This window comes from Pempheris klunzingeri, chromosome 15 (genome assembly GCF_042242105.1).
Source record: "Pempheris klunzingeri isolate RE-2024b chromosome 15, fPemKlu1.hap1, whole genome shotgun sequence".
In the NCBI taxonomy this organism is placed as follows: domain Eukaryota; kingdom Metazoa; phylum Chordata; class Actinopteri; order Acropomatiformes; family Pempheridae; genus Pempheris; species Pempheris klunzingeri.
The window spans coordinates 2,977,536-3,121,714 of NC_092026.1; the positions used below are offsets into that span (position 1 = coordinate 2,977,536).

A 144,179-nucleotide genomic window follows, 5' to 3' on the forward strand; every position below is an offset into this window, starting at 1 on the left:
CTTTATTATAATCAGAGTTTTGCAGCTGAAAACAGATCCTGTCCTTGCAAGACGGAGGAAATGTCAGCTGTAGTGACTTATGTGCAGCTCAAACAGCTCTGAAATATGTCTTAAGATGAGTTGTGAAACTAGCAGAAAACAAATTTAAATCTTTTTTTTGTTGGTATTCCACCACTATGAAACAAGCCTTTCTTTTTAAAGCTGTATAATCGGCGTAGGCACAAATGTTTCCAATGCTTTGCCATTGACAGCTCCCACTGTGTGGTCCCTGAACACATCCTCCTCCTGTGTGTACCCTTCCTAGGACAAGAGAGGGATTTAAAAGCAACAAAGAAAATGTAGTGGGAGCAGCTGGGCTTTCCACATTTGGGAAAAAAAAGGAAAAAGGAATAAATACAAATATGTCAATAATGAAAGAAGCACTCTGACATCCCTGTGCACCCACACAGGTGTGCTGAGTTATTGTGGCAGATTACACCTCTGCTCAGGTGGCAGGTGGGTTGAGTTATGATGAGCCATTTTCATGAGATCACCCATCAGTGTGTTCCCACACCCGTACTTCCATACTATTTAGCATGGCAGAGAAAGATTTAGTACGTCTCAATACGTGTATGACAGATGCAGTATGGCAAAAATACCCAGATCTCCATCTATACCTGCTCACATTTAGCAGCGTGGAGTCCAGCAGGCTTTTTTTTTTGGCTGTTCTGATGCAGAGGGAAGATATGCAACATTGAATTAAGATAGAAATGATGTGTGGATGAGTTGCTGTGAGCCACAGTTAAGCGTAATTTCATTGATTATTTGAATCTCCGCACATGAATCTCCGCATCTCTAGTGTCTAATTAATGTTCTTCTACACAGTCTGGGTCCATACAGTGAAAATGTTTCAATAAAACAACCGGGGCTCCATCACAGTTGTCTAAAACATTCAATTTTGGAAGCTAAAACGTTTTAATTGAATTTTATCCAAGACTCGTCTCTGTTCTGTCCCAAAATGTCTGCTGCGGTGGCACTGCTGCGCCCATGGGAACATTTACAGTGACTGAAAGCAGCCTCCCTAATCTTTTAAAGTAAATCGTTAAGAAAGAAAACACTTAGACATCAATACGCCGTGCAGTAGAGAAATCACCTGGAAAGCATGTGCTGCTGTCCGTAGTGCAAAACAGGAATATAGATTGGGGGGAGGGAAAATGGCATTTGGTGTGTCCAAGGCTACGGTCAGCGATGGATGTATGAGCGAGAGGGTCAAAGTTCAGTGTGTAATGTTGTGATGGAGAAGTATGTCCCAGCTGACTGCATACATGATGCAGAAAGTATTGATAAGAATGATTAAGGTGTAATTTGTTCTGCCTCCATCAGTTCACCATGAGTCAGCACGGCCTGAAACTATGGATGACGAATGGCTTTTAGACGTCAGATAAAACCCAGGTACGAGTAACTGGGTCATGGAGCAGCAACAGGGAAACAATACATCAGTTTGAATGTGTGCAGAACTTTTATGTTGTTGCATTGTTTTCCTTTTATTCTAAACAGGATTCCAGATTTAATAGTTAATTGCCATGTCGACATTAACTGCAGGAGTTTGCTTTGAGTTCATATAAAACGAAAAACAAAACAGAAACCTTTCAGACCTCACTTATAGTAACAATACTGAGAAATACAAGGTGGTAAAAGCAGGACATGGCCATAATGAAACTATAAAAGCTGTTTATGCATTAAGTTATAGTTTCTATAACCGTGATTTACAGCACACCATTGAAGTTAAATTAACCATTAAAGTGTCTAATGGACAAGAATAATAACGGCACATTAAGGCTAAGTTCTGCGGGTGCTGTTGCAGATCATTGCTCCCTGAGCTCTAACTTTTCAGGGTTTTAAAAGAAGGCAGGATATTAAATGTTCAGCACGGGACGTTAGCCCTTGGCCTGAGATTTTAGTTTTCCCGTCTTGCACCACACAGTTTCCCCAAAGGTCAGGATGCTCCTGATAGGAGCTGTTGCATTATACCTTTTTTTTGTGATGTTGAAGGCTTTTGTCGCATTGTTTTAAAAAGAATTATATTTGCTGAGCTTAGCAGTGCAATGTAAGCAGAGTGTAGATTACAGGGGCAGGTGGGACCCTCCTCTTCTCAAACAGTCCTGCCTTTGTTTGATTTGATGGAGGAGGGTGAGGAGAATGAATGGAGAAATTCAGCGCTCGCCTCCCACCTCCCTGCTCACACTGTACGTCTGACTGGTCCTATCTCCAGTGTTTCATTGCTGCTGTACCAGCTGGTGACATCCTCGCACGCTTTTTCAATAACCTCCATTCCCACATGCAGGCGACACCCACTAGCGTTGCTCCTGATACACAGGTTTTGCATAATCAGCAAATGCGCCGTGCTAATGAACGTAATAAATGAGATGCCATATTTTTGCCTTCCTTTCATGCTTTCGCGGAGCTTATATTCCACCACCTTAAGGTGAGAGCTCGTCAAAAGCATCTCCTACAAACCGCTCTCTACACTTCTATTTATCCCTTTATCTTCAGTCCAGTACGTCGGATGAAAAATGGGAAAGAGTGCATCGGCTGCAGAGGAGGCGAAGAGTGTCCTCCCTCAGTCTGTCACTAATGCTTCATTAGATGCTCGGCGGGGCCATTCATCGCCGTTATCGCCTGGCTACAGCGTGCCCCTTCGCCACCTACTCCTCACACACACACTCACTCACTCACTCACTCACACATGCATGCATCCTCACGCAGTCCCGCGGCTGACACAATCATGTACTGTACACCTCCACGTGTGCACAAACTCACCGACACATAAACACCAACAACGTGTTAGTTTCATTATTGGCCACTCAGCACTGCTAATAACTCACCCTGCACCAGAACTCTGCCACCTCTAATTCAGATTTCTTAATTCCAGCGTAATTCTTCGACCTGCAAATGTGCCTGGGCCAGCAATCGGCGGTGAGGCGTATGGATATTCATGCTATACCCTGTTGTAGGGCAGTTTCTCTACCCAGATGCATAAACACACACATTGTTGCGTTCATTGATTCGGTGAAGCTCAGTGTTGATTAATTTCTTTGCTAGTTGCACCGGAGAGGACTGTTTCATTACCCGATTTCAGTGGTTCGATACATCGATTGAGCCATTACTCTGATTAGGAGATGAATTAAGCACACTTAAGGTGCTCCTCTCAGCATCCATTTAAATCCCTTCCAGGGCACCGGCTTGTGCTATAAACAATCGGCTCACAGCATGCTAAGCTAAAATGGGCTTCATTATGTGTGTGAAACATGTCCTGACATTCACACTCATTAAAGACACTGTAACGGGGCAATTAATTGTTGTAATGACCACTGGTGCAGCATTCTTTCTTGTTGCTTCAAAGCGCCTGAACACGAGCAAAGCGTGTCCACATTCTTTGTGTGGTGTGGAACCAGTCAGCTAAATGAAGGTTTGGACTGTGATGCCGTCTTGTTCTTTTAAACCCATGTAATACTGCATGTTTACTGTATGTTTACTTGACATTTGTAATGTCAAAGCTGCCTGTCTTAACCTAGCCACGTCTTTGATGCCGTGTGGTCTGTAGCCGAATACAAATGATTTTTCTGGCGTAATTGAGACAGAAATGCGATGCAAAGCCATTCATACACATCTCAAGTGAACTACTACTCTACTAAATAATTAAAGGAGTCATTTACCATTGGGAGAATAATGCTTATTGGCTTCCTTGCTGAGAGTTAGATGAGAAATGTGCTGGGGACTATTTCTTGGCTGGGAGCAGCAAGTTTCTGTTGTCTGCTCAAAGTGTTGTCTCCTGGTATCGAGACTCTGTGACTTGCAAAAATAAAAACCCTAACGCCCTGTTAAATAATGTTATTTTTTAAGATTTGGACTGTCATAACAAAGAAGGTATGACATGTTTGGTTAGACTTGTTGTTATGCTAAGCTAACCAGCTGCTGGCGGTTGCTTCTCGTTGGTACGTAGGGTTCGGTACATACTTGATCGTGGTATTGATTAATTCCTCTGACTCTCAGCACAAAAACAAGTAAAAGTATTTCCCAAAAGGTTGAACTATTTCTTCAAGGTGAACATGAAATATAACAGCATAAGAACTACTACATGATTGAAATATTATTCTTAGGTGCTGCCACACAGCATTATGTGCTTTTATTAATGCTTCATTCTTCAGAATTCCATGAAAAGGGTAAATTTTAAAGCTAAGGTGAAGGTGAGGATAAGAAGAAAGTCGACAACGTCCTTTGGTACCAACAATGTCATTGTGTTTATTGTGTCAGACTCAATGAAAAAATACATTTTGATTCTTGATTCTTTTTTTTAATTTAATACTTTTACCAATTATTGTGTTTTATTGGCCTTCATAATATATATATATATAAGGTTTTCAGCGCATGAAGCATACTTCACATCAAGCAAAAATACCAACGTAGACAAGTATGGACCATTTTTTATTACAGCATTGAAAGGGTTAAGAGCTGTAGTTGTTTAAAGCCAGCACATCTCATTACCTCTAGCCAGATATTTTTAGGCATTTCCGACCTTTTGTCTGAGTGCGAGCGCACCGTGAAGTTTGGGGAAAAGGAGGAAGTTGAATGTGTGGACATAAAGTCACAGTGCATTAATTGACAGGTTTAACTTAAGGTTTAGGCACAGCCACCTGTTGAAGGGCTGTGCAGGCAGTGGTGTGGCACTTTGCTTCTCACAGTTCACTGCTCAATTAAAAAGTGTAGGTACTGCGACATCTTTTTTTTGGGTCTCTTGTTGATGCAGTCTACATCTGTAGTGGCAGTGTTATCTTTGTTTGCTCAGCTATGGTTGCTGTTTATTCCAGTAAGTGATCAAGGTGCTGTTTAATTCAGACAGGGATAGAGGCACAGATGTATCAGGCATAAGGCAGCGTAAAGCAGTTCAGCCACATCTCCTCCACTTTCCCTGGCTGGGTCACCGTGTCCTCTCTCTGCTGCTATGTGCTTCTCCCTGACAGCTCCATATTTCAGCTCCACGGGCATCCACCCTCCACCACAGGGTTACAGAACAGAGGTATGGCGTGCACACAGCTTTTATTTACTTCCAATTTCTCAGTCCGTTCATAATACTCACACTGCCAGTCATTCATCCTCCAGGCAGAGGACGAGAAAGTGCTCCATTAAGCTGGATTTAAATAGCTCAATAACGGTTGAAACAATTAACCCTCTGTACATCCTAAACAAAGATTTAAATCGGTTAAACAAGCAAAACGTCGATATGAATGACTTAATCATATCCTTAAACATGTATATTAGTGATTAATTATAGCGAGCAACATTTCAACACATATAAAGCATCATGAAGTACCCTCTATATAAAGGTAGTGAGGGAATGCTATATACTAACAAGATTATACAGTCCTGCTGTGGCAGCATAATGATGGGCCCCCTTGTGAGGGGGAATTGAGTTACAGCGATGTGGGAAAAAATATGGGTGTGTTTATAGCCATACTTTGACCTGCATGTAAATGACTTATTGATCCACGTCCACACAGTGTGGCCGTAACACACTCAATTAGCACTCTTGCTTTTAACGTCCAATCAAAAAGTGGACAGGGACTTCAATTATGTCATTTTTGCGAGACAATGCAATGTGGAAGTCTTAGTCTTGTATTTAATTGGAGGTCCTTGTACTTAAATGAGGAGCATCTAGCAAAGGGAAGAGAACGTTTGTCAGACGGATGCACGAGACAAGTGTGAGTTATGACCCCATATTTCATATCCAAGAAAGATTGAGTTTATATGATCTTTGTGGGGGAAAAAGCAGGAAAAATATTTAAAAGATAAACTTAACCTGTCAAACAAGAACTGAGTACATTAGGACTGATTATTGTAGGCTGCATTTTTGTATCATCTTGTCATTGTTGTCTGTTGCAGGAATTTCCGCCGCCATCGCAGTACAACAAAGGTGACTGAAATTTAAAAAAACCTAATTTGAAAACCTCAACAGCAATTTGCAATGTTTTTGTATCTTTGGATAATCCACAGACCTCGGTGAGAACATTTTTCTTTTTATTGTGACTGTGTCTTCAGTAGAAAGCACTTTGAAGGGATCACAGCAATATCAGCAGATTGTGAGTGAATTGGCATGTGTAGGCAGCACTTAGGGTAAGTGGAAACATTACTTTTTGTAATGTGGGTGCACTGACCCTTTAGAGGATCAAATCCATGCAATAAGTAGGGGAAAAAATTAGTTTAGACCTTTACGAAACATAAATGTATAAAACAGGCCAGGTTCAGCCACATTGCCTGGTATACAGACGTCCAAAAATATATCTAAAAAAATATCTCTGCATAAATTACAGTCTTGTAATTGCCTTATTATGTGTTCTGTGTAATACGCTTAGTTGTCAACTTGAAAAGTTGAGTTTAAGTGGTTGGCAATGATGACAGTCGTGCTCGGCCAGCCGAAAGCTAAAGAAAGTTTTATAACTATGTTCGGGAACAATGACCAGGCCTCAGACTCTCCTCATTTCCCCACCAAAGTTTTCTACCTCATCATATTTGTCTTCCTCCTTTGACTCATTTTTCACATGACTTGTGACGACTTGCATCGTGGCCACTCACCTCAACCTCAATCGTTTCTGGGTCTACTCCATCTCCCAACATCCCAACTTTTCAGCAACGCTTGAAGGCGTTCGCAGCTGCCAGACCTTCGCCGAGCAACATCAGGGGAAGATGCTGGCTTCAGCGTCCAAGAGATGTTACCCACTCCAAACGAGATCCACTCGAACAATAGGTGAAGCCTCCACAACCCAAATACGCCTTCTACCAACCTTCTGTCAACTCCAAACATTTCCCAGTGGACCTTTGCTCTCCCGAATCAAGCACTCAATCAGTGCAACATTGATTTTCACCGCTACGACAGTAAGGCCAAACTCTTCATCGACTCCCAGCAAAACAACAGTCTCCCTCTCCATGTGTCTTGTGCTCTTTCAGCTGCACCGCTGCTTTCTCTTCCCCCCCTCCACTGCGACATAATTTGTTCCGCCTTCCCTGACAGCAGGTCAGAGCTGGATGACCATATGTCCTTGGTTCTCGATCTGGCCTTGTGGTTTGATGGCAACCGGTTCTACAGGTACCACACTCTCTTTGCATCCCAAGCTGCCGTATGCTTGCAGCAATTCAAACAAGGCACATACTGAGGAACTTGAGATTCTGAGTTGTATTGTCACCTTTTTCGCAGCTAGGTCTTCCCTGAACTAAGATCTATGCCGTCCACCTTCACATCCAGCTACAATATGTTTCCTCATTGCCTCCATCCCTCGCGCCTCAGCTCCACATAAACAAAGTCTTGCATCTTTTCGGCGTCCTTTGGAGGGGCACTTGTGATTTCGCCGCGTGCCTCACCTTTGGGTATGAGAGCAGCCCAAAAATATTCGAGTCTCTATCTGAAATGAAATGAATTGGAGATGGAATAACAGAGAGTATAACACTCAGTAGAGGTTGCTTGCATGAGTTGGGGCCAGGCGGCCATGTGGCATGCCCTGTAACCATTTGGCTACTGAAGCACTCATTATTCATACTCTGATCAATGTCGATTTTGTTGACAAACGCCACTTTGTATTGCTGATGTATAAAGAACTAAAGCAAATTATTACATTTGAAATATTAAATTGTTTTAATTTTAGAAGCTAATTTTAAGTTAACTTTTTTCCATGACTGGAACACTGGATACAGATCTTAGAACACACCATGCCCTGCAGAGGTTTGGTACATTTGAAATAGATGTGAAGCATCATAATAACCTACCAGTGGCACTTGTTCACCTTCTTTCATTCCACCCCACCCTCACTACTGCCCTTCCTCTAAATCCCACAGCCTTCAGCCTCAGGGACCTGGGAAATTTAATTAAACGTCCAAAAATGACAAGCTCTCTTTTTTCCCACTTGGAACAGCCACAGCCCCCTTTTCCTCAGACCTCAGGGACAGCACATTGATTTCCCCGCTGTCTAATTCTCTCAAGCCATGTCTTCCTTGGATTTTTTTTTTGTGAACAGGGAGGATAAAGTGGAAAAATGGGAGGATGGGATGGGATGGCATGAGTGGCTGCAGAAATGTTCAGTTGTGATGCTTGTGTGCGAGTGCATTCACATGGATGGTTTGTGGATCTGTCAGCCAGCAGAGGCGTGAGTGTAAATCTATCTATATACTGTATGTGCACGTGTCGGCTTCTGCAAACAGTCCCTGATAGCTGTGAAGGCTGGTAGTCTTCCCTTGGTGTCCCCTCCCCTACCTTCTCTGTGTTCGGTTCATAGAGGAAGGTCACTGAGTGGAGACAAACATCCTGCAGAGACCTCATTAGCATACCATCGTGGTGTTTTGACTAGGTTCGCTGTCCTTCACTAAAGCCACGCTTGAATCAAAGACTAGATATGAGACGTTATATTAATAGTCACTGAAATAAAAAAAAAGATGAAATCTATTAATAAATGAGAATTCACATAAATTAAATATCACATCCTGATAAATATCATCAATATTTCTCAATAGCAGAGAGCATGCAGTGCCTCAGACCTTGGTTAAAAAGTAAAGGCCACTAGTGACGTGAATAAACCGCACAAAATTCCAAATAATTCTGAGGTGAATTTTGACAAGTCTGATTATTCACATCAAGTGCAACATGATTTTGCAAATGAATTATTAAGGCTTTAGATAAAAATTGTGCCACAGGAAAAAAAAATGGAATTAACATTAAGCAGTGATGATGTGGTGCTCCTTTTACCTGGACAAACAAAACAAAACAAATATTGACAAAGAGAGAAGAACTTGGTGAGTTTGACTGCTTGGTTCAGGAGCTTTTACTGTATTAAATTTAAGATTAACAAAGTACTTCAGGACGTCTGTTAGACAAGTTGAAGCACTGCTGCAACAGCTAGCATCTGGCTGGATGGAGTAGAGGAGGAAGGTCAGAGAGCTGGTTGACCCTTGGCAGTGGCTGGTATTACGTCTTAAGTATTCAATCAATCAATCTTTATTGAGAGAGAGAGAGAGAGAATATGTCAATACATGACAATAGTTAATATATGAGTAATAATAACGAGTAATATTGGTAAAAAGTGTCAGCAGCTGATCCGCAGCAGTGATTCATGAAGCCAGAGAACCACAGCAGGAGAACCAGGACCAGGATCCACAGGAACCAGAGAGATGAGAGAAGCACAGAAAGGCTCTGAGGAAGATACCAAGTTAGTAACAGACATTAATAAAGAGACATGAAGAGGAGGAGAGAGGAGCCCAGTGCATCATGGGGAGTCCCCCAGCAGTCTAAGCCTATAGCAGCATACCTAAGGAGGTAACCGTGATCTCCTGCCATCATCTCTTCTGCCCTCTGCACCTGAGCTGTGTCTCATGTGGTTGTGGCTGACGAGGCCTTCCTAATGAAGCCCTACCTCCTCATGAGAGACATGCATCATGTTTACGTCTTTAATCACCAATTACCCGTCATATAGTGGAGAACTGTTTCAGGATCCTCAGGTAGTCGGGTATCCTTCAAGGTCTACTGTCAAAGACCGCAAGTCTCCAACTGTCTGTATTCAGATGACGTGGAGCCAGATGACGATAATGGTGGAGAGAGCATCCTAGCTCCAAACAGGACCATGCAGGGCAACAGGGCATCTGCAATGTCCCCTATAGTACAGGACACCTTCTGTCACTGCTTCAACTCACCACAGAGACAAGTGTCTTGGAAACATGCCCATATATAACGTGGCTTTGGTGCCTAAAGCAATAAGTCTCTGTCCTGATCATTTCATTCATTTCCAGTGTTGCTCTTCTCCTGTATGTATGTATGTATGTACAGAATACAGTAAATATCATATGTAATGTTCTAATGTTCCATTTTGTAACAGCTCTTGTTAGTGGCCCACTCCCGATGATTTAAGCCAGAAACACTTGATGGAATCCAACACCTTATAGGATTCGTAGACCGGCAACCACAGAGGACAGGAGCTCCCACTTCACTCTTGGGAAATACTGTTGGTAAGTATAATCTCTGTACGAGACGGGCTTAAAATGGAACCAGAAAAGTTCCTTCAAGATGTTGAAAAACATACTCGCTGACCTCCTCTGTACTTTCCCTGACCTTCAGCAGCTGCACATGGTGAAGGCTTCCCTCTTGAGTTTGTGCTAGAAAGCCGTGAACATCCATTCTGTCTCCACGCCAGTCAGCCTCACACCTGCAGTTTCAAAGGCATACAATACGTCTAGATGGGTTAGTCCATCCTCCTGCAGCTTGAGACTCAGACAACAATTCAAAAAAATTCCCTCGGCTCTACACTTCTACTGACATTCATAATAGTAAATGCATCTGAAAAACACATTTAAAAGAAATCGACCAACTTGAGACTAAGAGGATGTCTTACACACAAAAAAAACCCCCACAGATGTTTAAAGTCCTCTTACGGCTGCAGGCACTGCTTTGCTCCTCCAACCATCTCAGCACTTGCAGATGTGTTTGATTTACACAAGCACAAAAAGGACTATACAGATTATGAGATGGTACAAGTAAGTAGGCAATAGGAGTGGATTGGATCACTCTTCATAAGTGCTCTGAGTGGCCTCTTCAAGAGAGGAGACCATCTTGTTCCCCTCCAGGTTTGTTGGCTTCCAGATATTTTTGATGGCGTGCATCTGCCAGACCTACTTCTCTCCATGCTGGCAGCATGAGTGATGAGACTGTTTGTATAGTCCTTCAGACCATCCATCACCTGAAACTGAATTACAGGAGTGAGAAAACTAAACAATGTCTCATGTATGTAATATGGCTTAAACAACAAAGATGTTCTAATGTCACTTTTGAATTTTTGATAGATAATTTTGAAAGTTTTTACATTAATATCCCACCTTATAACTAGTGTAGTTAATAATTAGGTACGTAGAAATAATTAGGAAGTTTAATCCCCTACTGTTACTTCTGTCTTTGCCTTTCTCTGCATCCATTGCTGTCAAAATAACTGCTTGAATTTTTGCTGCAGCTCATCAAATATTACATTCACAAACCTGAAAAATAAAAAAAAAAAGAACTAGCTAGGACAACATATTTGCAAGACATTGTTGAATATAAATGCACACTAATTTAAATTGCTCTCTCTCTCTCTCTCAGTCTTTTAAAAGGTAGTGAGGGGCTGCTTACTGTTTACTGTGTGGTAGGCTGTGTTAGTAAGATTCTCCAGCCGCTGGTGACTCAGTATTTGCCTGTTTTTGCCTCGATGTTAAGCGAGCCTCATGTCAGCTTGTCTGCCAACTGCTTGGCTGTCATACATCGCAAGTGGTTTCTACATTTCTCTTGTACATGACGTGACGACCCGGCTCTGAGGCGATGACAATGTAGAGGGAAAAAAGTCGTTTATTTGAATAAGAAAAATCATCTCTAACACAGAACACACTGAAAGTACAATGGGATGTTGTTTATCAGTAGCGTCAGTGGTGTGGGTCAGTGGAACGTTTGTGTGTGAGGAAGTGATGTTGAATGAGTGAAAATAAAATGAAATAAACAAACAGATGCATGAGAAACAGCCATAGGACTGTCAGAGCATGTTACTGATAATCACTCCTTTTTAATAAAAACACACAGCCTTGATGGGTCTTTGCAGGAAAACTCAGCAATCTGTGCAAACCATGAGTACTGTTCCTTCCCTGAGAGTAGAAAGCCTCTCTTTCTTTTCTTTGTCTTACAAGTGTCTTTGGCTTTGCTCAAGTACCAGTGTGACTCTAAGGCGGGCTAAGAGCGCATCCCATAATGCATTGCGGCCTTCCCCACATGCATTTCAGTGAATTTCAATGCATTACATCTGTCTCGTGTCTTGGAAGTGATGACATCTTCTACAACGTGCTCATTTCGCAGACGAGGATTGACAGTGACTGCCTGGATGGGCCATTGACAGGCCAAGCTACTTGCTCTGTGTAGACTGTTCGTGGCCCCGGGCCATCGGGCCATGAGTTATGTCATAGCCTACCCCCTAAATGAAGTGAACTTGTCTATGAAAGACATTTTCTCCATATACTTCCATCTCTTTGTCTGCCTGCAACCTGATTTGGCCGCTCTTCACCTCCTCCTCCCTCTTGAAATGTCTTTCTAATTCTTCTACAACTTCATCATCTATAAAGTAGAGGAGGAGTAGTTGCGCTGTAGTTGTTAAAAACATCAAACAGCACCAGACAAAAGCATGTTTACATTGCGTTTCTGTCAAATAATGCATCATTGGTGTGCTGTCACCAGTTAAATTGTCAAAATTAGAAAAACGGCTTCGGTTAACGAGGAGCTATTGGCATTAGTGATGCAGCTAATGTTGTTGTCGCCTCAAACAATATAGCCGACTGCTGGTGCTTTAATGTGGTTGGTGTCCTTGGATGTGACGGCAGGCAGTGTGTTATTTACTTTACATTTTTGCTGTGCCATCCTGACAACCTTATGTAGTGTATAAACATAGAGACATAGTTTTTGATTTACTTCCACTTTGGTCCTTTCACCAGTGAAAACTTTCATGTCAAGCACTTTTGCAAAACTCCAGATTGAGTTCAATAACAACATCTTCTAAATAATTTATTTCTGCAATATCCACACATAACAGGCAGATATCCCACTAACAGCATAGGTAATTGGTTTGACTCCTTCAGCAGATTGGACAAAATTACAACTTTGCACCCATTCACAACAGCTGAGGACTATTTATTTCTTGACTTGAGTGGCCGTTATCACACCACTGAACACTTTGCAGATCTGTCTCAATTGAAGAGGATTTTAACCGTCTGTCACTGCAGCCCGTAGTTAAATGAACAGAATTCATTGTGGAGCTGAAATGTTCATTTGAAAGAGTTCAGGGGCCACACAGCAGAAATGACTCCAGGCTTTAGAAGCATGTAATCATGTTATTTATTTTGTATTTTTCCCCTTCAAAAATGTATTCATTGGGTCAAATTGTTATCTAATGTCTGACACCTGTTGACAGTCGTCTGACACTGAGCAGAAGCACTCGGGTGTTGGCAGGAGCGTTACGAGAATTACTTTGTGTGAGTGCTTTAACACATGTAACCAACCTGGTCAGCTGCCCACCAGAGGTGTTCTGAAGAGCACCTTGTGGAAACAAATAAGATTTAAAGGCTCTGAGTAGGAATCTAAGATGCTAAACCTTGCTATACGTGTGATTTGTGCTGAAATTATTTGTTTGTTAGTCAGTTGATGAATTGACATTTCTTGAAAAACACGCTAAAAAAGCTGGTTTCAGCCTTGTGTTGGGAACATTCACTGATTTGAAGACCTTTGAACTCACCTTGGAACTCTGGGATGGGAATTTAACTCTGTTTTTATCAACTAAACCTTTTAATTTATATTAGATATTTTTCAAATGAATCATTTCAATATACATCAATTGATGAATTAAAAATAATCGCTAGCTGCAGCCTTACATGAAATGGAACAGAAATGGAAACACACACACACACACACACACACACACACACACACACAGTCAGTTTAAACAAATTTAATTGAAGTGAAATTAATTTGCCATTTTGTGACACTCTGATCTTTTCACACTGAAATCAAAATGGCACATCCATCAGAAACATTTAAACAACTTGCTGAGCCCCTTCACCAACACTCCCCCATTACAGGGGTAAACAGACCATATAATTAACCATTTGTTTTCTTAATTAACTTGCAGGGACCCTAAGAAGACCTTGGAATAATGGCTTCTTACATCCGATGTCAGGATGGAGAGAACATGTCAGCAGGTAATTGATACATTAAGGGATCACTACAAAATCTGCGACCCCCCCCTCCGCCGCCTTCTGAGCTCCACGCCTCCCCCACTCCTACTAAGTGGCATTTGGAGCTCCAGGGGAACCTTTTCTGTCTCTCTTATGCTCTCAGCTATGGTAGCTTCATGTGTTGTCATGCACGTTCCTACAACATGGAAGAGACATGAATGTAATCAGCAGGAGATCACTTCAAATCATATAAGAGGCTAAAACCCTGAAGTTGGCCAAATACAAACAAGTTGATAGTGTAAAATGGCAGAAACAATCTTTTAACTGTTGGTGGGAATCTGGAACTGTTATCTCCATATCATGTTGGCAACAACGGCCATTCAGTTTACGATTTTAGTATAATTAAATGAACCTCTAAACTAATGCATTAGTGAATTAATGCATTCCACAACCAGCAGTGGAAGACCAGTTGGAGAAATGGACCCCAAAGGCTTATCACACTGCACAGCATTTACCACATGGATACAAGTCTGAAAAGTTACCATAGTGACTCTGATCGTGACGGGATTTTTTCAGGCTGACTTCGATATTTGAGACAATCCAATAATGGTAAATCAGCTGACATTTGTTTTTTTAACTATTTGAAGATGTTTTGAGGATTCTTTAAATTCAAATGCACATAACAGGACATCTCAGTTGAAAACCAAAACTCACCTTCTTTGGCATTTCTACACTGCCACTTGGTGACACTTGAATTGGTGAGCATTATCTGTCGTACCCATGTATCAATCGGGCTCTGTTTTCCTCAACATCGACTGTCGAACGTCAGCGTCAGCGGCACCATGACCACCACTAACTACACCTCGGTGATGCAGTTTCCTGGGTCTCTTCAAGAGTAATGATCTCTGGATGATGAAGGAGCTCAGGTTCAAGGGTCTCCCAAAAGCCCCGTCTTAATCCATCAAACAGCTGGCACCTGTGTATGCTGTGTGGCGAGGGTCAACAGATAAAACAGGGAGGGAGAGAGTGGATGATGCAGATAATATAATAATCACTCCACTTTTTTGTGGTTTATTAAAACATTTACACTTGTAGAAAAAGAATGAATTCTATTCACGTCTTTCTGCACATGACTTCCATCGCTATCGTCTGCAGCAGGTTTAGAGTTCACACCTGTCATGTTGTATCGTACACAGCCATCATTTTGCTATGAATTTGCCAAATTGAATCACAGGCAGCACAATGGTCTGCAGGGAAGAGGAATGAAGATTCATTGATGTTTATTTGAGGTTTGGAGAGTGCTCTACCTGCAGATGTAACAGTGGATCCAGCTCACAACCCTGATTGTTATGTCATCTCTGGGATGTGAAGCGCAGAAATGGCTGCAGATCCCTGAAGATGTGCCATTTGGGGGGAAAAGTCATTGTTCTCTTCGCGGTTCAGGAGGGGGCCAAGGTATTGTGGTTGAAGGTATAGTAAAGATGAGACGTGGGAGGGGGGGACAAAGAAAATGGAGAGAAGTGAGACTGAGGTATAACTCATGGAGATGGGGATGGTGTGGAAAAGAAAAGAAAGGAGGAGAGAGGCTCATGGAGACTGAATCAGGGTCTCTCCCTTTCCAATTTAGTCTAACTGTCATCTTGGCTGGTGATTAATGAAGTATGGAATGGCATCTGTTTTCCCTGGGAATTTCTCCTCTCCGGGCTCAGAGATTGCTCTTCCTGATACTCCCACTGAAGCTGTGTTTCTCCCACTCCACTGCACCGTGCCAGTCAGCTACAATGATTTGGGATGGGCGATACAGAAATTGGAGGCAGTTAGCAGAAGCAGAGGGAAAAATGGGAGGACAGGAGTGGCGACAGTTAATGGTTAAGGGACAGTTGATGAAGTGTTAACACACAAGCCTGAGGACCACTGGGCATGAGGGAGAAGCTGGGAGGATTGCTATCTGTTGTAAACATTACTGCCATCACTGTCCAGAGGGATTATTGAAGTGAAGAACCGTGATGAACAATATGGAAACAGTCATACTTTGTCACCATTAAGGCCATTTGGAGAGTTTATCTGGTTTAGAAAGCAGGATGGTTTTGGTTCTGTTGATTATTTTCGAAGGGAAGACTATAAAACATACACAGCATTCACTTGAAGGAGTATGAACATTAATAAAATCTAATGTTTATTGACCACAGTATCCCCATCTTGTGCTCCTTAAACTGGGTTTCTAAAGTCCTGATATGAACATTTGACTCATAAAAACCTGTGTCTGTGGCGCACAAGTCACTAAATTGCCAATGTTGGCTTAATACCTTTCGCCATAATACATCAATTATAGGGTTTATACACCGACTGGATAGAAGAAGAGGACGTGGCTCCTTTATTCTGAACAGTGAAGCCAGTGTGAGGTGCCTTTTTAAACCTGTTCCTTCTTATGGCCAGCAGGGGGCAACTCCACTGGGTGCAGAAACAAGTCCAATTGTATTGAAGTCATTGAGAAAATGACCCTACTTCTCACTTCATTTATTTTCCCACTAGGCCATAACATCATTTCCTGATGAGTTTATGGTCTCAGTCTCTAATTGTAAGTCTTCTTCAATGCTGCATTTTTGTTTCCTCAGCTGGTGGGCAGAGATGTTGAGGCTGTTGTCTTGAACAGAGCAGACAGACAGCAAGGTGGATTCTAGTTTTCAGGGGGCCGAGACTGTCAGCTGAAGGAGGTCACATGTTCAACAGGCCGTGCGCTTGACGTCAGAAGAGGGGCCAAATCTAAACGGTGAGTTTTCACACACATTTACCAAGAGATGCAACCGGAGAGAAAGAGAGAGGACGGGCTTTTCTTCTAGTCTGAGGGTCTCTGGATAGTTGGAAACTTGGTTCATAGCGTTGACACTCGAACGCTACACATGACACCAGCCCAACCCAAGTCTGATCTTTGAGGGGTAAAATACTGTAGGGATGCTTTTCTGTGGTGGTAGTAATGAAGAGAGTAGTCCAAGGTTCATTCAAGAAGTTTATGTAGGTTTACGAGCTCGGAGTCTAACATCACAGGAATAGATGAGACTAAAGAATACAGAGCAAAGCTTTCACATATATATAGGATTCCACAAGCAAGATCTGGTTTCAGGTATGTGAGGGGGTACCCCAAAGATGGACTTAACCTTTACATGTGCTGACCATCGTCCAGACAAAGTGGAGTCAGGAAGATAGAATGCTGACTTGAGAGGAACGTGTATGTTATCTAGGACACATGTCCCTACAGCAGGTTACATGAAAAAGACATTCTAACAAATACATAAAGTATAAATGCACCCTGGGCTCCATTTCACACCAAAAGGTAATTTCTTGTATAGAGTATTTGAATTCTATATTACCTTTTGTATTCTATTGTATTTGTATTCTTAATTAACTTTGGCTAACTCAGGACACTGGGTAGAAAATGACTAGGCTCAAATGTCCACCTTCCTCCCAGGTGCTACTGTCCTGTTGGCAGAGTGAGCGGTATGTGAGGGCAGCCATGCAGAGCCAATTTCACAAAAAATTATTTCAACCCGTATTCAGTGTTTGTTGCCTTGACACTTCTTTTACTTCATGCTGAGTAACCATGTATTGATTCGCACAGGCAATATGTCAGCGGTGTGTAACACAAACAGGTGGGGGGGGCCATGGAGATTTAAGCATCACTCACATCAGTCAAAATGAGTGTAACTTTCACCCACAGCCACCTGACTGACATGGCGGACTTTTCCTCAATTGACATGAAAAGATTTGCCTTCGTCTGCCACTCATGACTTGCTCTTTCCATCCAAACCAAATACCTGCTGTTAACCAAATGTCCTCCCCTCATTGCATGATTACACACTACAGGGACAACTCTTAGATGTATTACAATAAACCGCACGCAGCAAAAGGAGCACAGACAGAATTTGTGCAATCCTGTCCCCCTTAAATGGAACACCGGTTCATGCACCTGCCATGCAATTTGGACCACGTGTGAGATCGAAAATTATCCAAACTAGTTCAGTTTGTGCCCTCGAGTGAAATGCATTAGATGCTTGGGATTGAGTGAAAGACCTCATTTCATTTGAGTGCAAGTTCACTGCAGATGCGCTTCCATTTCTTCAGGGACTCATTGCTTGACCAAGTTAAGGCTTGTTCAACCCTCAGGGTACATTTTCTACTTTATCTCACAGGCTATCATGACATCAGAGCTTGGGCTGATAATGTGCCATACATCTGATTCATCTGTTTCATCCAAGTTAGGCTTTCTGTGATCCCCCGTTAGAATTATTACAGGAAGTGGAGATTAAATTACAACTCTGCTGCTTGCTCTCATAATGGATGAGCATGTGCACTGAACTACATGCACTTTCTGCTCATCCCTCCTGTAAATACTTTGCAAAAGCTGGTACTGTTCTGTTGCTGCCTGAGGATTCCAGGGATGATGGCTGTTTGGCCTTCCAGCTCCCTTTCACCCCACTCTCTGCAGCAAAAAGGCTTAAAGCTTGTGTCCAGAACATTGCACATTGAAGGGAGGGATGAGACAACCCCCCCCCGGTCAAAGTGACCTGCTGTTTGTGCGCTTTGCAAACCAAGTGAAAGGTTTAAACTAATGTTGATACCAGAACTTACCACAGCATCCTAAAAATAGGACAGACTCCTTTGTAATTATGTTGAGAGCTATTGTTTGTTTAATACTTTTAAAGCAAATTAATTAATCAGTTCATACAATGGAATCTGTGCACTTGGGAGTCCTCTTGGAAGTGGCTCGAGTTCCACCTTTGCAAGCTGCCTTGGTTCAGTTGTTTGGTCGGCACCAGGGTTTGAGTGGCAGCTCTCACACCGGCCCAAATGAGCCGTACTAACCGGCCAAACGCACCAGGGACAAGTTTTGTAGACAACCTTAACTAACCAGTGTGCAAGCTAGTCAGCTAATGTTAGCAGTGCTCTGAGTTAAAAAGCTTGCTAGCTTAGTGTTGACATTAACAATAGCTGCTGATGATACAGTAGCTTACTCGGGGGGGGCTCATCATTGTCAGCTGTTGTGACATCCACTCACGTAGTGCCTCTGCCTCCAGCCACATGGTGGGTTTGTTGTTGGAGAGAATGCCAAAGGTTGAGGGTTTTGGTTGATTTTCTTCTCCCTTATCTCCCTCGGTGGGAATATTGGATGGCCTATGGCAACGAGGGCAGGGACCACCATCTGTTGTGCGGGCTCACTCCTCTGGAGGTGTGGCTGCACAACAGGACACAGGGCAAATAAGCAAAGGCAGGAGAACCTTTTATTCATATAGCACATTTCATGCACAAGGGGAAACTCGGCTGCATCTAGTTTCATGGTAGTAAACCAGCACAATGTTTTAGTGACAGATGTCACATTTGTAATAGTGTTTCAGATGTGGATGTGTATATATATGTACAGTGGGGAAAATAAGTATTCGATACACTGCCGATCTTGCAAGTTTTCCCACTTACAAAGAATGGAGAGGTCTGTAATTTTTATTGTAGGTACACTTCAACTGTGAGACAGAATCTAAAAATCCAGAAAAACACATTGGATGTTTTTTAAATAATTAATTTGCATTTTATTGCATGAAATAAGTATTTGATACAATAGAAAAAGAGAACTTAATATTTGGTACAGAAACCTTTGTTTACAATTAGAGTTCAGACATTTCCTGTAGTTCTTGACCAGGTTTGCACACACTGCAGCAGGGATCTTGGCCCACTCCTCCAAACAGATCTTCTCCAGATCTTTCAGGTTTCGGGGCTGTCGCTGGGCAACACGGAGTTTCAGCTCCCTCCAAAGATTTTCTATTGGGTTCAGGTCTGGAGACTGGCTAGGCCACTCCAGGACCTTGAAATGCTTCTTGCATGGAGCCCCAGACCGAGGGAGATTGACAGTCATCTTGAGTTTCTTCCATTTTCTAATAATTGCACCAACAGTTGTTGCCTTCTCATCAAGCTGCTTGCCTATTGTCCTGTAGCCCATCCCGGCCTCATGCAGGTCTACAATTTTGTCCCTGGTGTCCTTAGACAGCTCTTTGGTCTTGCCCATGTTGGAGAGGTTGGAGTCTGATTGATTGAGTGTGTGGACAGGTGTCTTTTATACAGGTAACAAGTTCAAACAGGTGCAATTAATACAGGTAATAAGTGGAGAATAGGAGGGCTTCTTAAAGACAAACTGGTCACAGGTCTGTGAGAGCCAGAATTCTTGCTGGTTGGTAGGTGATCAAATACTTATTTCATGCAATAAATTGCAAATTAATTATTTAAAAATCATCCAATGTGTTTTTCTGGATTTTTTTTTAGATTCTGTCTCTCACAGTTGAAGTGTACCTACGATAACAATTACAGACCTCTCTATTCTTTGTAAGTGGGAAAACTTGCAAGATCTGCAGTGTATCGAATACTTATTTTCCCCCCTCTCTCTCTCTCTCTCTCACTCTCTCTCTCTATATATATATCTATATCTATATATATACATATATATATATATATATTCATTCCACTGAGTGGTCAACTTTGATGGTGCATTTAATTTCCACAGGCCAGGATTAAATAAATAAATAAAGGGGTTATCTTGGAACACTTCCGATATGTTTGCATTAATTGCGATCCATAACATGCTAGTGCTGGTTGATTGCTACCTCCCATGGTTACCATGGTAACAGCAAGTGACTGTTCTGATGGATGATCGTGGTCAGTGGTAACTGTGGTGACAAACACATTGCATCTCTAGTGGCTGCCTCTCAATAAAGTAGATTTTTTTTTTTATGTGACGCAGCAGCAGTAGGATGTTGTTTGCATTAACAGTAACACAATACAGCTCTGACACGGTGTAATGAGAGTGAACACTAGACAGTGAGGCTGTAATGAATTAGATAAAATTTTGCTGGATTACATGCAAGCAGGAAATCTGATTTTTGTGAAATGTTTCTGACTTAAATTGGCAGCTCCCAGCTGCCTCCGAGTTAAAACAGACAAAACACCAGACTTGCTCTGATGCATCATAGATTTAGTTTTTCATAAATCTAACTGAAAGTAAGAGTAACTGAAAGTTGATGCACAAAAGACAATAGATTTGTTACCTTGTAACTCTGAGCTGTATCGCTCAAAGAAAGACTTCCAGCTGGATATTACTGGATATTAAAGCTCCTGAGAGAGGGGCTCCCACAGTGCTGTCCAATCCTTTCTGCTTAGTAGGCGTGTAAAATTAATTCAAGGCAGTTGTGTCAGAGAATTTGCTGAGTAATGCTGTGTAATGTGTGGCTTATACTGTACCAATAAGCAGCGACCGTGTCGTTGCCTGAAAGTGTTAGTTTCAGGTTACAAGATGCTCCACTTTCTTCACCAGCCACTAGTCAACTCTGCCTCTTTGTTGGCCAAGTGTCGGCTTGTCTGAGCACATTTGCTTAAAACAGTTGAATGTGAGAGCGGTGAGTGTGTGTGTGTGTGTGTGTGGGTGGATAAATTGGAACAATGATGTGGATAAGAGCTTTACAGAGCTGTAAAGTTGGTGCTGATTCTCTGCAGCACCAATATTATATGGGCTCATTTAATTCAATGTTGACATCAAGCAAATATTAGCTGATGGCGGCAATATGGGCTAAAATAATGATCATGGGTAGTTGGAACATTTACCTCAGTAATGATTTATAAATTATTCATCATCTTGTTCACATGATTCTCTGTCCTCACCGTGTGAAATGCTTTTTAATTCTTTGTACTGAAAATGAACAGAAACTAATGTAGTTCAGTAGTTAAAGGCAGGGTATTCAACTTATTTTAAAAACGGCTTTTGTCCTTTGTTGAAATTTAAATTGAATGAATCTGACAGCAATCAATAAATCAAATGGTTTAAAAAAAAAAAAAAAAGACCCCCCCCCCTCCACTGTTACAGACCCTTGCTTTAAAAACACATATTTATACTGTGATAGTATAATATAATATTGTAAAGTATAGTATAATAGTAATGTAAAAGCAGAAGCCATTTTCATGCAAATAGAACAATCTGGAACATTTTCTGTCCTCTAAGAAAAGCAGAGTTGTAAACAAAAATGTCACCTTCAAAGTTTGAGTGTCAAAATGTAAATTAAAGTGTGAAATGTGGACAGGCTTGATACTTTCAGCAATAGTTAGTTATACGATACAGAAAACTATTAAGTTTAATGTGTTCTTGCACAGAAAAACTGTCCTAAATCGTCCCAGTTCTTATTATTGAAGTTTGTCTGTGTTTGTGTGCTTGAATTCATAAGAGTTTCAGTAAAATGGTGAGAGTGACTGGAGGCTTATATCTTAACTTTCATCTCAGTGGTTATTAATAGTAATACTCACAACCATACAGTTATGTTCAGGCTTCAAATGTAAGACCTTTTAAGCCCCAAGACTCATGGAACAATCCCCCTCAGCAGAGTTTCTGTGCAGTGGAAAATGATATTATATAATAGTGCCACAAATTTGAATATGCGGATGAGCATCTATAAACATGAATTCATGAAATGCAGAACTGCTTTAAAATACTGTGGTGAAGTTTCACTCTCAGCCCGAGCTCATTTAATCTTCAAACTTTTTCAGACGGGGAGGAAAAAAACATCACCTTTCCTCAGTGGTTGATGAATGAGCTTTTGTGGGTTTCCATTTTCACTCAGTTTCACCCTTGGTTTCATTTTTTTTATTTTTATTTTTGCCTGCTCCTGTTACAGAGAGCTCTGTAACATTATTGGAATATTTCTCTATCCACCTGCTCACCTGTTTGCCATCTATGATGATCAGTCATCCATCCATTCACACAGGCATCCAAACACCATGCACTTTATCAGGGGACGGAGGAGAGTTTGGGAACAGAAGACATGCCCCCCCCCCTCAAGTTTAATTGCAGTTTAATTTCTCTCCTTAGTTTTGGATTTACTCATGGATTTCTATAATACCAGATGGCACAATTACCATGGCCATGCGTAATAACCTTCCATTTTTGTCACTTTTCCTCAGTTAATCCCCATCAGCCGCTGTCTGAGTAATTCAATTCTATAAACGTGCTTGGCCCATGCTTGTGGATGATTACAGAGACAGCGCAACCTCAACATAAATCACTGTGACACGCACACAAAGGAAGCTGACTCACTTCTTTTTCCTTCTACATTTTTAAATGGATTTTGTTTCTAACATTTCCTCTGTTTTCAAATGTCAGACCTATTCTTCTGTTAAACAAGCTGACTGCATTAAAAATGGCACAAATGGAGACGACGCTAATTTGAATATCATCTTAATTTGAATTGTTGTGCTAGCGTTTATTCGTTCATGCATATATTAATTTGAATTAATAGAATCTGTCTATGGTTTTAATTAGTTTTGATAGAGGACATTTGTTTTTCTTTTACTATGAATACAATGATTAACACAGAAGGCAGGGGTGATTCAAAGAGCTCCCTGTCAGAGCACACTCCTCAGTGTGGGGTCTATTTGCAGAAAGTCCGTCTTGACTTCACAGGATGATGACCTGATACTGTCCACTTGGCCTCTTTACTGAGTCCCGTGGTTCCAATTAAAGTCTCATGATTGGGCTTAAGTGTGCCGCCAACTTCTCCAACTAACTACAGCACACAGTGGCACCCTGATGACAGATGATTTGTCAAAAGTCTGGTGTGGTCTAAAAGGTACGGGATGGACTTACAAGAGAAAAAAGGACATTTTAACACTACTGTATCAAAATGGACAGACATATGGCAAATGCATATATATAGACAAACTAGAGCAGGTACTCTATACAGTTGTCACATGGATTTAAAATCTATTGGATAATGCATTCAAGGGCGAGAGGTGCCGTACTCAGTGTCCAAATGTGACACCCCATGCACTATCATCACATCAGAAATAAGAGTATAGATGCATTAAGTCCCGCATCCATCATGTGTAATAAACGAGAGGGAACATGACTAATCCAGTTCTTCATTGAGGTCAGAGAGCTCCACTGTGTTAAGAGTGTGAATCCAATATGCCTCTCTGCACAGCACTGAGTTAATGATGTCCCCACCCCGAGGAGAGGGTGAAATTTTATCTGTTTTCCCAGAACTTTCATGCTGCTGCAGAGCTGTGGGTAGCCTGTGCATAACGCAGAGCAACCAATGGCACAATCCTTGTTTTTTGTAAAGCTCTTTTAGTTTGCCCAACATAAACCAGACCACCACAATATTTCAGCATGTAGAGGACGTGAGCAGCTGCAGTCGTTGAAGATAAAGCATTTATAGTATTTTCTTTTTCCCAGTACATGTGCAAAGCACTTGGTGTTTGAGTCAGAACGTTGTTCACAGTGGAAAACACCTGCCAGGAGACAGCATCTGGTTCGTTTTGACACTAGAAAGGGGGGGCCTTTTGACTGAAAGGGGCTGAGGCTGAAGAGATTATGACATGGAGTAACATCTATCCTGGAAAAGCTTTTTCATTTCAACAGTAATATAATCATCAATAACTAAAGTGCATGATGAGGTTTATAAACAAATAATTTTCCATGTTCTTTTACAGTATCTTTAACTTCCCTGCAGAGCAAGTTCATAAAGCCACAACGTTGAAGAAAAATGTGCTATAAGGTTTTCCAGTACAGAGCAACAGTTAGTGATTTCCTGCTCCCTGGTTACAGACTTGGACTTTGACCAGGACTTCCATACAGAGTGGCCTCCTTCCAGCCTTTAGAAAGAACGCAGGTTTAATGTACTTCCATATTGGCTTTACTTTTCAGACACAGAACCTGCGTCACCTTTTGTACAGTCTAGGCAGAAATGCAACAGAAGAACAACTGGTGTGTCTGTGAACAGTGCAGCCAAACAAACTCGCATTGTTTTAGTAAGAAAATTGGCCAAAAATTGCCATGAGCAACTACGATCTTGCAGCTCAGTGTGCCTGGTCCTTCAAATGTTTAAAACTGATCCGCGGTCTGTCAGTGCTATCCTAAGTGACAAAGACATTGCATTTTTGTGACTTCCTGTATACCCTGTATACTTGAATGCATTAATGTTAACTAGCAGCATCTTGAAATGTTTGGTTGGCACAGCCAGTAATGTAATGCAACTCTCATACGGTGAACAGTGTAGTTGAAAACTATGAACTTTAATGTGTCTTAACTGCGATTGCTTGGAAAAAGCCAACCATAGCAGTATTAAATGTATTGGTTTGAGATCATTAAAATTTTAAGCAGCATAAATGTCGGCTAAAATGCCATTTTGCACATTCAGAAAAGGAAAGTAATTTGATTGTGCAGTAAAAAGCATGACCATCCGCAAGCTTTTCTGTGGTTCTTTATATGAAAGGATGTCAAGGGAATCGGAGGCTTTATATCTAATTCTGGGAGTTCAGCTTTTACTCGGTTTGTGCTTTACCCCTCAGTTCATTTGTATGGGGAGAGCAGAGTACATGGTACACATTGAATTTCATTTGGGCAAACGGTGCATCTACGGCACATCACAAAGGTTTGCGAGTTTTGTTTTGTGATTTTGTCTGATAAAACGGCTGACCCTTTTCATAGGAGTGTCACCCTGACAAACAAAATTCAACAATTGCAGAAAGATAATGGCTGCTCACGGCCTTCGGACAGGTGCCTCGAAATACAAGAGAGGCAACAAAAAGCCTTTATTTTCTCTGAGTAAAGCTTTTGGCAACACGGGAAAGTTTTTGTTAGTGTTTGAAAAGGCATCTTGATAAAGGGAATAGGCTCTTATCAGCGGGAGCAGTAACCAAAACTGGCTGACAGACTGTGCCCATGAGCTCTGAGACATGCTGTGACATAAGAGAAATACTATCTCATGAGTGCGTGTGAGATGTAGTTGAGTCTCTCAAAGATAAAGGACATAGTAACAGACATTGGCATTACCATAAAAGCACTTTAGAAGGTAGAACAGTAGAAAGGGGGAAACAAGATCTGATTGTGTGGCTAAGCTATTAGCCATGAATAACCATAAAGAGATGATCTGTTAAAGGCCCATTTTTCATATTGGTGACACTTCAACAGTGTTTATAGAGGTATTTTTCAGTGAATGCTGCAGTGGTGATGCCAGCGTTTAACCATTATTGACCTCACTGCAGCACTGAATGCCCAAAATCAGCATGGGTCCTTCTCTCCAATCTAGCAACCCAGCACCTACCAGCATCTCCTGCAGCAGTGCATCACAACGTGTGCTGCAGTTTGTGGGCCACCTCGGCAGAGAAAATCCCACTCAGTTAATATTTTATTGTATTAATGAATCTCATTTGGACCAAACTGTCAACTGAGTTGCAGTGTGGGGTACAATAATTATCCTTGACAACACCAGGTCAGAAAGTCTCACCAAGTAGAACGGAGCTTTCAGGGACCAGCAGAACATCCGATAACACATACATCCATTTTTTTTTTAAATGGAATGACATATCAGAACATGTTGGTGTTCGTTTTGGACCACACGAGCAGTCATTTTAAACATTTCTGTTAATTCTTTTGATTATGTGCAAAAAGGGGTTGGTTGGCTAACAAAACTTACTTTTTTTTCTTCATCATCCACAAAATTATTCATGTAGGTTTGTTTGGATTTGTTCATGTGGTTTTTTATGTTGCACTACTATGTCTGTATCATCAGTATGACAGAGTAGCTTATTGCTAATAGCAAACGTGACTGAGTAGAAAAATATTTTGTTTTTCATCTGAAAATATGAAATCGATTAAAAGACATCAAAGACAGACGAGGTGCTAGGTAGAATGAGTGTGTGGAACTTACATTGATTAGCTCTACATACCAAATCAGTGAACAGACATTAGCAAACAAAACCTTAAATCTTCAGGGCTAAGAAGTCAGGGACCAAAAGAAAAAGATCAGCATACATAAAATGAACTGCCCCAAGGCTAGTAACAAAAATGAATTGGGAACCGTTTAGAAGGAGCTCGGCAGGTTTAAGGAAAGTGGGACATTTGAATAGGTGATTATTTATAGAAACGGAGAATGTTTTTTTTTGTTTTTTTTTTGCTGTCACCTTTCACTTTCACTCAGCGGCTTGTTCAACACTCGACCCATCTTGTGTCCAAAAGCAGTGTGGCATATCCTCTCAGAATACAAAGTCAGTATCCCAAGGACAATACACCCAGTAGCATAACCAAGTCGAAGGCAGCAGCAACTCAGAATATTTATACAGGGCACTAAAAAGTTTTTGCTTTTGGGGAGGGAACAAATTGCTGTTATGAAAAGTGGAAAATGGAAACCTTAGTAGTGCATTAATGTAGGAGTAGATGTACCACATCATGTCATGCTGACAAACAGATGTTTCCTTTTACTTTTGTTGTTGACAATATTGATTATTATTATGTTGATATAAATTTTTAAAAAATGACTAGAATTTGAAAAAGGCCACAACTAATGATTATTTTCATCATTAGTTCCTATGTTGATGATTGTTTGATTGATTGTTTCGCTTGTTTTGTTTTAGTTTAATAATTGTCAGAAAATAGTGAAAATAATGTGACAATGTCCCCAAAACTAAGGCAACGTCTTCATTTTGCTTGTTTTGGCAGATTAGCAGTCAAAAACCCAAAGATATTACATTTACACTAATAGAAAACTGAGAGAAGAAGCAACTCCTCACATCCTCCTCAGCATGAAACCAGATAATATATTTAGCAGGCTTGCTTGATAAATGAGTTAAACAATGAACTGATGAGCATCACGATTCATCGTCTCGTCGTTTCAGCACGAGTTTGAATGTTTTTCCCTGCTCATCTTCTGTGTTTGCTTCTGTTGCTTATGCTTGATCTCCTTTCCTTTTATCTACTTACTTACTCTGTTACGAACATCAGAGCGACAATAGCAGCTGTACACTGTCCAGCCTGACAGGACATTAAGAGAACCCCAGTGCCCACTGAGACCCCATTCATGAAGTCACTTCATCATCGCTGTCTGATCTCAAAAGTGTAAATGCATCTAAGAGGCATTCAAGGTGACAACAAAGACACAGAGGCTGTATATGGCAGATCATCTAGATTTACACCCTATTGTTTTTCCTGTCGTCTCTCTTTATCTCAAACAGTGTTGTTGCACCAGCAGACTAACAGGATTGAAACATGAACATAATCAAAGCAATAGAACTTGTGTTTTTGCCCTGATGTCCGTCAGTTGGTCTTTGATCTGGATCCTGATCCAGAACCATAAGAACAGACCATTAGTCACCTCCTGACCTTTTGTGGAGCACTGCTGTTGCATCAAAACACTTTAGGCATTGTAAGGTATTGTACATACATTTCATTATGATATCACATTTGAACTCATTAACAGTGTATAATCATGGTTCCCAGTGGATCGATCCTAATTATTTTGCTGTCATTCTGACCTTTTTGTCTGGACCAACATAAGGTCAAAATATTCATTTGCACACAAGAAATAGTGATATCTATCAAGATCATGGCATATTGGCATGAAATTAACGAGGACATACTTTTCAAGTTTGGAAAATTATGATGTTATGATTATCCATTGGCAAATGAAAATGTTATATCTACTAATGCACTAAATGCTATTGAGAAAATTCATGGTGGGACGTTCCAGGTAGCAGCCGACATTAGTAATCAATTAACTGTGGAATCTCCTGTGTCTGCACTCATTTATAATGTGTTTCATCATCGGAGCGCTGGCTGGCCCCGCTGGTCACAGGGCAGCCTGCCAGGTATTACAATCGCTTTAGTCTGGCTCGTTTGGCAGGAGTCAAAGACAAACAGTCTACCAGCATGTCTGTTGGTATCAGAGAAGCAGATTTCTGTAGTGCTTCACTGGTTACAGACCAATCAGTAAAGCGTTGGTCTCCTCTGGTGCAGAACTTGAAAACTGGTTCATCAGTGCTCTATTCATTTTGCATAACCAAGTCAGTGCCTCTCAGCTGCCGGGTAAAAACAAGCTTGTGTTCTGTATGCCTGGCCTATCCCTGACATCAGCTATCTGTTAAATGGGTCATGTTAAAGTTGTAACCCATCTGCAGGCAGAAGATTAGAGATCTTGAAAACACCTAAAATGCACTTAAAATGTGGGTCCACAGCTGCTAACATTATTCTTGTAGATGGAAACTGTAAATTGTGTCAAACTGAGCTTGGAGCCAACGCTAAACTACAGCTGTGAAAGAAGAGTAGGTGCTTCGTATGTGGCGCTAAACAGTCCTAGTGAACCTGCATGGATATGGACATCACCTTCTTTGTACTGCCCTACATCCTATAATGCTGTTTTTGTGGCTGTGATATGTCCCCACTGCTGCAGGACATGTAGCAAATATAGTTGTCTTGTTTTTGTTTATGATAAAAAGAAAATTGGTGGTTTCCGCTACATTACCAACGTGGTAATTGTTCTGTTTAGGCAGTTTCCCTTTCCATCTGTTTTCAGTGGGCTCACTGAATAAAGAAGCCCTTGACATTATCCATGGCTAAAAGTCAGAGAGAGAGAGAGAAGGAAATCAATTTTGATGCAGGCCCTTGGTGGGCTACTGTTTATCAAGCCAACTGACTGGCTCTTATTTTTGACAAAAGCTGAAAGGGTTGGTAACAAAAGGCCATTTGGTTTTCACTCATCCCAGCTTCTGTCCAGTCTTCTGGCCATTCAGCTGGTTAATCAGACATTATGCCCAGAGCCTCCGGTTAATGGAGTCCATCGTCACAATGGCGTCTCACAGCCATGTTGATTATTGGGACATTTCTCTTATCTCCGCTCACCAGGGGCTTTATGGTAAACAGTGGAGAACAAGGATCAAGCATTACATGAAAACAATTAGCAGAACATCCCTAAAGGCGCACTGAAGCCTGAAAGAGATTTAAAGTCAGTGCTGTGAACACATCTGTTCGACCTTAAGTTCCACTACCAATTTAAGTTCAGAGTCCAGGGGATAGGCTCATGGGCTAGTTTGGGCAGGTCTTGTAAATCTTTTGGTTATTATCCACTGACAACAATGGTTATACGAGGACAACGTCGGTAATCAGTGTTGGGCAAGCTGCTCGGAAAGTGTAGTGAGCGAAGCCAGCAGTTTGAAATGAAGCTTCGCCACACTGAAGCTTCCCATCAGAGAGATGTAGAATCTATCGGTCTGATTGGCATTTTTGATTGGTAATTTCACTGGACCCACATTGTAGGAGTAGCTGTATAAATGTCAAGCAAATAATTTACAAAACCACAGTATGGTGGTTAGTCAGAGACTTGCATTTTTGTTTTACCCTCTGTCTGCCAGTGTTACTAAATTGCTTCACTTTTTCGACTCAACCCCCTTTCTCTTATTTTTCCTCATCTCTTCCTTCCTAAATCTACTGTTTTAGCTCATATTTTGCACCCCCCACTTCCCCTGCGCTTCATTTCATTCACCTTTGCCGCCAAACCGTCAAAATATTGTAGCTAGTCAGTGGTAAGCTGTTGACAAGGTGCTGGCTGGTGTTTGCAGACTGCACTGATGGTTGGTGATGATATTCTTAAATTTGTGTTGGAGCAGCTTTTTTTTTTTTTTTTTGCATCAAGTAAACTCAAGCTCGTGTGTCTGTGCCTGCAGCAGATACATCATAAAGATCAGCCCAAGGATTGGCCCATGATGACACCCCCTTATACTGAAATGTTTCTGTCCTCTACCATAGCAGTAGGACTGATCCTTAGCAGTTTTATATCACACTGCAACAGAGAGCCTCAGAAATCCATCCATCCTCTATACCGCTTATCTTTAAGGGTCGCCGGAGGCTGGAGCCAATCCCAGCTGACAATGGGCGAGAGGTCGGGTTACACCCTGGGCTGGTCACCAGTCAATCACAGGGCTGACACAAGGAGACACACAACCATTCAGTCACATTCACACCTGCGTGTCTTTGGACTGTGGGGGGGAAGCATGGTGAGAACATGCAAACTGTACACAGGAAGGTCCCAGCTTGAACCTGGAACCTTCCTGCTGTGAGGCAGCAGCGCTAACCACTTCAGAAATGCTTGGGGAAGATGCTGTTTGTGTGGACTAAAGGGCTACTGCCCATAAAAAAAAAGCTAAGCTGTTCAAAAGCTATTTGTTTCACACAGCACCTACACAGCCATTACTGCCCAATGCAGACAGTAATAAAGAAAGAAAATTAAAATATCATCAATACATTAATAATGAGTTAGGCTCTCCACAACTGGCTGCCAAATCCTCACTTAAGTTAATGAATTGAATGTCTTAACAGTGTCAGTAATGCTTAATTACATCACTGTAGTGACAATTACATAATTATACAGTATATTCCAGCAATTCACTATTTCAGGGACACGATTCACATGTTTCCTTTTAGGCGCTTATTCTCCAGCTGTTCCACAGAAATTATTCAGTGGTTTAAAAACAACAAACTGTATTTGTGCTACTGTGTTAATGTGCAACCTGCTCTCACCATGGCTGCATCCAAATGAAAATGTGTTTTTTCTGAACAAGATTTAAACACCTTTAAAGGTGCAAAATGTAAGTGTGTGTGTGTAGATGCATATACACACATATATATACATATATACACACATACACACACATATATATGTGTAGAACAGGATAGTCATGATAACATGGTCGTCAATGAATCAAAAAGCAATCAATCAATCTTTATTTTTATAGCGCCAATTCATAACAGATCAGATGTTATATTAGGCAACAGTGGCAGGAAGAACTCCCCTTTAATGGGAAGAAACCTCGAACAGACCCAGGCTCAGAGGGGGGCGGCTTTCTGTCGGGGTCTATGTTGGGTGGAGGTTGGACTGAAAGAGAGAGAGGGACAGAACAAACAGCAACCAAAATAATAACAGCAACTATATTACTGCAATATGGTAACAATGAAAAACATGTTAAGTTAATATATGAATAATAATAGCACAACTAATATCATAATAAAAAAAGTGGCGGCTCCGGGGAAGATACAAAGTTAGTAACATCTATTCTATGTCTGTCTGTCTGTCCTACTCTTTTCCTGTCTTTCTTACACTATACATTGAGTATCTGGAGGTCTGAAGTCAACAGACCCCTTTGAAAATGGCTACACTAGATTTTCCTTCACCAAAATGTAACCAGACTTTGGAACGTTGTTTACTCACCTTTCTGCCCAGCTAGAGTGGTGTGGGGGGGGTTTAAGGCAGCAACAGTGCACCCACTGAGAACAATAGCTTGGTCTGGAGTCAGGTCTCTGTAAAAATGTGTGCACAAACAGTCTGAGTCCCATTTTGTCCACTTCACCATCCGATGATCGGACATTACAGGAGCCGTCAGTCTAAGCTGGGTACTTGGATGTCATCCAGTAGTCAAACCGGCTCTTTTCACTCTCCTCTGTGGACAGTTATCACTTTAAAATCCACCGCACGAAATTCAAACTGAAAAAACAACAGTTTAAAACAAAGATGTAGTGAAGATTGAAGGAACTTTGGAGAACTGGCACAATTATCTTGGACATTGTTGTCAGTTAGATGATCACATGACGACTCCTGTATTCTGTTTGTGAATTTACAACGAGGGATGGCTGATGGTCGCTTAATCTTCAGTGTAGAAAAAAAAAAATCTTGTGACCAGGTTGGATGCAGCTTGAAACTTAATATTCCCCTTAGAAAATCAGTGTTTATTACATTATGGACTATAATGCCATTAGGAGCTGGTTACATTCACCCCAGGCAACCTTTATATAAAATCTGGTCATGCAGCTTTTTGCATTGCAATGTTGATGTTCTGAGCAAGCAATTTTCTAAGTCCCCACACCCCTTAAGGACTGTTTGTTTGCCTGTCATGCTGTCCTTTCTCTCATAGCACATAATGAAGTTTATAATTATAATGGTGGCAGATTTACCTCTTGGTAATTTTTGAAATAGTGGGTCCCTGGTTCTGTCCCTAGCAGATTTTATCAGCTGTAGTTAGCCAATTAAGCTGAGATCAGGTCTGTGAGCTGTTTGAGAACACCCTCTTTGGCATGAGTCATTTTGAGACAAGAACCCCGTAAAAGGTCCTTAAATATGCACCTGTATACAGTGTCAGACTGGAGCTGCAAGTCCAGGTAATAACACCGTATCCTAACCAATTGGTGGTCCAGAAGACCAGAGAATAAAGACACAGCATTGTTCTTGCATTAAAGTGTAGAACTTGTGATGAGGAAGTCTAAAAGCAGACAGTTTCATTGTAAAATGATTTGCTGGAGACTCTAACGTCTGCAGCAAACTCACCACATTAACCACCTAATATTTTTGGTTGCAGAAGGGCTACAAAAAAGCCCTAATCAGTTAATCAACGAATGAATCTGTAGTTACATAGTTAAATTATCTCAAGACACACAAAAGAGCAGGTCTAGACCAAATTCCGTAACCCTATTACAAACCCCCAAACTCAGGTTACATCAAGTCTTCATCAAAAGAAAGCACTGCACATTGATTTAGATTTAAAAAGAAAAAAACTTTATTGAACAGCACTCCTCTGAAAATATTAATATCTTTAGCTTTGGTATCAACTCATGTACATTAATGTATACAAGATCTTGACAGCACATAGAAAACAGTAATTGTGCTAAACGTGAATTACAAAATTGCACGCTGTAATCGTGCGCAGTAGCGTAAACACCACTTACAGCTTAGACATTCACTGACGACACAGCATTGATGCACTGCTTCCAGAAAATCCAGCTATCTTTGTGTTGCAAGAAGGAAAATCGGCTATCAAAAAATTGAACAAGATGCAGACAAGCACATGGCAAACAATATGTACAGAACAAACATTCCATCTGAAACGTGTGTGTTGCCTCAAGTAAAATCCTTTATGTTCTGGGAAACACAAGATAAAAGTCTCTTATTAGCATTTTGTGAAGACCGTTGAACACAGCAGACTGACTTTTGTGGAAGCAAATAGTTCGAATATTGTGGAAATCACGAGGATAGGCAGCCACCTGTCCACATGCACTGCCGACAATATGCCAGTGAGCAAGGCACTGGACTGCTAATAATTTGCGAAGGTATTTGAAGATCACTCTGACCCATCGGAGGTTCCTGTGACCTAAATCCTTTTTAAATATATAGGACACCCTACACTTTGGGTGGACACAATCCAGCACAGCTATAAAAAAAACAGACCTCACAGTTGTACATATTACATGTATGTGAAAATGCCCAATTAGAAACCATGAAAACACCAGTCCAGAGAGGCGTACATTCTCAGGATCTTTGCCTTTACCAAGTATACCTGCACCAGTGCTATCCACTGAGCATTACCAGGTACCATAAATCTCCGACCGTATTTTCACATTGAACTGCAACAGTGCACATGCGCAGTCATTATTGAAGAAACTATACAGTAACTCTCCAACATGCAGCTATTTCTTTGATCTTAAAGTCATTGTTCCTGAAAAAAACTTGAATGCTGCTAGCATGCTAGCAATGCTACACATAAACTACTTATTAAACCACCTAATTTAAAAACCACTAATGCAATCAAAGTGACAAGTGATGAATTAAACAAATAACCGCTAGAAAGACCAATACTTTAAAATCATTACCAGTACATTCTCATTATTCTTCCTAGTCTATTTCGTCCTTTTAATCTGATCTACTCTAGAAAAGATTTCAAAATGCTTGGTTAAAAAAACGTCCTCCCTTTGTAATCACAGTCAGTAGGCAATCAACACAAAAATACATCTTCTCTCTCTTCCTGCACTCTGACCCATTTCTGTTCCAACATTTTATGCGAGCGAATACCAAGCATTAGATATTGCACAAAATTAACAACCCCCACAATTCCTCTTCTTCTGTTACTCCTGTAACATTGGTTTGTCCAAAAATAGTGACGAGAACATCCTACAAATGCTCATTCCTAGCAAGATAGATGGATACTTTCCGCAGGGAAACATAGTCCCAGCTTCTGCAGGTTTACCGCCTCTCATTTCTGCTCATGTTGGCCAGAAGCAGTCCAGGATTTTCCTGCCTCTCTCAGCTAGCCGGGGCAGAGCTCTTGCAGCAACTGCATTAAATCCACCTGGACTGGCAGGCTGCTGCTCTCCAAGCCTCAGTAACATCAACCCTCTCATTATTAATGACTTCTTTGCTGGGGACATTGGGATTTTCATGGTTATCGGCAATCATCAGCCATCAAAGTGGGCCACTAGTGATTTTTGACAGATTTGTCGTTGTCTGAAGAAGGGGCTTTGGTGACATCAATGGTGGGTTCATCAGAGGGGCCCAGTTGAGGCATGGCGTCGGTCGGCTGACCCAGGGAGGCTACCATGAATAGGAAGTCGTTGTTGGGGCGGGGACCATTGACTGCTACACCTCTAACGACCTTAGTGGCGACCTTCGAGGAGCTCTTTATGCTGGAGCCTCGGCGAGGAACCTCACAATGCAGCAGGGCTTGGAAACATCTGTAAAACTGAGGCAAGCATACAACACAAACGGTGATCACAAATGTAATATAGTGCAACATTTGACAGTAAACTGTAAAGACTAACCAACTAGAGTGTTGCTGTACTGTTGCTAGACATTTAATTAATACAATTAATGTAAATGTTACATCCATATCACCTGATTTTGCCCAAACATGAATTTGATTTAAGTAGAATATGATCTTAGACCCCTCTTCTCTCCCCCTTCCCTCTCCTTTATCCATTTGCCACCACAGTACTATTCCCTTTTCACAAATTATTTAAATTTCTAAAGTATATTAAATACTTATATAATTACGTCCTCAATCACGCGGGTGAACTGTTACTTCGTGTTTAATTGGATAAGGGATTTTGCATGTGTGACATTTGCAAGAGTGGCAAGCTGAGGGTGAGAGAAAAAGAGACTGATACTGTGAGACAGCCATTCTCATCTTTTTTACTCAGTCACCAGATTGAGTCAACTAAGCACAAGATTTCCTCGATGTGCCTGATGATTTTCACAATACATTTTTATATGTCAAAGAGGTCTTTAGGGAGGATAGCTCTGAATATATTAGTTTGTGTTAAAAGCTATTGCTCCTAGAATATAACGAGATAAAGTACATCAGTGTTTGAAGCACTTTCCTCTGTCCTAATTTTTCAATTTGTATGTCTCACACAATGAAAGCTTTGGGGAAAGACCAAGGATCACTGTCAACCTTCACCCACTGGTAGAAATGCCCATCCAAATATCCATGTCATCAAACTCACTGGAGAAACATTCTGGAAAAGAACACTGTGGAAACACCAAGTTATTCACCTCAGCTACCCTTTTTTTTGTAATACAACCGGTTTTGCTTGTTTTTACCGTAATCCAACCAGGGAAGTCTTGCTGCGAGAAATGCTTTTTCAGATTCACACTCACAGTTTGACCTGCTCGGCACAACCACAGTCTGCTCTGTCTGCCCTTGTGCCACTCCAGTGGAGCAGTTTGTGAGCTAAGGACCTTGCTCAATGTGTTTAAAAGGGGGGGGGGGCAGGTTCTGCTCTTTCACTTCCACTAAGTAACTTTATCTTGGTGGTTCAGGAATTAAACCTTGTGTAACTTTTACACCACCACTGCCCCAGCATTGTACTTTAGGCTCAGTCATGTGTAACAAAGGCTGCCCTGTATGACCTACTCTGCAGTGTCGACCAATATTCTGTGTGGAAGAATTTACATATTTACATTTCAAACTGAATATTGTTGTGTGTGTCTTGTGTATGCTTGCATAAGGCCATCAAAAATCACCTCTACATTCTCTTTTTTACAAATCTAGTGTACAATGAGTGTCTCAACCATACAATTTCAACTACATGGCATGGTGTCTGTCCTCGGCTACAGGTCTCATAGCTTCAGAGGATCTTTACTTTGCTTAATATGCCTGCATAAAGTGCAACATGCCACCAGGAGTACTTTATCTGCCTAGTTTCTGCCTGGCAAATGACTTTTGGCAGGTGAATATGCATCTGTAACATGATGCCAGAGATGTCTCTGACCTCCCTGCTTCCTCTTCTGTCGTCTGCATGCTGTAAATGAATCTCAGTGAAGCCTTGCCAAAGACAGGTCGAATATTGAAAGAGAGATGCTCTCTCATCGTAATAACTTCCCTGTGGTTACTCAAGAGGTGGCAGTGGCAACAGCAACAGCTATCAGTGACTTGGTTTGCATGCAAGCTAATATTCCGCTATTATCCTGAATATGACATTATTCCAAATTTGCAGTGGGTCATGTAAGCAGCATTTTCTGTTTGGTTATTTCAAGTTGTTCCAAGCATGTTCTGATTAAGATAAATGGAATATGCTGATATTATTAGGGTTTTAGGAACATTCTTTGGACATGTATACAGTGCATTTGGAATATGTGTCTGATTTGGGGCTTTTACAGCCAACTGGATCACACAGCCTCTTGCCTTCTAACGGTCAGCTCTGTGTGCTGTAAACAAACCAACTGGCCAACAGTCTGCAAGACTGGGATAGAGATGCATGCCCTAAAGAAAAGTCCACAATTCTGGTTGGAAGTAGAAACACACCCATTTTTAAACATTTGGAAAGACTTTGATATCAACAGTTTAGATATGGACAGATATTTGTTTATTTGATAGAGACAGAGCATAGTAATGAATATCAGTGTAGAAATACAAGATGTAAACATGCCGGAGTTAGCACGAGTGCTAATGGACATCTATAGTCCTTAGGCAGGTAACAAACACAGAAACATTACAAGTGACATCATGGAAACAGAAATATGTAAGTAGAGCACATAATACATTGTACAACATACCCAGTTAAATGTGATTGCAGTTCTGCCTTGGAATATGTGCAGCACTGCCTTATTGCATTTTGTAAGCCATTCCAAAATGTTCTTCCTTTTAGTGACAGTTTGGACAAATGTGGTGCGCCTATGTGGTCCCCTCTAGTGGTGACCCTGGGGCCCATGACACTGTCAGCCCTGTGTTCACTGAATTTATCTAAAGAAGTAAGAGCAAGCACATGTAAAGGCTTGTGCATAGAACAAGCATATTTGATTTTTTTAAGCAGATACTCAATAGATAATGATTTTCCTGAATATTATAATGGGGAAATGACAGCGTTTGTTTCTTTTTTTGTAGAATAATTCTATTGGGTTAAGTGTTGTTACACCTGTGTCCCTGCTTGAGATAACTTCACCCCAATCTGCTGCTGCAAAGGTTTGCTGTTGAGTCTTTGGGACTCTTGTATAATAGGCTGTAATTTTAAATGAACTGTTTCATTTAAAACTGTTATTTTTTTTACAGTTTTCATTCTAATTAACATTAAAATTGCCCACAACAAATATTTCTCTGACAAAATCACTGTGACTAAAACTTTTAATTGGTCATAAAAACTTTGCTGAGGGTTTTCAGTGCATACAAATTAAAATAAAAGGCATTTCAGTAGAAAGAGAGACATTAACGACAACAAACTCAGGTTCAACTTCTCTTGGCCATTCAGTTTGGTTATAATTGAAAGAACTCTTGACAGTCTGTGAAGTCCCGCCACCCCTCCCTTGATCCCTCTCTTTTTGTAAAAACGTTGTATCCAGACATTCTGTAGGGAAGAACAGTTAACCAAGTTTCTGTCAAACCTTGAAAGTCAATATTGGAACTGCTGAGCACCTTTGTGATTCCTATGTTGGATAGAAGTGGTTGGTTGTGCATTTTCACAGTCTAAAGTCGTGAGTCCAACACTCAGTTTCTGCAGTTTGTAAGCGTGTCTGTGCCACAGGTGAGGGTGCTGGCTCGAAATCTTAGAGCAATGAACATGTCATGCACAGCCGAGAAAAAGGAGTAATAGGGGAATATTCATTTTCATTAGCCATGTAGCCATCAGTGTAGTAGGAATAATGTCAAAAACCATAATAATTTTAAAGCTCATTAACACAGTCACACTGCCACAAGGAAGCTGTGGCTGGACATAATAACCCTTAATATAGTGACGGACCTCTTTGTCTGTATCATCAGACAGAGAGAGAAGAGGAGGCCCACTCTGTCCCCCAGGATTTGTACTGTATCAACCTTATGAAATAGGAAGTAAAGAGCAGCCACTCAAAGTGGGCCACAAACACTAGAAGTTAAGTTTCTGCCAAGACGAGATGAACTGATTCAGGCTGAGAACAGCACTCTAAATCAACTGGAGGAGTTGAAGCAACAGAAAAACAATTATTTTAGATCCAGGCAAATGTTCAGTGTATCTAGGCCCTCTGTGTATCAGGAGTGCAAACCACAGACCCTCCAGTGGACAAATGGAGACGGCACATTGTACATCAGCTCTAGATTAATGACACAACATAACTTTCGCTGTCTCCTGAGATACACTCTGAGGCTCTCCACGCTGGAGTGGAGCTTGGCGCACAAAAGTTGGCCAGACAAAATGCTCTTCACCTGACGTCTGCTACCATGATGCCATTTGGCAGCTATATTTATCCAGCTGAGGATGAGACCACTAGTTCTGGGCAGCATAGTCGCTGAAGAATGCTGTGATTGATGCGGATACGTTGCCTTAGTCAGCCACTGTTAGTATGGGACCTGGCTGGCTGTCTGGTAAACACAGCATGTTTTCTCAGTCCAACTAGCAAAATACTTTAGTTTAAACTCATTAACCTGCTTATTAGAGTCCCTGCTCTCTTATCACCAATTTCAGTTTGGGAATGTCAAACTTGTACGCACTAACCAACTTTTGCTTGCCCTCAATTTCTTCCTCTCAACTGGGAATCAGTGAGAGAAATGTGGTCACCCACAGCCCTCCACCTGCCCTCTTCTAAGAGTCATTCAAGTCTGTTGTCTACCCATACTGCCCTGCTACCTGCTCTGACTGCTGCTTTAAGCCGACATAATGCGCTCAGTGTGTTGCTTATGCAGAAGCAGACTGATGAGCCTGTTGTCTATGTTACTACAGCACACTTGGAATTATGTCCATATTGAAGGAGTATGCACCCCATGATTTAAGGCCATGAGGTGCACTGCCAACCTTGAGCACCACTGAAGGAAGTCGTGTGCCCTTTGTGAAGTGAAGCAGACAATGGACAGTGGATTGGCGTGTAACACATTCAGCTTTAATGCAGGAGACTCTAGCTCAGCCATCGTTACAGACCAATCAATTAAATACTTTTATTATCCAATATCTTGATCAAATATTTTAGTTGCCAACCTTCACCATTCCATAACTGCCTATTTTTGTTAGAACCACAATCCTTTTTTTTTTTTTTAGCTTTCAGCTGCAATTGAACATAATCTCTGCTATTGAATATTGAATTCTAATCATCATTTTACATTATTGATTAGATTAACACATAATACAACACAAAGGGTTTTACAAGACCAGAGAACAAGATAACATTACCTCAATGGTTTCACACCTAAACAAATACTGTACTCTAACCAGCGCAAAGAATCCTGAACATATGAAAACATTTTGTGGAAAGAGAGGACAGCCTGTCTCCAAGGCACAAAGGAAAGGCTTTGAAATGTATACACCATCTGTCAGGGTATAATAAATAGTGAATGGCCCCCTTGATACATTTTTCAATCCAAGAAACAGATCTGGTAGTCTCAGGATTATGATTTCATGCAGATCATCTTGTTTTACACCAACCTTTACTCATAACAGAGCCCCTGTTTCGCCCAGCTCAAAGTCAGGTGTCTGCTGATGGACAGATAGGAAGATTCTTAATAATTGAGGACTCCAGCAGCAGGTTGAAAGCATAACAAAGCATTCAGGGTATTTGGCTATACTTTAAATTCTAGGCATTTCCAACCACATCTAAGACGTATTCACAACACAGACGGCCACTGGAACACAGTTTAGACCAAGTCCTCTTCCTCAGCTCCTGTTAATGTGGACTGTGAAGTTGCCACTCTTGAGTAAACGTAGTATACTTAGTATACGTTCTGAGTTTCATGTATACTTATAGTCTACTACATTTTCTCATGAGTGCAAACATGAAACTCTTTGACAGCGTCTGGTTAGAGTGGAGATACCACTGGAAGCCTTTCAGCTCTGAGGAATGTGATACGGAGTGACAGATACTGAGAGAGACAATAATAAATAATGATGATAATTTTATTCATAGAGTGCTTTTTATGAAACTCAGACACTTTACATAGTTGTTAAAAACCATAGAACAAACAACATTATTTACACATTAAAAGCACTTCTGAAGAGGTGAGAATATATTGTTAGATACATAGGTTGATAAAAAAATATATTAATAAATACAATCAATAAAAATAACAGGGAAATGCCCATGAAATGTTAGAACAATAGAGATGTTGATGTGGTATTGCTCTGGTGATAAGAACCAAAATTATATTTGGTACAATGCCCATAATCCTTCCATAATCCGGCAACTCCTTCCTGAGTTATTTTGTTAAAGGATAAAGCTGCTAGTTTTCAATATTCGTTTACTGTCATGAAATCCTATAAAATGTCCAAAACCAACAATGTGTTGATCAGCAGCATAACATAACTGTGATTGGACCTTGTGCAAATATTTATTTTGCCCCTCCCCCACCAAAAATAAAAGCGCTTATGTGCACACACACACACACGGGAATACACACACTTAGCCACTTCACACAATTGCAGAGCATTGCTATGTCACCATGGAGAAGCTCACTGTGCAACTCCCATCCTGCAAACCAGTCTTTGATCAGCACCACGGACAGCAGCAGAAGAGCCCAAATTATCAAACAGCCTGCCATTAACTCACACCAGCACATCCTGATTACTCCAGCTACCAAACATCCCAAAAGCTTCAGCCAGCCTACACATACTCATTATACTCATTATGGGCCCTCACACTATGAATGAATGGATGAGAGCACCTGATCACACAGTCACTTGCATTTATAAGATTCATCATTCATCATCAACGGCACAGTAGCCAGATGTTGCAGATTACAGTAGATGCACATTTTCCAACAATTAACTTTGTTATTGAGATCACTGTCGTATAAATCCCTGATTCTGCTCGGTAACAAACAGAAACCAGGGAGTCGTGAACAACGCTGCCAAGTCCAAATCCCTGATGTTCATACAACTTGACAGGGAGCAAAGCCGTTGGACAAATTAGCATCTCCTGATGCTGCTTACACGCCTGCACCATAGAACTCAATGGCTTTTCATTATCTATAAACAAAACATACATGCTCTAAAATGCTTTAAATACATTTGCTAAAAACTACAGCGCCAAGCTGTTTTGAAAAATTTGGTAGCTGAAAAGTTTATATTCTACGACCTGGTGGTAAAGAGAGTTTTAAGCTACATCTTTAGATGGGACTGAGAGAGAAAGACATGTAGGGGAAGCCATCAAGTATCGACAAACAGATTAACAGATTTTTAGTTTGGGCCTTTTAATGGACAATATTGCCATTAAAGTATTTTCTGCTCAAAAATGTGATTTTTTTTAATTTATTTTTTTCCTTCGCCAGACTGATTTATCTCAGAAGAAACTGACTTGACATTGAACTTCTCCTGCATATTGCAGTCTGTCAAAAAGGTTGCTGGTTATGAAGAGATGCAGAGAGAGAGCGACGCCTCAGGACATAACCAATCATTCTACTCACGATGCATCTTTCAGCTACAAATTCATCCCCTCCGTCAGTCTGCCTGTAACCTATAGGTCATGGAAGAGTGAAGGCTAGCGGGGAGATGTAAAGAAACGAGACTATGAGCACCCCTGTGCGGTGCTGATGCTCACTCCCTGCTCCCCTCAGCTGTCCAAACAACACACTGAAGAGTGTTAGAACGATGGGAGGAAGGGAAATGGAAGCAACAGTCAAATGGCAGAGGGTGAAGTTAGTTAAGACACTGAGGCATCAAGGCTAAGGTCAAGAAAAGGGTGAAGGCAATGACAGTTGAATAGATAAAGCATGACAGGGAGATGGAAGGAGTGAGATGCACTGACAGTGCTGTGGAGTGAGAGGGTTGGAGCTGACTCAGGAAGGGTCATCTCAGACTGGTCTCATCAGGTTTGGGTGATGCTTTCTATGATCTGGGCTGATGCTCTACGAATAGAGAATGACAACAAGAGGGTCAAGTGTCAGGCATCATCTCAGACAATAACGTGTTCATCTATTTTTTTTTTTTTTAAGCGGGGGGGGGGGCGTCTTCTCGGATCCACTGTTTTTCTTTTTCTACGTGACTGTACACAAACGGACTTTCATTAACAGTTCACACATGTTCCCATTTCAAGAAGACTCATCTGTTGCTATTTATAGTCCAATATAATCCAAATATATGCAGTTATATTCCGTCAGTGATTGTGTGTACCCAGGCCGCAGCGCTGGGTGTGCAAATGAATAGAGCCCACTATTTTAATTGAGTTCTTTGTGGTACTAATATTCAAAACTTTGCAGTGTCCTCATCACAGTCTGAGTAGAGTTCAATTGCAGACAGTCAATCTCCTCAGTGCAATATACATAGTGCAGTTGAAGGGATCTAAATTAAGTGAGCCAATTGCAGGAAGCATCAAGTTTCTTTTCTAGGCATCAGCAGATAACCCACTACTTCATTTTACAATTATGTGACTTAATTTGATCCCGTGTTGTGAAGTATCCTGCAGACCACAGAATGTAATGAAAGGATCTGAGAGCTCCAGACGGAAAAATAATGAGTGTCACACAGAAACATGTGAACAGAATGACAATCATCTGATTTCCACTTGGGATTTCCCGGCACATTCTGAATTCAGCAAAACGCCGCAGTATGTGTATGTTGTGTGTATCAACCATTTCCTCACATGGCAACCAGTGGCTGGAACTTTCACATTTTTGAAGAGTGAGATGACTGATATGGTTTCATAGCAGCTCCCTGGAAATCAAACAAAACCCAAACTTTGGTTCTGGAAAATGCAGTAATGTTTACCTAATGTTGGTGGCTACTGCTTTCTACCATAACGTCTTCTTACTCTTGCAGCTACAATGGCCAACTACATATAAGCTATTGTATAAGCTGTAATAGTGTAAGCTTCCATTGTCCAAAAAAAACCTATTGCAGCACTGTTGTGTGTGTGTGTGTCTCCTTAAACTGTCTAAAGCAAAAAGTGCAGCGCTTCTAGTTGATATGTGCTCTTGGTTTTAAAGCTGGGGTGGCAGTTCTCTGGAAGAGGAATGAGAAAAGCCAGAAAAAAACAGCCTTCCTCCTGCAGCTTCACCCTCTCCCCTCCAAACAAATGAGCACGGGCACATGCAGCACTTCACATGAGCAGGAAAATGAAGTTGGCAGCTTCAACTCATCATATTTGTGATCCTAATGCTGTTATACTGAACAATTTTATGAAAATGATCATCCTATTTTCTTTGCAAAAGTGTGGGCCAGTAAAGCCCTTTAATTTGATATTTTGTGATTCCAGGTTCTAATATTATCTGGAACCATCCACAGCTGCAGGCGCTTGGCTAACATGGTTAGCAGAAGTCTAAACTAGAGGCTACATTCAGTATAGTTACTCATCGCCTCCTTTCATTGGTGCACAACCTAACAAACCCACGCAGCACATTTAGATATTACATTTAAATGAAGTTTGCAGCTTCTGTCACCCCAATCATGATTGTGATCCCAATGCCGTCACTGTACATGAACATGAAGTTGAACTAGTTAGCAGGGGACGTAACTATTCAACATAACATTCAACATAACCAGTCATGAACGGTGTCCATAGTAAATCTTTGCACACAGCACATGGATGTATTGTAACAGGTCTTATAAGTACGTTACCAACATGACAACCTAATGAACCACTGCAACACGTTTGGATATTACAGGAAAATGAAATTAGCAGCTTCATCGCATTCATTCTTTCCTTCTCTGAAATGCTACATGCTATTGACACGTTATATCGGCAGCCTCTCTTTTTGGTAAATCTGTCTTGCCTTATTTGGGTTGCTCTGCAGTATAGTGTATATATATATATATATATATATATATATATATATATATATATATATATAGTGGTTTCCAACGCTGGGATAACAGCAGTTTTTGTAGAGCAGCCAATAGAAACAGCTTCTCTCTGAAGGGACCTGCTATTGGCCAAAGTTCCCCGTCAGGTGCTAGACATCCTAAAGTCTGAAAACGGAGCCAAGTGGAGGGTTTAGAAGAAGTTTAGTTTTCCCTCAGACCACTTGAATTAATTCAATTCAATTCAATTCAATTTATTTTGTATCAATATCATAACAGAGTGTCTCACAGTGCTTTACAAAGTTCACTGAAGTAAACAAGAAGTGTAAGCGAACAAACAATCTAATAAAGAGTCCAGCAGTCGATGAGGCCAATGGATCAGTCCGATGGACAACATGCTGACAGGTTGTTGTGCTTTTGGCCCAATGGCAGCAAGAATAAACTACCTACCCAGGCTTTAATACCGTTGTACCTGATGAACAGCCAATCTGGGCTTGAGACATTCTGTTTTTCACGTAATAAAAACAGAAATTTTATAGGGTGTGTTCAACCGTATTGCAAGTTGTGGAGAAGCAGAAATAAAGCAATAAGGCCATCACATTTCTTTTATAATATCTGCGCTATGGCTTGTTAACACAGTCATCCATTTCATCTCCATCTGCTACAATGGGTTTCAGAACTGTGCAAGTTATTGTTTGTTTAACAGGTTTGAACAGATGATGCTGGACTGGCTTAAACGCTACACTGCTCTTGCAGCCACACAATTACAGTTCAGATGGAGTCCAATCATTGTAATATATCTGAAATATGTTTGTATCTCGTCCAAGAGTCACTACAAGTAGGACACAAGGGCAGCAGTACATACACATTAATGATGTGTAATGCCAAAGGGGTGAATTAAAGTATGGCTCTATTTAAATCTTGCAATTAAGAAGATGTCATATAAAGATGATATGGGGCATCATAACTAAGGGGTAAGTCAGCCTAAAGGCTCCGAAAATCATGTCACACGTGCATTTCCCATTTAGGTCAAATAGTGAGCTCTAGTTTATGAACTGCAGTCAATTATGTTGCATTTTCAAGAGTTAACATTAAAACAGTAGTTGTAGTTTTATTTTTAGATATTTAGCATGTCCACTGCCAAGAATGGGCTTTAGACACACAGTAGTTGTCCAATTACTTTTAATAAAAAGCTTCACAACCAGGGCTGCCAACTTTTCAACTCTGAGATTTGTTGTAGGTGAAGCTTGATGAGCAAGCCTTCTGGGATATTATCTGCTGCAGGTTGCAGTGTTGGGGTCATCATTCCTCATTACAGATCCATTACAGATGATAATGACAGTAATCATGGTCAATGATGATATGTATGGTTGATCAGCATATCATGGCCTAACCTGAGGAGACCAAACCTCACCAAGGGTATCTGATCTGGGATCTTCATCCAGAAAACGGTTCAGTTTTCCAGTAATCTAGTGAGTTTATGGATGAATTTTGTTGCGGAAATGTGGATTCCTGAAGACAGCGGGGAACGGGCCCCTGAAAAATGGGACTATTAGGAGAATCTAAAAGCTTTTCAAGTAGCTTCCCCTAAAAACAGTAAATGACAAAGACATAGTTTGGATCCCAAACAAACTAGACTTTATTAAACTAGACAGCAGGCCCAGATTTAGAAGAGAGGGAAAAAGTTCTTTGCTGAGCTATTTTTTTTTATTTGTTGTTTATGTGAGAGGTGCTTTCACATATATTTACTGAAAAGACTACAAGGGCAATTAGTCCTCTGACAACTTGGCAGCTAAGTTATTAACCAATGAGCTTGGATAAACACCAATGTTTGATGCACTATTGCAGCATACCACATTAATTTGATGGTGGTCTGCTAGTCTTTAACTAGTATTAATACTTTATTGTAACAGAGCTCTCATTTGCATGGCTATTTAAATGTCATTATAGTTAAACTGTCACTCAATTCCAAGATAATGTATGCGCAGCATGGTGGTATTAGCCCGACTGTCCCACTGCTGATGATAATGGGTACTGTAGGTAGTGAGATTGCCAGGGCCTTCTGTGCCACCCACTGCACCAATAACCAATAACAGATTGCTAAATGGTGACAATAGCTGGGTGCATCTGCAATTTATAACCCTCTCTTGCCCTTGACTCTGACAGTTTAGAGTAGAAACAGCAAGTTTACTGCATTTGAGTAGATTTTTATAGAGCAGCAGCGCTAATCATTCAGCAGTGGTGGCGCTCTGCTGTTTAATGCTTATGGGGGAAAGATTGAAGCATAATTACTGTTCCCATAAGAAGATCTGACTTCCTTTCTGTTATCTCCTCTACAAAATATCAAAACCATTATTACCATATTTCTGGCTTTGAGTATCACTTTAAAATATTCAAATAGTAATGTTTGTATTTGTACCTTGTGGGCATACCTAACGTTGGTATTCCCACTTTTAATTTATCATAGCATAGAATGATAACGTGCTTTCTTATGCAGCGTCTGAACAGCACATTTATGATATCTTTCTCATATGATTTCAGCATGATATTAAATGATGGGGATTAGGGTTGGGGGATTGGACGAATATATTGGTTGTTTTCTGGACAATTTTAGTCTGCTAAATTAATGGCCTTTTCAAGAATTCCACTTGGTAAATAATTAAGATGTAAAGGGCATATCAAAGCCAGCGTGAATAGGAACGGGCAGTTGGATTTGGGCCATATATACACATTCTTTTTGCACTGATTTCCCATGAGTCTTTCACAAAACAGGGCAGCAACAATTGACTAAAGAGGTAAGTAAATAAAAATTAAGCCTTCTTTAGTGGATTCTGCGCCATCAATCAGTGCTGAAAAGCAACTTCAATTTATAAATCATTGAGAACTAGACTAAAAACTGAATGCGCACTGATAACTGAAGAACATAGTTATGTATGGTTGTTCACTTGGAGGCTTCAAGCAGAAGGCATCCTTTATCTGACGCCATCAGACTCTTCTTCAAATAGTGTCAGTTTAGCAAAGCTTTCACACTGATTATTCTGCTAAATGTAATGTTTCAGAAAAATATGATTTTCACATTAAAGATGGAATGTAAGAGGATAAGGTGAGGCCAAATTTATTGTAACAGAATAGAAATATGGTCCACATAAATCACACAACAATTATAATAATTATGACAATAATAATAATAATGATTATACATCCTAATATCATATAGGCTCTAGATTAAGTGAAGTTCCCGTCACCTCTGCCAACTATGCACAAATGCTCCATTGATAGAGTGGCATACATCAAGGGTTCTGTTTGCTTTCTCTGTTTTTAATGGCATTATTCACTGCCACATTAAGATTATGTCCAAAACAATGAAGCCATGGCCAGTTGAGGTTCCTGACGGCATTGACAATTTTGGCTCCATCGTCTGTGAGGACGTAAGAAACCTTTTCCTTTGTGATCCCCTCATTCTTAATCACACTCTTGCAGCTCTTCAGCTAGCACTCATCAGAAACTGTGGTCAACAGAGCTTGTAGTTCCCAACTTTCGGTGACATGACACTCTTATAGGGGACCATGTTGGACCATGGACAAAGTCAGCTGCCTCCAGGTCTTCACTTATACAACCCTGGCCTGATTGTAGAGATCTGGTATGGTGGTTTGGCGAAATATTTAGAAACAGCCAACTTGCATTCATTCCATCTCACACTTTCCTTCTCATATGTACTAGTTTTGGCAAAATCACCAGAGATTTTTGGGTGGTGAAGCTCGTCTGTTTCAGTGTCCTTTGAGGGCGCTGCTGCTCTCTGTGTTAGCGTAGCCTGTTCAGCAGGAGGGTGTATTTGTGTTTGTCTATGCAAATTGGTCATGTTAGAATCTTATGCCAGAGCTACATGTTTGCCCATTCACTTGATTTTGATCCCTCGGCTTGCCACTTGCATGCCCAAATAGTGGATTTTGTATTATTTTGTCCCAACAAGCTCTACCATGATTGCATTTGCTAAAAATGGTGTGTAGGCAGTAAGGAATCTCCCACCACCTGCATGCACTGCACACACCTGCACGAACATTAAATCATAAAGCACCCACATAGGGATCACCTCACCCAGCTGGTGTCAGTAGCACTGCCAAACTGCAGCAACAGCAATATCACTTCAGTACCAAGAATGGCCACACACCACACATCTGACACTCGCACTAAACAAGATCTTGCTCGCTAACAAGCAACAAAAAACGCCATTCTCACTGTCAACAGTTTGACCGCAGTGTGAATACAATCTTTCGCCGCCACAAATCAACCAAAACTTTTCCCATTCTTTGTCTTTCACAAACACAGAGACGCTCTGTGTTTCTCAACTCTTGGCTCAACTCCAAGATAATTAGTTGTTCACTTAGCTCCAAATAGCAAACTAATTACCAGTTAATGTCCAGTTGTCCATCCGTCTCTCTTTCATACTGGCAAAAGTATTAGGCAGATAAGACGGAGAAAGAAGACGGACAACAGGACTCAAAAAGCTCTGCCGTGATGCGCCTGTGCAAAAGAGTTTTTCCTGTTTTTATTTCTTTCTGTAGCACAGTAGGGGTGCTATCCCCGAAAAGAAATAACAGCATACAGATCACTGAAATAACAGCACACAATATTCAGTGTATTTTTATATAACTTACTAATTTATGCCGAATAAAATTAATTGTAAAATTTAGCATTTTTGAAAAATCTTTTCATTCACGTTGGGGCCCATTGGTGAGTGCCCCCTCATAAAACCCTCTATTGATTAACTATAAGTATCATACTTAGTTAATGAATTAATTAGCAATAAGCATAAGAAGTCGACCAAATATTCGCTTTGGCCGATTCATCAGTTTTACAAACTATCGTTTTCTGTGGAACTTGGGTCAGATAGTGGTCGCTGACTGAGCAGCCATCACCATTTTGCTTTGAGAGAAGAAGAGGCACAGTTCTTGATAGCCAAGCTTGCTAACTTCTGGCAATAAGACAAACAGTCCATTGTTTGTAGTTTTGCTCTCCACTAACTTAATCATTCACTCGATTAATGCGCCAGCAAACCGCCCAGGTTGCAGTCCCAGGCCGTGCGGCTGCAGCACGCCTGCCACAATGTAATTTGAGTGTTCAGAGAGCTTCACAAAGCTTGTTTATTTGTCACAAGAGGCTTCACTTAGTTTTGTGTTCATTGGACAAATTTTGTATCAAGTCTCAAACTGAGAAGTGAGTTGTGTATGTTAAGGGTGTTCATTTTCTGGAGCCTGATAGTGTGTGTGTGTGTGTGTGTGTGTGTGTGTGTGTAGCCAAGAGCGCCCTGGTGTTGGGGGATTAGGAGTTTGATGATACTATCGGATTTTTCCTGCTCCAAACTATCAATATTATATTGGTTTTTAAAAATTCACTATTGGCCGACCACTAATGACAGCCATCCTCCTAACTACCTTCTGATGGTCTTCATGGATCAGTAGCTGATCCTACCTGGAGGCTGGCCAGGTGGTCCCTGTGGCCCCAGTTTAGCTTTTTTCCTTTTTCTCTCAAGAACGAGGGTCTCAAAGCTCTAGTTAAGAGAGTCTGTCAGAAATAACTATGAATGCACATTAGCTGTAGACTTAAGCCAGATGGAGTAGATCCCTTAGAACGTCACAGGGGCAGTTAAACGGTCAGGTGGTGTAAATTAACGATGCCACAACTGTCATTTTGTTCGATGTACTATTTATGAGACCGATCCTCTTGGTAGTATGTAATTATACCCTTGAATGATGCACCTGTAATTTGTTCTCCACTAATTGGCTCATGTTGTCTTTTAAAAAGGTCCACGGCTAAAAAGGACTGTTTACTGTTACTTGACCTAATTAAAGCACTTTTGCAATATTGTTTCTAATCATAATTAGGTTATGTTAAATGAGCTCGATTGCTTTCTTGCAGAGTTGGATGACAAGATTGAAATCACTGTCATGCAGTGCCTGAAACCTATTTTTAAAATGGAGGGAAAATTCCCCCCTTAAAGGCATCATGCGGAGGATTTAAACACTTTGGGGAGGATGCTACTAGTGAGCTTAACTTGTAATTATCAGTGTGATGATCTGCTGCCGGTTTATTGGAGGTTTGCAGCAACAGCCGAAAGAAAATAGGAGATGCTTATTATTACTTAATTGGTTAAACACTTCTCATTTCAGAAATGTTCTTACATTATTATTATCTGGGTGTTGACCTAAAGCTGATTTTTTGTAACATTGTCCTCGTCGTCTCCAGCATTTCCCACATTATAAGTGCTTGATTTCTAGGAATCTGTGCCCTGACTCTCATCTCTGTAAGATAAATATGAAGCTACAGTCTGTTAGCTTAGCTTCAGTTAGCTTATCTTGGAGGAAAAGACTGTAAAATCCAGGAAGTAACTGCATCCAGTCAATAAATAATGTGGCACATAACCCCCTGTTAAGACATTACTTTGTGTGAGTGAGCTTTAAAGGTGCCAGTAGGTGAATTCTGATACCTTTGGAGAGAGCCAGGCTAGCTGTTTCCCCCTGCTTCCAGTCTTTCTGTAAGCTAAGCTAACCAGCTCCTGTGTGTAGTTTCATATCTCATCAACTCTTAGAAAAAACAGAATATTCACATTTGCTTTTTTTTTTGCTTAATCCCTCGATGCACATAGAGGGACGTGTTAATGGTGTGTACAACTCTGCATTGGACTTTTACAAAGCACTGAAGACTCTGACGGACCTGCTTCATTTACTTCGACATTCATAAATAATGCTGCTCACCAACTCTGAGGTGTGTGTGTGAGTGTGTTTATGTGTGTTTGGAATTAAGCTGTACAGCTGTGGCTGTAATTATCTGTGAAGTTGCAAATGGACCCAAAATTTATGGAGCAATGTTAATGTTTTATCTCCCTGTATGCCTTTTAAAGTTTCCACTTTTGCAACAGCTTTAGCAGCAAAGCTCTCATCTGCTGTCAGCAGACATGCAGTACAAGACACGAGGTAATGACGAGAGAGAGAGAGAGAGAGAGAGAGATGCAAACTCCATGTAAACTTACCCATAATTCCCAGATTTTGCAGTGCAGGCTCCTTGCATCCACCTCATGCGGCTGATCGTTGATGGGACAAACACACACCAGCTGCTACTTGTATCTGTACAGCATTTTTAGTCTTCAACTCGCCTCAACTCACAGTTTCCATAGTAACGGGCTGGGAGGAATTGAAGACTGAAAAAGACATACAGGACATTTGGTGTCCCTTTCTCCCACTTTCGCTGTGTCTCTCGCGCTGTCAAGCGGTAGATGATGTGTGGGCTAAAATGTCCCTGTGAGGTCAGTTAGCTGCAGCGGGGGCTCGAGTGGGAAGGAGTGAGATGGAACAGACAGGAGTGTAGCGGAGGCTCCCATACCTCCAGATGACAGAGCACCACAGACAACATCTGGAGCGGGGTGTATTTCAATTTTGATTCCCAACTTCGGAATACAATAACTCCTGACAGTAAGTCTGCGGGTAAAGTTTTAAAACTTCAGAGCAAAGTGTAACACTTGAATTGCTTTTGGAGACTGTGATAAGATTTGCTTTACAATATACAGCACTGTATATACAGTAATTCTCAGTATAGTACATGAAATCCTTCCGACAGACTCCAAAGGGAATATTTTCTGAATCCTTGCACAGCAGTTTGTGCTTTATTTAATAGGACAGAATGAGATGATAAAGATTACTTTGAGGAAAAAAAGTTTTATCAGTGCGTCCCAGTGGGAGGAGAAGACCATCTTGGTTATCTTCTGTTGTGTTTTTTCTCACCATGATGAACTGTGTTTCAGAAAGGAGCAAAACATCTTCAATCTTAAGTGTAAATGTTTTGTTTTGTACAAACATTTTTGCTTGAGAGGGGAACTTGATATAAAGTACAAAGTTGAATTTCAGTTAAATTCCAGACCACTATACATTCAAAATATTAATCCTAAATCAAAATAATAGCCATAAAGCCATAAATCCTCTTAAAGGACAAAAGTTACCTGTAGTTTCCTCTTGAGTTTATATCAGTTATCATTTCATTGTAGTTCAGAATTCATTTAAAAAGCTCTTATATTTCATATAATGTCTTTTTTAACCCCTTTACTAAGGAGTTTACACTCGGAAGTCGTGTGTGAGTCAGAGCGCATGCAGTTGAATGTTAGAAATCCTGCACCAAATAAGATGCCTTGAAAGGGAAGGGGCACAAAAAAGTTTAACTCGACTCAACCAGGTCTTTATTTTCTTCACCTTTCAGCACTTTTCTCCACCGTCGAGCTCAGTGCTGCTCTTCAAAACACACCCAGAAAGCCGGGACAATCTCCTGCAGTCAAACCCGACACCCAGTTTCTGATTACCCATTGCTTCAAACTCATGTGTGTCGCAGCATAAGGTTTCTGACGTGTACTGTCGACCGCTTAAGTATGCTGACGCCGTGTTCATGTCATATGGGATGTTCTGCAAATGCAATCTGTTGACAGGGAAAAGTTTGTAAGTAGCAGTACGTTCGTGTCAACTCCCTTGTTGGAATTACAAGTGGGAAGTGTGGACATTTAATCACACATCTGGGAAAGCAGCTGTATAAACACATACCGGTGTGAGTTTGTGTTTGGTTTAATAAGCATAAATGTGGCCAGCAGATATCGGTGTTCCACTGATTAATGCATGCTTTGAAGCTGATGGGAAACAAACTTGAATACAACACGGAGGTCATAAGCAAAGTACATAAGGAAAATGTGCAAACAAGATCACCAAATTAACCTCCGAGGGGGCCCCAGGGCACAAATGAGCTGTACGCCCCTAATGACATCTCTTTTTCTCCCACCATCTGTGTACTGTTCAGTCAGTAATTAGTGATTAGTTTGTGGTAATGTGAGGCACATTTTAGGAATATGCATCATGTAAGCACAGTAAGAAACAAAAACAAAGGCATTAAAGTTCGATTTTAACTCAAATAGGGAAATAATGTAGGTGGAAAGTGTATTTGTGACACCTATTCACAGTTCGGACTTCAGTTGGCAACCATTTAACCAAAGTTAGTGTTGGTTTCCCCCCTCGGTGGACACTCCATTCACAAGAAAAGCAAAAGCAATATTTTATGTAGCAGTGATATTTTTTAATCAACCACTGTCCCCTCAGGTTTATTTATTTATTTAAGTGGGGTTATATGAGGTACTTATCCATAGTTAGTGTATTAATTACAGTAGATGGCAGGCAGCACGCCCCCAGTTTGGAAGAAGACAGAGAGAAGTCGCTGCACAGACACGAAGCAATCAGGGGAAGCAGAAACACGTATTTTAGCCAACGTATTTAAAACACGTTCATTTTGCTTTGGGCCCAACCAATAGAATGTTTTCACCACTTCACAACACCATCAGACAGCCTTTTTGTCAAAGAACTGAAGCCTTTCATTCTTTCCTTTCACTCGCTTGAATGCCTCCAGACTCTCTTGATAAGAACAGTAATTTTACCTTCCAGGTCAATGTGCTGCCGCTGCCTCGATCAATGAATTGAACATTAGTTCAGATCAGAACTAACCATTGGAAACACCAAAGTCTCACAATAACACAAACAAACTAACTGATTGAGGCAGCGGTAGACCAACAAACCCCCCCCCCCCCCCCATGGTCTGTGAGGTAAAATTACTGTTTTTGTCCATGGAGTCTGGTTTGCTTTGAGCATAGCATACACTTACACTCATTTTTGTAGGTGGGCCTTTGTTTGGGTGGCTAAAAGAGGTTTTTCTGCTGACCACATCCACAGCAGTACAAGTACAAGGTCTCCTGTCTCCTCCAAACAGGAGTGCTGACTTCTACTGTAAGTGATACACTGACTGTGGAGAAGTACCTTCAAATAACCCCACTTCAAATAATACAAACTATCCCTTTAAGAACCACAATTTGGTGGGGTTGAGGGCTCCAGGGGAGTTGTCCACTTGGCCCAGTTGGTAATCCAGCGTGGTGAACAGTGTTTATAAAGTATTAATGAAAGAATATTGTGATAAATTAGCAATTAAAGTTGTTTTCATATAATACATTTGAATTGTTTTATATGGCTGCTTCAACAGTAAACCGTAACTATTCACACGTAATCAACCACTGGGATAGAAAACACCAGGAAAGTGTTATTAATAGTAGTAGTAACTGCAATTATCCATTAAACAATAGCTGCCCTTTAAACATGTTCTTGTGGGGTTAAAACTGTATCAGTTCTCCCATTGCTTAGGCAATGCAGCTTGTTAAATTTAATTTAAATTTACCAAAAACCATTGCTGGAAACGGCTTAATCTGATTTTCCGGAAAAAGAATCTCGGATCCATTTCAAGCATTGTTTTGACTCTAATCTCTGCCTTGGCTGAGCCTGAAATTGCTAAATAAGAAAGCACCAACTGAATGAATCAACAAAAACATGCTTTTTTCCATCAGTCTGTGGATTGAATTCAATAACACAAACAAGCAAGAGTTGCATGATATATGTGACACTACTTTAAAGATCTGCTGTGATTAATTATTTGGATTCAAAGGCTTTGTGTCTCCTAGACCTTAATCAATAATTTAGTATGTATGTAAAACTAGTTTATAATCAGATATGTTTCTCCACATGTTGGACTCGAGGGGCATAACATGCAGAATGACTGATGAAGCATGTCTGATGTTGGAGTTCACTTCCCAGCCCTGGCTGCCCTCTGGCTTTCATCTCGTCTTCTGTCTCTCTGGCCCTCCAGCCAAAAGAGCCTGAGCCCACACTGCCTGGGCCCAAAGGGTCTTTCTTTCTTTTCAACTTGTGACAGATGTGTGCAGCCGTGTGCTTTTCTTCCACTGAACTTTCAGGTGTGCATGACCACAAACTTAAAGGCCCTGAAAATATGTTTTCTTCAGCCTCTTACTATAAGTAATGTGATCCTAGACGAACACACCACACATACCATACCACACCATTTCCAACGTTATTACAGCGAGTTATTTTACATTTGAGATTTTTAGTTTTTTATTTCCTGTTCATGCTGGTGGGTTGTTTGGTCGAAGTGATCAAAGCATACCCACACAGTCCTGATGAAGCAGATAAGATCCTTAATAAATAATACAGCTCTCACACAGTGACCATCGGACATGCGCAGTTGCCACTTTGCCCACGCGCTCATGCCACTGCATAGTCCCCCAGTGAAAACACATTTATAATTGATGCTTTCAGGAGGAGACAGGCCACCAGCGGGTGTTCACCAGCATCAAAATATTACTTAAGGAGAGTGTCCAACTCTCTGATCTCTGCTGATCAACCGTACATATTCACCATTAACTGTGATTATTGATTTGGCTTAAAACTAATTATGGTTGCTCAACTTTTTGAGCAAAGTTCCTAGTTGTTGAGATGTGATGACCTCGACCCCTGCGGAGGATAACGTCCCGTAAGGCCTTCACCAACAATCTCACTCCAAACTAAGCTGAAAAGTTGGCCACCCCCAATAATACCTAGATGTTTCTGTTAACTTTGATATTTGCTCTTTCAGTCATGAATATTTTACAGAATAGTTGAGACACGTGCTTATCCACTTTCACTAGGAGAATTAGTTTGGATGAGTTAGTAAGAGGTCAGTTAAAAGGCTACAGCCAGCAGTCATTAAGCTTAGTTTAGCACAACGTAATCCACGTACCACCATCTCTACAGCTGATTAACACATCATATCTCATTTCTTTAATGAGCACAATAGCTGTAATGTGAAAATGACAATTCACTGTTTTAGTCTCTGCTTGTTGCTAAGCTAAAGCTAACTGACTTTAGCCTTTTACTTAAAAAAGACACGAGTGGCTGCAATCTTCTCATCTAATTTGTAATGTTATAAGTTATTATAATGGTTGATTTGAAGCCAAGTTTTCAAATATTAATATCATCCAAGTGTCACATAACAGATGAACGCACAAATAGAAAGTGTTTCATGTTCAGCAGTAATAGTGATCATAGTAGTAAGAAGGCTACGTGAACTGAAGTGAGCTAAGAGGGGCATGTGACATGAGCTCGTTGTCTCAGTTTTTATTTATCCCCTCACAGGCAACTCCAAATTAAAAAGTGTATACCAAAGTAGTAGAGCAAATAAATGCAGTCCCAGGCCACAGCCACCACCAAAAATAGGAGCTCCTAATTAAAGATGACTCCCAAAGTGATCCATCATATTGTCTGAAGTGGGCGTGGGTCAAGGTTAATTGAGACCTACGGTGAGTTTAATTATTAGCACTTTGGACAATGGGTGTCCTCATGATATTGGAAATAGTCCCTCTGGTTTGACAAGCAGACAGAAAGTACCAGGACGCTTTTGCATAAAACCACTTTGAGTAAGTAATTAAGGTCGCCCTGAAAATTCATAAGTTCCATAAAATCACTAAAGGCATTTTACTAAGATGCTGTGAGGGTAAACCCTTTGACCTTTTTGCCTTTAGCTACCGAAGAAGAACGAGCAAAAGACAGTGTTTTGTCACTGGACCTTGCGAGGTATTATTGAGCCAAATGATAAGCCAGTGTTTTACGTGTTAGTGAAGTCAATTCTAAGTAATCTTTATCGCACTTAACAGGTTAGAGGCGCATGCAATCTATCGTTAGAAGTGAGTGCAACTGTGATTACTGAAGTGCACATGTGCTGTATTAGGACAGGAGCTAAAGCGAAAGCCTTAGTCTAAACCATAGACTGCATGAAAGATGTGGATGTAGCTTCCAGGCGAATGCAAAAGTGCCTTAAACCTGCGTTCTCTCTAAAGGCCTGCAGGGGGCGACTGCTGGTTGCAAAAAGAAGTAATGAAGTCTATGAGAAACTGGGCCTAGTTCTCATTTGATTTATTACCCCAGTAAACAAAGAGTTTCCTAACGAGTTTATGGTCTCAATTGCTAGTTTCAAGTCTTCTTCAATGTAGCGTGATGTTCATTTAATAAATTAGGGTCCCATTTCGAGGAAAACTGATGACATGGATTGTAGACCAGGATGTGCTTTCGGGTGGTACGACCTTGTGACTAACTAATCAGAGGAGGTCTTCGTGGAATGAACATCACTTCTTCCTCCAAAAAAAACCAACAGCAGTCCACAAACCAACGACACATTTACGTCACGTTGGCTACATCTACTTCTTACATACAGTCTGTGGTCTACACACTTTGGCACGGAGGCAACCTTAGAGGCTTTATGCAGTGCCCTCAAATGGACCCCATAGCTTAGGGAAATATTTTTGAACAAACAATAAGTTGGAGACTTACGGTAGTTCATGTAACTGGGCACAGGAATTGGTCACATGAAAGACTTGGGTGAAGCAATTAAAGAATATATTAGATTTGTCCCGTGTGGCCTGAAATAGACAGAGAATGCAAACTTGGACACGATGTGTGACTCCTCTGTTCTCATTGAATTGTTTATCATTAAAAAAAATGAAACTGGACCAATAAGCTTGAGTGTTGTTCCTCAAAGCTGTAACAAATGGCTGGATTCAGATGTGAAAAACCACCTTCTTATTCATCATCTCGACACAAGAACATAATTCAGATTATTCAATGTCAAAAAAGCACCATTATTCTATCTGATAGGAACAGAAAACAGTGACTCATTTCCATTATATCAAACCGCAGTGAGAACAGTGGCGATGGCTGGCCTTAGTAGGCGAGATGACCTCCGCCTGCTGTATCGTGACAGCTAAAGTAAAAGGCACTGACCTCAGCCACAGACCTCCCTCCCCCCCTCCTTCCCTCCTCCTCACCTGTTTATTCATGAAGACATAGATGACTGGGTTGATGACCGTGCTTGTCTTGGCCAGGACCGATGGGATGATGCTCGCCACGGGCGTGACCAGTCCCGGCGGTCCGAATGTGGCCAGCAGGGCCATGATGCCGTACGGCAACCAGCACAATAGGTAGCAGATCACCATAATCACCACCATGAATAACACACGCTGCTCACGTTTCCTGCTCATCGACGCATTGATCCCGCTCACCTGGAGACACCACGGGAAAGAGAGGGAGAAGAGGAGGATGAGAAAAATGAATTATGAGCTGGCGATCTCCCGTGATGACGGTGTGTGTTCAGACGTATAGGTTTTCGACTCACTGCCACGAGGAGTCTGAATTTTCCCATACGGGACAGAGCCGTTAGCAGAGCGGGGAGGGAGGGAAGTAAAATGTGAGAGCGACAGCATGGGATGCAGGTCAGGCGGGGTGAAGTGGCAGATTGAAAGATGCACAGAGAAACACAGAGAGCAGCAAAGAGACAGAAGAGGCAGGGAAACTCATCTGAGCAACACCAGATGGACTGGCAGTGAGGAGAAGAATAAATGACTGAGACCACCTCATCATCCAGGATCATTGAATTCACTGGAAATCTTGACCTCAAACACAAATATTAAGTGGTGCAGCATCGACAAACAGGCACACTGATTTGTGACTGGAACATAAGAATACTTTTTTAGCCCTTTGACAGAGTCATGCTGACAGTTTCCCTCCCTCTGTTTTCAGTCTTCATGCTCAGCTGAACAAGGTGTCATACATATTTAGCATGCATATATAGAGACACAAGAACTGTATCAATCTAAATCTCTGCAAGGAAGCAAATCAGTGTTTTTCCCCAAAATGTCAGACTGTTTCATTAACTGCTGAGATCTAAATGCTTCAGCGTCATTAAAGTGGAGTCTGAACGGGCAGGAAACACAAGCAGTCAGATGATTGTACAGGGTTTTTAAACTAATTTTGGAAGAGAAAACAAATGAGATTGGTAAAATGGAAATAATGGCATTACACTATGAGATTTACAAACTACTAGGCTAATTCTAACCCTAACAACCGACCCAAAAATGAACTTTTTTCCCAATTGGGAACAAGTAGGCCTAAAGTTAGCTGTTTTTTTTTTTTTAAGTCTGAAATGTGTCCCTGAAAATAGCTCAAGTCAGCTCCTCTCTCTCTCTCTCTCTCTCTCTTTCACCTTTATATGAATACACTTGCAAACTGACAAACACCTTCACCCTCAACAAACTTTAGCAGTCTCCATTTGTGTCTCTGCCTGACGGCTGCATGTCAGCAGCTGTCACTCAATTTCGTCGCCAAGGAGACACACACTGACAGGGAACCACTGTCCAAAAGGGCTCCGGCGGTGACGGGTTTTCTTTTTCTTTTTCTTTTTTTATTATTATTTTAAGGGTGAAGTGAGTGTGTGAAGAAGCAGATATGCTGTGCACACAGCTACACACACTCTGTACAAGCAAATCACTCAAAACAGAAAATTAACATGGCAGCTCAAATGGAACAAAAAGACACTCCAAGGGTCCAGCGAATCACGAAGAACATTTGTTTCACTATCTCACTCGCTGCTCACTTCTTAATGAAACCTCCATATTGGCCTAAGACTGTATATATAGAGAGATATTTTCATTTTGGCGCACAATGCGAGGTGTATAAATCATATTTACGCAGGCTGTAAGGGTCTATAAAATGTGATACAGTGACTTTAAACCTAAACCTTCCTTTGCATTGTTCAGTTCACATTATACTGGCTGGCTGTAAACTGAATGCATGCATACATACATATATATACACAGACACACATACATACTACATACATACGTATACATGCACACACACACACACACACACACACACACACACACACCGACCACCAGACAGGCAGTGTGTTTGCACTACTGCCACAATATGACACACAGCAAGCAAATGTTTTTCCATTGAGGCAGACTAATCAAGCCATGCCAGTGATTGACAGACACAATTAGCTTATTTACCTCCAAGGGGTTTCCACAACTCTACTAACAGGCATTTCTGGTGTGTTCATGGAAAACATTTTCAAACTCTTAAGTGTTCTCTTTTGTTCTTTAGTTCCTTTCAGGCAAACCTTGTCATGGTTTGTTAGGAATGTTTTGACAATGGGTGCTTGATTTCACGCAGACGTACACAAAAGCAATCTTCTCACGTCAAGTCAACAAACGTCAGTTGAAATGACAAACATCGCCATCAGATCCTATCAGCCGTAGCTGGCTAATTAAGCTAATGTCAGCTCCAAGAGTTTGTTTAAAGAGTCGCCTGTGGTCGGCTTTTCAATATTTCATCCTGACTCCTGTGAAAGGGGACTGAGACATACACTTGATGATCTTATGCTATAAAATGTCCCAAGCAGAGAGTCAGCATCCTCACCAGCTGAGGATCTATATGCAAGTGTGGAACTAGTGAGTCGTAATATTAAGTATATGATAATATAAGTATGATGAAGAAAAATGTAATATCAGGCTGTTTGATATAAAACACTTTGGTTGGAAGTAGTAGTAGAAGTAAGGTGGTTATGAGATTTATGTTTCATTATTCATATTTTCAAACACCATTTTTCACTTTTAATGTTGCAAGAGAAAAGGCTTTATGGGATAAGAACCAACCAAATGTGTTTGGCAAATGAAATGAAGCAAAATTCTGTCTCTGGGGGTGTTGATGCGTAAACACTGAACCCCCACAAAATGTAAAAATGCTTCTCATCATATGATTGGACCAACGCTGTTTGGGGGAGGGGTTTATTGAGCAGTCCATCACACCGAGGCCACTGGGTCTAACTGAATGTGTTTCCCTTCTCTCATCAAACTTGGCAGGACAACAGCAGCACAAGAAGTTCAATAAACAAGCTCCTGAGGAAACAATTAGAGTTTTGCTTCATGTGCTTGCACTAGGCATAAAGTCAAACACACCAAGCACAAAAATAACTTTGGATTCCAACAACACCTAATATATCCATAAACTGCAAGGCATTCCTGCCAAGAGCTCAGTGAGCATTCAGTGACATTCAGCTCTTATGACACATTGGATAAGCTGTCCAAGGGGTCTTCTTGCCGTGTTTTGTTGAGAATTCATACCTGGGTAACTGAGAAGTGTCACCTGTCATTTTAGCCCAGAAAAGTTACAGCTGACTGACAGTCTGACTCGGTTGCCACCCTGCAGACTTTTCCACTTTGTCAGTTCTGGAGAATAGGTGGTTAATAGCTTCAGTCTTGGCTCTGATTAAATAAATGAAGTGGCAGAAATCACAGACAAATTGAGGAAATGGAGAGTAAGTGCTGAATGATTGCAATCAAAGGCTGGGTGGCTGGTGAAAGGAGCTAGCTTACTAATTGACTGCCCTTACAGAGAAACTGTTTCATATGCTAAACAGCAATCCCCAAAGCCCTATAATTAATATTTATGCGTTGCGTCCATGTGACAGCACATATCTGTAGCAGCCTTTTGTCAAAACGTTGAAGACTACAAGCCTGGTAATAAGCATCAACATTACAGGAGGTTTTTGATGATGGATGACTTGATTTTGCACTACGCAGGCAGGGGACAGAGAATAGCAGCCCTGTTTCTTTTTTAGCTCAACATCATGACAGTTTGAAATAGAGTTGTAGATTACGGTAGTAATGTGGTCCAGTGCGATGCTGATGCTCACAGAGTGAGGCTAGACAGGTGGGAGAGAATTAGTCAAGAACTTATTTGATGGGAAGTCTTTGTCAAGAGAGAATATCCTCGCAGCCTCCAGCCTTGATTAAATTGAATATCCGATGGCTAATTTTTCCCCTGCGACAACAGAAGGAGCATTGTCCCCTGATGAGTCCCTAGCGTGCTGTCACTTATTCAGACAGATCATCCAGTGTGCCTCAATATTAAAATCGGCTTTGACGCAAACTAAAAGGAACAGACTGGAAATAGAATAAAGATTAAAGTGTGTGTGCAGATAATGGCTTTGGACTTCATCATGTGTGTCTGTGTTTGCTTCCACTCTCATTTTGTCCATTTTTCCAACCATCAGTAATTTGATTAATCAGACTAATTCTTCTTGTTTTTCCAAGAAGTAGTCCAGTGTACGGCAGTATCACGTATTTAACGTTAGGTAATGTATCCAAACATGGCGGCCGACTCCTTCTCATGAAAGCTGCTCACTCTGTATGTAAGTGTGAGGAGGGAAATAATATCCTCCTTGACCCAGTGGTTCAAATTATGAACGTGTCCATTACAGCTGTTTTGCCGCCGTTTCTCCTGTGCTGACACCAACTGCGTCATGTGACCTGCAATTTAGCCACTACACTAAAATCAGGCTTATTTTGTTCTATTTGTAATGCATTCTGGGTGTTTGGGGACATTTTTTTGATCAGAAAGTCAACAATTCATGACACTGCGCCTTTCTTACTGACCAAGGTCTGCTGCCAGGAATGTAAAGAAGCGTGACATGTTTTTAAATCAGGTTAACATTTCAATATACAGTATACAGATCTCCTTTATCAGTTGTCCTCTGCTGTATTTCTACAGCTACGTGAGTATGCTTGTCTGAACAGGGAAGATGTGTGTGACAGTGATTGCAGGTTGGGTTTAGTGGGTTGTGCCTCTTCATGCCTGCCTAAATGCTGGCACGCCTGTTCGCTTTCTGCTCCACAGACGTCTTGCTCTTCATGATGACACTGAAGTTGACATTAAGAACCTGCTTTCAATACGTGTCAGCCATGCCGACCCTCCGTGGGGGAAAACGACAGTCACTCTCTGATCTCGCGCTGTCGCACTGACATCTACTGTAGACGTTTCCTGTCCGTGGGCAAAGCCATCTATTCTAATCACAGCATGTCACATGCAAGAGGATGCACAGTGGTGTGTGAAGAGAGGGAGACGCATCAGCTGGGTTGTGTGCTGTCACCGTTACACTTTTACTGTAGGCATTTAGCTGTTCATACTTCACGTGTCCAGGATCTTACAATTAGTGAACAATAAAACCAGTTCCCGTTCAAGCCCCTGACAGTGTAGCAGGCTGTCTTGGAAGACACGTTGTTTTGCTTTCCTGAATGGAGGTTACTCCTCACTGGACAGAAACGAAGCCAAAAGAAGGGATGACCAGGTCATCTCACCGAGGGGAATGTAGCAGGTAGTGGACCAATTTAGAGCCCTATGCTTCAGACCGCAGCCCCAGTATTATTATATTCAAGGAGGAAATAGTCAACAGACATGCAAGTATTGGGGAAATCATGGATGAGTTCCTGTGTAAAAGAATATTTCAGCAGTTTGGTGCAGTTGGTGTTGCAGTGGTCAGTGCAGGGGATGATTAAAGTTTGAGCAAAGAGCTGAGCAGAGTCCTGGGTGAGGGAAACTCAGACTTGATGGATTGTTTTGGAGAGCGAACCCCCACACTTGGCTGCATTGTGGGCTTTGTATGATGGCTCTTTGTCTAGAATCAAGTCAGGGCTCCTGCGAGCTTCAGACAGGAGTCGTTATACTCTTGTCAGCGGTGATGGAAAGGTCTAGTGGAGGGGGAAAAGTGCCGCAGAGTCCTAACACCCATCCCATCCATTTTTTAGTATTGTTAGTTTTCAAGGAGAATAGTTCACACCCCATATTTGACACACATTGAATTATACACAGAGGAAAGCTGTAACAAAAAAAAAGGCAGAAATTAAACAATGGTTCTTGTTTCTTTCAGCAGTCTCATTCATCTTAATTTTGAAGTATTTTCTTTCCATGAGTTCAAGCAATGGAATACAGAAAGGGAAATACTAAGGTGAACATTTATATTGGTTCTAATTTGCCAGACAAGCTAAACCAAACACTAGCAAGTTTGGAACTTGCCTATTGTTCTTTCAAGGGTCACAAGGAAACATATTTGTATTGCAATATATTTCCCCTAAAGCTGGCCATCACTGTCTCCTCAAAAATATCTCTAGAGAAGAAAAATATTCTGTACAGTCTTCGCTCTCCACCGTTCTACTCAGTACTTGTATTAGTTCAGCTTCAACTGCTTTCATTTTCCACTTTATAACTGACAGTTCAACTGATTTCATCGCTGACACTTCAGCTGCACACTGTAAGTGACACTTCAAACCGTTTCAAGTCTTTGAACAAAAAAAACGACACACCTATTTTCAGCACTTACACTTCAGCTGACACTTAAAGTGAGACTACTTTGAGTTTATACTGTACGATTGAACTAGCATACATTTCTTTCCTGACTTCCACGTCAACCGCCTCTGCCAGCTCAGTTGATCATTACTCTTTAACTAACTCCTCGCCTCCTTTCAGCGCTTGAACTTAAAATTAATAAACAGCTCCTTTAAGCTCTGTATACTTTATTGAGGGCTTACATTCAGCTTAATGCAGCGCTTTAGTTACACTACACTTGATCTGAAATGTAAACTTCTCTCATCACCACCGTTGTACTGTAACTGCCATTTGAACTTCTTTCAGATTTGCTTTTTGTCTACAGCTTCAACTGCAAACTTTCAGTATCAAATGCAAAATTTCACCGTTTCAGCTCACACTATGCACATTTCCTTCAGAACTAAATACATCAAAATAAAGTGCTCAGGAACTATTCAATCAAACTAATCTATCTAAATCCGACAAAGTAGCGTGTTAAGTAGCAAATCTGTATTTCTGTCACGTTGTGCTGTTATGGATCAAACAAGAATTTTTTTAGAACTAGATAATCCTTATTTTATGGTGGGCAGGAAACAATGAGAACAACAGCAGTTGTCTCAAACTATGGGCTTGGGTGTAATAGCCAGTGTGGTGCTTGCATTTGTGGTTCTGTGGTAGTCCTCTCTGAATGACACGCTGGTGGGATCAGCTTATTACTGGTGAACGGACCTGCGAGCAGCTCGTTAAGGTTAAATAGGCTCTGAACCAGCATTCTTTCAGCCAGTCCTCTGCCAAGGCAGATTTTGAGATTGGAATTACATTGTATTATGCTGTTATAATTGCATCATGTTTTTTAACGATGCAGATTAGCATAAAGATATTTTAATCTGAGTCACAATGGAAACACTCATCTGTTCTACCTTCGCACCTTTTTTTAACTTTGTTAGCTAAAGCTGACTGAGGGCAAAGCGTAAATCTGTGTTTGATACCAGGCCAGCAGGCATGTGTGGGATCCCCAGTGTGGAGGATAAGTCACCTCCAGCATGTTCCAAACACACACTAAATTGGTCTGCAGGTGGACGGAGGAGGCAGACTGACAGCCATGTTGGCACAGTGTTCAGGCGAGGCAGAAATCAATCAACACAACTCTGACCGTGTTTCCATTTCAGACAGAGAAAGACGGCCATTAAATACTAAACTTTCTGTCCACACACGCTCATTGTTCCCGCTCATGGTTCTGCTTTGTAATAAGATCTCCACTCTTTCACTTCCATCCTCGCATCTGTCCAAGTCCAGATGATTTCCCTTTCTCTGCATTATCCCTGAGCCAAATGTAGCTGTGCTCATTTACTGATATCTATAATTATATCACAAAAACAGCAGAAAGCTTCACATATTCAACACAAAACGTGCTTTCTAGTCCCTGAGTTGCTCACAGATAACAGAGACAAAAGAACTTTTTTCATAATGACTGCTGGTGACCCAGAATTCGACCACAATCAGACCAGATGCGGCCCCGCCATAACACACAAACACTCTAGCACACTCTAAATGTTCTTAATTAATCCACATAATCAGTTAATTTGAAGTCTTCAGGTCGCCTAACTGGATTACACGGTTGGAGCAGGGCAGCTGCCAGACTGGCTCAGCCCTGTGAGGCTGGAGGCAGTCAGCACCTCCTGCTCCTTCCCCAGCTGCTGCCTGCCCCCCCCACACCCACAGCAGCACCAGACACCGGCTATTAGAGTGTGAGATTGGCGGTGGCGGCGAAGCGACAAAAAGCAGGTGGTATTAGCTAGACGTGGGGGTGAGAACAGACATAGGAAAATATAGGGGGGAGTGGAGAGAGTGAGATATAGTGATGGAGGGTTGTTTGTGAGGTAAAAATGCACAGGGGGTGAGAAGGTACTGACTCATGTGAGTACACTTGTTAATGGCAAATTAGCAGAGAGGATGTGACGCTGTGGTGCATTTGAGTGCAAGTTTCCCCTCTCCTGCTTTCATCTTTCTGTCCTCACTTTGGGAATGTGTTGTGGGAGTTGATCCAACGCTGTAATCAGCAGGTGAGGCTTCCAGCTTGGCCAGTGTTCACCTGGCTGGACAGAAATGTGTGGCTGCTGCAGCTATGCTTGCCAAACCAGCTAGACAAACATGCATACACCTCCTTTTTAAAAAAAAATCAATAAGACAGATAATAATAAGAACAAATAAATACTAAATTAACAGTAAAATATAAGGTCACAGAAGTCGTGTAAGTGCTGCACAAGCTGTAACAAATAACCTTCTCTGGCTGTCTACTTTAAGGGCACATGTCCTTTGAGACTGTACGGAAAATGAAGACCCAAGCCAAGTCATTTGAAGCAATTAGTATCTTCCATGCCAGGAATTTTTTTTTCTCGCAAGAACGCACTGTCAACACTCGTGAAGCTCCTGGGAGAGGTGAGCCGGAGCGGCTTTGCAACACTGCACCGCCTCAACCAGCACAGAAAGATTAGAGGCAATTTTCTGGGTGAATTTAGTGTAAATTCTGACTCCGTATCTCCTTCTATCTTTTACAGAAACCTTTTCCCATTTTCAAGTCTGTAAGTCAGCTGCGTCTAACTTTGAATAGCTGAGAGCAGAAAAACTTATCTTGTGACTGTTGAATGGGACTAAAGTTATGTGGGCAGGAGCACAATAAGGAGATATATGATCACTGCAGCAAGTTCATTTAATGAGGAGGAAACTTCTAAACTTCTAACGCCATGGCTCCGGCTCCTCATCCTCACGAAAACTCATTCTCATAACTTGACAGCTTTAAGTTTTTTTTTTCTCTAAACATTTATTTAATGTGAGCGCGTCATGCGTCGCTTTCAAAACACCCCAAGCTTTTGGCTTCTAACTGAAAGCCAAGTCTTTACAAGACCCTCAGTACAGGGATTGTAAATGTAATAAAATTCCTCTTCAGGCGCCGCTGTAATAGCTGAATATTCACAAGTTTAAAAAGTAAAGCCTCGTTGGTGCTCGTTTGGAAAATTCTTCCATATAATTTTTTTTTCCCCCCGTTGGCAGATCTGTGACAGCTGAAACTGCAACACAATATCAAAGCCCTGGCATCAGAACATGAACGCCCCTGAAAGCTACATCCTCACCCATCTGATCACACTTTTCGTCCTTCCATCATCTCACCCCTCCTCACTCTGCCAGAGGGGAGGGGGGGGGGGGAGAGTGCAGTCACAGAGACGAGACGTTCAACTAATGCTGAGAGTCACATTAAAACATGCCAGTGATTGTTCAAGTGACATCTCCGCTCTGAAATTACTCATTTGAAGTGGGTGAGAGGGTCGGGGGGAGGGGGGCTCTTGAAGCCAATCGGCTGTATACAACTCCAGACTTATGCTGGTGGTGCTTTGGGGCACACACACACACACACACACACACACACACACACACACAGGTTGTACAAAAATATATACTTGCATGTTCACAACCACCCTGCATGCAAATATATTCTCCAGAACCCCCGTATATCAAAATAGACACCCAGATATCAAAATACAAGCAGAAGGCAGTTGACTCAAACACAGTTTTTACATTTAAACACACACCCACAACAAAAACAATCTGACGGCACACACACAAACACAAATCGCCCACCAGGGGAAAAGACACAGGCAGAGCACTTTCGCCTGGTTTGTTTTGCCTCAGCATTCCAGCTCCTGACTCGGCCTGGATGTTCTGCCAGTTCGCAGGTTGTTGGCGGCTAAACATGATTGATCGCAGGATTTGTGTCTGCTGCATTAGTCCTGTACGCCACCAGCCTCCTGTGGCCTGCCAAACACTACACCTGCCTGTCGCCCATCAAAGGCCCTCTCTCAGCAAGATTCCTCAACGCTCCACTGGGTCGCTTTACAAACACTCGTGCCCCCCCCACCACCCTCCTCCTCCTCCTCCCTGCCTTTTCCACGTCCCTTCCCTCCACCTGTTCCATCGACACTTCGAGGTGTCTGCAAGGTCGCGCCAAAAAAGGAGCATGATTGTAGCTTTTATTGAATGAGGGGTGAGTCAAGTCAATCTGTTGAGCGCAGGGGAATAAGCATCACCGGCTGCTTTCTGCAGACAAACAACTTGTTCAGGGGGGAATCAGGAATCGAATTGAGGAGGTGAGGCTGTGTCGGGCTGCGAGGGGAATTCAGCAGCGGATGCAGTGAACACGCGTGTGTGCGCGTTACACCGAGAGTGCTGGGACATTCATTTTCACTTGGCATAATAACACTCCGAGGACGGAGGGAGAGGCAGGTACTGTACGAGCACTGTGGAATTGACTTGTTGAATTGTACACCTAAAAAGGGCTTCTTTTCACAGTTAGATTGCTTTTGGTAACGTCTGGACATCCTGCCTCTTGTGCTGCATCCTTGGAGCTCTAAAGGGACTCAAGATTGAGAAGAAGGGGGGAAAAAAAAAAACCAGGGGACTGATGTTCTCATTCACTGTCAGAAGTCTTGATAAAGTTCCCCAAATACAGAGAGCAAAATGAATTATATCCTCTGACTGTGAGCAAGGTGTCAGATGTGAGTTCATAGCAGCCCCTTCACAGGCCTGCTTTCAGCAAACACAAGCTGACATCAAGGTTGCCTCATATCCTGGTCCTAAACTAGAAGTACAAACCTCTACCTCTGCTCAACTGAGGAAAAGCACCCCCGAAATACAAATTTAATATAAGGACAAATAAAAACCTTCAACGGCTCAGCTGACAGTGAGTGTTTTAGTCCAACTTGTTTGATGGGTTTGCTCTGAGAGATCCTCTGTAGGTGTCAGTAACACTCAAACTCCCAGAAGGCTTTGGGACATATGCACACTCATACATTAATTTAATAAAGTAGGGAAATTGCTCAACAATGAGGGCCTTACATTGTGTCCATCTATGTAGTATAACAGTGTCACACCACTGTTGTATCACAGTATTCAAGTTGCATACGCGGCCAGTGTGTGAATGCGAAAAACTGGCATCGGTGAGGAATAAATGAGGCAGGATTTCTGGAAAGTTCAAGCTTTCTCTGACACTGCAGAGGCGTCTCCTTGTGACTTGTTACATCTACTTTGGCACACAAACAGCCAAAAACACACAATGCGGGGGAGTATCGAGACATAATGACCTCAGTGAGTTTTTAAGATGGAGCTCTCAAGGAGTCCAGTTCAGTGGTCGTGCCCCTTAGCACCCAATTAACACAGTGTTTCCAGCGTCACGACGGAAAAACCAAAATAGCAAAAGGGCACATATATGATTAGGATCTTACTTGAATATGCAAAATATACACTGTGAGTGTGGTTAGAAAGGTTAAATGAACATTCTGGGCATTTAGCATGACACTCTCATACTGTTTAAGTACACACAAGAGACTAGATTGATCTAAAGAAAGATCGGTCACATCTTCAGCGCTGTATTTTAGGGTAGTATGCTCAACTACAACTCCCATAATGCCTGTCTAAGGCTTATTTTCATGGACTTTAGAAAGCTTACACAAAGAGTAGGCGTTATTTACAGTTAGTAACTTCATGGCAAGTAAACTGGTAAAACTGGTGGAGTGTCCCTTTAACCTTTATTATACAGTGAAACTCTTGCAGACTTCCATGTGCCACATGCTGTGAACACACACACACACACACACTCACACACACACACACACACACACGCCCGCCCACGTGTACACAAGCACCTACACACACAGTCGAAGTAAGACTGTTTGTCACGTCCATTTGACAAACAGTTGGCTGCAGGGGGCTAACAGCTCATCGCTCAGTGTGTCCTGGAACTGCCTAAAACACACACACACACACACACACACACACACACACACACACACACACACACACACACACACACACACACACACACACACACACACACACACACACACACACACATTGATTCACACACCTTACCAGAAGGATTCCCCTCCGTATGGTTTTAAACACATTCAGTATGAATATTATTGATTGGCCCAGTATGGCTCCAGTTTAATGTATCAGGGGGACATTAAATTCCAACAGGTAATTAATTATGCACATGAATATTTAACCTGATATAGTGGAAGAAAAAAGCAATTAGCCAAGGTGCTACACTACAGATGTGGAGATCGGCATATTCTGCAACCTCAGGGTCACAAAAGATTTTCAGTGTTGGTAGTTTCTGTATGTCCTCTTCACTGCAAAAGCCGCCGTACAGTCGCCATTATTGTATCACGCCCACCTCTGCTCTTGTACCACTCTGTTATCATCATTCACGTGGACCAGGACAAGTTGCATTGTTTATAGACCCGCTGTCCGCTAATCGCATCACACCGTGGTTGTTATTGAAAGTCAGGGGCGGCGTTCATACACTCCCATCTAATCTCATCTCTTATCTAGAATCGGTTTGAACGGAGCTAAACGTTTCCCCTCGAGTCGTATTCACCAAAAGCCCCCTGAGAGCAACCTTTGCAAATAGAAGTGAGAGACCTCCACAGCTAAAAGAGGAGGGGCCAGGTAGACCCTGCTGCCGTGAATGACATTATGTTTCATGGATGAATGAACCTACGGTGACTGGTGAAAAGGTGACCTGACTGTGTCAGTGAATGTGACAGCAAATACACAGGAGTGCATTATCTTTATATATTTTATAAAAGGCAGATACTACATGAAGTTAATGGTTATATTGTATGCACACCTTTTCACTTATTTCAGACTTAAAAGCTTTCAACACTAAATGCTTTGTGAAATCCTCTTAGTCAAAAACTAGGGAGTCTTAAACGTCCAAGTGACTTCCTCTTCATTTTTAGGGCTTTCTCCTGACTCAGGCAGTCAGGAGCTACTTTTAGACTTCTGTGCTGTTTTGTGAATAGGACCCCAGATATTTCACCAACAGGTCAGTTAACGTGGCTGCCAACTACAATCTAGTTAAACTTTACATACTGTACAGCTTTGCAGACAATATACTCCATACAAATGGAGGAAAAGGTGGAGCAATAAGTAAGCAAGTAAACTTTTGTAAAGCAGATGTCACAATGCGCAATAACTGACAAAAAAATACATAGAGAAGATAAAGAGAAACTAAGAAATAAAGTAAAACTAATTAAGTCTAAACAGGTGGGGCTTTGGTGTCTCATGGTGTCCACATTCTGAGACTTTAAAGGCAGAGTCTTCTTAAGTTTTATGTTTTCAAAGAACAACCTGCAGCAAATCCTGATCAGAGGAGGAAACCTACTGGTGGTAAAACACAGATCTCTAATGTGGCACTAGGCAGGTGCCTGGCCATGCAGGGCTTCGCCAAGGTGACTCCCAGCGGTGGTGATAACAATGTGAAGTCCACCTGAACAGTGTTTGTCTGAAGATTAGACGGAAACCTTATCTACTGTTCGCTGCACAAAATGTAAAATTGAAACTGATTGGTTATAATTACAAACTGGTTCCTTTTAAAAAAAAAAAATAGACAAAGTTTGATGGAAAAGAGACTTTGAATAGAAATCAAATGAGAGCCTTCATGATGCAGGCAAAGTTTAAAGCTTCAGTTACTATAGTTACTATAGTTTGGGTAGGGTAGTACTGGTATGGCGGGGTAGTATTCATACACATGTAAAGAATTACAGATGTAGTGGTATAAATACACATGTAGAGGAGTACTCGTCGTATAAAGGCAGTAAGGGAAGTGACCTTTCTCCTGCCCAGCATTCAGATGTCAAACTTTCGAAGTAACCAGCTGCACTAAAACTCAAAGATGTGACTTTGTCCAACTTGGACTTAAGTCAGTATCTTCATAAGCCTACAGCGCTAATCAGGGAAGGCCAGGGAACATGTGAACACGGGAAAATAGGTCAGGAAGAACCCAATCAAAGCGATAATATATCTGCGGCCACTGCTCCATTTCCAATACAGAATTCTCAAGAGGTGTGTAAGATTTATATCCTTAGGAGAAACACAAACTGGGCCGGGACAAGCACATCCTGCCGTGACAGCGGGCAGCCATCCTCAATAAACCTGTGGCCTGCGAAACATGGCAAAGTATGGCGGCTGTAATTTCAAGGAACGCATCGCTGTTCTTCGCTGCTTTAATGAAAGAATCAGTGTGAGTGTACGTGTCTCAGCCAACGGTGAAAAGCTGCTATATCCCGCAGACAGATGGCTGCAGAGGCTGGCAGTGCCAGACGAGAGGCTGCCTCACATTCGGATACTCCAATTAGGCCATGGCTTACTGGGTCAGGACAGGCGGTGAGCCCAGGATATGAGCAAAGAGTGAAACAATGGCCACATACAGACAGAGCAGAGCCTTTTCTCATAAACACGTGCAAACATAAAAATTAGATTAAGGCTTCTCATTTTTAGCTAACTATTGGCAACTATACATTTTGTCAGATGATAGCCATGGCCTGAGGGCTTTTATCATCTACATTGACGTAACTGAGTTGGCCAAATTAGATCTTTGGTCATTGTCTTCATGCTAGTGTCTGTACCTTCTAGGGTCAAACAAAGACCCCTTCTTAAGAAGACACTTCATCGTAACAAAAAAAAAAAAAGATGACAAGCTGACTGTGATGTCCGAGAGAGCAACAGAATGGTGAGCCTTGGAAGCAACACAAGAAAGACATATCATGTTTTGATTTAATGAGATCACCTTACGTCATTTTCAGGCATATCTATAATAAGACAGCCTCGAGCTGTGTCCCAATTGCGGGCTTCCTCCTTCAAAGTCCACATTTCATGATTGGACTGTCGCATCTCAAAGGTCCGTCCAGATGCAGATGCTTGTTGCCAAAACAATCAGTAATATCAACAGATAAGAATACTGATACTGGATTCCTCTCCAAAACTCTGGGTTATGTTCTTCTTTTTCTTCTGAGTTTTATGGCAATTGGCATCCATAGACATTGCATTACTGCCAACCACTGGTCTGTAACAGTTTCACAGTTCAGGCTATTTATAGTGTCGACCCAAAGTGACTCCATTCATGATAGTGTCCATTCTAAAACACAGAGCCAGTTGTCTGTGTTTGTGCAAAGCCTTTCCTCAGTGCTATATCTAGCTCTTCTCCAACGTTCAGGAATTCTCTGGCAGCATCTAGCACCAACTTAATGCTTCCCAACTTCCTTCCCTTGAATTTCAGCTGCACAGTGTTTGACCGTGGCACTGAATGCCACCCTTTCATCCTTACCATTCGTCTGGCTGTGCAAAGGGCTACTTCCTGCAGTGCCACTGAATGTTGAAATTGGACGTAAATTGTGAGGCGTTGAATCACCTGACGTTAATATAATTGCTAAGATACTGGACTTTGCATAAATTTTGACACCTAATTTTGATTTAGTTGTAGTCTTTAGTCAGTTGTTGGTTGTTAGTTTGGTCTGGTTTTAGTTTCAGGCAACAGAAACTAAAAACATTTGTCTTTTTTTTTCATTAGGGGAAAATTGTGGTCTAATTTCTGTCCAGTATTTTTAACTTTTATGTCTTCTAAGCATTTTGAGGGTTCATGAGTACGGTCACCATGGTTACAGGTGTTGTTCTCGGCTATTACGATTGTAAAAAAGGCACTGTTCACACATGCATTTTGACTGTTTGAGCAGCCACTGTACCTGTGCTCTCCAACGCAGAGCAGCTGATCATTCAGAGGCTGAATTCATTCACTCACTGGGTTTAGCTTGAGAGGAGAAACTAAAACATTGGATAACATTGTGATATTTACATCTTAGGGGGAAGATTTATTGGTTGAGTGTCAAAATTAATCCCAAAACTGGGGCCTTCCAACATCTAGAAAGCTATCTCACTTAATTTAATGTTAGCGTTACATCTACAGCACTTGATAATGTTACATTAACCAACCTTTTATAAATGTTATCATACTGTCTGCATGTTCTCTTAGTTTGTTCAGGGGTGGTTTGCTGCAGTGTCTTGCCTAATTCTCAGTGGGTTGTAGCCGAATCAATTCCATAAAAATGTCTCTTCTAACAACTGAAGTATATTGGTGAAGAGTAACTTCTGATGTCCTTCAACCCAACAATGTGTGCAGATGTTCACGCAGCGGGGGCAGGTCAGAAAATATCACCATCAGGGTCACATATTCATATAAGATGCCAACAGTGATAGCTGACATAAGACAGACCATAAAGTTTTTATCGAAGGCTAGTGACGCATGCCTTCTTGCCTCTTGGCTCTGAATGTTGCCAAGAGGACGTAAATTACGTCGTCCTTGAGAATCACCCAATAATATTTTACCCAAGAGTGGGCTGATTCTGTCGTAGTGTTTTCAGGAAATTCTCCAGAGCTCTACTTTGACTGCATTTAATTGAGGTTCACAGCTTTTCAGTAACTTTGCACATTGATTTCCCCTCGAGATGCCGACATGAAAGCTATTAAAGTGGTAAAACTGGGGTTGATATTATCAGATCTTTGTGTCCCAGTTTGCGTTGGGAATTGCAAGATGCACATTCACTGGACAGTAATTGGCATTTTGATGGCAGCCATCGAAAACTTTTTCTCCTAACAGAGGCTTATGGCTCAAATATCAATAATTAACATAGTCATAATAAATCATTAAATCACTTTCGCCCATGTGGTAGATGTGGTTCAAGTTACTGGGTCAGCAACACACACAAGAAAGCCTTTGTTTTAGTTGGAATAATATGGACATTTGAGATTTGCGGGTCAATAAAGTAAGTCGTCCTCTCTCTGCAAGTGACTGATTGCACCTACAGTAAGTCTAAGCTCATGTAAGTGAACGTGTGTTGATGTAACTAAAAATATGGCTTACAGTGTCAATTAAAAATGAATGAAGGATTTTCACATGGGACTTGAGATAAAGAAAGCTTTTAGTATATTACAGCTACACTTAAATACCACCAACCTCAAATAACCCTCTATTGCGCTACCTAGCTCTTCTAAAATATATACTATTATTCTGGCAGTTATTAAAAGCATTAGCTCTTTCAAATCTATTATCAGTTTTAATAACTGGATTAAAATAAATGGCCCTAGGCCTGCCATCAAATGAGCACATCTCAATTGTGAATTAAACTAATGATACATCTTCCTGCCAGTTTTAGAGGAGCTTCAAAGTGTATCCCTGCTTTTAAAGCCTCGTTCACTAAAAAGAAGCACATGCTTTCAGTGTAAATTACTCAAGTGCAACACACACTCATCTGAGTAAATACAGGGCAAAGATGAAGTGTAATTACGGTGTTGGTTACACTCAGATGCCCCATTTCATAAGTAGAGTTCGGTGAAAGAACGGGCACAGTTTGTTTAGATGTCTCAGAATGGGGCCGAAACAAAGACATGCAGGTCTGAAAGTGATGAGTAGGAACCCCCAGAGTGGCCATAGAGAAAAGAAAATATCCACTGAGGTAACATTTTACTAAACTGAGTGCAATTTAATGTGCACAAGATACAATCTGTGGCCATGCTTTGATTTATTTGTGCACACAAGAAAACAATTCGTTCCCACTTTTTGATTGATTTGTGTGCATGAGATAAGTGTGTACACAGAGAGCCGGCACCGCACACCATTTCTCCACAGACCACAGACCAAGTACAGTCTGTCCTCAGCTCTTACATAGACATCCCTGACTCTGTGAGAGCCACACCAGCACGGTTGTACGTAATGCGCTCTACGGAGGCTTCTGCTCAGCCTTTTTGGCTGAAGCCCATCGCCCCCTGAGAGCACTCTGACTTGGCTCGTCTGTATGCAGGACATCAAATAACTGTACACCCACTTTCAGTGCTGCTGGGGTTGGGTCGCTCACAGCACTCTCTCAAGCAGGACTGAATAATAGGCTCACAGAAAGGGCGAGTGAGCGGACGTGTCCGGATGGCCGGTAAGAACTTTATGGTGTTTTTGGCTGTCCACCACGGCCCACCGACACAGCAAATGGGATTTGTCCCAGTACACCAGGAGGCCAGTAGGCCACACCACTGAGGACAAGCTGAGCCTGTGCTGCCGACGTTTGTGTGGGAACACTCTCTGAGGCAACCGGTGGTGGGGCCTCCACAGATGAGAGCTTGAGCATCGGCCAGGTCTTACACTAAGTGTGTAATATAGTATTTATGCAAACAAATAAGCAGAAATACATGCTGTAATGCAATTTGTGCACATTTGTTTGCATGTCAATGAGTTTCCTTTAATTAAATTTTATGAAAAGCAATTAGATTAGAACCATGGATTGGATTGAACCATGTGCGCACTTTGCTGTGGAGAGAGACAGAATAAAATAGACTACAGGAAATGCTCTTATTTGCTTGCTAGCCAAGAGTTGGATGAGGAGACTGATGCCACTCTCATGTCTAAGAGTGAGCTAAAGGTGAAGCTGCAGCTTATAGGAAGGCTCTGTCCAAAGTTAACTACCAACCACCACCTTTGAAGCTAAATAATTAACATGCAATCACTGTTTATTTCAGTTTAATTTAATCATAATTAAAATTACTGTCTTTGTACCGACTGCTGGTAATGTACATACAAGGTCATGCCGATGATGCACAGATAGCGTATCAGGTGCAGAGTGTAATTAAGAACATGCTCTCTTGAGCTGGCTCCTTTGTTAAATGGCCGGGTTTGGAAGCATGTGCTTCTCAATATAGTATGCAGTGGTAATCGCTGACATTAGTCTAAATTCCCCCAAAAAACTTTGACTCTGACTTTGAATTATTCATGTGCATGAGATTTATACTTACAAAGGATTTAAATGTGACATGGCTGGTGATAGAGAGCAAGTTAATGACATATTTTCTGAGCTCAGTTCAAGGCTGGACCTGCTGTTGATGAAATTAAAGCTTATTTGACAGGTTTGCATGTCTGAAATTCAAAACTATTCCCCCATTGTCCTTTCAAATAAACCTGTGAACATACTAAATAGGACAGAAGGTTCAGGGAGCCGAATGAGACGACGTACAATGCTACAAGGCTGCCACTTTTGCTAAATATGTTGTATGATATTGACAAAATGGTCAGGGTGGTTGCTAGGATGTCCTGGGCCTCCTAACATAAAAATGGACACATTGATGAGCTGAGGGTAATATAGCTGTCTCTTTGATCCATGTGAGTGCCACTTTGCCTCTGAACGTCAGCTAGCATATGCTGGTCCTCACAGGCTGTGGTTTTTCTGCCAGAATGTCCACATTGGAGCATGTTTAAACATAATGAAACTGTATTGTACTTACAGATAGGCATGTTATCCATTTTTACAGCTGAAACCGTAAAAAAAACAACCTCTCCCTCCGTCCTAATGGATTTTGCTTGGCTGCACTTTTGACCATAAACTGTGGGAAGTGTTCCTCAGTGAGGTCATCAAGTATCAGCAGGGTCTAATTAATGGAGTCTCACAGCTTGGATGTAAGTGCAGGCTGTGTGTGTTCTCAGTGTGTCCACAGATCGGTGGTAAGGGTTTGGCAGAAGTCAAGGATCCCAGGGCTGAAGTATTTAAAAGGTGCTGACCTGTACCTGCAGGTACTGCTACCTGCAGCCCTCATCAGGGCTACATAGTGGTATCAGGAACATAATATTTTACTCAGGTGTTGGTGTGTATTATCCAGTGTGTTCTCCTTGTTGTTTCAAACATTTCTAGCACACTTAAACTCACTGAAGCATTGTATTTTGTGACAGCTATTTAAAAAAAGATGATGTAGTTTTGTACATTCAGTAAACGTGTTAACTGTGACTGCTCGATGGACTGCATGTGAGGAAAACTTAAGATTTTTAAGATGGACAACATCCTGTCATGTTAGCATGCAAACATTAGTATTTAGTGCAGCACAGCAGAGCTGCTAGCATGGCCGTAGATGTGTGTTTTCCATCCCTAATGCGAGGCGCAGGCGGTGGAAATACTACTTCTGTGATTCTGACCTTAAAGATTATGTCCACTTTACGTCTCACTAGAAGGTATTATGTCTCATCATCAAAAGTGGTCGCTTCATCATCGCTTGTTCCGCTTTCCATCCATCTGTAAAAACTCAGGATAAAGACTTTGGCTTTGCATCCCTGAAACTATTCTGCCCTCTTTGCACTCTCTTCCCGGTAATGATTAACAAGACAAACCCTTTCAATAATGCTTCTCGACAGCAGGTCACAGAGCCACTGAGCAGGTAGAACAATCTGTGCAATCTGTCCGTGGAAATGATGAGGTTCACTCCAAACAGATCTCTGACCAAAGAAAATCTCCAAAGAATCCACCTCTCACTTACGGTTTGTTTTCTTGGCTCCAAAGCTTAATAGAAAAGTGAACTATATTTGTCATTTTTCTCTGAAAGAAGTTCGCTTATTCGGTGTGTGGGTTCGGAGGGAACACGTGACCGAGCACATGCACATCATTCAGAACAAAGGCTTCCCAACTCATTGTGCTTTGCTTGGTTTGTATGCACAAGTAACTACTTGCTATCAGATGTCAACATCTGTCTCATTGTTATACAAAAACAACACTTTACGGGCTGCTTTCTGGAGAGGTGATGAGGGATGGAGATGGGATGGAAGCGATAATGGCACAGAGACAACCAAGGTGAAAAAGATGGATGATAATGGCACCGTGATAGGAAAAGGACATGCAAAGAAGGCACAAGGAAAGCTGAGAGTTGGAGAAAGACAATGAGAGAGAGAGAGAGAGCTCAGAGAAGCGCGAGAACGCAAGGAGCAGTCACTGGAGAAAATGAAATGAGCCGTCGCACGGCGTGTGTGTGCTCACAGACTCAGAAAAGTGAGGCCACTGACAGGGACAATCAGAACGTGAACATGTGGAGATGTTAGTGAGAATAAAGAGCGCACACACATGCACGCAAGATGAGCACAACAGTCCAAAGATGTGTTAAAAGAGGGAAGCAGAGTTGGATATGGATGCTCAGAGCGCAGAGGGAACAAAGAGAACAAAAAATAAGTAAAAAATCAAGGAGCCAGCTTGACAATGAGACAAGAAGAGGCTGTGTAGTACAATACAGTGAGAACAAGAGCTTCATCCTGGAGCCAATCTGATGGAGAACTAATTTGTGTTTTAAGCGTGCCGCCTCGACAGCAGCGCAGCAGCCGTGCCTTTCAACATCTCGCCACTAACCCCACAAAGCTTGCATTAAGCACGAGTGCTCGCAGTTTTCACTCCGAGGTTTGCCAAGAAGTGTTTTCTCTCTGTCAGTTTTGTGCGTATTGAGTGTGGTGAGTTATTATTTGCTCTAGTTTTCGTGGCGAGGAGCATCAGCTGCCTTAATGTGACCAAAGAAATAAACACACGCACACACACAAGTTTGTAGCAGCAGCAGACTTTCCACATGACCAGCAGATTTTGTTTTGTAATGTGTGACCAAACACACAGAGCTGGTATCAGTCTTATGATGCTGGTCCTTGAGGTTTGACAAGCCTGTCATAGGGGAGGATTGGAGAATTATGCCCCATGACTGTTAAATCATTCAAATGTGAGGGAGGAACATCACTTCACATATCTTTGGATCTTCGCTCACAGACAGATGCAGCCTATGATGTCACAAGGTATGAGTAAGCATCTCGAAAATGTTGAGAGAGTCGGAGAAACTTTCCTGCACTGTCACACTTTCTGCCAGTTTTTCAGCATTAGTAATATTAAGGCTGCAGCCAGAGTTTTGAGTGTTGTTCAACCAAAAGCCCAAAGAAATGTAGCTTACTGTGGTAAAAAACAAGAAAAAGATTTCAATTAAGGTCTCATCAAAATAGTCGCTGACTAATTTTTGTTTGGCTAATTGCTAAATGGCCTATTAGTTTTGTCTCTAAAGCAACGTTTGTGAGGAAATATATTTTGCAAAGATTTGCAAATTTGAATTTGACCTTGATGTCCCCTCAGTGGATTTATCTTTTTTTAAGTCCTCCAGTTGCATTAAACAAAAGCAGACGTGAACAATGCTGCAGCAAAATAGCCACTCCCCCTCACCGGCCTCCCACCCATGCATTGTTCCCACGGTGTTTAAGAAAATGCAATAGCAATATGCTTCTCTCAAGAAATAGGTAGAGAAAGGTTTTTACGGTACCTTTTGTGGGTGCCAGCAAAGTAGGTGGAGGCACAAGTGTAATTTCTTAATCCACACTGCACCACCTAATTTGCATAGTATTTCCCCTCCGGTGCTCTCCCGGTGTCACATCATTGCAGTTCATGGAGGTACCAAATAGGGAAAAGGTGGGGAAAAAAATCTGCTAATGGCCACCGAAGTTACCTCATGTAGTGGCCAGTGCAAGGTCACTACATCTGATGAGATCCAGCTCCAGATTAGGACCCCAGCAGCCACAGTCTGCCACTCTCACCCTCTTGTTCTTCCTTTCATCTCTGTGCCTCCTTCACTTCCTCTTGATATCTTCCTCTGCTCTGATTCCTCACATAATGAATTCAGACCAAGGGTAAAGATGTTGAGACAAGGGAGGGAACCGCTGGTTATCTAACCAAAGTGTGTGTGTACGCATATTTTATCCTCTTTTATTTGTTGTTGTTTTCATCCAAATTAAATCAAGAGGACGCAGTTTATTCATGTCACTCTCTTGCAGCAGTATCTTGATGGCATCTTTGTTGCTATGGCTAATTGAAGGAATGATACTGCAGCAGAGGGTCTTTGGTCTTAGGAAATCTAATAACTTTGATGAACTGCGATGGGTTGAATCATTAATCATCAGAGGCAAGAGTCATCACGTTAACCACTAAGTCCTCAGGCAACAAGCAATAGATTAGCAGTTAACCAAAATTGAAAAATATGTGTCTAAATTCATTGTTGATTTCATCCGAGGTATCAAGTGAGACACAAATAATGTGAAATCATGCATTTTCTTTTTTTGGTTCAAAGCTTCGGTTCATATAAATGGCCCAGCTCTCATGTGCACAGCTCATGATGTGTCCCTGTGGTGTAAAAACCAGTGTTTTACTAGTGTCTCATGATGTTTTCTGCCTCATTAGGCCTTTGATATACCATCGAAATTACAGGCATAATAAAAGTGGGAAGAGAAGCACAGTAGGCAGTTCAGCATTGCACAGCATTTTTTTGGTGTGAAAAAATAAAAAGTGACCTGCTCAGACAGTTCGGTAATTCATAGTGCAAGGTGCAAGCAACTTTTGTGCAATTTGTGTCTCTTAAAAATGCGATGTTGGACCTGAATATGCGCCCCCCAGTTCACAACGCAGCCTGATTATGTACAGTGTGTCTTACATCTCTGGGATGACCAGCCAAATGGAGAGACTAAGGAATGTATGAATGTGGAAATGTGTCCATACACTTAGCAGCTTCGGTGTTTAATCACTGTTCAAATGTAGAATACTGGGAACTTTTCCCAATGCCAAAGTGAAACAGACAGACATAAAGTACATAATAACTTTCTGGTGTCTGATATGTTGCACTGCCAGGAACTGAAGTGAAACATTGCACAAGACGAAACTATATTCTGCCACAGCCCGAAGATGCCTGGGGCCTGTTGACCTCCTGTGACCTCCTTCAACCCTTCAGCAGGCCGACTCTTTCTGCCGCTGTTGAAACTAAGATGTTGAAGGTACGATCAAAGCACACAAATTGTCCTGCTGCCACAACCATCAGGCTTCGTGTCCTCTCCCACCATCTGAGGAAGGGAAGACCCCACTGATTTCCTTTATTATAGATTTAAATGACCTGAATGTGGCTAACGTCTTTTAGTGCAGCTGCTTTCTTAATGAGGGACGGTAGCGGTACAAGCTCCAGGACCTGACTTCAGACTTGGAAGCTGTGTGTTTTGCTGTATTTTGGGCTGTTTGGCTGTTATTTGGTGATTAACCTGCTGAACTTGGTGTTAGCATGTTGTGCAGCTAATGTGGCCCCCCCCTTCGGTGGACCGTGCCCGCTCCGTCTTGTGGAAGCTGACCAATTAGAGCAGATAAAGAGACAGAGCGTTCAGAAAGAGGGTGAAAAGAGCAGTATGTTTGTTTTTTTTTTAACATTACAGGATGTAAATATATCCTAATAGGTCTCATTTAATCTAAAACAAATGACAGTTTTGAATGCCCACATGTTTTCATTATACCAGGAAACATTCAAAGCATGTGATCTGAGCACTTGTGATCAGTTATATGTTGATGTTTTGGTTTATGAGTGTGTGAGTGACTTGTACAGTATAAAGAAATGTCTGGGCTCATGGGAGTGTCGGTGTGTGTAAAGGTCAAGGAGCCCAGCAGTGCCTGCAAGAGCAGTAAAGCTGAGGCCACAGTTCTTATACCCTCAACAGATGGTGTTGCAGTAATATATTATGTGAGCGTGCTGTAATTAATTTGCATGTATTAGATTCGTATCATATGCTTGTTTTGGATAGCTTATGTTGACAAGTAAAATAAGAGGGAACACATTTGCTAATTGTGCTTAATTTAGTGTCAGTTGAATTCTTCAGTTTATACTGATGCATGAAACTTAATTATCTTGATACTGGCAGGGTAATAGTTGAATGAAGCTTTATAGATAACTCGCTGCCAATAGTGCCATGAAAGTAGAGCAGTAGAACTCACATGATAGTAGTAGTTATTAGTATTATCCTTGCAGACATATAGAGTGATCATTCAGTATCCAACATATTAACACTGCTGAGACAGAAACCAGCAGACTGGCACAGAGCTCATTTGCTTCTACATGCTGCTGTAGGATGTTCCCTGACTGAGGTGCCTGTGATCTCTTACAGCTCCTGTCCGAAAGAAGGACCAACAAAAAGAGACGACATCGTTGGCAGACACTTACAAGCAGAGATGGCCCTATTCTTCCATGTTTTGGGTTCGAAATGACAAGTGGGTACTAAAACGTTTGGAGTTGGTCCAGTAGATCCACGTCACAGACAGCCAAGAAGGGGTGGCAAGTGAGCTTCAGTGGCTGTAATGTAGTCCTTTGGGGTATTTGTGCCCAATCAATACATATTCACTAAAAGTGTTTTGCCAATGACAGGCTCAGATTGTTATTTGTGGTGTCTAATGACATTTCAGAAATTATCCTTCACTTGTCACTTGGTTCAACATCACCAGCCTCTATTGACAAAAACAGTAGTTTTAATTGGAAGTTGCTGGTCTACCGCTGTCTCAATCAGTTTATTTGTTTGTGTTATTGCGCGACTTTGGCGTTTTAAATGATTAGTTTGGATCCAACACAATACTTTTCGTGATAATTCAAACAAACGAACCAATCAAGGCAGCCGTAGAGCAACTCCTGTGATGTGTGAAGTAAAATTACTGTTTCTGTCAGTGGAGTTTGGTCTGCTTGAATAGCACAATACAACAGCTGTCTCTGGTTAAAGATCCTTTCCATAATGCTGTCAGACACTTGGAATAACAATCTGATCCCGTCAGCGGCTAAAACAAGCGCTTTTAATGGACGTGCTTTGATCAGACGCAATTGGCCAGAAGGATTACATTGCAGCCATTACAGCCCACTCGCCGCCTGGTCTCGGCTGAGACGATCTCCAAAATATAGGTATCCCTTAATATCATGACAAGATAAGACATTAACCTAAATCAAATTTGGAAACAGTTTTGAACTGATATTTGTAGGGCAAGAAAAATGTCTGCCACCTCTGATGCTTGGCTGTATAGCGAGTGAGGCACTGAATTCACATCAGCTTGGTCAAGTTTCTTTTATCTGTCCCAGCTGGTGTTATCTAATGTGACCTGACAGGAGAACTATAGCCTTTACTTTGCATAGCTTTGTCAGTGGGAGAAGAACAATGCTAAATAGCAGGGTGAGCTGATAAAGAATGTACATGTGAGGGTGGGAAAAGGGGACAAAGAAGCTGAGGCTGACGTATAATAGATATGTACAAGAAAGAGTTTGAAAGAAAGAAAAATAAAGGCAGACAAGGACAAAGAGAGAAAAAGAACTAAACACTATTACTTTCCCTCGCCTCCGTCTTCATCTGTACAAAGAAGTGTGTGTTGTCTGACGAGGAAAGACGGCAAATAGATGAAGTGTGAAAAGGGACAAAAGAAAAAAAGAACAAAGTGAGGGAAACTGATGCAAACTTATAAAGAGAGGTAGAAAATCTTACACAAGACCACGTCAAAGAAAGAAGGACCACACTGTTATTAGATTGTTATTCGTCTTTGCTCACAGTTGTGTCGGGGTTACACACAAGGCTGCCGAGCAGTTTATCGGAGAAGAAAGAGCAGAAGCATGCAAACACACACATAGCTCACTGTTTACCTGAGCAGGCATGATGCTCACAGAGTCTGAGTGAGATGTAGCCCTGGAAAAATTGCTCTGGGATCTGTTCTGTTCGGGGGGGGGGGCTACCCTGGAGAGAGAGAGAGCACTGCCTTCCACACTCTCTCACCTTTCACTCTTCCAGTCAGTCATGGTGGGGGGCAGCGTGTGACGAACCAAACATTGGTGACCTCATGCTACAGTACACAGCCATTTTAAAGGGGGGGGGACGAGGGCAAATCCCACAAAATAAATACTCCGTGAAAGAAAAACTCCACTCCTGATCAGTTCCTCCTCACCTCACAGCAGACAGCTTCTGCTGAATATTTAATGAACATAATCTGTGCCTGTATTCATTATGCATCTCAGAATGACTCAAAGGAATAACGGTGAAAGTGAATACTAAAAAAAATAGTATGCTGTACATAAACACTGGAATGCGGCCTAAACAGCACATGAATATATATCCTAAAGTGGTGGATAATTTGATTCAGCTGTGTGAGTCAACCATCTCCAATCGCATTCATTTTGCATGGGCTGTATTAGCACTGCCTCTTGCCTGTATTGGAGTTTATCTTCTCTTCTACTGTCCATTCAACTTTTGATTCAACATTCAACATCTTCTATTAACTTGTGCATCCTTACAGGTGGTGGGGGGGTGATTTAGTTAAGTAATGATCCACCGTGACACATTTCTTAATGTCATTTACATAAATGCAGGTTGTTTTTCCATAATCTCTAGTGGGGTAGTGGAAAGTATATGAATCTGAGGAGGTCTATGAGTGACCAAAGTTTTATTTATTACTGCAGAAGCTGTTGGTTGCGACTGACTAAGTCTTTTTGTTAGTTGATAAGCAGCTTTTCCTCCTAATCCCTTTGCAGGACCAAAAAAGTGAACAAGTTCCTACTTTGAGATGCTTGCTAAATATGAACCCTGGCTCAACTCATTCTCAACTTGAGACTGAATATTTAACACATCTATCCAGTCATTTGGGTTTTTTTTATGGAGATTTAGATAAACGTGTAAAGCAAATGGCGCGTGTGGTGTGACCAATAAAAATACAGCTTCGCTGACAAAGACGCATTGAATGGCTTTATGGAGTTAGAGTGACAGCACCGATGATGCTTTTAGTGTGATATAGCCACAGTTTACGATTCATAACCATGATTAGTGCAGCTATAAAGCAGCCAACATGTTATAAAGTCCAAAATCAGCGGCAAAAAAGTGCTCACAAAGCAGCTGCACGCTTTGGTTCAGTGGCTCACAGCATTGGGAGAAAAGTTGTTTAAACTGGCAAATGCTGGTTTTACAGTGAGACGTCAGCAGAATAACCAAGTGGGCTAAGCACTATAATCTTGTATAGGATAGATTTAGTTGCTCAACAAAAAAAGAGTGTTGAAGTGCAAATACTCAGCTCTAGGAATGATATTGAATCTGTGAGCTGTAATTCACTGCTAGAGTGACACAAAAGCAGGTCTCTATTTGACGAAAAGCTGAGAAATTCAATAAGCAATCAGATTTTATGACACGATACACTGCTACAATGTAGTCACAATGTACACTTCTATGTTTGAACTTCATTTTCATGGAAGATCTGCTTATTTCATAACCTTGGGCACGAACACTGGCCTGTAGATTGCAGGAGACAATATTGTAGTTTTGATGGCTGTATTTTTTGTTTAGTTTTTCATTTATTTATCCAGCATCTTTGTTAGACTTGAGTTTTAGTCTCGCTGTTGCTGAGTTGTTGATTGCAGCGAACACTGTAATATTATCATGGTGAGATTCTCAGCAGTAATGATGCCACCGTACCGTGTATGAACTTTATTTTTATTATAGCGTTGTCGTTATATTAGAAAACCTTTTGGACAAAATTTGACCTGTTTTTGGGGCAGCAGAAATGGCCATAAACACAACACTGACTTATTACAACAATTTAAGTTCATATGGCCAAGCTATTGCCATATTTACGCAGCAAACATGGAGCTAAGTTAGCGTTCATTCATATTGTGTCTCCGGCCACTTGATCATTCTAAGCCCAATATTAAATCTCCTTTTAGCTCTGTTTTGGTCTCCTCCAACTCCTGAGGGAAACATGTGGTTCTGCTCTTTTAGCTTCTAAATGCGCCACTACGTTCACCAGCAGATCGCTAACTTTGTCTGCAGTGTGAGTTATTTTGCTGATGACACCCGCCTGTTACTGCTGGAAGCTACATCCATGAGAGTGAACCAAAACAATACAGTTGTGGGCTGTAAAACTAAAACATTAGGCTGAAAGAGCCTAAAATGCCCGGTAGAACCAAGTGATAGTGTATAATACGTAGTATGGTGATGAATCTTTGTGTATGTGAAACATGCTGCTCCTACTGATGAACCCACATAATCTTTTGATTCATAGTTAATGAAAAATATTGATTTGACATTGAAGGTACGTTAACTTGTAAAATTAAAGGTGAAATGTTTCACATTTTAACCTCAATAAACATTTAAGATCATCACCATTAACATTGAGACCGTTCATTTATCTATTGTGTTTTGCTGTACTGTGGTTGGAGCTCATGAGGGAAGAGCAGGTTGTCTCCTAATCACACAGTGGTTTGATCCCCGGATCCTCCTGTTCACATGTCGCCATATAATTGCTGCCATTTATGCACCATTTCTTTATGGCATCCAGGTAGATTATCTGTAATGAGGCTGTAAATGAAAAAAGACGACTATATTTTCCTTTCTAATGTTCTGTGTCACTGTCTACTTACCTCGTCAGAATACTTATGAGCTGTTGCCAGCCCTTACTTATCTTTCTCTCTCCTTAAGTATCAGGGTTTATGGGATGTGGAAATGTGGTTTTAACTTTGAAAATCCCACCACAGGCCACCTTTAACATGGCAGCCAATGCTTAAGGGTGCAGCTAGGCTCATTTGTGCAATTAGTGGATAGACTTCCCCAACCCAGTATCGCCTCACCTGTCTGATGGCGCACAGCAGCTTTCCGTAGCAGAGCACGATCACGAGGAACGGCAAAATGAGGCAGAAGACGAACAGGCAGATGATGTAAGAAATGTTATTCGCCGTCTTGCCCGTCCAGTCGACGGAGCACGTGGTCCCGGGACCCTCCAGGCCGTAGCGGCTCCAGCCAAAGAGTGGTGGCACGGTCCAGATGAGGGAGTAGACCCAGGACAGGGTGATGCCCAGGCAGATCTTACAGTAGTTGGTGGAGTCCGCCTCAGTGGGGGTCATCATGGTGCTGTAGCGTTCATAGGAGAGGACGGCCAGGGAGATCAGGGACACGATGCCTACAGGGTGGACAGGGAACACACACGTATAGGTAACACGGCATGTAGAAACACAAGGAGTTAAATGCAACACACAAGCAAACATTACACTGTAGTCAGCATGTGCTGGTGTTTTCTTCCTTTTTATATCCTTTATTTCACATTTAATGGGGCCATCAAATAGAGAGCCTGCTAATGCACAGCCTGTCCAAATGTTCATCTACTGCGGAGAGGAAAACACGCACTGTCACTGATATAAAGCTTCATAGCTCTTTGTGAAATCAAAAGTGCAGCTCAAATGAGCTCTATGCTTTACCGCCTCAGAGGGGGTGGGTGGGTTACGATTTTAAAAAATATTAGCCGCCGTGAAATGTGCAGTGTAATAAAACTGCAGCAAATGCGGTAATGGAATCATCTAATATTTCAGTTCACATGTCAGCGCCTGCAGCAGATACACACCACTGTACATCATAAACAGTGGCTCTACCTGGAGAGGCTCTGCTTGACAGGGGCAATGCAGTGAAACACAACACACAAGGTTTCGAGAAGCTTTCTTATCTTTCTGTAACCGCTCAATAAACACACACACACACACACACACACAAATTATTTCGACATCTCTGTTTTTCTTTCACAGTATTGCAGAGGCGGAGCAGCAGGAGCCTGGAGCTCGGTGTTCACGCTGACCCCTCAGCCTGTTTATCCTGTTTGCTATTTGTTTTGAAGCCACTATGATCCACGGGGCCATCCTTCATGCCTATTGATTTTCATTGACATCGGAGTGGACCTGTACCGGCCGCTCCTTTAAGAAGGCGGTTCAGGCCTTTCACTGAGATGCCGACTCTCACTACGATGAATGAATGAAAGTAAAAAGCGAGGAGGGGAAGAAATGTTAGAGCCAGTAGAACAAGACGGAAACAGATTTTAGCTCTGTGATTCAAGATGCTGATTCGGCAGAACGTTTTAGCCTGTGTACACTCGCAGTGTGCAAATACTTTGACCACACTGCACAGCGTGTTGCACCCTTATGTTTCCCCTAGAAACATGTTGCTTTCCCTGCACAGACTGCTTAGCCCTAGGCTTTTGTCAGCTCTGTTACTGCATCATTACAAAGTCGAGACAGCCACAACCCACTTGTGTCCCTGTTTGATCTGGGCTCATTGACTCATAGCAAACAATCCCAGAATCCCCATATATTTTGACAAAACACACTTGTTCACACAACCCCCCCCGGTTGCAGCCTGATTTCTTCTGGCATGCAATTTTTCCTCTGTTAAACTTGCTTGCTGTCTGTTGACGTTGAAATGAAACAGGAGAACGATCTTCTCACAACAGGTGGACTGACTGAACTCGTCTTTAAGCCACACGTCATCAGTAAACACAACCTTGATAGCAGTAGCTTTTACTGCAGTACGTTTTAGATGCAGCACTTCTGTTGGATTTGTGATTAGTTTTGATTGGTTGATGAATTTATGCAGTTTATACCATGACCGTGGACAACACTGTTTTCTGCTGGGTGCTATCCTTTAGCTTGACCCAGCATCATTTAGGAAGTATGTTAAGCTTCAGGAATCCATAACCACAGCACTGCAGCTGCTGGTTAGCTGGTGAAATGGTCCAAATGATTGCATAAACACATTAAAAACAAACCTTTAAAAATGTACTTTTAAAAAGAGAATTATAAATCTATCCTTTATAGGCAAACATTGTTAGTTTCCCACGTTCTACCAGTGGAAGGACATGGGCAACTAACAGGGAGAACTGGGTACCTGGTTGCCTCTGAGAGCAAAAATACTGAGTTTGTAAATGCATAGATGAAGGGATGCTTTTCTGTGGTTTCTCGTAATGAACCAAGATGCATTCAAGAAGTTTATGTAGTTTACGAGCTCGGAGTCGAACATCACAGGCATAGACGAGAGACTAAAGAATACAGAGTAAAGCTTCCACATATATAGGGTGGACTTGACCTTTCCATGGACCGACCAGTCGTCCAGACAAAGTGGAGTCAGCAAGAGAGAATGCTGACTTAAGGGTAACATATATACCATCTATGACACATGTTCCTGCAACATGTTACATGAAAAAGACATGACAATAGACGAAGTAACCGTCTGTCACGTCTTGCCAATACCTTAACAGCTTAATAACGTCGGCGTTGGATCATCCCTGATCATACGAGTAAGATAATAGTCTCGTACATTTCACCCAGAAGGCAAAAACAAGCCACGACAACAGGAACTTGATTTCCCTCCATAAGTGAATTCTGTGAGGCTTTCCATCCCAAACCCCAGGTTGGGAACATGTCATGTAGCACGTCTTTGAGATGACAGACTGAGAGCATCTATAAATGCAATAAATGTAATGCCCATTAATCAGCTCTTAGTGAGGAGCCAAATCAAATCAAATTGCAAAAGCTAATTAGCAGCTCTGCTCCATGACTCACATACAGAGGCATCAAAACCTCATACTGGCAATCACCATGTTGCTGAGCCACTTCACTGTACAGCAATGATGTGCCCTCATGGGCTCATCAAAAGTGTGGAGCTGATTGTGATTTATCACTTTTAATACCAAAACATGATGATATCAGCAGATCCCCTCACGTCCACCCTGTCGCTCTCCCGTTACACAGTATATGAGTGACAAGGAAATCTTAATGCAAGGCAGCGCAATGTCACAGTGAAAGACACCCGTGGAACTTAGGATGCAACTTCACAGCATCCTGAAATCAAACGTCACCCTCCATCCATCTCCTACTCATCTGGCAGGATCAAAGACAGCAGCTGAATCTAATATTCCAAAATGAAACAGCTTATGATCTGATAATGTCTGAAATATAACAAAGGAGAGTCTTTGTTCCGCCGGCTCTGTGATGCTTCCACGCCGCATCCGTCGTGTTTGTCCGTTAGAAAGCATCGGTTTCTGTCTCACTTGTCTGATGCCACATATCCAGGAAAAGACACTTTGAATGAAAAACAAAGGATTGAACAAAGCTGTGTTTGCTCCATAAATCCCATCCCACTGTCTTTTCCCTCAGCCATCACAGGTGCACAGAACTACTGTGACACCGCTAACGGGTAGAAAAGATTGCAGATGTCTGGCGAACATTAAGGATGACTGCTTTGGCAAATCACTGCCTGTGTACAAAGATGATTATTCACACTAACGTCCAACTCAAACCAGACGCCCATCACCCACGATACATATTTTTGCTTCTGCTTGAATAGTCCCTAATCCACTATTTATTACACAAACTCATTAGCTGGCTCTCTCACTCTGACCTTTATGGCGAAGCGGCATTGTTCTGCTTTCTTTCTCCCTACTGAGACTTCATCTTACTGTCGTAGCAAATTACCATCACCCAGGTCAGGTGTTGCCTGTTCCTGCGTGATGCACATGTTTATGGATTTTCCTCTTCTCGGTGCATGTTCGTCCATTTCTGTTCCCCTTTCTGTGCTGGTTGGGGTGCGTGCAGTGGGGCAATCAGACTTCAGTATGCAGCGAATGGCCGAGCAGTGCAAGGTTAATCCAGTGACTGTGTGCAGAGTCCACTTGAGGCAGAAAGAGGCAGCCAACAGCATGCAGGAACACGCAGACCTGGTGTCACATAAAGACAGAGAAAAGTTTCTCTCCTGCTCGTCCGCAGTAATAACGGAGGACAATAAAAGTTCAGCAAGACAGAGAGGGGAATGCAAAGAGGTGGGCAGGAGAGGTGAAGCGGCTAAATGGGTACCAGGAGGCTGAAGGCAAAGGAGAAAGTACAGGGTGCGAGTGTGTGATCGCACACATGCAAGCGTCTCCACAAATTGCCTTCGCTTTGTGCTCTCGGCATTAAGTCAAAACAGTGGATCTTCAGTTGTTCAGTCACTCAAAAAAAGACATAATGGACTAATAGGAGACTGCGAGCAAAAAGTAGAAATCAATGTGAAGAGGGAGCAAGAATACGATGTTCTGACACCAAGCTAACAATGTCTTTTGTCATTGACGGTGATGCCCTCTAACTTGAAGGAACATCGATCATTCAGAAGAGCTTTATAGAGATTTGGTGAAGACAGACACAGTCACTTTGTCAAAGCTGCGCCCAGCATTATTCATCTAAACAATCAATTTCACTTTTCCTTTCTCTGACCCTCCCTCACTCTTTCTCTCACTCTGTTTTTATGAGCCCATTGAGGAATTACTCATCCATAACCAATGCAGGCTCTAATGATGTCTGCGAGCCATCTCTCTCTCTCTCTCTCTCTCTCTCTCCCACAAACATCCACTCTCCGTCTCTCTTCCTGCTCTGCTTTAGTTCGTGGAAGCCAAAGAGCTGTCAGACAGATTTTAATAAATTGGCTCCTTGTGGATGTCAGTGTTACGCTGAATCTTCAGATGGTGCTTAATCTCAGCATAACATGAGTTTTAGCGAGGCAATTGATACGATCGGGGTACGACCAGAATCCCAGAAATGTCGAAGGCTCGCTTTATTCACCACGATATGACTGAAATGAAGTAATGCTGTTTTGGAAATTGTCAACTTCTCCCAGAGGAAGTGGAAGTAGCACTTGGGTGTCTGTTTTCAATTTAAAAGTTTGACAGATTCAAGAGGCTCTTAACTAAATTGAATTTTCCTTTGCTTAAGTTAACTGTACCATATGAAAATTTTAGTGGTAGATGGAGAAAAGCAACAGGGCAGCCGGGTGACAAAAGTCAGGGAGGGAAAAGCTGCATTAATCTAACTCACTCACAGGGTAATGTGAGTTTCTTCCTCTGCTGCTACGTGGATGGATTACTTGATTGGCCTATCAGACACATGCTCAGAGGCCTAAGGGGTCTGAAGCCCCACTGTACTGTGAATTTACCACAAAGACATGCAAAATAACCACAAAGACGGGCAAAGAAGGAGATGCCAAATGACCAGAACTGTTGCAAAAAGACCACAAAGAGACACGACAACCACGCAGAGACATGAAGCAACCATGACACAACTTAATACCAAGAGTACGGCAGAGTTTCCGTCTCTCTGAGCCTGGCCGTCTTGCCCCTGTACAGTAGGTGAAGGGCCATTTGCATGTCTTTGCCCAGGGAGCCGACTGTCTTACAGTCTGTCCATGCTCTGTTGTCACGGTGCCAATGCTCTCAGGTCTCACGGGCTTTTTTTTTTTTTACTTCACTTCTTTCCACATTCGCTTCACATTAGTTGGACTCTCGAGCAGGCGGCCAAAAAGGAGATAATCCTCCTCTAGATAAGAACACATGGCTGAAATCTCCAACAGGTATCGGAAGCCCTGACATTTAGCTTGCGTGTCGGTGAGACGGTGGGTGTCTACCAATAGCTGTTCCACTTTTTAAAAAAGGCTTTAAACGCCATGAGATTAGACGCAGTGAAGTGAGCGAGAGGGAACCCTTTGTGCAAGATTTATGAGCCCTTTATACAAACTTCATCAGACTGAAGCTGCGGTCGCCGACTACAGATGTCCAGCGTGAAATGGACGGTTGTTAAAGGGAGGTGGAGGTCTCTTTCTGAAAAGCTCTAAATATTTCATCAAATGTTGCTTCTTTTTATCCCGTGGAAAGCCAGTCACAAAGTTGGAAAATGTTATATTCCGATGACCAATGATCATTTTTCAAAGAAGCTGACAAAGAATATGAAGGGTTATGATTAATTTATGTGGGCTGTATAGCCGGGGCGGGAAAAAAAGCAGCAAAGTAATGAAAACATGATAAATTATTAAAACTAGTGACAGTTGTCAGTTATAGTTTGACAGATAGAGCCACTTTTCAAAGTGAGTTTTTTTATGATATGCATATAGATTGAAGTTTCTGACTTCTGATCTTCGCTGCATCCAGCCGCCGTGCGTGATGCTCCGTATGAACAAGAGCAGGATTGCAAATGGTAAAATTACAGTATTTTTAAGGTCTGAAATGACTTAAAGCAACTACATCAAGTTTAAGTGGCAGGTTTTCAGATTAGAAACCTGCCATGAAGTATTCTGTGGAATATTCCCATGGATGGGACAGCATGAGAGACCTTTTATACAGTAATGTACAGCAGCGCAAAGAGTGGAGCAACATCTCAGGCTGCCTGTCTGGTTGGCTTGTAAGGCTTTTAAAGCAGTTAATGGGACTGAAGGCAACAAAGCCTCTTCGTTAAATAACTTTAAATAAGACCTCAGGCGAACCACCATCCTGACGATGGGAAGAACAGGAAGGGCATTTTTAATTCGAACGCTTTTCTGGACACACATTTTATCCAGTACATCTGAAGTTGTGATTGCTGCAAGGCTCCGAGGGAACTGGTTATTATCATGTTAGTTTAACACAAAACTCCTTATTTGCAACTTTAACACAGCTCCCCTTGGCCCATCCACAAAAAAAAAGAGCCCTAAGCTTTTCTTTGTTTGGCTCAGCATCCCAGCCTGGCCCGCTTCCAGGTGAGTCTGGGCTGACTACCTTATTCCCGGTTGCATCATTGTGCCCCCATTTGCATCGACATCAGCACTCCTGAGCAAAGGTGCACTCGGGTCCCCTTTCACGCTTCAGATTTCCCCGACATTATGCTGCAACAAATGCTGCTGATGCATCTGCCAGGGGCTGCCTGGACTCGGAGAGGGTCCCCACGGCCCACCGCAGACCTGCACAGGCAGCTCAATGAACAGCGATCAGGCTTCCCTCGCCTCAGGCGCAGCCACCCAACTATATGGTAACGAGCCTTTTGGCCCCTTTAATAGCAGGCTGCACAGTGCTTCACACACAGCAGCTGACAGCCCTGCCAGACAGGTTTTCAGAGCTCCTAATGACATTTAAACAAATGACCAAGTGTGTGTGAGGGAGCGCTTTAAGCACCAACTACTCCCTGAGCACCCAACATATCTAATGCCATGAAAATGTATGCACATGCAGCACATTTCAAGGGATTCAGGACTATCTGCCATGCAGCCAAAGCTGGAGATCACGACCAGTACCGCACTGTGTGTGTGTGTGTGTGTGTGTGTGTGTGTTAAAACAACTCACCCCCTGGACAGAACCTGCGCATCTGCATAAGGGAGCATGATAGCAGACGTGGACCCTAAAAGTCTACGATCCGCATCTGCCCGCACCGTATTACCTCCTATTATTTATCAGTAATGAGACAATCTGCAGCTTCACCAGGACTTTACCGACCTCTGCTGTGACGGACTGCGGGATGATCGCAGAGGAGAGAGAAGACACATAGTTAAACAATCACCTGGCCGAATAATTACAACGATCTCTTCTTTTTATCGAATTTAAGCAATGCCCCATTCCCACCCCCGTCCACACACACTGTTCAATTCACACTGGCTGCTCGGATTTTCGGGCTTTTCCCTCAAAGTTTCACGCGGCCACAAAGACGCACCGTGCTCACCGCGGCGCGTCACGAGGAGACACAATCAATCCAACATGTTTGGAGTGTTTTAAACATCCTCAGGTTCGACATCAGACACGAAGCCTCCAGATGAAAGCAACTAATCCACCAAACGCACCGGACGATGCTCCGGACCTCACACACACACACACACACACACACACACACACACACACACACACACGCAGCCAGATCTGAAACAAAGCCGCACGCAGAAGTCTACAGATGGAGATGAAACGCACAAACCAAACGCCCTTCCAGCCCAGCTCGGATTCCGCATGTGTACTCACCAAAGAGGGAGTTGGCGAAGCCGTACCACACGCAGCCCCCTTCCCCTATGAGCCACCGTCCCTGCGTGCTGGCCGCGAAGCTGAACGGAGTCCCCAGTACGCACACCAGCAGGTCGCTGATGGAAATGTTAATCAGGAGCAGGTTGATGGGAGACCGCAGCATCTTGTAGCGGCAGAACAGCGCGATCACCAGCAGGTTGTTCAGGAGTCCGAAAGTGCCGATGAAGCCCAGGCACACAGCCACGACCAGGTTCCCCGTCGGGGTGAGGGTGCCTCGGTGTGAGCCTCCACCCGGGTGCCCTTCCCCGGCTCCGGCGCACAGAGCGCTGTTGACCCCTGCGCAGCCGCTCAGGCTCACGTTGGACACGATCATCATGTCACGGCGGTGGCACACTGGGCGGCCACTGTGTGCTCAGCGGCAGCTAATATGTTGTTGGCATTTATTTATTTCTCCTGTGTGTGTGTGGAAAGAAAGAAAAAAAAAAAAAAAAGATATGTAGACAAGCTTTAGCCTGCGGCACTTGTTGCTGTGAAAGAAATGGCAAGTGGAAAAAGTAGAGCCAAACAGAAGTGTGGGACTATAAAAAGTTTGTTTGTTGGGGGTGGCAGAACTTTGTGTCTCAGTTCTGGGGGAGGGAGGGTTGTTCGGAAATGGGAAGAAAAAAAAAAAAAAAAAAGTTTGATCAGTCTTTGCTCCACCGTGTGGCAGCCTATGACGCACACTCTTCCCAGAGAAGCTCCTGTCTCTCACACGGACACATTCCCATCTCTGTCCCTGTTTAAATCACCGTTGCCCGCTCTCCTGGAGCTGACGTCTGGGAGGAGGAAGAGGGGAGGAGGGCAGGGAGGGAGGAGGGGAGGGGAGGGGCGGGGGAGGCGGATCACGCTGCTGGTTCAGCATGGGCATCCAATCACCATCACCATGTGGCTCGAACGCGGTGCTGCGCTAGAGTGAAGCCGCGGTGCTCAGAGCTCCATTCAAACCACCACCACCACCACCACCACCACCAAAAGTGCGCCTCGGAGTCGCAGGAGCTGTTCTCTCCCTCCTGGTGCTGCTCCAGCGGCCGCTGAGCACGTACGGCTGCTCGGAGCTGTGCGTGGTGCTGAACGCGCTCTCTGCGGAGCGCCTCCACTGATCGACCGCCTCTCCTGCTCTGCCCTGCATTTTAATAGCAGCTTTTGAAGTAAAAAAAGAAGAAAGATTTAAGAGTACTAAGCAGTGAGCATTTATTTCTTTGATGCAGGTCATAAATGTGGCATTAAAATATGAGCTGGGCACCGTTTGCTATACTAATGACAACTAAGTGTAATTTATAAAAATGCATGAGGTGAGTTAATGATGCCCTGAGGTCAGACTAGCCAAGAAACGCCTCTGAGTCTTACTTTTAACTTTATTTTATGATGATGAAGGACTTTGTCCATTATGTTGGCACACAGACGTCTTTAAGTTAAGCACAATGGGATGAGGGGCCGACTCATTGCCAAGACTGAGCCGCACACAATAAGCTGAATCACTCCCAGCTTCAAAGGTGAGATTTCTGGGTGTCGCAACTCGGTTGTGGTTAAACCCAGGAGATGTGACGAGGCCACTTGGGGTGACTTTTAGTGCAGCAGAAGTAAACCCTGCACGACTCGGGGCTGTCACAGATATCCACGTGCTGGGTTTTTTGGCATGTAAGTGGCTTTTCTCCACGGAGGAAATCAATTTAAGCAGATTTGCTATTGTCCAATGGGTCATTTTCTCTTCCGCTCTGGTTGATTCTATCTGTGAAATCTAATCATCATTTTTCCATCTGTCAGCACTGAAAACATACTCCAGAGATGGCAGTTTCAGACTGTAATAATGAGAAGCAGCGAATTGTTTAAAACACGATGAGCGTCAGGCGTCTACCCTCGCCGTGTCCGTTCACTCTCCACAGGCTGAGGCGAGCAGCAGTCCTTGTTTGCAGATAACACGCTCCCCTCTGAGGGCGAGGAACATAATCTGGACCAACGACCCAGTGCACCGCAGTAAACTCTTGTCTCTCACCTACTTTACAAGACAAGTTAAGAGATACTAAATACTTTTAATTCTGCCTAAAGAACATTACGTCCTGATGTAGTCAGCCAGTAAATCAGGAGTATTGTGTTCAGCTTTTATTGCAAAATAACAGTAAGCATCAAAAGGTGTCCTAATTACTTCCTAAGAGAACAGTTTGCATCTGACAGCAGGTAGCAGAGAAGTTCAAGTCTCTCTTAGATGCCTCCTGTACAGTGTGTGTGTGTGTGTGTGTGTGTGTGTGTACAACACGGCAATACGATCCATCAAAAAAGTCGAGCACACGCTCAAAATGTCAGCAATCGGTTGGTAATTAGCAGTAAATACTAGCGGTCAAACACTGGCATTTGGTGCTAAAGCAGTGTTCTTAATTATGCGGGTAAAACTGTGCCCTCTGCTACACGTGGTGGGAAGTTAGAGAGTCGAGTGGGAAGGTTTCCCTTCCTCCAAGTCCCTTCCCACCAAATAAGCCCCCCTGTTGCACTGGACCGTGGTAATTACCCGTGAAAACTATACATTGACATTTACTCTGACACCCTCCTCGTATACGGTCCCACCTGTAATTGGGTTGAATTAAGACACTTGGGTTCTGTTGTGAATACCACCCCCCATTTAATCATCTCAGTGGGAGCCGGAGTCGGCAGTTGGTATTTCGTTGGATTTCTAGGTCAGCGTGGCGGCTGGGGAGATGTTCAGGAAGATAAAGTACAAATGCGGTTAGAGGGTCAATGGAGAGAATCTTACATGTTATGTGTAAATCAGGGAAACGGTGCAGCTGTTTTAAGGTTAGTATCTCATGTCTGTGATTTGTTGTGAATTGTTGTTTTCATATAATCCTATTCGGTCTTCGTTATATTATCCTGAAGAGCTCAAGTATTTAATCTCTTAACCTCAATAGGATACGGATAAAATGTTACGTTTGTTAATAACCTGCATGATTATAAAGTGGAAGGCGTTTGTTCCCTTTCAGGGCTGCAGGTCCAAACTACCTGCAGTCAGCCTGGTTCTTCCTGCCCAGAGCCCAGTCTGGCTCACAGGATGTAGATCCTCGTATAAAACCTCCCGTCAGTCGACTATTTCTGAGTCCCCGTTCAGCTGCGCCTGTCACCATGTCACCAAGTCCCTTTACTGAGCTAAACAAAGCTGTGTAATGTTATTAAACCAATATCAGAGAAGCCGATCGGTCCGGTCAGTGTCAGCGACGCACGCTAAAAGATCCAAAATCAACTCCGACGGTCAACATCAGGTGTGAGCGTCGAGCTAGAAGGACTCTGGGCTTTTCCAGCATGCGTTCACAAGTTGTTGTTGTTGTCTGTTCGCTTCACATGAGCCTCTGAGGTGTAATAAGGTTTTGCAAGAGCTGCACACAGCTGTGAAACAGTCTGTGGATAAACAAGCACAGCGAGGTCCCTCAGAGCTGAAGTGCAGGCCAGGTGCATCTCCAGGGCACCGATGATCGAGCTGTGTTTGCAGTTTTTATCGCTGGGAGTCATATCATGTAGTCGACATACGTCTTTTATGGGCTGTTTTCTCTTTTGCAGGGATTTAGCAGCGTTTATTTCCAGGGCTCCTCTTCCCACATCGTGCAGATGTTCCACCAAAACAATTCCCCCCCAACACAGACACTGTTTTGCAAGATCAATATATCTTTAACCTGGGCTCAGTCAGTCTCACAGACACGACGTGTGGACAGAGAGATCCCATCAGTAGACACTAAGACCACTGCTCAACCAGTTGTGTCATTGAAGTACATTATGTTACAGTCAGCATACAGCAACTATGGCGAACCTCGGGGCAGAGCAGCTGTTCATTTTTACCAAACAGAGATTTTCACTAATTTTAATGATCCCAGGTGACTTCATGGCTGATGCAGCACTTTTGTTTAACAGAATTAGCTATTAAGACATTTAGACTTCAGGTGATGTTGTTTTTAATGGCACTGTGCTGTAGTTTTTGGGAAATGCACTCTTAATTTAGGTTTCATATCTTTTTATGTTTCCATGAACCTTTGTTTTCTTCTCTCTTCCAGACGGTCTCAGTATCAGGCCAGGGATCAGACCATTTGATTTGTTTATCCTCCCTCGCAGAAAGAATTTGGTGGCCTTGGTGCATTGTGTGCGTCGACATAATGTTGGCCTCCCGGGGGTGTTAACTCAAGGTAAAGTGTCACCAGGTATTGCTGCCCTGCATTTAAATATTGTGTAGTGTATACAGTAGATCTTTGTATGCGAGCCATCCAACCCCTGTCATATTGTCAGAGACAGAAATCACAATGGCATCTCTCGGAGTCAAGAATAGAATAGGAAGGTGTGTGTGTGGGGGTGTGTGGGGGTGCTGCTGTGTTAAAGAATCAGCCACAGCTGGTACACAAATGTTTTAGTTTCACATTATTCTCCAGTGAGAGTTTATTTTAAACCCCCATCACATCGGCATTTTGTTCCACCTTTCCCCCTGTGCTCCGCTCTCGCCCTCTTATTCCCTCTATCTTTCCCCCCACTCCTCCTCCGGCTCCCCCTCCATCACCGCTGCCCTCCCCTCTGACACTGACCTTGGGAGAGTGACCACCGCTGCTCTGCAACTTAATATACCCGCGGCTTTAAGGAAAGCTCAGATGAGGTGCGGTGCCATGGATCATATAGATTTATTGTGTGCAGGTTTAATACACGGATCCGCCACATTCCCTAGTTTATCTGGACACGTGTGTCACTCGAGCCCCATGCTTTTTAATGCTTGACACACAGCCTGTCATGACATGATACAGGAGAGGAGAATATATCTTGGGTGATGGGTGGGAGAGGTGTGGAGAGGAAGAGCCGTGTGAGAGACAATTCATGATGCAATACAGCACCTGGTGGCAGACTGACAGGTGTCAAATCAAGTGCATGTGCCTGCACCTCGGCTCCCAAATGAACACTGTGGAGTTTTACCAGTCTTACCACCAGTTTCCCTGCAGAGCAGTGGTTTCACAGCGGAAAGTTCATTCTCGTCTTTGGAGAGAATAATTTCACCTTAAAAACTAAAGCAATGAGCTGAAAGAGGGTAAACACTCCATAGAGCCGAGGCGAATGATTATAAAAATAATGGTTAGTGCAGCTCTGAGGACAAAGATGCAAACTCTTTGCTGCTTGCATCTCTTTAGGTCAATTGATATTTGTTCAAATCAATGGCAATTATTGCCCTCTTTTTCATTACAGCCTCACACGGCTCGAGATTGTATCCGTTAGGGAAGACAAGGACATACAGCATATAAGCTTCTACGTTATTGGTTTTCTTTATAGTCTCATAGATTTTCCAACAGAGTTAGTGGAGCCACTCCGCAGAGCGCTGAGGGAGGCACAAGGAAACATGTCACATATAAACGCAGGGCAAAAATAATAGTTAAACAGGGCGCTGACCCTTTCCTCTTGCCATTAAAGTGCATCTCACTCCCTCGTGTGAAAACTGTCCAGACATGTTCACACCTGCCAGAGGCGTAAACCCTTGAGGGGCAGCCAACAGGCTGATATTCAGACAGTGCAAACAAGTGACACTGACTCTACGCTCCATCCCAAACTAGTTCTATCAACTCCTGCAGCAAAAGCCACTATTGTTTGTACAGTGGTGTGGCGAGTGCACTGTAGGAGGTGGGATGTACCTTATGTTTTACATTTCAGTTTTAGACGAGGTTAAAGTGCTCATGATTTATTTTATGTCTGTGTTTCAACATTGGAGACCCCTTAAAGAGTAAAGCTCAAAAAGACATTTAACATTTAACATGTACAGACGGGTCATCATTGTGGATTCCCCAGATAGCACAAAACTGGCTGGAGTCTTGATTAAATTAGCTTGATTGCTTTTAAATTGTTTTCGTCCAAATAAATCTTAAAGTGTGACAGGATCAGCATACTCCCCCCCCCAGTGTTTGTCCTCCCTGCAATTTGGTGTACAAATGACTGCAGCAGTCAGAATGAGAGCCGCTTTCAGGGCATCATGAATAATGAAGTGGTTCTATCACACATATACATCAGCGGAAACATTGATCAGCTTCTCTTCACCTATAAACACCTTGCTGTGTTTATTGATGGAGTGGGTTCAGGTGGAGTGGCTCATCCACTAATCACAGGGTTGGCGGTTCGTTCCCCCACAGCTCCTCCTCTCCCCACGTCCAAGTGTCCTTGAGCACTGACCCAGGCTGCTCACCGTGGTCACCCCAGTGCTGTGCATGGTGTGCAGGGGGGAATGGATGAATGGCAGTTGTAAATGTGCTTTGGTTGAAGGTGCTGTGAACAGAGTCGATACTGGGAAACAAACATAGGACACTTTTCTAATGGACAATCTGGGCAATTTGTTGCAAATGATTATACAGTTAAATGTTAAAGGTTTCGTTTTGATGGAGCCCCCAAATAATGTGATTGGGATCAAGGATTCTGCTTGAGAGAGCTAATTCAATACACAGTTATGAATGCAGTGCCTGAAAGGTACTAGTCAGCTGTTAGCCAAAGAGGTGGCGCATGACCTGGTGAAACAGCTGATGCTGCCCAACTGATGTTAGCGTGATATCAGCGCTCCTTTAGAAGACAGTGGACTGAAAGATTACAACTGCAGCTTTCTGTTGAAGTCCATGCTGGGTGGAGGTTGGACTGAAAGAGAGAGAGAGAGAAAACAAACAGCAACTATAGTACTGACGATAGGAATGTAACTAATAATAATTAGCAATATGATAACGTGACAATAGTTAATATATGAATAATAATAGCACATGAAGCCAGAACACCAGGACCAGGAGAAAATTCAAAATTTAATGGTGTCCATGACGGGACACAACAGTCACACTGCAGATGACAAGCTGGCAGCTTCAGTAGTGGACGCCACCGGCAGAGTTGCTCGAGGCGTCAGGGAGATGATGAGGCAGGACCATGGGACCATCTCCCTGGAGCCTCCAGGCTCCTGCCCCCGCTGGCTGCCTATAGCTCTGTTGCTCTGCTGGAGTTTTCCCCTGCATCTGTCAGAAATAGGCAGCTATCACTGTTATTTGTGATTGCGTTGATTAAATTGCAAACTTATTCCACATATTTATCAGGGAAAGGTGGGGGGGTGGGTGCTTTAGGTTATAAATCCATGAGGTTATTGATACAGATTAGCTCCAAGTGTGACTATAGAGGAGCAGAAGCTCTTGTTGTCCGTGGAGAAATGCAGCCAGACTGCTGCTCGCTGAGAATTGACAAAACCCCGGAGCAAAGATGAAACACAAACTATAGCTCTGAAATAACAGGATTTTTCCTTATTACTGGTTGATGTTTCTCAGCCATAGTGTTTGCCAAAAGCTGCTCCTGAATCTGCAGCTGAACATATTGAGCTTGACCGGGGGAGAGTGTGCATGAGCAGTGATTGACCCACAGTTAGAGACTCCTCCTCCTCTGATTGGTTGTTTTCCTTCAGGCACGGTGGATTCTTGCAAATGACTTCAGGATCACCAGGAGGAACCAAAGGAGGCTGGTTTTTCCCAGATGATCCGTCTCATGTCCTACCGTCAGGATACAGCCACAGTTTGAGCTAATACGACAGAGATATTTTTATAAAAGTCACCAAGCGAACCCTTTATGCCACTGCTCAACAACCACTATGTGGACTTAATTATTTTAACACCGTCTGATTTAGATCTTTTAATGAAGCCATTTAAACATTTCAGCTGCTCTGCTGGTGTGGCACAGTGTGATAAATGCATGTTTTAGAAGTTTAATCTTTGGGAGTTTAACTTTAACTTTATTTTTAATGCTGTTGTTGTGTTGTTCCTTATTTAAACTCCTGCTTAAACAAACAAGATCTATTGGATCGATTTAAATCCAATGTCCCCCCAAGTGCCAATTGCTTCCCTTCATTCTTGGAGTTGTTTAGTGATCATTATCAGAGTTACTGATTTCATTTGTGCATTGACTGTTGTTGACAGAGGCGTGTAATTTATGGAAGAAAAGCTAGTTTTACTTTATAGTTCATACAAACTAGGGATGGATGATATATCAAATATATTCAGTGTATTTGAATATATTTGAATATACATTAATGTGGGATATGGCAGATGGCCATGTAGTCATATTTGAGTTTTCAGTGTTTCGACTGGAAAGATAAAAAAAGAAGAAATGTGATCGTGGTTGTTTCTCTACTTGTGGCCTCCAGCTCTGCAGCTCTAATCCATATTTCCGAGACCTCATTGAGCCCATTGTAATTGCTTTTAGCCTAACTAACTATCTTTTCTTGTGTGGACTAGCTCTGCTGTGAGGTACACCTGACAATAATAATCAGATGGCATTGTGTGTCACAGACACTTCTTCAATAGCATGCAATAGCAGTGTTTGATGCCTTAACATACAGACGACCAGGAAAACTCAGAATGAATCGGGTTGCATAAACACACCCAAATTATAACCCCCCCCCCACCACCACCCACCCCTGGCTCATAAACAGCCAATAATTTAACAGGCTTGTTGTTCAGTTGTGCCGTTGTCATGTGTAACAACAGGAACATCAGGGGAGTGAGAAAATGAGGTCAGAAGGTGAGGAAACTGTTAAATCAGCTCTCCAGTATGGAGCAACATTATTCCAAACCTTCACCGTCTTCAGGTTCCGCACAAAGAAGCAGACGGCCGTGTTTTGTGAATGGACACATAAAACAGAACTGTTTTGTACATGGGGAATATAATGCACGTTATGGTTCGACCACTCTGACTTTTATTATACTATTACTATTATACGTCAGCCTGAGCTTATCTATACACTTGATAATATAAAGTAATATAACCACAGCGAATAGTATGAACTTTTCTGTTGTGCCAGTACCGCTCACACACCTCATTATCATTACAATGTTTGGCCTACTTCAGCCTAGAACTGGGGATCTCTGACTCTGGTCTAGTAATGCTGATATAATTGATACGCAGGGTGTATTAATCATATCGGTGGCGTCTGTCAACACTGCTGAACCAGATAGTAAGATCAGTAAACAACATGTCTTCCTGCTAAAACATAATCAAATACACTTGTCAAACGGAGGGAGTTAGAAAAACAGACCTGTCTCTAATATAAGCCTGCTGCAAAATAAAGGCATAGCAGTCTATGTCTTCTGGCCTCGGCCACTTTTTGATCATTCTGGTATGTTATTTTAGAGAAAATATATCCATGTACACGTATATATGCAGAGATGTATTGTTCATAAGCCATATCACCCAGCCCTGCCACAAACCAAGCATTTTAACTCAGGATCAAGATCCTAGTTGCTGAAAAATGAGCTCTGGGAATGAAACTATCTATTGCTAACTATCACTAACTAACTATTACTAAGCAAAAACCTACTTCAGTGTAAGTGGAGGTGTTAATTTACTCTTTAAATAGCCTCCTGTACCCATATCAATCATTGATCCGTATTCCATAATTCCTCTAGGAAATACCCTGGATGGCTTGTGGGTTTACAGGCACAGCCACATTTATATTCATAATGACATGAGCATGTTTGTCTCCAGGCTATTAACCAATGTCTTTTTGATTGCTGGAAGAAACCTCATCAAGTCAAGGACAATATTTACTCTACACAGAGAGTCGGAGCGGAGGTTTGCACCCAGGACCTGACTGCTGAGCGATTCTGCTGACCTCAACGTAACAATATGGTCAAATGAATCATTACAGTAAAAAAAAAAAAAGGGCTTAATTTCATGTTCCAGCCATTTAAAATAGACAAAGTTTTTCTGAATTGCCTCATTATTGATTTTTACAGCATTATTCTGGCAGCGGTCCAGTGGATCCAAGACTGAGCCAAGAATGAATGACACTTTGAAAAACAAACCATACTGTAGACTATTTCTTTTTGAAAAATCACGAGCTCTTTCAGCATTAAACTAGCTTGACTGAAGGAAAAGGGAGAGCGGCATGCAAGTCTTTATGGATAATGAAACTGGGTCTTCAGGGACAGATGAATATCAAAGGCTTTAGTATATAAAAACGCTTTGATAGTATTTCTACAGATGTAAGGACAAGGACAGAGGGCCAAAGTGGCTTTAGAGATGAAAGTCCGCCTGTAATTCAGCCTAAAAACAGACTAGGCAGCTTAATCAGCCAAGTCATTAAAGGTACCTTGATGAGGGGCCATATTATTGACCATAAAGAGCTTCAACTAGTGCTGGAATAAAAGTGTTGGTCTTTTTTGGTCTTGATTGGTCTTTTGTGCTTGGCCGCAGTGGGGAACTGAAACAGTGCGGGTGGCTTTGGAGTCATTGTGATACTAAAGGAGACCCTTCGGTATATTTATGACTACTGTCAGTGTCACTGGGACGCGATCTGGGGCCATTGTTTGGAGTTTATTGACTAAGCCGGTGAAAAACAAACATTTAATTACAACTCAAGTTGAGTTGAAGGTCAGTAGTTGTGTCACCATTCTATAAATTCACGATTCGATTTGAGTTTAAGTTGACAATTCAGTTCGACTTTTGATTTAAACATTTATTTTTCAGCGTAGACGGCTGAGCTGTTGTTAGACTATCAGATCTTGATTAGTAAAGAACAAGAATACATTCATACATTTTCAAATTCTCAAAAGTCAGAACCAAATACAGAAGTTGGCAAACATAAACAAAACCAAGCTTTGCTACCAATAAACGCTCTTAGCGAAGCTCAGAGAGCAAGAGGTTTGGGCTTGTTGCCAGCGGTTGGCAAGCTAACAGCTGTCAGGACTGAGCCTCTCCTTGTGCCACTATCAGTGTTGTTGTTGTTGTTGTCAAGGCTGTGCTCTGTCCCAAAGTGCAGCTACACACCACCGCTAAACTACACTGTGCCATCTTTGGAGTGTTGTTGTATTTTTTTTGGAGTAGACAAAAACATAATGGAAGAATCACAGACCGATTGATCAATTTTCGATTTAGAATTGAAGTTGTGACATCCTGTTATTGTTATTATTATTATCATTATTATTACTACTTCTGCAGTACAAGGAGAAGTCCAGACTCTACTTTCAGACATTAGTTGAAAGTGCATTTTTGGGCTTTTTAACATCACGCATTATGCTTTTAGGCGATCAGAGCAAGTTTGAAGACATCAATGAAAGAAAAAAAAAGAAAAAACCCTGCAGTTTGGTTTTCTTTCAGTTCCAGAAATCTTTGCTTCAAGGTGTCTTAATTATAATCCCCTCACCTTCTACCCCGGGAGGCAGCACATTATGTTGTCTGTCACTCACTCTTTTGTAGTGTCTCATAAATCTTTGTCAGCTGGACCCCTTTTCAGGTCATCATCAACCAAATGAAGAAAGGCTACTGGCTGTACACACTAAGAGGGGACCGGGTGCTAAAAGCACTAAGCACCTTGAAGTGCCTCTTTGGGTGGTAATTGTAGGTAAACCCCTTTTCATGCTACATCCAAAAAAATATTTCTATCTGTGCGCTTTGAGCTCCCATCACTTTATGATATGGCACTATGTCAAAAGCAGATAGTTCTTTATGTGTGTGGAGCTACTAGTTAGATGGAGGTAACATTCGGAGCTTCAATGGGGTCACATTATGTTCAAAGACGCATTTAGACTGCTGCACCACCTTTTTTTATAACCACGCCAACCAAGTCTGTCGCCATCAGGAGTTTTCACATTCGCCACTTTCAGATACATCTACGCACCTATCTATAGAGGAGTGGACGTAGGAACCACTGCTGCAGGCCAAATTATCCCGTAACAATAAGAGCCATTTATGGCGCATTGTGGAATAATTGCGATGCTGTTTATAGCCAAAGAACAATGGCGGAAGAAGGTTTAGTTTTATATGGCACCACTGCAACACGCTGCTACCACTGTAATTATAACCTGCTGTTTCCGATGTTGACTGCTGTACTTCTATTGTCTGAAGTTTGAACAAAAGAACAACTTAAGTGTTTTTAGGCAAATATGGATGGGCTGTTTGAATCTATATTGAACTATCAATAACTTTTGTAAAAGGGCCGTGTAAAATCTCAAGGAGCTTCTCCAAAGCAATGTGTTTTTTTTTTTTTTTTTTACTGTAGAGGCACAGGCTGACACTCAAGTCAGCTTGTCAATACTGTGACCGCACATTACAGCGAGGCAATTTAACTTCTTAACAGCAACCACTACAGCTACAAGTGACAGTTCTGGGATAGTGCTGAATGCTAAATTACTTTATTTTAGCTAAATGCTAAGTGCTTTTTGGGGGCTCCAAGTAGCTCTACTGCTCCTAAACATTAATGATTTGAATAATCAGTCAAGAAGCCCCTTGAGTTGCATCTCATTTTGTCACTCAAGCCACTTCACAAATCACTGCACTTCTGCGTCGTTGTACAACACATGGAGCTTCTCAGAATGATAAAAAGCCTCTTTTCTTTTAGGTGCCTCAATAATTAAGCTAAATGCTAAGCTGCCTTTAGCATGTAGCATTAACACAGGTGGAAAATGACTTTGTAATGTGTGTTGTAGAGGAATACTTACACAAATGTTACTAACATTAGCTACATTAATTATTATTATTATTATCATTATTATTATTATTATTATTATTATTATTATTATTATTATTATTATATAATACAGCTCCTCACTCTGAGTGTACATGTTGTTATATGTTATTATTAGTAGTAGTGGTATTATTTGTATCATTATTATTATTATTATCATTATTATTATTATTACTTTCGTGTTTGAATTTCGTGTCTTATTCTTTTGGAGCTGTGTGTAACAAAAAGCAATTTCCCCCTGGGGATTATTAAAGTAATTCTGATTCTGATTAGTATTCGTCACATCAAGGTATCAAACCAGTAAAGCAGCAAAACCCAAAAAGCAAAGTTCTTTTGCTTATGAATTAAAATGTTTACTTGTAATTGAATTTATAAAGGCTTGTCACAGTTTACACCTTTCTATCATCTAACATCCCTTAACCAGAAGGAGGGCACCCAGATCCAGATATTTACAGATAAAACTGAGTGACGTCACCGAAGCATCCTGCACTCTCTCTCTTTGTCGTCTCTGGATGACTTAGCACCATTTTTGTTTTTGCCTAATCAGTGTTTTTTCTCAAAGCACCCTCACGGTCTCGCTGGTCCGGCTACGCTCAGTCCAGGTCACCGTTTCTCCCTTTTATGAAGACTTGGGACTCTCTCTGGGGAGGTACAAATTACACTGTCAGCAGTGATCATGTCAGTAACTCCACACTGGGAATCTTTCTCTGCAGTGCTGTTTTACACCACCAGCTAGTGATGGTAGATTGTTGAGCAGCTCCTAAAGAGGAACAAGCCAACTCGTGTCTGAGTTTAGGGTTAGGGTTAGGGCCAGAACCAGGTTACGGTCATCTTACCACATTTAACCACAGTTAAGTCTAGAATATATGATTTATGTGGGTCCAAAGGAAGTCAGTGTTTGAGAGAGCTTCAGGTAATTTATTTAATCAGGCCTGAATCCTCCAACCATCGCTTACTCCAACTATCAGCTGCTGTCTAACATAATGAGGAAGAGTTTGATAATTTGTCTCCTCATTGCAGTGGAGACTGTCTGTAGTGAAGTGAAACAAAGGATGGGGGATCTTAAATAAGAACCATTAATTGTTATAGATTTCTTGTCACCTATTATGCATTACCTCCATCAAGCCTGTCTGCTCCTTTCTTTCTTGCATTGTCCACATAAAATGTTGCATATGCCGATAATTATCCAACGATGTGTCATGCTGAGCTCACAAGAAGCTAATTCATGAGTCTTTCAGACTTTATTAAAGTTTCCACAAGCCTTAACTCTCCAATACACAAGTAAGATTTATGATGATGATCGCAGCATACAGTGATGCTGCGAAGATCATCTTATTAACATTTTAATGTTATTATTAATATTAAAACAGCTGCAATGGATAAGATATGAAGGCAACCATCTCAAGATGTTGTACACAAGGTGAAAAGTATAAATGTGGCCTTTAAGTAAAAGTTAGCTGTTGACTGTTTGAGAAGTGAGTTACAGATTTGACTTGTAAAAAATGACCGTGTTGTCCTTTAGAAAGTGTAACTCAGTGTCTGAAAGGGCTGATGACTCTGTGAAAACCCCAATCAGCCGACCCCCTCCTCCTATCCCACTAACGATGAAGACTTGATTTATTGTGACATCATAGGTCATTACATTATCAGTCCGTCTGACTCGGCATCATTCATTAACGCGATACATATGTATGAAGTGGCGGTTGTGGTCGTTAATGTGATCCAGCAGTTCAGGTTTTACTATATTTCCAATCAATCAGTGGACGGATGGGTTCTTCCTGAAAACCGCACAAGGCCGCTGCATCTCCTTGTCTTTGTTGCCATTAGAGGTAGTTAATAAAACCATGAATAAGCAATAAGTCATGACCAACGAGGATTCAATTTTTCCAATTCAAATTGTTCTTTGCTTGTTTTACAGGCTGACAAAGCATCAATCAGCAAATCAGGGAAGAATACTGAGATTGAATCCCAGACAGTGACAGAAAGTAATGCCCCATGTACGGCACTGCATCTTTTCAATAGGATAAAGAGTTCTCTAGTGTGCGAGAGAGAGAGACAGGGACAAAAAGGGAAAAATAAATATAAAGAAACAGATAAATTACAAACAAATCTTTGAACATGTTGGCTTCTGGCGCTGATGCAAAGCAGACAGACGTGACATAAACATGAGTTTGCTTTTTCACAATAATGCAGAATAAGCGCTAATTACTACAGAGATCTAAAGACATGAAGATCTAAGAGGTGATTTATCTTCCTGCTAAGTGCTGTAACTGCGTGCAGTAATATTGCTTTGTCATTTGCTTTCATTGCTCGAGGACAAAAGGCCTTGTGGTCCTGTTTTTGCTCCCCGGTGGCTTCGTCCACTGTTGAGTAGCGGAAAATGTTTACAGAGGAATGCAATTAGAAAGCAGGTGATGGAAGGGAATCGGTTTTCTCTTCTTATTCAAATCCATATGAAATGGTCTGTTCACATTCAAATTTAAACTAGGGAGCTGACACAGACAAGTTAAAACCGGAGTAATATGATCACAGGATGTGCTGTTTTTCCTCCATCAATAACCGAGCAGCTGGAGGGCTTCCATGTCTGTGCCGACTCAGCACTACACACATCACAGTAGCATGAGACAATCATACTTTCCATTTAAATGAAATGTTACTATTATGGAACCAGTGAATCGATGAAAATGCTGCACAGATCTCAATTTCTCATCACGGATGTGTGTGTGTGTGTGTGTGTGTGAACCTCGGGGCATGCAGGAGCACGTTTCAGTTACACCGTCACAGGAGCGACGTCCCTCCCGATAGTCATTACTCTTTGTCATTGGCAATATGAGGAGCGACGCAAGCGACAAAAAAAATTAACACGCAGCGAAGTCTCTCTCTCTCTCTCTCTCTCTGTTTGTGCCCGTAAACATCGCAGATCAACAGCAGTTTTCAAAGCGACACAAATCTGTGATGTATCAATGCGACGCAATTATTCATCATTTTACCTGAGGGAGCTGCTTTGCCACTTAATGAACACGGCAGATATTAGAGAGTGTGAAATTAGACAGCGCTGCTCTGTTATTTCGACAGTGGAGGAATGAAGTGATTTGTCAGGGGAGGTGTGAATCCAACTGGGTGCTGAGATTAATAGTCACATGATAAGACAGACAGAGGAGTGCGGACAGCTTTGGTGTTAAGAGGGGCCTTTTTTTTAATGAGCCAAAGCTCTTTGCATTGTGTCCCCACATGAAAATACCCCTAAACCAGCAAACACCACAGTCGTTTGGAATATGAATATGCATGTCATCTTCTGTCATCACAACCGACGACTTGTTCACACAAAATGAATCCTCTGTAAACTTCTCTTCATTTGGCAGGATTTTATTTTCATTTTCTGGTGTTTGTACCACATGAAGCCTTTATTTGTTTGAAACCAGAGTAGCAGGGAACCAGCAATGAAGGTCAACATTGATGTCAGGGTGGCGTGGTGTGTGGCGTAGACTGCTGGTTCACTTTGATCACCCATTGATCATTTGCTAAACCCCTCCTCTGAACACCAATGGTCTCTTCATAGATTTGCACCATCTAGGAGGCACACAGGTCTCTCAGACTTTGGACATCACCTCTCTAATAAGAGTGACACTCGACAAAGGGTTCGAAGGATGGTGTTTTTTTTTTAAAACAAGCGATAGTAGAGCAAAACTTTAACTTTAACTGCTCTAACAGAAGTCTAACTACGTTTTGTCAGTGTCTGCGTTGTGTAGTGTTTCCCCGCTGTGTGGAGGCTGGTTCTAGATGTTTCTACATTCAGCCCTGTCCTACTTTGTTGGATTTTACATTCGCCAAATACATCATTTGGGTCTTATCTTACAGGCCTTTTAACCCTTAGACGTCTGCGATCACGTGACGTTACAAAACAACTAGGTCGCCTGGAGCACTGCTGTCAACTTCACTCGGACGTGCAGATTTGAAACTCTCTCCCAGTTTTTGTTTGACGTTGACAGACCATGTAAAACTGGAGATATGATAGTTTTGACTTGATAGTACAAATATATTTATCTGTGTGTAAAAGTGGGAGGGGCAGGCGTTGCGTTTCTTTCGATGTATTCGACATTTTTTTTGTCATTTTACAAAACGGAAAAAACTGACGGATCACTATTTTTGGCTAATGTGAACAATAAAGCAGAGCCTCTGTGCTAAGCAGCCAGGAGGAGTCACTCTAAATGAGTCAAATGGAAACATTAAAGCCTGTGAAGTGTTTTATACCAACTTATGCAACGTTCACTACTAACTAAGACTTACCTCCGTCTGGAATCAACGTCCCATTGTTTCAAAAAAAGAAGAAGAAGAAGAATTTTGATGGTTAATCTGCTCCTGTTATTCAACAGCAACTAGTGGGGAACGGTCAAATGCTGAGGGCCCCGTTTCAGTTTCGCAACACATCTCCTCCCACACACTCACAGCCACATCAGACCCTGGTTATACAAAAAGCTATTCTGTATGTGTAAGCATGACACAGGGAGAGGCCCGGTAAGACACAGGCTTCACTGTCTTCACCGATTGTTACCGACCACCTCAAGTGGAGTCACTGGTGGTTCACAGCCGCCCTGACCACCTCCTCGTGTCCCATGACCTGACTTTCCCACTCAATCAGGATATTTTCCCACCGCCTACATTGTGTCTATGCATTTTAAATGGCTTGTGGAGATATGAACACATGAATATAAAATGGGACGGAGGCTAAATCCATCTTCCTCCCATGGCCTCATCAATAATAAAAGAGGCCGATCATGACACATTTATTGACTGAAATGCTTCCACTATTGTTTCCACTATGGTACAGTGGTGTATTTGCATTCATTACTACATACTACATTACTTTTATTAAAGGAATATTCCACACAAATCTATATGTTAGAAGATCAAACTTCTCTACGGATGTCACATTTTGAGCTCTGACGAAGGCCTGAATGCCAAAAGTGGAAGTAGAATAAAAATAGATTCTTCAGATATTGTAAATTAGGCTAATTGGTCCTGTAGTATGTGAGATTAGCTGCGGACAGACAGACTCACGGACACACACTTACTAAAAGAACACATTTACAGGACTCTGCAGTCTCTGAGAGCTTTCTATTCATCATTTGCTCTTCTTATCTTCTTCCTTCATCCATCACCTCTTTTCTCCTGTTGTATTCTTCATGCTTCTTCATGCCTCCACATCTATTTATCAATATCTGCTTCTCCTCTCTCTTCTCCTGCCGTTTCTTTACTCTACCATCTACCTTACTCTTACTCTCTCCCTGTTGACCATACACCCCTCTCCACACATCAGCCTTGTTTTCCCGCTCCCTCTCTCATCTATTTCTCTTGCCTTCCCCTTGTTCATCTCGCCTGTTCCTCGGACCCCTGCAGCCCTGCAGAGTAATTTAGCAGCTAGTGAGTCCTGGGCCAAATCTGTCACTATAGACATACCAGCAGCAGCACAAGTGATTTCCCACCCGGACCACAGACACTTCTAATCACATCCCCAGGGACACAAGGAGACAGAAGGGATCGGGTGAAGAATAACAGACAGGTGGTGAAAAAGAGGAAGAAGAAGCCCATTAGGTAAGCAGGCAGGGACACAACCCTAACAGAGTTAGATATCACTCTGGTGAATTAATTAGGTGCTTAAGTCGGTCATGCGGGAAGTGTGATAAACTCACAAGTGAAACTTCCATAGTGTTTACATTTAACTGGCTGAAAGGGTTTCTACCCCAATGTTCTAATTTTAGCGTCACTCTCACTCATACCATATATATATATATACATATATATATATATATATATATGGCTAACAGATGTGTTCCTACTTGGTTGAAAACTAGGACAATCTTACTGTCTGTGAATACCACATCAAACCACAATATGCCGAAGGAAGGCTGCTGGATATACAGTACAAGATATACACAAGCTTGAATGCATTACACGACGCGCCAGTGTCACTTTTGCAAATTCCCGCTGGAACCCCTAAGTAGTAGTTTGTCTATCTGATTGGTCGTTGAGCAGAGGAGTGGAGCGCTCCAGCTGTGCTGTGTCTTATTTTATTAAGATGTATAAATATAAAGACAAGTGCAATTTCAATTAACTTTACCAAACAGCTGTACGAGCAAACACGACACAGAAGCTAAACGTGTGTTTCATGTGCGCAGCAGGCACATCTCCATAAATTTACGTTGTTCTGCAGGAGGCTGTTGACGGCGAGTGTGTGCCGACTTCCTGTGATTGAAAGGAAAGGCGACCTCCCCTGTCAACCTGCGCGCCGCGTTTAGAAAAAGACTTATGTCCACATTACGCCCCCACAGGCTCCTTCCTGATTAAGAGGTGGCGAATGGGTAGATGGACAGAGGGGTGACAGAACGGACCCCTCGTTCATTATGTATCTGGATATGGAGCTGACAGCTCCGATGACGGACGGGAAGAGACTGTGGAGAGGCGAGGAGCTGGGTAAACTTTGCCTCCGTGGGGCCTTTTTCACGCCGACTGTGTGAAGAGTGTGCTCATTCAGAAGATTGAGAGAATTCTTAAGCTGTCAGGCCTGCCTTGGCCTGGCCCTGAGAAGCACTAGTATCTAAAACTACCAATGTGCAGGGAGGGTCTAATTCCAAAACATATCAATTCAGTAGAAAATGATGGCTGAATCAAATTATAAATTAAAATCCCAATAAAAACGATGAGCCATATCAGTTATATTGCATGTTTTAGCCCATTAGCTACAAATTGCATATACCCCACGTTTCTTAAAGCATACTATAAATGTTTTGGTTGATTTCTTGCCTTCAAGGCATCGACTGGAAGGCTTATTTCTAGGTATTATCATCACATGGGACTCTACACCCTACATATTTTACATACGTCTTCTCTTCATTGCTGTGTTCTTGTATTCAAATGTGATATTTTCTTCTTTTTTGTTCATTTGTGCGTGTGGTACTTTAAAAAAAAAAAAATATATATATATATATATATATGTATCAGCCCTGAAAGATGCAAATTCAATATGGGAAGCTAGAGAAATAGGTAGAAAATTGGAGTGCCTGCACTTACACACGTCAAACTGTACTCATGGCAACATATATCAGATATACTCCTTGCAATCTGGCGCTTTAGTTAAAGCTTTCAATCCTCTGCTCACTCTACCATGCCAGGTGCTGCACTGCTTACCTGAAAACACCTGCTACTGCTCAACTGCATCAAGACAGCTTTATGGAGGAAATGCTTGCTTCGGCCCCCCACTCCTGCCACGGGTGGCTGTTCTGTGATTCCTAGGCTTTATACTCGGAGCACTGCCTCATTTCGCCAAGGTAAGAAAAAAAAACCTGCCTGTGCTATAAACATGCACATGCTGTTGTAGCTCTGTTTAGTCAGTGCAGGAGGGTGGTGAGCTTCTCACTGTTTAATAGTGGTCCTGCAGATGTGCTTGCACGGCAGACCATGTCGTGGTGTTCCCAGTCATGTGCAGAGTTTGCATTGCTCTTAATTGTGAATGAAGTTGTTGTAATGGCTGAGCTGTTTTTGTTGTTGTTATGGTTGTCCAGCATATGATGTTCTGATGTTGATTTATGTAGCGGCCACGCGTAAATGGTAATTGCAGTTTCTTTTGGGGGCTCTGTTGACTCAGTGCCAAGTCAGATGGAGTGTAATAACATTTATTGGCTTCAGGGGTGTAAACAAGACTGTTGATCTACATACAGCCCAGTCACACACTTGCAGATATATAGCTGTAATATTGGCTGCACTAAGAGCTCCACATGGCTTCTATCACACACAATATAGGAAAGTAGCCAGTTACATTTTTTTCCACTTACCTCATATTCTGCTTTACTGCTCTTAATGTCAGTGGCACTTGGGCTGCTGAGCTCTTGAATTGGTTCAGAATCAGATTTATTGCCGAGCAAGTTTTCACATCACAAGAAAAAACATGGATATAAAAGTATAAAAGTATAAAACAAAGATGTTTACAAAACGGAATATGAGAAAATATACAGTAAAAAAATGTGTTTTTAAAATGAAAAAAGGTGCCTATACAATAAATAGTCAGGTATTGTACAGGTGAACAACCTCCTAACCATCATGTTTGCTTAATGGAGGATGCAGACAGGAAGTCTCCTTAGATGAACGACTAGAGGACCATGTCAGACGGGCCTTGTTTATGAGCTGCAGATGGGGGAAAACTGTTCTTGTGGCAAGAGGTCTTGGTCCTGATCCACCTCAGCCTCCTGCCAAAGGGGAGTATTTCAAAGGGTTTATGTCGGGGATGGGGGGTGGGGGGGGTCAGCTACACGTCCCAGCCAATCACCTTCTCAGCAGAGCGAGAGTGAGGCAGCAGCATAACAAATGGTGCTGGAGGATGTGAGGACGGTGACGGTACAGAGGTGCACCAGCATTGTCTTAGGCAGGTTGAACTTCCACATCTTTGAGGTCCTGGGTGACGATGGCACCCAGTGTTGACTGTGGAGTCTCTCAGGGTGAAGCCACCACCACCACCACCACCGCCTTCACAGCGCTCAGCTCCACGTTGTTCAGTGTCTCCAGGTCACCAGATGGTCAGTCTCCCAGATGTAGGCAGACCGATCCCCAACACAGATGCTACTTATCAGTGTTGCATAACCTTTTAAAGGAGCCAATTGTCTGCTTCAGACAATGAATTCCTTTTAATATGCATAAGTCAATCATCATCTTTTGCATCAGTGATGTTTCTTAGCCTGCGACTGTATGTCAGGCAGATTAATTTAATTAGTATATTTCCTTATGCTGTAAGTCTCGCTCTCTAATACATGTTTTGTGAGAGAGGCCGTCATCACCACCTTGCTGTGCAGAGCTTGGTGTAGTCCGCAGGCTGTGACAACACCCAAGCCTGACAGATTTCCATTCACATAATGATCCGCTCCACCAAAGATGACAGCATGAAAAGAGACTTTGAAGAGATCTCAGCGGTTATTTACCTTTTAAACAAAAAGATAAATGCAAACAAAATTCTCTGCCAAGTGGAAACTAAGGCTGCACTGCCACACCAGATCTGCATCAACACACCATGAGATGTGTTACTCTACTGGACCCAGTGCAGGCAGACACACAGATAGATGCACGCTGGGGTTGGGTCGCTTTCAGGTTTTGCTTTGCATTAGTGATGAGCAATAAGACATCGTGATTAACATATTATGTTTGATTTGGCAGTAATTGAAGCCACTAGTGCCTGAGTACTGTTCTTTGTTTTCAGCCGTGGAGCATAATGCAGCAGTGCTAATGTCTCTCACACATGTGAAATCTTTAGTCCAGATTTGACCATACGAACCTAACAAGCAAGCAGACGAACTGGAGAGATGTACGAAGTCTTATCCGGTTACCCAACCAGCCTTTAGACGCTGAGTGCACATAACGGATGTCAACGTTAGCCCTGTTAGCCTCTGAGGCTAAAAGCAAAGACCAGCATGGTGGATCAGACACCAGCGGGTATCTTTCGCTTTCTTCATGACCCTCCTCTGAGCCTCATTCCCAGTTCCTCCGAAAGCTCAATCTAATTTTTTTTATTTTGAGATTTAAAAGTTGAATTGTTCAGTTGTCTTGATTGTAGTGCCGCTCCTCTCTCATTAACGGGCACTCGAGTGGCTAAGCCAAGCGTGGCATCGGTCTCAGGCTTATTATCACATCAGTTTTAATATCAGATCAGTTTGAACATATTCACATCAGCTCAAAAAGACAAAAAGTTTAAATGCAAAGGTTGAGATTGGCAATCCACCAGTTTACTTGTGACAGGAAAAAGCCATCTTGATTGTTAAAAGTATTCACATTATCAGACCGTGCTACTCTTGCCTGTGTCCCTCACCCCTGAGAAAAACAAAGATCCTCTGCTTATTCTCTTCAAGGTTTTGAAAAACATTTTGGATTACCAAATGTAAGACTATTACATTGAGCTCCTCTGCAGGTCTTGGAGGTTGCCATAGTGACTGCCTTGTTCACCCCCCCCCCCAGGGGTACTGCTGGTGGGTGATTACTGCAGATGAGATTTAAATCCATTATGTAAAGAAGAACTTGACTCTAGATGAGAAAATTGCATTCTTGGGGTACAATAAAAAAGAAAAAAAACCTGCTGTGGCTGAAAACTACATCTCCCTCAACTCCTGCGGACACACTAACAACAATAACCTTGGACAACTCTTCCCCAGAGTTAAAAAATATTCAAATGAAGTTGCATTACATTATACTGCCAACAGCTGATTAATGCACTGCAACTCTGGAGTGAGGTTACAGTAATGACTCCTATATTTTTGTCAGTATTTTTTTCGGTGGTGGAGTGTGTGTCTTCGCAGCAGTGTGTCAGTTTGTGTGTGTGTGTGTGTGTGTGTGTGTGTGTGTGTGCCCGAGCAATAGTGCGTTAATGTCAGCCAGGACCTAGTTCAGCATGTGCAATGAGGTGGAAGAGTGCGTTGAATGTGGATTAGAATGTTGAATGTGTTGAATGTGGATTAGAAATGAAATAGCTGAGAATCTCGTGCAGGCCAGAGGTTAGACTGGAAACCAGTACAAGGGGGGCCTCATTACAGTGGTTTTGGCGTGGCTGCCTGCAGAGGGGCAAACCAAACATGGGTATAGCATGAATACTGACCTTTACATTTAGAGCTCTTCAATCACTCGTACTCGTAAGTAACGGTAAAACTGCATTAAACAATTCCTGACCACGAGGGTCAGACAGCTAACAAGTACAGGAGGGACTGGACTTAAAGGTTGTCCAGACAGTCCACACATTGGTTGATTTTATTCCCTCTGCATCTTAGTTTGTGATTAACTTACACATCTATCTTGTTATGTTCTTCTTTATCATAATGGAACTACGTGAGGTTACATAGAGTCGAGGTCTTATGACCTTGCTAAAAAGACCGTTCCACATAAATGGATGTGTGGCGGTGAGGGGTAATGAAGTTCATAGCGGGTTGTCTTTGATCTGCAGGCTGATGAGTTGTTTGACCAGCAGAGTTTTCCTGCCCTGCGTTTGGATCCAACCTGACCCGCTGAAAGCGGATGGCCCTCACACAGCTGGCAGCACTGTTTTGTCTTGGAATATAAAGTACAGCATGGCAGGACAACTGCCGGGCTGCATCAGGAAGCAATTATTAGAAGCCACTAATCGCACATTCTCCACACTGAACGTGTGTAATCTCTGCTTTCTCCTCCCACAAGTCATTTGCAGATTTACTCTGAAATCTAGCCTTAATTCCAATAATCTACCTGATTGGACATGCTAGTAATGTGTCAAGGAGAAAACTGCGGCTCTGATTTGTTCTTTCTGTTGAATTGAGCTGCTGCATCTTAAATTTCATCACCTAGGTGAAATTGCGTGTAAAGAGTAAGTGCTCGTGAGGTCTATTGTTATCGATGCCAGTCAGAGGTTTTAGTGTATGCTGCAGGACATGTTGTCATGAACGCAGGAGTGACACTAAACTTCACAGACTTACAAGCCACAAAAGTACTGAGATCTGAACACAAGGTTCTTTAAACAGTGCTCTCTCTCTCCTGGCACCTGCTCAAACACAAGTGTGTTGAGCTAATCAGTTTAGCGCTAGGCTCGGCTGGGTGAGGAGAGGAGACCAATGTGGTTTGGCCCTGATCAGCCACAACACAGGGGGTCAAAGCAATTATCCCCGGCTGTGAGGTCACAGTTGCAGCTCGGCTCGCCACGTGCACAGATACATTTGGAAAAGCCTGTGGAGAAATGCAATTGGTTTCCAAACTGCGGACCTTCTATTACAGAGTGAGATCAGTACACTGCGCACATTTGATGATAGTGCATGAAAGTGAAATGCCCCTCGGGCTCTAAGATAGATGATTTCCCATGTGGTTTGGTAGCTGATCACAAATGGCAAAGAGGAATACAGTAAATCTAAAAATAGTTATTGGGTGGCACAGAGGTAAATTAACACCGGACATCAGCGAACGTGGGCAATTTTGTGACGGGCCATCAAAAGTATTTCACCACAGATGGGGTGACTCACCTGAGTTGTAGACATAAACACACAGTGGAAAGGAGGATATGTGTGCATTTTAAAGCTGTCAGATTACTATAAAATTAACTGTAGTGGAGAAAATCAAAAGTGAAACGTACAGAATCTACGTGTGCGATTGCATAAGTGAGGATGAGTGAGTGAAAGGGAAGTGGGATGTTAAATAATAGAAAAATAATAGAATGTATATAAGAAAATTAATTGTATAAAAAGATCAAGACATTGTGTGTAAAAGAATTAATATATACGGCAGTGTAATCACCTTAATGCTTATCCTTTAAAATAAAACCTTTCTATCGGTGTTGAGTAAAACATTAATGTTCCTGGTGTTCCTATTTTCTTACGATAGGATCCCTGGGGATCAGTGGGATCTGCACAGGTAGAGCTGAACGCAAAATGAGATAAACCTTGAACTCCGTCGACTCGGTGTCCCATCAGTCCTCTGGGACCTGGACCCAGACTGCAGGTCAGGACGGGCTGCTGCACAAACAGCCTTTGAAAGTGTTCCCTAAACAGAACAACTGAGGACACTGGTTGATAACTGAAGCTCCTGCTGAACCTCGTAATGCACCTGAAAACACCTTAATCTCGATTATCCAAGGAATCGTACATTGTACAGCTGGAGGTGGGGGGACGGCCACAGCCAAAGTAAATGACAAAGAAGAATGAAGAAATTAATAGATAAATATAACCTATGGAGAAATGTCACTGGTTCATTACAGCATGTATGCATACACATCCTAGATCCAACCCTGTGCAAACACACACACACTCACTCACTCAGTGCTGAAGCACCCAGACATATGGACATGCAGACACAGCAGCAGGCACAGGGGATTTGCATATTCTCCTTAGCCTACTTTCCAGATGATAGATACCACCTGGATGATAATGAGAAATGAAAATACTCAGATTGTCCGACAAGTTTCACTCTCATGCAAACTGAGGATTCACTCGGTCAGTTCTCCATCTCAGTTGTCCTAAAATAGTCTGTGTCTTTGGTGGCATCACGCAAAAGTCTTTCAGCGGTACCATGTGGCTCATCTCCCAGTTTGATCTTCGTCAGGCTGCGATGTGATCATGATAAGTCTTTGTCCATCTGAAACACTTCCTCAAGAAGTTTATTCTGGTGGTTCAGCAACCCCATGATCCTGATATGACCTCTCCTCCTCCTCCTCCTCCTCCTCCTCCTCCTCCTCCCCCTCCACTCCATGTCCTCACACTTTTGTTTTGAGGTCTGTTGCGGTGGTTTTTCTCGATGCTACTTTATCGGACCATCTTGACAGGCCTTCCTCAGCAGCTTTTATCTCCACTTTTACACAATCAGTTTCTATGTGGGTGTTGTTCTGTTCTGTGTTGTATTGTTGGTCATTTCAGTTTTCATTGCCTTTGTTTTCCTTCTCTAGTGATTCCAAATCATTTTCTGAAGCACTCTTCAGCTTTATTACAGAACATATGTCTTGTCTTAAGGAGGAGAGGCATTGATTGATGCAGTGTCCATTTCACTGGGTACGAGTGGAGCTTAATTGGAGTTATCTAAACTCTTCACCAAAGACGTGTTCAGTCTTGCTTTGGGTGGACCGTCTTGCTTGTATTTTGGAAAAATAGATGCCATACACTGATTTAATTTCTGTTTGACTCATTTCCAACTACTCTTAAGTGCATTGATGATAGATTTTGAGCATTTTTATGTGCAATTTAAAATATAAATGTTCCTCATGCATGAAATTAGTAAGGATTGTGCATTAGCTCTGTGAGGTCTTACTCCATTTGTCCCTCACTAGTTCCCCCTAATTGTTAATATTTAAATGATTGCCTATCTTTAAATGCTGGTTGAGAATCCAGACATAAATCTAGTTTTCAACCAAGCTGTTAGAAAGCTTTATAACATGATGGTGATATTTGTGCACCCTGCAACAGGTGTTGTACAGGTGTCTTTCTCAACAACATCCATCATTGTGGAGTTAGTCTGGGTCTCACTGGGGAGTCTGCATCCTCCGGCCTTCTTGTACATCTTGTTTATACTCATTAACTCTGATATGCTGAACACTTGTATGACATTGAAAGTATCTCAGTCTGCGACTTTTTCATTGGCAGGTGAGAAAGTACATTAGCAGATTATGCTGGAATGATACTCATTGTTAGACATTGTTAGCGCTGAGGCCTCGGACTGTGGTTGTGCTGATTCAAGAAGCAGGAGGCAATCAGTAAAACTGGGCATCATGGGAAGTTACATAAACTCTTGTGTTTGGTGATATAGTATGGCAGCAATTTAGCAGGAAACAGACTGCTCATCATTTCTGTGGAAACACCAGGAGAGTGCTTTGTTTACATTTAGCGAACATCAATCTTGCTTCAGTGGAAATAAATGCTTTGCAAAAACCAGCAAGTATTGCACCGCATCTCCTGTCACTGGGCGTGAAGAGGAGCCTTCCATTATAATATGCGAGGAGTTACATTTGATGGGGTGTGGTGATAATTGCCCATGGGTGCTTGAGAGCTCAGGCGCCCACAAACAATTGCTCATGGAGAAATCGTGCTGGTACATGACCATACTGGAGGATTCTGCAAAAGAATGGACACAGTTTTTTTTAACTGTGAGCAAAACCCAAGTCTGTTCCTATATTTAACTTTCTTGGTGTGGTGAAAAATAACTGAGAAAATGTAGTACTGTACGATTTTAAGGTATTATGTATTAAGTAGTATTTCCATTTTACTTCATACTTCTACTCTGTACTTTTCCCCCACTACATTAATTTCAAAGCTTTGGTAATTGGTTACTTTTCATATTAAGATTTTAATAACTTGATACGATAGCCTCATGAAACAGCACATTGTTGAAGTTTAAATTTGTGGTTCCCAACTTTGTGGCCTTGTGACCCCTCGTGGGTCTCAGAATCTATGAGTCTACTGTTATTCTTTTTCTTTTTTCTTCTTTCCAACTCCGTTCATCATCTCACAACCACTAAGATGTCTGTTTTCATCCTTTGAAGGATTCCCAACCTCTGCGTTAGCGAACACTGTACATATAGTAGTAAAAATTAGCTCCACCTCAAGCGGCTACAGGGCCGACGCTCTTCAGTCATATATATCAAAACCAATATTTGTGTTTGAATCAGTTAATGTGGTTTCCAAATGGCTTGTATGTACAGTAGCAGTAAAAGTACAAACGGTTTCACATGATTAAAAATGTGTCTGTTCCTCTCTTTTCCATTTGGGAGAAGACACATGAAAAGGATAAGGACAGAAATAGCAGCTAACTGCTCTGTCTAAATATAATAGGAACAGTGTAGGTGGTGTAGACATTTCCCCAGTTCATCATAGAAGCATGAGGCCATTCATCAAACTCTTTCTCTTTTAGCATATCATGGTAATTCACCTGGAGAGAGGGAGGGGGAGGGGGGGGGGGGGGGGGGGGGGGGGGGGCGTGTGGGAGTGACAGAGGAAGAAAACGAGCGGAGGGATGGGGGGGGTGGTTGTGCTGAGGGAATTGCTGCTTTCACATAATGGTTTAACAGGCTGTTCAGATCTATGGATGTGCTTTGGTGGCAGGAAGGATAAGGACGGTAGCTCACAACCATCTATCATCACACCTAATATAAAGCAGCATATAGAGAGCGGCTGGTCAAAGGGCAAAGAGCTGAGGTGTAATCTATTAACCCTTATTCACTCCTCATGGTCATCCTCCTTATCTTCCCCCGTCTTCTCCCTCTGGTTTGTCAATAATAAATTCCTTTATGTTCCACTGATTAGATGCTTTTTCTTCTGCTTGTGTTTATCCGTGACATGTTTGCGATCATTGATTCGGGCTTCGGTCGGGATGGGATGGGGCGGTCTGTGTGCGCTGCATTCTGCAGCGATCATTCAGCTGGTCAACACACATTAGCCGTGACTTGTTTTTAGCACGCCTGTCAAAGCAAGAGCTAAAATTACTTTGCTAATGGCAAAGTAACATGCAGGCAGGAAAAAAAGGAATCGATGGCAACACTCGAATGCAGGGACGTAAAAAGGTCCGAAAATTGTTGGACAGGTTTGAATAGCATAATCAAGCCAGAGTGACGACTTCAACGTTGATTTTTCCAAAGAAACAGCATAGCGCCTTGTTTTCCTGTCTTCTATTTGACCTCTTCTTCAAACATGATTCAAAACAGATCCATTTCTTAGTGGAGAACATGGTGAATGCTTGTGTGAAGGGTACATAGCACACAGGTTATACTGTCCATCTGAGCGTGTGAGATTATGAGGAGTTACAGTGTGTACAGTAGACTGGAAACATGGTGTAAGCCTCATTCATTCTGTCTGGCACTCCTCCATGCTCTAGGAGTATGAACGTATGGTACACAGGGTCATGATATGATTGCGGCAAAAGGCCATTTCACCAGCAACCAAAAGGAACAGCAGGCAGAGAAGAGGAAGAGGAGGAGGAAGGGTGGTAAAACGGGGGATGAGAAGAGTGTAACCTGGAGAGAGATGGACTTTATGGATTACCTCTCCTTACATCTAACAAGACCACCTACGCACAAGGAATAGCACACACACACACACACACACACACACACACACACACACACACACACACAGACACAGTTCCTCTCCATACACCACTCTTCCCCATCATATGTGCACGTGGGACCAGATAATAACCTGCCCTCAGCCCATCACGCTGCTCCCCCTCACCACACAACAGGCTGAAGCAGCGCAGAAAATGAAATTGGTGATTATGGAAGATGACACGTGTCCTTCAGTGCCTGGACGAGAGCTGGCTAACATATCATCCCAGGGGATGTGTGTGTGTGTGTGTGTGTGTGTGTGTGTGTGTGTGTGTGTGTGTGTGCAAGAGTAGAGAAAAACAGGAGAATATGGTTTGGTTTGTACATACAGTACAGCAATAGATGGTTTGGTCTGATTACCACACAGAAGAGTTGAGATGTCTGGAGTGTTACAGTAAGGGTGCCCCAATTAGGATACCGATCACCAATCACAGGGTCCATCTGAAGCCTTCTAGTCATCAGCTAGTGTTATTTATCTATTTAACTATTGATAACAACATTGTAGAATAAGTATTGAAATAAAGAAATGTGAAAGAAGTGAACTGACAGCTGCTTATTTATTGGCAGGCAACATATTCCACTTTTTTTTAGTTATTGGGGGCAACTTAAAGCTAAACAAAACTTTCCTATGGAATAAAACAAAGAAGAAGTTAAGTTTGCCCTTATAACTTATTCCCTCAGCTGGGAATCTACATCCTTAGAGAGACTCTCATCGGGGAAAAGAGGGCAGTGTTTTTTTACAGCTGCTTTAAGCCCAAACTGAACACAAGCTCCTCCTGAAGTTTGCAGCACAAGTAATGGTGATCGAGCCAGGTTGAAACCTTTGTAACAGTGGAAAGGCTGGCGACAGGCCCAGCATGCCTTGCAAACCTAAATTCTGCATGTCCTGCATCTTTTCTGATTGGCCCTTAGAGAGACCACAGATTCACCTATTTAGTACGAGTATTGACCGATAACGATTGGAGCACCGTTAGTTAGAAGGCTGGCTCTTTTTATTTGAATACTTTAAAACTGTGGTGTCCATCCATGCTGCATTCACGTCATGTGAGAGTCGTAATTACGAGATTTAGATTCCAGCCTGTATCGTATCAATCGCTCATGTTAATCCATCCACTAATATGTCTGCCAACCATATTTCATCTCACGTCTCATTTTAAAGTTCTATTATGTATTAATGCTTCAAGGACCTAAAGGAAACAGAACTATTTATTGGCCAAGTGAATAATCTTTTTATTCCTTTTTTACTTTTACTTTATGAAATTGCAATTTAAATTATTATTAATTGACTATATATAATTAAACTCTGTAAAAGGTTATAATTATTTACAGGACATAAATTAGGATATGTTGGCCTGTGCTGCATCAGATTTGATTATTGTTTCTTAAATGTCTTTTGAAAATCCCTCAACTTTGTGAAAGTGCCACGAAAAAACTCCTGCAGTGTCCCTTTAATGAATATTGTATGTGGGATGAGTGTTCACTTGCTGTATGCTAAACAAGACTTCTTCAACACTTCATTTTGATTGAATCTGATTCTGTTCTTAGTGTCTATTTGCACCCAGGTGTAACTAGCGAGAGGCCGTCATTCAGCTCTTCACACTGGGCCATGTGACGTAGTACAAAGAGCCAAAAGGGACCAAAATATGGAGGCCGAAGGGGTCAGATGCAGGACTTTCACCCAGTAGACCAGAGATTTTAAGGCCAAAGCCTCTTTTACTTTTAGACCTACTTGTTATTCATGCTTAGTTTTATTTTTAGACCACCCTGGATGCAAATCATACAAATGCAAAAGTGTTTATCAGTTTAATTATTTGTCTCACACCATGATTATGATTACTGGTGTTGTGGTGAATTTGGTGTGCACTTGGTTCTCTCTTGTGTTTTGATTGGCTTCATCTGCATGTGTTGTACATAGAAAACTGCATTATTAACAAATTAATTGCCAGATGCTTTGTCTTTTGTCTGAATGTCAGAATATTCACCTGTTGTGTTTTGTGCTGAATCCGACGTGGGCAAAGAATCTAATGCAGATTCAATTTTGCAAATGCTGCAGATGTTATTGTAAATTACTCTTTGTAAGCGGGATGCACTTGTAGAACAACAATTTGAGGAAATCATTTGTCTGGTTTATGGATAAAAACACAGTTGTTGGCTGGCTAGTGGGTAAAGTAGACCACTGGTGAGGGGATTTTTGGTGGCAAGAATCCCAGAGAGGGAATAGTCCCTTTCCTGTTCCAGAGGGATCATGGTGTGTTAATTGAATGGGAATATTCCAGGGCAAAGGTGCCTGAGTTATTGGATTTGGCATTACTGTATGTACCTTGAATGGGATGAGATTTCAGATGTGCTTTGGGGAGAAAAATGAGGCCCGGTATGCTAAACAGTGTTTGTCTTCTGGCACAAAACTTTGAAATGACTCGATCAAAGTCAAATAAGTGGAAAAGAGAGAAACTCAGCAGAACTCAGGCTTTTCTTTTCCAACCTAAAAATGAACGGTCTCAGGATGATGATGCGTGTCCTGGTACAATTATTATTTCATTTTTCATTTTTGTGCTACACATTACAGAGTAAGAGTATAAAACAATGATCAGTGGAGATAAGAGTACAGAGAAAATCCAGTTTAGGTGAAGAAACAGGGATGAAAAGAATGATTATTACACATCTGACCAACCATCATCGGCTCCTCAGGTCTTTCTGTGCATTGGTCCAGGAGGAAGGAGCAATAACTCATCCATCTTTACATGTTTTGGGTTCAAATGACAGAATGTGTTCAGATTGATCCAGAGGATTGTGTCAACTGGCAACAACGAATGAGCCACAGTTGCTACGGTGTAATCCTCTGGGGCGATCGTGGCGGAGTCGGAGTATGTCCTCTGAAAGTGTTTGCTTTTGCCACTGACAGACTCAGATTGCTATTTGAAGTGTGACAACTTTATTGAAAGGTTCCCCATAGAGTTAGACCTGTAATATCCTTTCAGTTTAACCACAAACAGACGTTATATCAAGTTTCAGTGGAGTTTGGTGGCTTTAAACCAAGTGATATAATGGCTATACTGTCTCTGGTTTAACAAAAAGGATCCTGTTAATAAAGTTATCAGACATTTGGAATAACAATCTAACACACGTGTTAAAACAGGTAGGGAGGAACCAGCTCCAGGAGAGGAGGCAGCATACAGAGCACAGTAGTGTACGAGAGTATGAAGCACAGTGATATAAATCATCTTTAGACAATGAGCAGGTGTTTTCATGAAGAGCAGATCATCAGTTGGCAATATCAGGTGTTTCTTTGTCTGGAAATAATGAATGGGCCCCAAGGTTAGATTATTAAAGACCATAATACTGATGCTCTGACATTAGCAGTATAGGAGGAATTATAGCCAGACCACTGCCCCTTCCACCTCAGATATGTTATGTATGCTAGCAGCCTAGCGCCCACATGGACCGAACTGAATTATACAAACGTGTTAATGATAAAAAAAGTAACCATTAGATTGCTGAATTATTTCTTAAGAAATGTTAATTTATACAAATCATGTATGAGAAATTTATATCAGTGTGAATTTTGTTCTTAATTTGTTTTGGCTTTTAAAAAAATGAACAGAAAGAACTGAGAAGAGCACCGTGACAGAACCAGCGGTATCCCAAGCAGGATTACATGTAAACGCTTGATGGTATTCTTCCCCAGCCCGGGTACAAGGTGTCCAGGCTTTCATCAGAGGCAGAGTGCAGTAATTCAAAGGTGTGAACCACTGGTGGAGACTAGCAATAGGCAACAGTGTCATTGGCATGAAAATGGAACAATCCATTTTATAAGTTATCACAAAGATCATTATATATATATGGAAATATTACTGGTGCTGGTGTAGGACCCTGAGACACACCCTTTGATACGGGGAGAAAAGAAGAAGAAGAAGAAGGAGCTGTAGTCCGATAAAAAGACTTGTAATTGTAGCATATTTGTTCTGTTTCACAAGCAGCCTAGATAATGACAACCACTGCATGCTTGGAAAGAAAATCACAAGGTTTTTCCTCCCATCTGTCATACACAAGAAAAGCAAGTATTTGTAGAGTAATTTAGCTTGCACGCTTAAAGGCTTTGGGAACGATTTTCATAGCTATTTGTGCACGGACATGAAAACAGCTCCTCTTTATCTTTGGCGACATTTCTCACAGGGATTCATACAAAAAACAACAAAGCCCGTCCACGCCCGGCAAGGTCAGGTTGCTCCAATCAAATAAACCATTTATCAAGGAAAACCATTTGCAATGACAAACTCATCACCTCGGTGGCCAGCATCATGGGAAGGGAAGGGAGTGTTGATAAGAAAAACCAGGGAAGAAACAGGAAGGAGGGAAGGCAAGCGGGAGAGATAATCGCCTTTTCCACCTATATATTCTTCAGAGGAAATGGAGAGAAAAATGCTTTGAGACATTTGGGAAGCTCAGGAGAAACAGTACACCTCGAAAAAAAGACGCATAGATTGCTGAAATGTGAACACTTGACATTCCTCAGCCAGATTCATGGTGGCATCATTGTGTGTGAAGAGGTGACACACTGTATTCTGGAGATTGGGGCGACGACGGCATTCAGCGTGAAAACACACTTCCTGTGCACACACTGGCTGTCGTTCTGAATGAGGGGCAGGCTGAAAGGATGGCAGCTGTCTGCTCAACACTTTTCCGCACATTTTCATGGAAATTAAAAGCTGCCTGCCGTCACCTCTCAAAGGCTATAACGTGAATGGAGTTACTCAGGTGTGTGCGACTGTGCGTGTGAAAGAGGCCGAGACGGACAGAGGAGAGAGGCTGACTCGTGGGAACACTGTGAAGCAAATCGGTATGCTGATTATGCTGCTAAATTACAGCAGGTAGTCGCACCATAACAATCGTGTAACTGCAGGAATTAACGCAAATCCAGCCGTTCCTTGAATCTAGTCTTTCCACACACAAAAAAATGGGTCAAACTGGAAATTGCTTGCCAGTTTAACCAATCGCTGCACCTGTCCCCATAAAGATGATTCTGTTCAGGACCACTTTTAGGAGACAAAGTCAAGTAGAGACTTTGGTAGTATGAGTATAATGACTGCTGACCACTGCTAAACTGAGTAATTGAAGCTCAGGTCAGTGTTCAGTTCAGGGCCAATAAAAGGGATCTGTCTTTCTAATGTATAATGCAACACGATGATAGCATGTTACTGAAAGGTACCAGCTTAGAAACCAAAGAAGATGGTGCACATGTCCAAGGTTGTATGTGTGAAGTTGGGATCAAGTTGACCTTTGCTGGAAATCTGGCAAATGCTTCAACTTGTCAGCGGTAATGGAGAAACGCCGATGCTGATTTTTGACCTAGTTTCTCTTTGGGAAGCGTGTGTCCTGTAACACAGATATTTCAGAATGCACGGATGCTAGTACGACAGGGACACAGACAAAGAGAGAGAGGAGCATTTTTCTGTTTTTGGGTCACAGTCAACCCATACCAAACAATACACCCACTTTCTCTTGTTGTGCAGAAGTACAACAGAGACTGTGAGGCCTGGCAGGGACCAGGAGCTCCTCTCACTGACACCCGGGTCTTTGATACTGAGCAGTGAGTGTAAATATCATATTGCCTCCTGGAATCCTGGAAGTGCATACTAAAATGACAGAAAAGACCCAACTGCTTGCTCAAGCATCGAGGCCAGAGATGCTTGAGAAGTGCTCAGTGTTCTAAGCTTAGTGTTAGTGTGTGATAACTCAGCTTACTGCATGTAAATCTTACACCACAGTAAAACTCTCAGGGCCTGAGCTGCCAGTGAGGACACCACAGTCACGTCCTCTGTCCTATTTCTGGGAGTTTGGGCAGTTTAATGATCTCAAAAGGATTTTATATTTTTACAATCACACACGTACTGCACATCTGTTTTTGAGGCAAATTCTAATTTCTATTAAATATCTTAGAAAATAAAAAGAAAATACACATACATATACATACATACACATATATAAATGTATATGTTTGTCAGTGTGTATATGTATATATATGTATGTGTATATATATATGTGTATATATATATGCATGTATATATATATACATATATACATATATGCATGTATATATATATACACATATATACATATACACATACACACATATACATATATACATACACACACACACACACACACACACACACACACACACACACACACACACACATATATATATATATATATATATATATATATATACACTTATACATACGTACACTACTCACAAAAAGTTAGGGATATTCGGCTTTCAGGTGAAATTTCAGGATGAACCACCACCAATACATTTCCTGCTTCAGTTAGAATTGGTATTTAAACAGTCCTCCTCATCATGATGTTCACATTCTGACATCATGAGACCAAGACGACACCTAACAGTTGATCAGCAGCACCTCAACACTGGAGGCTTCAAACAGGAAGTCCTCAGACGGAGGTGTTCACTGAGCTTAGAGGGTCACAGAGTGTCATCAGGAGGTTGGAACAGTGATACAGAGACTGGAAGAGTCACAGAAAGGAGAGGAGTGGACGTCCTTTGGCCACGTCCCAATTTTACGTTTACCCTCCACTGTTGTTAGATTTTCTTTCACTAAATTGTTTAAGATGAAGAAACTACCAGTGCATGCTGATACTTAAATGTCCTACTTTCATGATATAATATCACTGTAGCATTCACTTTTTACATTTTCCATATATTTCACCTGAAAGTCGACTTTTTGTGAACCCTGTAAATGTGTATATGTAAGCTATATAAACATGGACAAGCAAGTGGAAAACATTACCTCAGAAAAGGAACGCAGGATATCAGTCACACAAGTGGAACAGAACGGTTGTCACATCATCGCAATTTTATTTCCAAAATTTAGCAAGTTATTCAGACTATCAGGGGGAAGGTGAGAAACATGCACAGATCTATGAGATCATAATGTATTCCCATGCATGCTGCTCAGTGATCTCAGTCAGCAGCAGCACCCTGCCCCCCCCCCACCTCTCCTCTCAAGTTATTATGGTGTCGCTGTGGCGTTTACAACAAAAATAGGGGAACTGCTTTACTGCGTGGTTTGTGCTTCCTTACAGTAAACGTCACGGAGATGATTCACAGATGTTACAATATGCTTCAATAAGCTTTATCTATTAACATAAAACATGAAAAGTAATTCCAGTAATGCAATACAAAACTCTGCTCATTCATTACACATACTTGTATACGGCTACAGATAAAGAAATAAAACAGTGCTGAAATCTTGCTGAAGCACACGAGTCAGGAGGTTTCTAGATTAATCAAATGAATTTGATTGGCATGAATAGACACCATATGCACATTTAAAGTGGTTACTTTCCCAAACAAAACACAAAAAATAGTAAACCACGCCTATGTGTGTCGACTCAGCAGGGAGAGCTTTAAATAAGAAGTGGATCTACAGGAGCATAAATATTTAAAACGGAGCGCCAGAGAGCCTCAGTGCATATTCCATTAGATTTTGAATTGTCACCTGGCACCTGAATTTTATGTTTCCCTTTACATAAATAAACACATTTCTGCCAGAAATGGATGCAGAAAAGGCGTAAATTGATGCATAACAATCCAGTAGAATGGAGAAAATGAGGTGGTTGATGCTCAAAATTTACTGGTCACCCCCCCCCCCAGACAGCTTGCTTAATATGCCACAGTGTGTGCAGGCTCCACAACATCTGCAGCACTGCTGGGGACATCCTGAGGAACAGGATCCAGCACCACCTGTGTGAGGTGATGAACACGGAGGTCAGCGTTGCAGGGACAAACCCAGTGTCCCACATCTCTGCAAGATCATAACTACTTCATGTTTCCAAGTCACCTTCCTGTTGCATTTTGGTTTCAGCTAATAAGTTAAGAACTTTTCTTCTACGTTTTTTTTGCCTTTTCTTTCACATGGTGTTTGCCATATTTACTACAGTAGATCTTTCTACATGGGCTGCTTAAGAAGCATTCAATCATTAACTCTGTACAACTAATGGTAAAGGGACTATTCCAAATATTAATGTAATATCTGAATGTAAGTATTTAGTAAATGCTGCACTTCTTTTTCATCTTTGTGGTCAATATATTTAACTTGTACATTTTCTACGCTGGTGTATTGCCTTTGTTAAGGCAAGGCTTTCAGCATCTGTGACTGAAGTCAAATTAAATGATATTCCTAAAGGCTGGCAACAACAGCTGGCAGCAGAACTCAAAATGAAGAAATAACGAGTGCAAACTGAAGCACATGTTCTGCTACAACTTAACGCCGCTTTGAGCATTTTACAACAGCAGTGTAACATTGATTGTTCGCCAATACTGTTGAAAATTCAAAAGTTATTAGCATATCATCCCTTGTCAGCTGCGGCTGATGTTGCTGCAGCAAGGAACTGTGAGAGGGCATTATCTGCTTTGGCAGCGGATGGCCCAGCTTAACTTCCCGTGCTAAAGGAGATAATAAAGAAAGTATTGAACCACCTTTCCTGAGCAGAGAAGAAGAAGTGGAACAGCTTGTACCATGCCTGCCACATGAATACTCACTCACTATTCAAACTCAATCTCAGCTCATATTTTGAGCGTGTCCCTCAGAGTAAAATGTTCCAGGTGTCCACATGTGTGTTCGACCATTACTGTTACTTTTTCATAACCCTGATTCTAAACATTAACCACATGTGTGATAATTACGGAATCAATTACTGTGTTGATTGAGGCACATTGGATAAATAGTGAGATATTCTGTGCCGAGAACAAAACCGATTATCATTTAACTTCAGTGCAAGTCGATAAGAATTCTGAAAAATTACATAACAGGAAACATCTGATCTCACAATACCAGGATGCCCTCACAACATGCATGTGCTGCTGCTGACCATTGATTTGCAATATACTGATATCCTCTGATACAGATCACCTCCCCGCAATCCACCGCTACCAGCCATCTGCGTGAGAAAAATCCAATCTTCCAGTTAGAGAGAGAAGTGAGGGGATTTGATACATGATGCATGCATGCTGCAGGGAATGGTAAATCAGATAATGTGCTTCAGATCTATGTTTGTACTGATAGCAGCCTCTAGGGGCACCAGCTGATTTAGTCCCCCTCCCTGTTATTCACAGTGACCACGTGCATGCTGGAACTTTGTGCTGCACACACTGCAGCCGGGTAATATTTTCACAGTGTGCACTAATGCCACACAAGGAACAAACTTTAGCATTAGTTTTGTAATGTGGTGTAGTGCTTAGCCCTCGTATTACATTATATTATTTCATTTTAACACAACCCTGTTGCTCAGCCAACACTTTCACTTTTAAAGTTACAACAGAAGGCTTTTAGGTTTAAGACTAACCGTTTGTCTGTTGTGTTTTGGATTATTGCAGAAAATAAGATGAGAGTTTATGATACTAAAACTTTTTTGTTCAAGAAGATAATCTTCACAAATGAACACAGCTTTTAATATTTGTGAAGCATAAATATAATCGTGATGTTAAGCTGTAAACAAACTACCCCACCACCACGAGGCTGCACTACACTCTGAAAAAAACATGATCGTAAAATATTATGAAGTGATAAATCTACAAGTTGGACAGTTTGACTTGAAGACTGTTATTGTAAACTTAGCGAGAGACTGTAAAGGCTGACTGGTGAGTAGATGAGTTTCTGTGTTTGGCGTCTGCAGTCTCACTGAGCCACTTGGTTTTTTTATAAGACTGGCAAAAACTTCAAAATTCAAAAGATTGGGGCATTTACTGGAACATTTCATGTTTTAGAACAATATGTGAAAATGCCTTGAGCCTGTGTTAGCTACAGACCCAACCTATCTAACCAAAAACCCATTCAAAGACTTCAAGACGAAGGAATTGAAGCTAAGACCAGCTACCTACGGTGAATGTGCCCGTCGTGATCAAAGCTCTTTACGTAATTTGCATCCACATAAATTATTAAGATAATTACTTCATGATGTGCTCCATGGCTTTGGTTATTTCTGGCGGTAGTAAGATAGCTGGTGGGACATGTTAATGATGCTGTTTGGTCCATTCATTACAATACTGAAAGGCTAAAAACAACATGACCCTTTAAACTCTGAATGCAGAGTACTGTCCTGAGCACACAGCTTCAAAACGCGGCCCGTCTGGTTATGATTGCCATGCTATGATTGGACGATCACCGTCTAGAGACCCGTGGCCATTGGTGTTAGCTGACCGTCATTTGTTACTGGTAGTAAAGAGGGTCTGTCCAGTAAATGAAATGCAGAGGTGAGTGGAGCTCATTACTCACTGTCACAGAGCGAGTGACAGGTACATCAGCTGAAAATGCACACGGCGAGCCATTTATAAATATCAGTGACAGGAGCTTGAAGTTGATGTCCCATTTCATGTTTTTTCACCCCCAGCTCTTTTGTCTGAACAGCTGGCACAGATGTGGCTAAAGATCCCATGTGCAAATGCTCCGACACAATAGCCCCTCTCTTTGTAGCTCTTTTCCATCACAAAACACACACACACACACACACACACACACACGTGTATTGAACCCCAACATGGCACCCGTGTCCACCTGTCACAGACTGGCGTCTACTCCTCCCTTAGAGCAACTCCATTCAAGGCTCCTTTTAATTGGTTGCAGCTCTCCCCAGGGTGGGAGCTGTGTCTAACAGCAGACACAGTAATGGTTTACCGTGGGAGCTGTGCATTAAACATACAGTTCAGTAGAGCCACAAAGGAACACTTCAGCACATTCAGGACCTGAGCTGCATGGCTGAGCCCTAATGGATGTCCATTGTGGAGGCATCATCAAGTAGTCACACCATATTAACAGTCTGGGGTCAAAATAATGAATCTAAAGCATGTCCGGGGGGGCTTTATCATCCTCTGAGTTTCTGTTGGAGACGGTCAGTGGAAATGAGATCGGAGAATTGATGAGGTGATGTTATTTTAGCCCCGAGGGACCAAAGTCAGATTTGATAATAGTTTTTGTAGAGCTTACAGTAATGGCTTTGATAATGGGCTGCACTGTGTTTATTTCCTACACTCTGTTCTGTGAGGAAAATAAAGCTGTTACGTAATCTCAGAAAAGTCAATAAGAAAGTCGGTAAGAAAGAGAAGATGTCCCTGACAGCACCCTGACCTTTGGTCGGTGGGCTCGGCTCTGGCAGCCATTGTGATTGGAGAATGGGATTGCGCTCGTCCAGTTGTTATCCGGCGAGGGAATCTTTACTTCTGATCAAAGGTGCTTTAATATGTTCGGGCAGGTTTATGTGTGGAGGCATCACGTATAATTGCCAGTGCTACATATTTTATTACATGTGTATTGTTTTACACAGAACTCAGAGGGGTTACAGAGCCAACACAGGTGATGCTGCTGGGTTTTTCAATACACATTTAGTATGCTATTATAAATACACAAAACACAGAAAGATTTATGAGTTGTCTACTTTACTTAGATATTATATTATATATTATATGTACAGTGCTTAACAAATGTCTCAGACCAGCTGTCATAAAAACGAGAAAACACAAATATTTTAGAAATCTGTCAAAAACTTGTTTCAAATTAAACATTGTATTATTATTTATTAGGCAAATAACAAACTGGAACAACTAAATAGTCCTTATTCACACATTTTAACCAAAAATCTTCCTCCTTTGGCCCTGATTGTTTTCATGGACTTTTCCACCGTCTATTTTGTTATTGAGCTCCTAACAGTTCCCAGCTGTCCCCAGAAACTTGCTTTGGATTAAATTTGTGTCAGATATATTTTCTAATTCAATAAATCCCAGATCTGTTCGATAGGATTCAAGTCTGGACTTTGACTTGGCCAGTCCATCAGTTCCTCTACTCCAGACATACTGGTGGGTTAACCATTACAGAAACTAAAAAAACATTTTGGTAATCAGCAATACTGTTAATTTAGGGCAGGGGAGGCAAACACCTGACACTGGGTGGTGGTCTAATAAATGTGTTAAGCTCTGTATATTGTTGTTGTAGTTTCTTAAATGCTGGATGTCAAAGATTTTACACAAGAGAAAGGAATCAGCCGATCTAGATGGAGAAAAATAACACTACCGACGGGTATATCAGTCACTTGAGCTGCATATTGTTGCTTTTGATTCCTTTTATAATTAATGTTTCTTTGCTAAGAGTCTTGGCACGATCCCTCCTGTGGACAGAGACCATTTCTCAGAGAGGCCTGAGTCAGTGTCTGGTATCTGAGGAGAGTGGAGGTTTACAGTGCTAAGCTAGCAGTTTCTCTGCTGCAGCCTGAGCCGCTAGCCAAATGTGTTTCTGCTTCGGACTGAAGTGGAGGTCAGGCTTTATTATTACTTACAGACAAGAATTCATCAATGTCCAGAAAATCCTTTGCTAACACACCAGTAGGTGCTGCTTGTACACAGCCAGAAGAGCAGACGTGATGCGCACACACACACACACAACATATGAAAGTGCGTGACTTCTCATTGTCTTATTCCATTAACTGGGAGCGCGGCCCTGAATATGCCGTGCTTGGCAGAATCCACCCTAAGCCTCGCTCTTATTTTCTCTCTTCTCATGTATCATGTGAGACAAACAAGTAAATAAATAATTGTACGGCGACTCCTCAAAACAAGGTTTAATTATCCACCGGCAGCTTAATGGGGTTGGGAGTGTTTTTTTTCCGAGGGGTGACAACCCCTGTGCCTTGAACCTTGCTACACACACACATATAATGCAAAGCCATTCATCATGGTGTCAGTGGGAAGCCTGTAGGGAGGACTCCTGGGTAAAAAGCTCCTGAATTAGAATTCTATTTCACATGTTTTCCTGGCTATGGCTCGTCTGTGAGGTCTGTCACTGTTAGGTTAAGTGTGTGTGAGAGATGATGAGGCCTCTCGTGCTGTGGGGGCAGCTCAACATGATTAGGATACAGTTTTAACAACGTGCTGTGTGAGTTCACTGCTTCCATGATGAACCCTGAGCTTCATTGTCTTCTGCATAACACTTGACTCAACTGTTTTTTATTTATTTATTTATTTACTTTTGCATAATCGTACCTGCAATGCAAACTACATGAGGGATCCTTAACAGTGTGCCTTCTCCACAGGGAAGGAGAGTTGGGACTTGAGAACTGGTTCCAGGTGAGAACTGGACCCAAATTGTTCGGTCCATCAGAATTGCATGCCTTCAAGCTTATGGCTCAAATATTTTCTCATATCATCCGTTGATGATGATGATAGAAACTGTTCAGACTCGAGGGATTATAAAACAGCAGCTTTGATGCTAAAAGCTGTGTTGGCCTACTATTTATTTCACCAAGAAAATTAATCAGGAATCAATAAGGTAATTGATAAAGAATCCAACAGATGTGCAGAGTCGATGATAGCACTGGTGCGCCATCAATATCCATCCTGCCGAGGAAGCTGAGACCTTAAAAATGATTTGATTTTAGATTAGATCTCACATGTATATGAGGAGAATGTATTGAACTGCTCAACAATCAACCAAGTAAATGTGCTGCAGGTGTCAGGAACGATCTGAGCTGAGCACCAAGGTTATTATATGTTACTAAAAACTGTTATGAACATGTGAAAACTAACGGACAAAATACTGTAGAAATAAATATATACAGGAAATGTCTTATTTTAGTCTGGTGTCACCACAACAGTGGTGAGGAGGCGTTGGTGGAGATGTTTATTGAGACTGGGATGTCTGCGCTGCAGCAGTATTGTTTAAAGTTTACTGTGGTTGATGCAGAGATCGTCTGGCAGAGATCTGCAGTGCACAGTTCTATTTAAATTTTAATTAATTATGCTTAAACAGGCCATTATTTATTTTAACAGAGCAACATTGAGATTATTCTAATCATAGTGTTGTTTCTGGACGCACTGAGGCTCATTTATACACTAATAGAGGAGGGAGATCACCTCTAGAACACTAATAAATCAATATGCCAGACTGATTAGGTGGATATTGAATTTCTGTTTGAAAATGGACATCACATTGTTTGCCTCCTATAATGGAGGCTCATAGTTAACTCCAGTCTTTACCACCTTTGATGGTCTTTGCTGCTTGTTGTCATCTAACTCTTCTACTTTGGGTCACATTTTGGGTCATCAGGGTCGGTGTGTTTTTAAAAGGACAGTTTACCTTGAAAATAAATGATTAATCTGAGCGTCCAAAGAGTATTTATCATGCAACGGTCTAAATGTCATTACAGAGTGGTTCAGAGTGGAGCTTCCTATGTATTTGGGTCTTTGGAACATCATTTGTGAAATGCCATTTCCCATGTGTGCTTGCATGAAAAAGCACATGTGCTATATGCCAGTGATTCGTGTGCCCCAGGGGATAGTCCTGCAGTTGCCAGGGGTTACTTTGAAAGATTGTGAAGTAGCTGTTGCCTTGCGAGTGCATGTGCAGTGTGCTGAGCTGAGGAAAGTAGTAGATCTCTAAATGCGGTGTCTCCTGCTCCACTGCATACGTCCCCGCTGTGATGGAGGGACTACAGGTATTGGAATTACACTGGGGTGCAGGTACCCCTGGTTGAGAGTCATAGAAATACAGCACATATGTGCTTTGTTATGCAGGTGCTCATGGGAAATGCCACTCACAGTTGAAATTCCAACGGCAACAGCACCCATGGCTCTATGTGTGTTTACAGAAGATGTATTTTTACATTTTCCTGTTTTTATTAAACACTAGATTCACATAGAAAACGAGAACATTGCGGGATTGAATAATAGCCATTTTTAGATATTAACATGCCCCATAAAAACATTGTGCATTTGTCAGCAAGGGTAAAGTAAGGTAGCAGCTGACTAGAGACTTGACATAGTGCTGATATATTGCTAAGAGCAACTTTCTACTTGTCATCTTCGCAAATGAAATGTCTTTTCCACCCTGCTAACACATCATGGAAGTCAGAGTACATCTTGGACTGTTGCACTCATCATGTATAGCACCATATTGGCCTTAAAGGCACTTCATTTGTTGTGGAGGCCACTATTATTGTCAGTGCGTTCCTGTTTGACGACCTGCAACATTTTTACTTCTCGGTCAGACGCTGCAGCGTTTGTCTCCACTGCTGAAAGAGTTCAGTCTCTGACGGTCTGTGCAAACTCATTACTGACCAGATTTTTGTCAAAGGTGACTGTGTGCTTCCCTTCCCCTTTGATGGGAAAGGTGAGCTGTCTGCATTGAATGTTGAACTATGCAATGGAAAATGAGTAAGCTATCTCTTTCAAATTATTGATCTTTCATGGGTGAAATGGAAGTCTTTCAAGTTAGGAGGACGCAAAAGGCCAAAGAGGAAGAAGAGATCTGTCAGACTTAAATTTCAGTCAGTTATTTAATTATTTTCCGTAACAGTCTTATTTTATTTTTTTCAAAGTTGAAAGTCAGCGAGCGGCAAAAAAAATCACATTTGCATTTGAAGCGATATCAGTAAAAATGATTAACGTTCAAAGGTGAAAAAGTTGGATCGGATGATTACATGTCAAATATGCACATAAGCATTGCTGATTAGCATGCAAATACATGCACATCGACACACACACACACACACACACACTCAGGTATTATCAATACACAATCAATATGTATCAATGCTGAGGCTCTCTTCCTTCTCTCCCAGAAAGAGTCGATAGCTCCTGTAACCAGCGCTTATAAGTTAAGAAAATATTAATATGTACAGTTGCCCCCATTGCAAATTAGGTGAACTGGCAAAATTTACAAACTGTCAGTTGTGTTCAATGAACAACTCAAACAAGAGCAATTTAAATAGCTCAACACAACTAATATTGCAGGTGCTTTCTCCAAATTCAACACAATATGACACTTTTAATGATCACTGCAGTCTCAAAATTATTCAACCCCATCTTGACAAGCATCTTTAGTACTCAGTAGAGCATCCTGTCATGACCTGCTGCAAATGTTTTGCCTAACCAGACACCAGGTTCTGACAGTTCTTGAAGAATCTCAGCCCATTCCTCAAGGGCAACATCCTCCAGCTCTCTAATATTCTAGGGTTTGCGTGCTGCAACCACCTTCTTAAAGTCCCACCAGAGATTTTCTGTGGGATTCAAGTCAGGTGACTGTGACAGCCACTCTAGTGTCTTCCTGGACTTTTTCTGAAGCCAATCCTTGGTGGACGTCGAGGTACGCTTGGAATCATTGTCCTGTTGGAAGGTCTAATGACGTTTTCTCCAAGGATTTTCTCCAAGGATGTTTGAATCCATCTTGTCCTCCAAACACTGCAGGTTTCCAGCGCCAGAAGAAGCAAAGCAGCCCCAGAGAATCACCGAGGCACCGCCATGCTTCACTGTCGGCAGGGTGTTATTTTCATATTCAGCCTCATTCCACCGCTGATCCACAGACCTGAAAAGTTCCAGTTTTATTTCATCGCTCCACAGAACAGAAACAAAATGTCTGTGGCTTATTTATGTGGTTTTGAGCATATTGGAGCCGACTTGTCTTATGCTTTTGGGTCGGTGGTGGTGTACGTTTTTGAGTTCAGTCATGGAGGCCTTCAGAGTTTAGTGTGCACCTTACTGCTGAGACTGAAACCTGCCACCAAGTCTTGCTGCAGGTCTTTTGCAGTCACTTGAGGGTTTTTGGCCTCCTGCCTCCCTAAAAATCTGGTGGCAGCCATTGATCGCTTCTTCTTTCTGCCACAGGAACATTCTTTTTCTATCTTTGTCCTTGTTTGTGCACGGCAACGATCTCCTCTCTTAACTTTTTGGACAATTCTCTTGACTCACCCATATTTCTAACACGCAACCAAATGTCACTGTGAATTAACCCCTGGCCAGTCTGGTTATTTGATGTGCTCTATCTCAAGCACATCTGATGCAACTAATGAGGCCCTTGATTAGTTGCATCAGGTGTGCTTGACACAACACCTGCTTTGCAAATGAGTGCTCTTAGGAGGGGTCCTACTCAGGGAATGATTGAATGATTTTGAGCCTGCGGTAGTCATTAAAAGTGGCATCATTTTGTGTTGAATGTGGAGAAACCAGCTGTAATATTAGTTGTGTTGAGCTATTTAAATTGTTATTGTTTGAGTTGTTTATTGAGAACTTAAATTTTGCCAATACATCAATTTGCAACTGTATTAATATGCGTCTTCTGTGGGAGAACGAACTTCTTCACAAAAGAAAAATAGTTTGCAAGCAGTTGAGATAGTTGAGGTTTGACTGTAGCAACACTTAGCTAGATCTGCAGGACAGAGTCTTCTTGTTGGCTCGTTAGCTTGGAAAGGTTTTTTCCCCCTCGTCAATAATAGCACTATTGAGGGAAATGATGTACAATCCCAGGAAAAAATGCCAGGAGGGAGTAAACAGCTCCTCACAGAGAAAATATAAAGAAGCTAGCCTGTGGGGAGCATGCTGGTGAAGTTGTTAGCTCGCCAGCTAGTTCACCAACCAGCTCTGTGAAGTGCAAAACACACTGATGCCATAAGCAGGTTATTTACTGCCCCCCAACTTGCCTCCCCTCATCCATTGTTCCAGAAACTGGAGAGACGTCACGCTGCATGAAGCGCCAGGATGTACAAGCAGGGAGCAAATGAAGCTTATTTACAAGTGAAGTAGTTCAAACTAGGGAGAAAAGCAAGCAGCAAACTAGTAAATAACATCTGTTGTTGGGCCAATGTTGTGTTGAAGTACAAAACAGGTTCAGTGAGGCTGAAAATAGGAACAGGGGTGTGAAGTGCAAGGCCGCCGGTGTGGAGAAAATAATAGGTCCAACAGTGTGTCACTCAAAGAAGCACAGATTCATTTCATGGTGCCTTTTCTGACATGAACAGGCCTCAGAGTGATAGACACTTTCATCTGAATCACCATTATTATCTTCGTTTTTATGTCAACAAAAGACTTGTTGCTCCTTCAAAGCCTTTTTCAAACTACATCTAATTGCATGATTGACTCGTGGGACTGAGAGTCAGCCGACTGCAGGGTGTCTAACCCCTTTTTATTGAACACTCTTTATTGCTCCAGTCCTGCTGTGTTTCCACTGCCTACGTTATCTCAGCCCTCCTTATCGGGTATCTGTTCTTAGCTTTATCAGTTATTCTTCATTAAAGTCATGAGATACACTCCAAGACCTAAAAAAAAAAAAAATCCGAGCTGTGTGTTGAACCACATGACACATTTCAGTTTCAGTTGACTATGTGAGGGTGTGGCAGCACATGGGCCATTACGTCCGACACTGTCCTGCTGATTGCTGATGGATCACAGACATCAGGCCCTGAAATACAGAATTTTTAAGATGGAGACATAAAATTATACAGGAGAGGAGAGGAGAGGAGAGGAGAGGAGAGGAGGATGCTGCTAGGCCCCATCAGTTCACAGCCAGCCCTATTAATCTCCTCTCAGCTGTGGCTGCATATACTGTAGGTGTAGACAATATACACACACAGAAATACACACTTAGCTCCCATCTGAAGGGGAAGGTTGGTTATCAAATGTCACATTATATTTGAAGCAAGGTGTAATGCCTGCTTCCCTTTACAGCTGGAATGAACTCCTTTATATTTCAGACTAATGTCAGATGGCTGGTAAAGAAAAGAACATTCGGTGCATCGTCGAAGTCTAACGAATGTAGTGAATATATTTGTATGCATTAAACACTTTAATCTTTTTCATCTTTACCACTTCAGTACTAGTAAATATATCTGCGTGCACTTTATTGTTTAATGTGCACTTTATTATTATTTTTGTTTAATTTCTGTCACTGTGTGTCTGGTACATGTGGAGAAATTGACAATAAAGCTGACTTTGACTTAAGTGGTCAAAAACCCCAAATAATACATCTAAAAGCAGCTGAAAATCTTGTTTTTGCTGACCTCCATTGCTTAAATGTCTCACCTTGCTGCAGTGATGTACAAGTGTACTCCAGTGCACCATAACACACTGATGGGTGTGGTTACAAAACTTTACTAATGAAGTACGTTCTAATAAGTGTTTCTCAGACATTTGAATAGTTCTCAGGTGCATCACAAACTTTTTCTTACGTCGCTTAAGAAACACAATCGTTGGTGGTGTTACAATTACGGTAAAACAGGAGAAGAGGAGTGGAAAAGGACAGGAAAGCTCTTTATAATGTGTAATGCATTGTTATAATGGTGATAGAGCTGAGGAGGAGGATGCCAGAGTCAGTACTGACGTTTAGAAAGCAGCAAATAAGAACAATTTATGGGCAAAGGGAAAGTTGATAAAAGAAAAGTGGAAACAGGACAAAGGAAATGTCAGATTACAAGAAGCAGACCCACACTGACACAACTGGTTCTGACTTGTCTAACCCACTGTATCAATTTAAAAAGGTCTGAATGAATTGTCTGGGTAACAGGAAAAGAAGTGCAGGTGTACTTACAGAAAAAGTTGGAGAGAAGGTACATTCAGATCCAAAATATTCCCCAAAACTCCCACTCTGTATCTCCACCTATAGATACAGTATATACTGTAGAGTACAGTGTGTTTGTGATGATGTATTTCTTCACCACCTCCAACGTCCTCGTGGCAAGACAATGCTCCCACCCAGTTTACCTGACTCCTCGCTCTGCTCTCATCACTCTGCTACATTTCTTCTGTTGCCCTCTCCACCTTCTCTCCTGTCAGCTCTGTTCAGTG

General features: G+C 41.9%; 1 protein-coding gene across 1 annotated transcript; it reads right to left on the bottom strand.

Moving 5' to 3' along the window:
• Nucleotides 1–34,839: 34,839 nt before the first annotated feature.
• tmtopsa (teleost multiple tissue opsin a) lies at nucleotides 34,840–95,853 on the bottom strand. Its single transcript, XM_070845359.1, has 4 exons — nucleotides 95,481–95,853; nucleotides 87,514–87,842; nucleotides 58,269–58,502; nucleotides 34,840–35,103 (listed from the first exon to the last, which is right to left on the bottom strand). The coding sequence occupies exons 1-4, from the start codon at nucleotides 95,851–95,853 to the stop codon at nucleotides 34,840–34,842; spliced, it is 1,200 nt and encodes a 399-aa protein (XP_070701460.1).
• Nucleotides 95,854–144,179: the final 48,326 nt, after the last annotated feature.

Bases quoted from the DNA above. Each gene is read 5' to 3' on its own strand.
- tmtopsa (XM_070845359.1), bottom strand. From the start codon at position 95,853: ATGATCGTGTCCAACGTGAGCCTGAGCGGCTGCGCAGGGGTCAACAGC. The intron at 87,843-95,480 runs GTGAGTACACAT...TCCACCCTGTAG, and splicing joins CTTCGCCAACTCCCTCTTTG to GCATCGTGTCCCTGATCTCC. The intron at 35,104-58,268 runs GTGAGGAGGAGG...TGCTTGCCTCAG, and splicing joins ATGTCTTCATGAATAAACAG to TTTTACAGATGTTTCCAAGC.